General features: G+C 40.1%; 1 protein-coding gene across 1 annotated transcript; it reads left to right on the top strand.

Annotated features, from left to right (window-relative positions):
* Positions 1-62,701: 62,701 nt before the first annotated feature.
* On the top strand, positions 62,702-142,545 carry LMCD1 (LIM and cysteine rich domains 1). Its single transcript, XM_036739468.1, has 6 exons — positions 62,702-63,227; positions 96,558-96,646; positions 108,519-108,774; positions 122,910-123,245; positions 139,914-140,129; positions 141,909-142,545. Exons 1-6 carry the CDS (start codon positions 63,201-63,203, stop codon positions 142,065-142,067), a joined length of 1,083 nt encoding a protein of 360 aa, XP_036595363.1. The 5' UTR covers positions 62,702-63,200; the 3' UTR covers positions 142,068-142,545.
* The last annotated feature ends 1,634 nt before the right edge of the window (positions 142,546-144,179 follow it).

Below are 144,179 nucleotides of genomic sequence, written 5' to 3'. Positions count from 1 at the left end.
GGCCAAGTCAGTTTTCTGTAAGAGCTGATTAAAGGACCCTGGGAGGGCTCAGAAACTAAAAAAAGGAGTCAATCTATAGCACCATGCCTGCAAAAAGAAATGTACAAGCATCAAATACGACACATAAAAACATTTTTGGAATGCTGGAGGTTGAGTGTGATTCTCTCTGGTGCCTAATTGGGCCAGGGAAGCAGCTGTTAACCCTTTGGGTGTCCATGAACATCCCCTGATAGCAACAGAACACAGTTTTCATGCTCATCATAGTTCCCCAGATACTTCTAATGGGTGGACAGAGTTGGGAAAGTCCAGGTGGCATAATATAGGACTGAGAGGAAGGCCCCTTAATCTCAAATAAATAGTTTGTTTTGAGCTCCTCAAAAAATAATTCATTTTTTATCTACTGCTCACAATTTCTTTAAAAGGGAGGGGACTGAGAATTTTATTTTGTAATTACAAATAAGGGTTGAAATGGAAATACCCCTGGAAGAGGGAATGAATGTTCTCAAATGCACATTAAAATGTCACTCAACAAGCATTTATAAAGCACTTATTGACTGATATATCAAATTGGGAAGGCACTAAGAAGTGAAGGGAGAATTCCTGGTAGGAATGGAGGAAGCGTCTGAAAGAAGAACAAAGGAATAGTTCAAATAGCTAGCATTTATAAAGCATTTTAAGATTTGTAAAGTGCTTTACAAATATCATCTCATTTGATCCACACAACAACTCTGAAAGGTAAGTGCTATTATTATCCCCACTTTTACAGCTGGGGAAATGGAAGAAGACAGAGGTTAGGGGATTAACTACCCAGAATCAGAGTTAGTAAGAGTCCGAGTTGCATTTGAACTTAGTTCTTTCTGACTCCATGTCCAGCACTCTATCCACTGTGCCCCTGGCTGTTCTGGGTAATAATCCTCACATGGTAGGGTTTGAGTAGAGGTAGGTACTACCATAGTTAACCAAGTAGGTCAAGTCAAAATTGGTTATTACCTGAAGGATCCGAGGCAGAAATGTACACAGATTCAGCCATGCAATTCTAGAGTCTTTGTTCCAGATTCTTGAACTACAGAATACATTGTAGGAGAGATGTCATCAGAGCCTTCAGCAGCTAAAAAAAAAATGCAAGATCTAGCTTGGAGCTGAACATGTAGGTGGATGTAACCCAAGTGGGCAACTTTAGTGGGAGTTTTATATAGCTTTGTATGTAGCACCCTCCTGGGGATAAGTGATAGAGTGACCCTACCTCCTTTCCCCACTTCAGAGTAGGCATGTATAATCTCTAACTGGTTCTTGTTGCCTTTAAAAACTCTTTTAATTGACTGCTGACATTACACTATTCTAACTCTTTGACCTGGTAGTACAGCTATTAGGTTTATATCCCAAAGAGCGCAAAGAGGAAAATAACCTATATGTACAAAAATATTTATAGCTGCTCTTTTTATGGCAGCAAATAATTGAAAATTTAAAAGATGCCTATCAACAGGGGAATGGCTGGACAAGTTATGGCATAGAAATGTGATGGAATATTATTATATTATGGGAAGATTTGTGTGAACTGATGCAAAGTTAAGTAAGCAGAACCAGGAGAACAGTTGATATAATAATAACAATAAAGGCTTAGGAACTCTGATCAACACAATGACTAGCCACAATTCTGAAGAAGTCATGATGGAACATTGTACCCACTTTCAGATAAAGAACTGTTGGACTCAATGAAGATTGAAGCATATTTTCTTCTCTTCCTTTTTCTTTTTTGTTTTTTGAACATAGCTAATGTGGTAATTTGTTTTTGATGACTATACATATTTGTAATGAGTTTTTGTGGGTTTGGTTTTTTTTTTTTGCCTTTTAACAAGTAGGAGCAGGGGAAGGGAGAGTGAATTCAGAATTAAAAATAAAACAAAATTGAATAAAAAAATTAACTGCTAAGATGAAACTCTGTGGATATACAGTAGGGGCAATTCTTTCACCTTAGATCTTTTTCTCCTGTTGTCCTTGAAGTACAAGGATAACTTTCTGAAGACTGGATGGCTAGTGGGGGTAATGACCTTGCTTCCACTAGGCCTCAAATCATGAATTCATGGATTTTCTAGGCAAGTTTGTGTCTGGGATGGAATCATCTCTTGCTACTTTTTTTTCCTTACCTTTGTTACAAAAACTTGGGAGATCTTGAAAAGCAGCTGGCATCTTCCCCTTCTGGTAAAACCCAGCAGTGAAGTATCAGCTGCAAGAAATCCTGGCAGTTGCAGCAGAAATCATGGCAGCAGCCTGAATGATAAATCATTAGAGAAGATCCTCCATATTACAGTATAAGCCCAGCACATATGTGTCAAGCTCCCTGCCCCCTTTAACAAACTTTTGGACTCTCCCACTTGGAGACTGATAGGCCCTGAGCAAAGAACCGGAAACTCTTAAGACAAAAGATAGGAAATAACTCCTCTCCTGCTGGAGAAGCATTCCTGAAGACATTAACCTAGCCAGTTCTTGGGAATGAGGGGGGCGGGGGTGGCTCCCCTCTCTGGTGGGAAAAACTTTCTTTGTTCAGAGTCCTATAAAAATCACCATGTAGGTGAATCACATTGGATCTCACCCATGGAGAGGACGCTTTGCCTGGGACTGCCTTCCCTTTTGGGGCCTTGATCGAGCTGTATAAACAGGGATCCCCTCAGCTTCAAAAGGATTAAGTACTGGCGCTCCCCCAAGCGGTGATGCATCTATGTCGTCTGTGTCTTTGTCTCTATCGCTGTGTTTGTTAGGAATTGTTGATTAATGTGGTTGTGGGTTCAATGTGGCATTTCCCTGTCTTTCAATAAAAACTTTATTCTGTTGGGAGTGTGTCTTAGTGCCAGTGTGAATGCGAATCCGAACCTAACCTAGCTTAATCGAACACAGCCTACCAGCTGAGAGGGAAAGAAATGCCCATAGAGAAAGTTCAGGCAGAGGGGATTAATCAGACTATTCTTAGTCAAGATGAAATAGAAAATGTCTAATGAGCTATCTTGCTTCAAATGTCCCCTCAACAAGCCTGTAGGCCAGCTTCTCAACTGATTAAAGTAATTCTATGGGTTCTTTTTTTCTTGTTTGATATTTCCCTTTCTGTATGGGATTAAAACTTCATCTTCCATACATGGTTCATGTTTGTACCTTTACTATTATTATTATCATCACCATCATCATTCTTAACAATAATATTTACAATTAACAACATTATTAACACTAACATGGGCATTTACGTGGTGTTTTAAGGTTTGCACAAGACTTTATATATGTTATCTAGATATGCTACCTCAAAGAGCTAAAAATAGAATCCTTCCGTAGGAATCTAAGGCGTGGGTAGAATTGAAACGCTAAGAATTTAGTATTCCTGTTGAGGAAATAGGCAACCCCAGAGCAATGGACACAGGGCAAACCATCAAGGGTAGATAAAGGACAGGGTTTGGGAAAGGTTGCCAGCCCATGTGGTGTCAACCTAGTGGTCACTGGCTAGCCATTGTGCGAGATAAGCAACAAGAATTTGGCAAAAATCAGAAATCTTCTACTAATCAGTTTATTAGGTAATGGTTTATTATGTAGTGCCCTCTTTGGGGTTTCCCCACTTAACTCACACTGTTATTGGAAGGTAGAGGCCCCAGTAGAGTAGCTGCTACTATTTTGAGGGTTCTTCAGCCCACCCTATAGGTGGTGACCCTCTTAAACACTAGCTCATGGGCGTCTTCCAATGTACTTCCTTTAAGAGTCGATAGATTCCATTAGTTCTCTAGCACAAACATTTACTTAAAGGGCACAGCAAAGAATTTTCCTCAACGTTAGGGGTGCTCTCTCCCTCAAATACACCCAAAGTCCATGAGACGAAAATTAAAGTATAATGGCAGTAAAGCACAGATGTAGAGAAAATAGACAGCCAAGGCAATTCAGAATTTCAAATCTACAGAGATTCAATGTCCTTTCTCCTCAGGGGGTCCTCACTGAAGGATGTGGTATCCATAATGGATGAATTGCTCCACTGTTCAGCAAGTCTGGCCCATCACAGTGTATAGTGCCACAGTACGTAGGAGACCGCTGGCTCAACTGGGCTTATTCTTAAAGAGTGGTATCTCAGCTGGTCAGGCCAATCTGTCCCTGGTCCCTGGATTTCCCCCCAGCCACCAATGCTGCTAAATTGAACTAGACTGTTTCTGGGTAATGACTGCTAATTGGGACCAGGAAGGCCATTCTGCTGCCAAGCAGCTATTGCAAGATAGTGCTAGGGCACCATCTTGCCCTAGGAGCATGAGGATCCTTGTCTACTTGGCTCTTCTCAGGGCATGCAGTATCTCTTCTATCAGTCAATCCACTGGCCTCCTGGGCTCATTCATAGGTGGCAGCTGCAATCTCGTTTTGCCTTCAACTGCTGGCTTATGGTGCTGTGCACTCTTCAGATGAAGGGCTACAGATCTCTTTCAGGCAGGGCACAGGCTTTTGGTTCAGGACTAGCACAACATCTTTCCTTTCACTCCCTCAGAGCCTTATCTCTGAGTGTCTTTGTCACCTTCAGTCAGGAGATGGGAGAAGTCCTGTCTTTTCCTATTCATGCAGGCTCTAGAGCTAGGAAGGTTTTGTGCTTTCCTCTATAAGCCATTCCACCTTGCCTTAGGGTGATTACTTTCAATTCAGTTAGTTTTACCTCCCAAGCTCCTTTAGGAATGTTATGTAAATGAATAGGGGCAAAAGGGTGATGCGATCTGTGCCCTAGAGGCAAGTTCATTATCTGGCTGGCTTCTTCTAATACAGTTGTTGGTATTCAAACCTCCTGCCCTTTCTGGGACCAGAAATGTCTATGCTTTATCTGAAAGCTTTCCCTTTTATATTTCAACATCTCTGTTAGCCCTTGCCAGACATCAGCTTTTGCTGAAGCCTCATTGTCACCCCCCTTACAACAGCATTCAGAAATGGATCAATGGGGATCGAACATTGCAGATTAAGCAATTGTAGGTAAATTAAAAAAAAAAAACTTAGACAATCATAACAGAGGACTCAAGGACTATCTAATTAAGGTCAACCTGGGAGAAATCAAATCATATGCTTTTACAAGAAAACTTGGCTTTGAAGTCCCAATCTGGAAGAGAGATGGAGTGAAAGCAAGAAAGAAACAACGGGAGCACCTTTCCCATTAAGGGATAGTAATCAGGAGTGCAGCTTGAATGTAAACATCATTTCCCCAAATCAACAATATTTAGGGGTGCAAATGCAAATGTAATTCTAACCCAGTATCTTTTCTCTCTGAGGAGAGCAGATTGGCCAGTTTCTGGTGTCATTTTCCTGATTTCCATATACATCCCCACCCCTAGAATTCAAAGTCTCCCTTAGAGAATAGAAAGAGAGAAGGCAGAGTGGGTAAAGTACATCAAGGCCCAAGAAAAATTCTAAGTCACAAAACAGAGACAACCTATTGAATGCAAGTCCCACAAGCCTCTGCTGCTTGTGTTATCCTCTCAGCCACAAATGACAATTTCGCGATTTTACCTCAGGTCAGCTGGTGAGGGATTAATGGAGGTCAAAACTTTTTTTTTTTTTAAATGAGTCAAAACTGAACAGTATCTAGACCCTGTTATTGGATGCTGGCAAACAGCTAACACTTAGATCATAGATTGGAGAAGTCACAACCTGTCAATAACTGAAGCAGTTCTCTAGGATTGTAAATTGCAGCGCACGGGCAAATTTGCATTGGGATAGGGAAGGGGCAGTTTCCTCCCTGGAAATTCTTTAGAATACCAATGGAATCAAAGGTCTGGTCTCCCCCTCCTTCTTCTCCTAAGTCCCCCCAACCCCCCAAAATGTCTTAGTGCCTAGCGTATATTAGGCACTTAAATGCTTGTTGAATTTAATTAAGTTGCTTGGTGTTGAAAAAAGAGATTAATCAGAGGTTTGTTTTTAGAGAAAGGCGCAAGGTGTCTAAAAGGCCTACCTGACTGGTTTCACACCTCTCATATCCAGGGTAGTTAGTCACCAATTAACCAAGAAACTGTCACACACACACAAAAGGAAAGTAAAAACCTGTAAACAGGAGGAAAGAGGAAAGTGATTGTCTAGAGTGGGGACAAACTGTTCCAAGATTGGATAATGCCCAGAAATCCCACTGCTACGTATATGGCACAAGGAGGTCATGGATAGAAGCAAGATTCTATATACACCAAGATTCTATATACACCAACATATTTATAGGCACTTTTTGAAGTAGCAAGGAAATAGAAATAAAGCAGATGCCCAGAAATCAGGAAAACAAATTATGACATATGCACGTAATAGAATGTTACTACACTGTATGAAACATTGACTATAAAGAATAAAGAGGAACATGTGAAGACATATATGAACTGAGGCAAAGGAAAGAAAATACACAAAATAATCACAATATTACTGCCAGACTGTGATACTTTAATTAGTTTGCTGAATGGCTTTCCTCCCCCTCCTCTTCTTTCTTTGATTGCTGGTAAGAGATGGCTCTATTGATAGAGGAATGGGCAAGGGTGTATTTGGAAATTAAGTGTAACACTGGCTCATTGCATAAGATGCCCCTCTTTAATGGAAATTGGTTACTCAAGCCTCCTTACTTGTGTAGGGGGCAGAGTTGTTAAGAGATTGAGAGAAAAGAGATGCTGGTTTTTCTGGCTTCCAGCTTTGAAAGAAAATACAAAACTTTCCAGATTCTCTTCAGGCAGAGGTCCCTGAAGGGAGAGAAAGATACTGGTCTTCATCTTCCATCATATCCCTATCCCTGGCTTATTCCATTTGAGACTTCAAGGAATTTTCTTTCAAGTGCAATAGCACTCTCTTTCTTCACTCCCAATAGGAAAGTGTAATACATTCACTCTGTGTATTTTCTGGTATATACTCATTTGTGCACCTTCTCCGATTTCTCTTTGCTATTGGTTGCGTTCTTTGTGAAACTGTCATTTGGTAGAATGGGGGTCAGGCCTTAGATATACAACTTGGGGCATTTATTTCTTTTTAAAGGATAGTAATCAGGAGTGAAACTTGAAGATAAACATTATCTCCCCGAGACCAACAATATTTAGGGGTGCAAATGAAAATATAATTCCAACCCAGTATCCTTTCTCTCTGAGGAGAGCAGAATGGACAGCTTCTGGTGCCATTTTCCTGATTTCCATACACACTCCCCACTCCTAGAATTCAAAGCCTCCCCTAGAGACCAATGAGCCGAGGAGACTCTGGAGATACCCATTCCAGCTTCTCTGTGAGACACATGCAGACAGACTCATGTGAATACACATAACTTATGTGGGCAAAACACAACCACTCCTACCCATCTTGTAGAAATGTATACAAAAACAAGAGATATGAATCTTTTGTTAAAAAAAATCCTTTTTTTTTAAAGAATGGGTATCTCTGCTCCTTAAATGATATTTTCCCCCAAAATACCATAAATAATCTGTTGACGAGATAGAAAGCAGAGGTGGAAAGGACTTCATGACCCTTGGTCATCAACCACACTCGTTAGCTCATATAACCATACCCCATCTGTAATATCATCATTAAATACAAAGGCCCATGCTTCATATTCATAGTAATGGAACAATTTGGTACTCTTAGATAGGCTTCCAGGGAAACAAAGCAGAATTCCTGAATCCAAAAAAAAAAAAAGAAGAAGAACTCCTTTTTTGGAGGGGATGAATAGTGTCTGTGACACACGAAAGATAAAGCTCTATAATGAGACCCAAATATAAACTTCCAATTGTGACAATTTCTTCTGAATAGCTGCTCTGCTTAGCAAGAGAGCGGCAAGGGATTGAGTCTTTTATAAGTCGTTTATTTCCAACAGTGCATAGCGTGGTATCCTGTGTATAGTAGAGACTTAACAAATGTTTCTGAATGAACATATGAATAAGAAATCACAGAATGCCAGAACCAGAGGGGGCCTTAGAGATCCATTAAGACAATGTACCCATTTACAGTTAGAGAAACTGGGATTCAGACTGGTTAACTGAATTGTGCAAGTCAACTAGTTAGTGATAAACTGGGAATAGAATCTAGGCCTCCTTAGGGAGAGGTCAACACTCTCTCCTTTATACCACATGGCCTAAGACCCATAAATCTTTCTCAGGAGTGAATTCTTTGCTACTACAGTTGTTAAATCCATCATCTCCTAAAGCTACAGGGATTATGAGTAATTGTAAAAAGAAATTATTAGGGGAAATAGCAGTGGTTACAGGAGGATGATATTGAAGCATAGATTGGACTGAAAGGAAAGTATATGTAACTACCATTTATTCTGTGTCTTTTAACATTAATTAATAAATTCATTGATTCATCCTATGTCTGTCTGCTCATCTGACCTTCAGTTTTATGGTTTTTTTTATAACACTAATGTTTCTGGATTACCCCCTTTTTACTTCCACCACCAGTGATGTTCCAACCAACCAATCAACAAATATTTATTAAGTGCCTGCTACATACCAGGTACTGTGCTAGGTGATCAGGAATGCAATAGCAAAGTGAAATATTCCTTCCCTCAGAAAGTGTACATTCAACATGGGAGACAACATGTACATATATAAATAAATGTATACAGAATGTATACAAAATGAATACCAGGTAGTAGGGGTGGGGAAGACATGTATAGTCTGGGGAATCAAGAAAGAATACATGTAGAAGGTGGTGCTTGATTTGAGTATTGAAGGAAACAAGGGATCCCAGGAGATGGATTTGAGGCCTGAGTGAATTTCAGGCATGGAGGATATCGAGTCAAAGACAAGAAAGTGGGAAATGGAAAATCATGAGGGAGGGACAGTAACGAGACCAGTACAACTGAGTCATGAGGTGAATAAAGGGGAATTATGTACACAAACACTAGAAAGGTAGGACAGTCCTATAAAAATGTTCATACCCTTTGACCCAGCAATACCACTTCTAGGGTTGTATCCCAAAGAGATCACACAAGTGGGAGACGGACCCATATGTACAAAAATATTTATAGTGGCTCTTTTTGTGATAGTTAAGAATTGGAAATCAAAGGGATACCCATCAATTGGAGAATGGCTGAACAAGCTCTGGTGTATGAAGGTAATGGTGTACTATTGTGCTATAAGAAACGGAGATGATGTGGACTTCATGGCAACCTGGAAAAACCTACACAACATAATGTTGAGTGAGCAGAGCAGAGCCAGGAGAACATTATACACAACCACAGATATATGGATTCTGTGATGACTAACCATGACAGACTTTGCTCTTTTCAGCAACACAGGGTACAAGGACAGCTCCAGGGGACTCACGATGGAGAATACTGTCTACATGCAGAGAAAGAGCTATGAAGTATGAATGCAGATTGAGGCACACTTGATGCTCGCCTTTCCCCCCCACCCTTTTTTTCTCTCTTTTTGTTTTTGGGGTTTTTTTTTTTGGTTCTGTTTCTTCTTTCTCATGATTCACTCCATTGGTCATAATTCTTCTCCACAACTTGACTAGTGTGCAAATTAATTCAATGCGAAGTTATACGTGGAAGATATGTGGGATTCCATGCCGTCTTGGAGAGGGAGGCGGGGAGGGAGGGAAGAAAATCTGGAACTCAAAATTATGTAGAACCGAGTGTTGTAAACTAAAAATAAAAAAAAAGGAAAAAAAAAGGAAAGGGCCCAGTCACAAAGAACATCAAAGGACAGACAGAGCCTTCTCTTATGACAAGGAGAAAAGTGTTAAAACTAACCGATGCATCGACTGCTCTTGACAATATATGTAACACTACATATCCACAGTTCCACTTCTCAATCATAAGATGAGTGGTATTCAGCACAATAACATCTGATTGTAATTGTTTAGTTATACCTCAATTGATGGACACCCACTTTGTTTCCCAGTTCTTTGCTACCACAAAAATGCTGCAGAGAAAATGTGATGTACATATATACATACATATATATATACATCATATATTCATTGATATATTATGTGTGTGTTTGTGTACATAATGTGAATATGCACAAAACAGAGGACTTCTTTGTCTTTGATATCCTTTGGATATATACCAAACAATGGGATCTCTGGTGGCTCCAATTCAGTAGAAACGAGAATTGCAGCTTTTCAAACCATGTAAAGTAGATGAGAGCTTGTTGAGGTTGCAGATGAAAAAAAATAGGTGTTTGCAAGCCAGAAAAAAATACTTGGAATAAGCAGGTCCCAGGTATTTGTAAACAGAGCTATTCCTTGGGATGGAAATAAGACTGAAGAAATTAAAAAGGGTAAAATGATCACCAGTGCCTAAATCAGGGAGACAGTAGTCTAGGGAAATATTTTTTCTCTTCTTCCCAGTCTTCTTCATTCCATCCATCCATCCATCCATCCATCCATCCATTCTTTCAACAATCATTTAATGAGCACCTGATATATGCCAAGCATGGTGTTAGGCTTTGAGGATACAGATTCAAAAATGAGAATTTGGAATCAGGAAAACTTGAGTTCCAATCTCATCTCAGACACATAGTAGCTATGTGACCCCGGGCAAGTCATTTAACCTCAATTCCTAACCTGTAAAATGAGGGGGTTGACCTAAATGGCCTCTGATATCCCTTCCAGTCCTAAATCCATGATCCTATAATCTCTAAAAGGCCTTAAAATCTCTTGGAGGAAATAATGCACGGACAAAATATAAAGTAAAAGCAAATGCAAAGTAAATGTGTGTGGCACTACCAGTGTTGTGGGTCAAGGAAAGCCTTATCTTCAAGGTGGCCCTTAAGCTTTAAGGAAGGTAGAGATTCTAAGAGGTAGGGCCAAAGCCTATGCATGGCCCCAGAGGTAGGACATGGAATACAGAGTAGAATAGCAAGGAGGCCAGTTTGGCTGGACTATACATTGCATAAGGGGGAGTAACATGCAATGAGCCTAGAAAAAAATGGGCCAGATTCGGATTGTAAATGGCTTTAAATGCCAGATAAAGGAGCTTGTATATTTTCCCAAAGGCAATTGGGACCCATTGGAGCTCTCTAAGCAGGACAGTGATAAGGTCATCCCTATGCTTTAGGAATATCAATTTGGAAGTTGTGCAGAGGATGAATGAGAGAGGGAGAACCTAAAGGCAGTGAGCCTCATCAAAAGCCATTGTACCAGACCATAAGTCCTGAGGACCTTATGTAGGGTGCTAATTACATGAACGGAGAGGAAGGAATGGATGCAAGAACTCCTCACCTTCTTTACTCCCTGCTTTGTTCATTTCACAGAACAGCTAAGCTTCTAGGTTTCCTCACTGAGCATCTAACAACAGAAACTACTACAGGCATACCTTGGAGATATTGCGGGTCCCATTCCAGACCACCACAATAAAGTGACTATCACAATAAAGTGAGTCAAGTGAATTTTTTTTTGGTTTCCCAGTGTGCATAAAAGTTGTGTTTACACTTTACTATAGCCTATTAAGTGTGCAATAGTGTTATGTCTAAATAAAAACAATTACATACATACCTAATTAAAAAATACCTTCTTGCAAAAAACTATGAGCCATCATCTGAACCTTCATCCACTCATAATCTTTTTGCTGGGGGAGGGTCTTCCATAGGTGTTGATGACTACTGACTAATCAAGGTGGTGGTTGCTGAAGTTTGGAGTGGCTTTAGCAATTGTTTAAAACAAAACAACGATGAAGTTTGCCACAGTGCTTGACTCTTCCTTTCACTTCAACACTTTAGAAGCCATTGTAGGGTTATTAATTGGTCAATTTCAATGTTGTCAAGTCTCTAAGCCACTCAGCTAAGTATCAGGGCTTGGAATGGAACCCAAATCTTTTGACTCCAGCTCTAACATTTGTTCTTACCTCATTGAAGCAATACACACAAAAGTGCTATGAAGTAGAATGAGTGGGTGTTATTTATCATTACCCAAAGGTCCAAGGGAGCCTCATAATAGGTTCAAAAAAGTTGATGATCCAAGCTCAAAGAATGGTGTAAAGCAGGGATGTCCAAAGTATGGCAGTGTGATTTTATGCGGCTTGTCTGTGGGTTTTAATTTTCGTGAGCGAAAAAATAAAATAATGATTTGCATGGAATTCATATTAGATTTTTTAATTCCATTACTAATAAATAATCTCATTGATATTAATTTTCTTTGGTGTTTTTAAGCAGTACTATGGATGGAACATATCACATGGAATTTTCAATTGATCTGTGGGATGCATCCTGTCTGTACGATGCAGACTAGTCAGTATGTATCTACTTTTATACTGTTGTGTTGTCACTTTGTTGTTTTGTGTTTCCTTTCACGTTTTGTGCCTTTGCCTGTCATATCGATGATGCCCGTTCCCCCACTTTCTATTAGTGTACTGTATTTTTTATTCTGGGTGTGGCCCTAGAATAATTATTTTATTTTAATGCAGCCCTAAGATAACCCAAAGTTGGATAACCCTGGTATAAAGGATATCATCAAGGAAATAAAGGAGGAAGACTAATCATGTGGTGAGTGTGAGGAATAACAGGGAGACAGCCGTGTTGGACCAGTGGAACCTACAACATGTTTTGTTGGTTTTTTTTTTAAAGCCTAGAGGAAGGCTTCTGGGATGTTGAATGTGTCCTCTTTGGAGGATATGGATGTATATGGACAAGAATCACACAGGATGAGATGGCATGGAATCATTGAAGTATGCTTTGACTCCTCAGAGGTTAAGTGATTTACCCCAGAGCACAAAATTGATTGCAAAACCAGGACTAGGATACCAATCTCCTGTCTCCCTGCTCCCCTCATATTTTATTCTCTCTATAGGAGATAGAGAGATAGATAGATAGACAGACAGACAGATATAGATACACATGTAGACATTCAGAGAGAGAGAGGAGAGAGATGAGAGAGAGAGATCAAGGAACTCAATCACTGCCTGCAAATTTCTTGGCACCATCTTCTAGTCATATAATGTCATCCTATTTCCCATTTTCTAGATGTATGTGTAAAAAATGTTTAAAAGTCACTAGACCTTCTACCAAGGATTGGTAATTTAAAATGAAAACAAATATGCAAATTGAGTTTGATATCATCAGTCTATTCCATTCTGAGTCTAGCACTTAAAGTGATGGGAGTGCACACGGGCTAACAGTTTGTACTTCTTTCAGTGGTTTAGATTCTATTCCTGCCATTTCTGAGCAGATTAAAATTGCTCCAGAAAATCCTTCCCTATCTTACTTTTTCTGTATTGCCTTCTCTTCTTCAGTCTGAACCCTCTTAAAGTATAAAGCTGCAAAGAGGTTTGAAGACATAGAATATGTTATAGGTATATATAACTAAAGATGCTGGGGATGGAGGGGTGTGTGTGATGTTTTGGCTTGGTGTGAGATTTCTTTTTTCCCTTTCCAACTCACATCAACTTGTTTTGTGGGGAAAGAGAATGCATAAGAGACCTGGGCTGAATCTTTATTCCTCTACTCTAGGCAGGCTATTGATGTCCACTAAATTCCCAGCAGACGCAGCCTTGAAATGACTCACAGACTTGTTTAGCTTCATACATACGATATTTGTACATTTCCCACCATCTGGTCCTGATAAAAGAAGAGATTGTGTTTATGAACTCCAGTGATATAATTGAGATAGTATGAATTTTATAGCAAAAAATTCCCATAAGTCACCTTAGGGTAATCATAGTCTTGGGCATTCCTCCAAGTGCCAGCTCTGGCCAACAGGCACAAATGCTTAGGGGAACTTAGTTGTATCATGGGCATAGATAGGATGATTATGGTGAAGCCAAGACCCAACTTTTTCCATTAATATTCAGATAATATTAAAGGCAGCCTGGCATGCTGGATAATAGAATCCAAACTCCTTGAGGGCAGAAACTATTTCATTCTTTGTTTGTGTCTCCCTAGTACCTAACATGGTACATGGCACATAATTAACACTTAATACACAATTATTGAATTGAGTTACGTAGGCTGAAAACTTAGAATGGGTTTGTAGACCACCTTTGCCACTTGAACTCTGTGTCTCTGGGCAAATCACTTAAGTCTCCAAACCTCCATTTTTTATTTGTAAAATGGGTATAACAATGCTAGTAGTACCTACCTTAGAAGTTCTTGGGAGGTTCAAATCATTTGATCTATGCAAAACCTTTTGCAAACTTTACATAATTATGTGAATTACGAATACCCATTCTTATTATTCTCTACTTTGGAAATTTCTAGAAGAAATGGAGAAGGGAGAATTTCAGCCTATGTAGTGATTTCTGTTATATCCATCAAGATCATGTAATGTTGTTATTTCTGGAATAATGTGGCTCTACTTACCCTATGAGGCTTAGCATTGTCTATTTTGACCTGGATGGACCCATGAATTCATCAGGGTAATTTAGGGACAGAGAGACCTGAGAGCCTAGGAGATCTATCCATAGCAACAAAGCTAGTATGTTTCAGAAGCAGAATTTGAACTCAGGTATTCCTGAACAACAAAGCTGGTCTTCTATCAAACATACCAGGCTGATCCAAATTGGCAGGAGAAACTATTGTTCTGTTATTATGTTTACTATTTTGTCATTAAAATATGGTAAAAGCTCCCATTTGATTGTTATTTTAAGGTTTATAAAATGCTTGCCTCACAATAGCCCTGTGATATAGGTAATGTATCAACTCCATTTTATAGATGAGGAAACTGAGGCTTTATGAAGCCCAATGACTTGACTGGAATTACACATCTAGTATGTATCAGAGTCAGGATACAAACCCAGGTCTTTCCTGATCCGTAGTTTTGACTTTGTGGTCCAACTATCTTTCCTTTGTATGAAACTTTCTGTGAAGTAGTAAGGAGTTAGAGAATCATTTTATATCCACTAACCCGGAAAATCTGTCTCATTTTGGCCTTGCCAAGGCCTTTAAATTTCCCACATTAGTCACTCTTTTGATATGAGATATTAAAGGCTATAGCTTAAAGGTATGTTTCTGAAGGGGATGACACATTAAAGAATTATCAGTCATGACCCTAGAATCTCAACTTAGTTCATGAAAAATCCCAGATCTGGTCAGAGTAACTAGCCCTGTCACATGAGAAAGGGGATACAGAACAGGTTAAGTTTCAATCACAGGCAGCTAAGTGGCCCAGTGGATAAAGTGCCAAGCATGGAGTCAGAAAGAATCATCTTCCTGAGTTCAAATCCAGCCTCAGACACTCACTAGCTGTGTGACCTTGGGAAAGTCACTTAATCCTGTCTGCCTCCATTTTCTCATGTGTACAATGAGCTAGAAGAGAAAATGGCAACTTAGTCCAGTATCTTTACCAAGAAAACCCCAAATGGGTTAGCCAAGATTTGGACGTGACTGAAAACTACTGACGAACAACGTTTTATTTATGGTGGAGATATTCAATAAAGGTATGGAGTATAGGTAACCAAGGAGGCAATAGGAAAGCTCCAGGTAAATCTGGAGAAGGAAGAGAGATTTCCATATGTCCTGTTTCTGATCCTACTCTGAATATATAGCAACTTTGCCAAATTTGAGCCTATCTAGCTCAAGCCTTATTTTAGTTGATCCTCCTTTGGCAAGTCTGAAGCAGCCCAAGGTCTTCGTGATCCAATATCTGCCCCTCTCAGCTTAAAAACAAACATGCCTTAAATAAAGAGGTGAGGAGAAAATGGGGCAGAGGAAAACCTAACATTCAATTAATGAAAACAAACAACTAAAATGACCTCAGTTGTAAAGATTTTTCATTTAAACTAGATTTAGAAAGCAAACAGTTGGGAGATCATCCATAAAAGCTTGTCTTTATGGCCACAGTGAAATAAAGGGAAAAGATAATTGAAGTCACTTGCTAAAAACACAATTAAATTATGAGCACTTTTGTCCAGATCAGAAGGAAAAGCAGCTCAGGCACATATGGGGTGTAACAGAACATTCCAGCAAATATCTTCATGTGGAAACATAAGCTGGGTTGCACATGTGAGAAGCTCAAAAGCTTATGGGAATCATTGGATTTGGAGGATGATGATAGAGATCATCTGGTTTGACACCCTCACTTTATAGATGAGGAAACTGAGGCTCACATAGTTGTGTCATGAAAAGCATACTGAACTTCAAGTCAGGGAGGGGCTGGATTTGAATTTCACCTCTGACACTTACTGGTTGTGTGGCTACTGGCTGGATTTGAATTTCACCTCTGACACTTACTGGTTGTGTGGCTACTGGCTAATAACTTCCCTATTGCCTCAGTTCTCTCATTTGTAAAATGAGGTAAATAGTACATGAAGCACTTATCTGAAAGGGTTGTTACAAGAATCAAATGAGGTAATGTACGTCTGGTTTTTTTTAACTTAAAAATGCTATACTATTATTTTGTTAGATTTGGTACAAAATCTGGTAGATTTCTAGATATGGTACAAAATGCTACAAAATTTGGCAGATAGGGTATAAAATGAGATATAAAAATCTATTTGAATCAATTCCTTATGTATCTTGGAAATGAGACCTTTATCAAATAAACTTGTTGCAAGGATTTTCCTCAAGTTAATTGTTTCACTTCTAATCTTAGTCTTATCAGATGTTTGTGCAAATTTTTAAAAACTTTTATGTAATCAGGGTTAGGCATTTTATCTTCTATCATCCCCTTTATCCCTTGTCTGATCGTGAATTTTTCTCCTCTCCAGAAAACTATTTTTTTTCATGTTTCTCTAATTTATTAATGATATGACCCCTTATATCTAGGTCAAATACAAAAAGGGGGCCAAGATGGTAGAATAGATGGAAATACTGCCTCATCTGGGAGAAATCTCCTGAAGAACTAAAATGAAACTGAAAGATTTTAGTGTTAAAATTTAAAGAAAAACCTATGCGAGGCAGCTAGGTGGCACAGTGAGTAGAGCACCGGCCCTGGAGTCAGGCAGACCTGAGTTCAAATCCAGCCTCAGACACTTGACACATGCACTAGCTGTGTGACCTTGGGCAAGTCACTTAACCCCAATTGCCCTGCCAAAAACAACGACCAAAAAAAAAAAACTATGCACAAACATTAAAAAAAAACACCTCAGTGCAAAGAAAAAAAAGCCTCTGCCCAGGTTGCCTGTTGTTTTTATAGGTAAGAAAGGGGGGAAAGGTGGACCTTAGCTGATTGTTAAAGAAAAAGGCCTTAACCTTGAGGAAAATTCTTCAATGGGCCTATTCCACCAGAAGAGGGCAACCTGGTATTTAACTGACTTTAACATTTTTAACTGATTTAAAGAAAAAACTCTCACTCTCTCTGTCTCTCTTTCTGTGTCTCTCTGTCTCTGTCTCTCTTTCTGTCTCTCTCCCTCTCTCTCTCCTTCTCTCTCTCCTTCTCTCTCTCTCTCTCTCTCTCTCTCTCTCTCTCTCTCTCTCTCTCTCTCTCTCTCTCTCTCTCTCTCTCTCTCTCTCTCCTCCATGCATATCCAAAGGAAAGGGTTTATCATAGGAGAGGACACTTTGGTGAAGGAAAAGGCAGGAATGAATGCTAACCCAAGGAAAAGGAAAGTCTTGTCTAAAAGAAAATTTCTATGGCAAAAAAAGGTCCTCAACTTAATTTGATCCCAAGTAGGAGAGAGCTAGAACTCAACTCCTAAGATCCCAGGGAAAAAAATGAATAAACAAGCAAACATATGGAAAATGAATGAATGAACAGATTTTATAATGCCAGGGAGGAGTAAGACACAAATCCATAAGAGAATAATTTAAAAATAATTACAATCAATATTTCAAAGAAAAAAGTACAGCTTTCCCACAAAAACAAAGTGAATTCTTTGAAGGAATGAAGCAAGAGTTTTAAAAAGATATAAAAGCAATGAGAGCTATGGAAGGGGGATTTGGGAGAAAAAAAATCAATAGCTTAATAAAAGAGATACAAAACCTTAGCCTAATTAAAAAAACTCCTTAAAAATCAGAATTGGTAAAATAAAATTTAATGATTCCATGATATAACAAGAATCCTTAAAATAAAGTTAAAAGAATGAAAAACTAGAGGAAAATATTAGATATCTAATATAAAAAAAGACTGACCTAGAAAAATAGATCCAGGAGAGGTAACTTAAGAATCATAGGATTACCTGAAAGCCATGACTAAAAAAATAAACCAATGTATAAATATATACAAGCACCTGCATATCATATTTCAAGAAATGATTAAAGAAAATTTTCTACATATATTAGAACAAAAGAACAACGTGAAAATGAAAAGAATCCTCCGATCAACTCCTGAATGGATCTCCCCAGAGAAAACTCTTAGGAATGTCAATGCCAAAACTCAGAGCTTACAGACAAAAGAAAAAGAAATAACACAAGCAGCCAGAAAGGGAAAAGAAATAAAATATTGAGGAACCTCATCAGAATTGCACAAGATTTAGTAGCTATCAGTAGAAAAGAATGAAGAATATGGAATAAAATGATCCAAAAGTAAAATGGAAAAAAGTTTTTTTGAAACACTTCTTACGGAAAATAAACAGAACTGAAAAGAAACTTCAAAATATAAAAGAAAATACACCTTGTTTAGAAGAAACACACTTGAAACATAAAGATTTACATAGAATTAAAATAAAAGGTTGAAACCAAAACTATTATGTCTCAGTTTAAAACACACACACACACACACACACACACACACACACACACCCCAGAGAGAGACAGAGACAGAGAGACCAAGACAGAGACAGAAAGACAGAGAGACAGAGAGAAGTAGCAATATGATTTTAAATAAGGCAACAGCAAAAATAACTTCTTAAAAGAGATAAAGAGGGAAAGTAAATTTTACTGAAAGATAACATAGACAATGAATTTATTTAAATACCTAACATATGTGTACTCAATTTTATAGCTTCTAAATACTTAAAGAAAAGACTAAATGAAGTATAAGGATAAATAAATAGTTGGACTAGTTTGCCTCTGAAGCCCCTTCTGGGTCCAGAATTACAATCCTATAATTTTGTGATCCTTTCGGTCACATCACAAATTCCTTCAGCCCATGTATGGCCATTCTCATTCATTCATTCCTTCATTCATTCAGCGGTTGTTTAATGAGTGCCTGTTATAAGCTCGGTCCCATGAGAGATACAAAGAAACAGTAAGATGGGGTCCTTGGCTTTGAGAACATTACAATCCCGTGGGGGAAATAAGACATACAAAGAAAAGTGTGACTTTGGGCACTTGGGCCTCACTTTGCTCATCTATAAAAATAAGGGGTAGAGTGAATACTGCGGTCCTTGCCTGTTCAATGTCTTTGATCCTTTGGAGTATAATTCGAGGCAGTGCATGAAAAGTGCCATGTAAGTGTCAGACAACCAATTCTAAAGGAGTTCAGAATGTGGTGTAATGGAAAAAAAAAAAACATTGAACTTAGAATCAGGAGAGATCTGTGATCATTTAAATCACCCAACTGTCATTTATGAGTTATATAAGCCTAGGAAAATGTCCCAACTTCTCAGAGCTTTGGTTTACTTATCTGTAAAATGATAATAATACCCATAGTGCCTACCCCCACAGAGTTGTTGAAGGAGATAAATAAGATAATGTATGCAAATTACTCACAAAACTTGAAATGCTATGCAAATATCACCTATTATTATTACTTTTGACTGAAATAGTCCTGAGAGATGTCTTCCTAGAGAAAGTGGAATTGGAGCCAGGCTTGGAAGAATGGATAGGATCTTGAGAGGTAGAAATGGGCAAGTAAAAGGGAAGAGAGAAGGCATTACAGGAAGAAATAGCATCATACAGTGGAATGATAAACAGAATTGAAATCGAAAGACCTGAACTCAGACTATTCACTACGTTTGACTTTAGGAGAGTCATCTACCTCTCAGGAATTCAGTTTCCTCATTTTTATATTTAAAAGGTTGAGTCAGATTATGGAGGCCCATTTCAGCTCCAAATCCTATGATCCTATTCTCTGAGGATGAACAAAGGCTTAAAGACAGAGTCCTAACTAGGCAGAGTGAATAGGGTTTCATCTCAGAGTATTGACATGTCAAAGGGCATTTTCTCGCATTGGTTATCCTTTATGGCTTGACCTCACCCATCCGTAGATCATCTGTAGGATCCCATCACTATGGTTCCTCTTCCTTTAGCACCCTCCCCTACTCAGTGGCACCCCACTCTTGCTTGTTATCTTCTGTCTTCCACTTTTTCAAGAGGCTGGACCTGTCAGGAAGCAAAGAAGTGCCTCAGGTATATGGACTACCCTCTCTAGGACTTTATGGTCCAACTGTACACAGTCTTCCTCAGACCACATCTGTAGTATAATGTTCAGTTTGGAGCACCTCATTTTAGGAATTGTTAATAAATGAGAGAATGTCTAGATGGTGACTGGGATACTGAAGGGTCTCAGATTCATGCCATATGAGGATGAATTAAAGAAACTGAAGATGTTTATCCTGGAAGAAGAGATGATATATGGGGAAGGAGGGGGGAAGATGAGAGCTAGCTTCAAGTATTTGAATAAGAGTCACATAGCAAAAGATGTCATTGTACTCTGATTGGTCCCAATGGGAAGAACTAGAAACATGTGCAGAAAATGCAGAGGCAAACTTTGGTTTGATGTGAAGGAAAACTTGTAAGCAATTGGAGTTGTCCAAATGTGGAATAGACTACCTTAGGAAAGCAATGAGTTCCCCCTCTTTGGAGGGTTTCAATCAAAGTAGTTTATTCCAAGGTAAGACAGCTCCATTTTTTGGAAGACTAATTGTTGGGTGTAATTAATAGGTTAAGAAACATAAATTATTCTCATACCATTGTGCCAGGTGCCATGTTAGGTGCTAGAGATATAAAGACAAATGAAAGTGTCTTACCTCATTGATGCAGAGGACATTTCTCTTCAGATTTACATGAAATTAGATGGCTTCTGAAGTCCCCTTTTTTGCTAAGATTTTGTGACTATGAGTAAAGCTTTATTGGAAAAAAAACTGAAGAAAACAAATAATTTCTATTGATAGTTGATATACATATATCCATACACACTGCTTAATATGAATCAATCCTCAAATTGGTGCTTGATATCCATTTCTAAACAACGATCAATATCTGTCATTTTCAAAACTTGACTAACTGACAAAATGCCTGTATCAACCCAGCTTAAAGATTGTGCATCTCAAAGCACCAGGGTTGCCTCAGGAGCTGACTCCAGTTCCCTATGGTTGGCATTACCAGTAAACACCCATTTCTTGGAACATACAAGGGTTACGACAGAAGAGGGTCAGAAGATCACAGGTTCATAGCTTTAGAATTGGAATGGATCTAAGAAAGCATTTCATCCCAACCCCTCCTTTTACTGACAAGGAAACTAAGTCCTAGAGAAGCAAAGTGATTTGTCCAAAGTCACATGGGCTATAGCTAACATAGCCAGAATTTGAACCCAAGGCAAGGGACTTGACTCTAAATCCAAGATTGTTTTCTACCATACCACCCCTATTTCCCAAACACATATAGTACTAAGGACACATCAATGAAATTAAAGGGGAACAAAGACAGGGAGAGAGGGAAGGAAGTACACAAGTTTTACATGGCATAGCATCCTATTGCAAAGCCAAAGCTCCTTCAGCATCCCTGTCCTCATATTCCTGGAGTGCTGAAGATGACCCAAATTCCTGCCCCTGCTTTCTCAGGAGGTACGTGGTATAACTTCTTTACTTTATGAGCCTCAGTTTGTTGAAGAGACTTTGGAGGAAGGAAAAAACAGAGCTACTCACCCTTTCTCTGTCCAGAGAGAGTGCCATTCAATGCCACATGACCAGTAGAAAAAGAGTTCAAAAACCTTAAGTAACCTCATATTTTAGTCATATTGACAGTATAGAATATATGTGTGTACATATATAATATATATACATATACATACACACATATTTATTTTATATACATATATGTGTGTACGTGTGTATATGTGTGTTTGTACATACATATGTAGTAGATTTACTCTCCCAACTCCCGTTCACATTCATAGGTTATTGCTCTAGAGTGAGGCAACTATATCTGCTGCGGGATCTAGAGGTTACCCTGAGGAGTTGAGAGTAACCTCTACTTGTAGAAAGAGGTACTTACTATAGTGTTCTACATACCCAAAACCAAAGCATACTCTCCTATAACTATGAACAGCATCAGGAGAAAGCTAGGAGGTCAGTGCAGCAAGTCACTTAACTCACAGCTCCTGTGAAGCCTTTTTGGGGGGAGAGGAGAATTCTCAAATTATTCCCCTTAAATATGATGTCGCTTTTTTTGCTAGGCTTCTCATAAAAACTTCCTCATTTCGTCCAGACTGTTCTTCACACCTGATGCAGAGACTACCAGCACAAACAGTGCGAGATGCTAAAAGGAGCCAAAGTCCCAAATCCTCGGAGCCCTTCAAACTTCCAACGTCCTCTTCCAGTTAAGGAGGATGTGGGAGATCAAAGCTGAGACTGAGGCACGTTTCTTCCCACACCCTCCCCCAAGTGATTCCTTCTCAGCGTTTTCTGAAAGGCTTTCACCCAAAGCTACTCAATTCTTTAATTCCCTGGGTTCTGAATTGGCTCACTATTTTATGGATGACGCACAAGACATGGTAGTGCTTCCTCAGTCAATCTGAACAAACTTCCTAACACAGCTACTTAAAATGTTGGAGAGAACCAGGCCTTATTCCCACATAGTTTGCACCTCTGTTTCTTTGATTCAGCTAAGATATATTCTCACCTGGTAAAGATATCTGGGATAAGGGGGGTGGGACTCAACCAAGGCCAGTCCTTATAAGAGCAGCATCCAACATCTCCTATGACTCTCACTCTTCTCCACTACTTAATTCACAGGAGGTCCAAGTCATGAAGTCAAACATGGTATTTATTTCTTGTAAGCCAAATGAAGGAAAACACTTCAGAAACAATTATTTGAGATGAAAAATAGGAAGAGACTGGCTTTCAAACTGCACAATTTACTTAGTACGAATAGTGCCCAGGAGCCTCCCACAAAGACAATGTTGTTTGTTTTATTTTTCATCTTAGGACTTTTGCCTCCCTAATATGCCAAGTAGAAAGCAAAGCTTGCCAACAATCAGAACCCGTCACATTACCTTGTATTTAGCCACTTTATATTTATTTTGTACTTATTCTGTATATAGGACATCTAGGCAGCACAGTGGATAAACACCGGGCCTGGGGTCAGGAAGACCTCAGTTCAAATGTGGCCTCAGACATTTACTACCTGTGTGACCCTGAGCAAGTCACTCAGCCCTGTTTGCCTCAGTTTCCTCATCTGCAAAATGAGCTGGAGAAGGAAGTGGCAAACTCCTCCAGGATTTTTGTGAAGAAAAGCCCAAATGCAGTCACAACTGAAATGACTGAACAACATTCTATATATACACGTTTATATGTGGTGTGTGTGTGTGTGTGTGTGTGTGTGTGTGCATGTATACATCTGCCTTCCCCAATATAACGTAAGTACCTTGAGATTAGGAATTGTTTCATATTTTTGTCTTTGTATTACCAGCACCTAACATAGTACCTGGCACAAAGCAGGTACTCAGTCAAGGTTTGTTGATTGATTAATCGATTGAGTAATTGACAGATGATTTTTCACAACTCTATTTCCCATTTTCCCCTTCCTTACTCCCAAAGATCAATGTTTTTGCTTCTCTCAGAATTAAACTTCTGAATGATCTAGTCCACTTCATGAGTTGAGAATTGCTTAAAGTCTCCTCTACATCCCAAACGTGTTCTTCCAGAGCTTTCCTACCCTTAGTGTCTGGAATTCCTAGCAGCTGTCCCAGAGCTATAACTGGTCACTTTTGTACTCAAGTCAAGTAGCATAAATTATAATTAGATGAAGAGGTCCAAGCGCACAGTTTGGCCCAGTTTGTGTGGAGAGAGAGTGGAAAAGGGGAAACTGTTTTGTTCATTTGTTTCAGAGGGGGAGCTGAGACTAATTAGTAGCTTCCTATTTTAACAAATTCTGGATGTGAACCACTGTTGTTTCTAAACAACTGGAAAACTACAAATACTACCAGTGTTCTGATAGAAAATACTAGCTATCATACCCTAGTTGCCACTTTCGTTACCCCTTTGGGTTAAGGCATTGCATCTCCAGGAGTCCACTCTTAAAGAAAGCCCAATAGCACATGGAATGTACATCTGTGTGCATATACATATATAATACACATGCATATGTGTGTATATACATACATAATTATATGTTTATGTATATATGTGTGTATATATACACATATATATATATATATCAGATTAGTCATCAGAGATTGAATCTGAAGGACTAGAAAACAGAACTGACTGAGATATTGAAGGGAAGGAGTAAGATATTAGCCTGTTAAAAGGTTTTAGGCCAGGGTGCTATTCAGAATAACTGGAAAAGAGGAATCTTAACTACTTTAGAATTTGTCTAAGCTCAGCCCTACCCCCTCCCTTCTGTATTTATGTTGCTATTTGTTGTTCCGGGAGTCCCTTTCTGGGAGAAGAAAGCTCTTCTCTTTCCCTCTTCTAGCTCTCGATTTCTTCAACCATTATCCATCATTCTTTTATGGGACATAGAATGTCTTTTCTTTTTTAGGTGCAGGAAACCAAAATAGGGTTTGCCCCATGTGGCATCCATTACACGAAAACCATAGTAATGTAATCCACTAATCAAAGCCCAAGCGGCATTAGTCAAGAGCCGAAGCAGCATTAGTCAAGAGACAAACTTAATGCACTGCCTGCTTCCTATATTTAGAAAGGTGAGCTATAGCGCCTATATAGGCATGACATCCTAGAAAGTATATAGGTCCCATGACTTCATTTTTATGCAGATTGGTTCCCTTGAAGCCATGCTACACCTTAGGTGAAAGCAAACTTGTGATATGGGATTGCTATCAAGATAAGCTGGTAAGTTTAATGTTCTATAAGGTGTGTTATATCCACAGGGTCTCACTGGGTCCACCATTAATAAAACACAAGGCAGGGCAAGGGGCAATTGGGTGGCAAGAAGCCAATCAGATCACTTGCCAGATTCACCCTTCACATTCAACTAAGGATACAACTGGAATGCATTCAACAAGCTTTGCTCTTGGGTTTCAAGGCTTGCCAGTCAACTCATCAGGTTTTATAGAACATAGAGTGAAGGGAGACAATATCTGTCCAAAATCCCAGACCCATCTTACCATGTGTTGCTCTCTGTCCATGATCATAGGACCCCAGCTAGCTATACCACAGATATGTCTGGTAATCTGGGGAACTTGGCTACTGAGTATGGCTGGTTCAGTGTGACATCCTCAGTACTATTATCTGTATCATTTTATCACAATGTGGTCATTATATTCAGTATATCTTAAAACTAATAACTTTTTGTTGTTCAGTTGTTTTCAGTTGTGGGCCAACTCCTTGTGACTCCATTTGGGGTTTTCTTGGCAAACCACTGGAGTGGTTTGACATTTCCTTCTCCAGCTCATTTTACAGACGAAGGAACTGAGGCAAACAGGGTTAAGTAACTTGTTTTATAGCTAGTGTGTGTCTGAGGCCTGACTTGAACTCAGGAAGATGTATCTTTCTGACTCCAGGCCCAGGGCTCTATCCACTGTGCCACCAAGCTACCCTAATAGCAACTCCATTTTTATATTATTTTGAGGTTTACAAAACATTTTCATTGCAACAATCATGTGAGTTAGGTAGGCAGAGTAAATACTATTATCCTGCCCATTTTATCATGCCCGTTTTGCAGATGAGGAAACTGATCAGAAAACAACTCAGAGGTGCATACCCTTCTTACACATATTACTTCTAGATGTTATTACTATTGCTGGTCCAGATCTATGATTTCATCTCCTGACATGGAAACTCTATCCACCAATGAGGAAATCAATTCTCCCCTCTCTACCCTCTGGGGCATTTCACTGTAGCATCCCATCTGGGCAACTTCCTAATAACTACCTCCTCCCTTTAAAACTATCTTCTGTAATTTACAGCCTTAGAGAAGAAGTTCTTAATATGGGGCCCATTTTTTTGATGTTTTACTAACTACGCACTACCACTTGTATAATTACTAATTAGCTTCCTTAATAATCCTACATATTTTATTTTTTGCATTTAAAAACATTCTAAGAGTGGATCCATGGGTTTCACCAGACTTTCAAAGGGATCTGTGACACCAAAAAGGATTAAGGATCCTCCTTTAGAGTGTTGCCTGGACCCTGAGAATGTGAATGACTTTCCCCATCTCATAGCTAGCACGTATCTGAGGTAGGGCTTGTAGCTAGACCCTGTATCTATACTACTCCACCAAACCAATATTCACATATAGTATTTCTTTTACTTACTGCTTTTTCCCCACTTTAATTTGTCCTAGCTCCTTTGCTCAATCAATCCATCATTCAATCAATACACATTTAAGTGCCTGCTATGTGCTTGTGCACTGAGCTAGGCCTTGGGGATACAAATACAAATGAAACCACTTATGCACTCAAGGGCATGTACTGTTATAGGTATAAACAAAATTGATCAGGAAAGGTTTCAAGCAGAAGTGGATCTTTGAGCTGAGACTTCAGGGAAAATAAAGATTCTAAGAGGTGGAAGTAAAGAAGGAGAACATTCCAGGGAGGGGTGGGTAGGGGAAGGAGAGCAGCCAATGCAAAGACGCAGAGACTGGAGGTGGAGGCATGTGTATAAAGAAGTGTAGGAAAGCCAATTTGGCTGGACCATGGAGTACATGAAGCATAGTAACGCGCAATAAGGCTGGACAGGTGGTACACCTCATAAAAAGAAATATATGTTCCAACTTCAAATCAGAAATTGGAAATCTCTCTTTTGAAATGAAATAGAGATTTCTTTCTTTGCTCTATCAAAACCTGCCAGCTTCCTCCCCAGCTGCATTTTCTAGCTTACACTTTCCCCCAAGGGCCTCATTTGCCATGACATTGGCCTTGACCTCAGCTTTCCTGTGCTACTTGCCCAGTCTGCAATAGCAATAAAACTCCAAAGAATAATTGCTTGAAACAATTAAAATTGTCTAGATCACGACATTGCTTTCTACGGACACACCTCCCCCACCCCTAGCAAATACACTGCTGACCCACAGAGAGATTGCAGCCCATCCATAAATGTTTTCGATGTGATTCACTGAGCCAAAAAGGTCTTGTTTACTGATACGCTATTTATACCTTATGCTGCTAAGCCCCTAAGGAAAGAGAGGGAGGCCAACAGTTATGCTGAGGCTTGAAGGCAAACAGAAACTCAAAAAATAGATCAGGAAAATACCATTGGGTGTTATGGTCCCACCCAGATGCCCTAGAAGGTATAGATCCATAGAAATGTACTACATGGAGCTGCTTCTGCCAGCAGGGTGGACTCCATAGCGTTCTTTAGTTTACATAGCCCCTTTAGTTTACAAGCATTTCATTTCTCAGTCACACTTATAAGAAACGTTAAAAAAATTCTGGTTCCTTCCATGAGAGTAAAATTGCCTTTCATGTAGTCCAAGGACCAGGGGTTGTCCCTCCCTGGAAGTCTTCAAGCAAATGCTCAGTGACCACTTGTTGGATGTATTGTAGTAAGGTCTTTTTTAAGTATGAGTTAAAGAAGATGGCCACTGAGATCTCTTTGCATTCTAAAATCCTGTGATTCTGCGAACGTTGCTCTTGGTTCTTCAGAGAAAGGTGGCAGAATCATCACTTTTTTCCTGACACTTGGGTTCTTGTCCTGTTGGACTGCAGATGTGGATGTAGCAAAATGGAGCCCTATATGTGTGGTAAAGCTCCATGTGTGTCTAGGATGTTGTCCTTGTGTGGCTAAAAGGAAGGTAGGATAGATATCTCTAGCCTCTTCTCCCCAGACTCATCTCCAAGGGAGACTTACATTCCTGACAGGAGGGGAAGCAGGAGGCCACATTGCTTTCCTCAGAGAGAAGGGATACCAGACTAGAAGTATATCCACCTGCTCCAATATTGTTAGTCTAGGTGATATGATCAGATGCCATCTAAATTCTGATCACTTTGTAACTAGGTGGGGAAAAGGGAGTCCCAAGCTTTATATCCAAGGCTTGACCCCATTCCCACCTAATATCAATTTCACAGTGAACCCACATAGCAAACTGCAAAGAAATATTTATCCAAACCATAGCAAAACAGAAATCAGAGAAGGCATACATGGAATATTATATACCAGGCAGCATAGAATGAAACTCCCCTATTGGGAGGGAGATAACTCACCAAGATAAAGGGTCCTGGAAAAGTAAAAATTCCCTGAAATCTCTAGAGTAGCAAGCTAGGAATGGAAGGAATCAGAGAAGTGATTTTCTTAAAGTCGCACAGATTAGTAAGAGGTCCAGAAAGAGAGAAGTGACTTGTTCAAAGCCACACAGCAACAATGAGGAAGAATAGGATTCAAACCTAGTTACCCTAAATCAATGGGTTTATTTGCACTATGCCATACTGCTCCTCCTCAGCCCAATGAAGGGTCTCCTCCCTTTGCTCTGATTCTCTGAGCAGCAATACTCACTTATCTGATGTAGCCAAAGACTGAGCCAGTAGTCTGAATATGTACCATGTTGGCCCATCACTCATACTTTTAAGAACTGATAAATAGAAGTATGTGTAGAATGGTTTTACATACATATACATATTGGTGTCTAATGGTTACCTTCTCTAGGGCAGGGAAGGGGAAGGAAGAAAAAAAGAGATAACTTTATATTTAAAAGGAATAGCAAGTTATATAAAATAGATTTGCAGCTTCATGTGCAATCATCTTTTTCTTTCTATTCTATGTTATGGAAATGTTTGTTTCCTTTCTTATATTCAGAATAAAATAAAACTAAAGGAACAAAAAAAACTTTAAAAAATTCTTAGAGCATATCTAGGTGATGCCAGGGAATCAAGTCAGTCCGTTGAAAAGATCCAGCCATCTCACCATTTCCCCATTCTGGATACCCTCTTGATTCAGAAGGTGTCTGCACTTGGTCCAATAGCCAGTTTGACTGAATTTCTGAGTGAGCTGATAAAGGATTTTGAGAATAGTGGATGATATAAACCTAGCCTCATTTGCCCATTTAACATTTCTCTTAGTCCTTGTCTTAATTCATTTGAGACCTGAGTTTTCACTGATAATCGTAGTTTGATTAATTGTGTACCCTTAGGTAAGTCATGAATCTAACCCTTTACTTGTACTCCCAGAATACTTAAGTCCTAATTTCCAAAAAGGAGCTATCTATCCTTGGATGCCTTGGGTTTCAAGCCATTGACTGTAAAGGTGTACTGGTAACCTCTACCTCTTCGTAAATTGAACTCTACACACCTCCTAGCTAGAAACACAAAATTAAGGAATTGTAAAACTGGAAGAGACTTTAAAGAGAATTGTCTAGTCTGGGAATTTTTAATCATTTTTTTAATGTCAGGGACCCCTTTGGCAGTCTGGTGAGGCCTATGCCACCTTCTCAGATAATATTTAAATAAATAAAATCAAATACATAGGATTACAAATGAAATATTGAAATGTAGTTATGAAAATGTTTTTAACAGGTCATGGGTGCCAGGTTAAGAATCCCTGATCTGGACATAGTTTCAGAAAGTGTCAGTGTTGGGAGGGCCCTTAGAAATCATATTCTCCAACTCACTTATTTTACAGAAGAGGACATTGAGCAAAAGAGAAGTGAACAATTTGTCCAAAGTTCTCCTAAACCTGCTTCAAATCCTTAACTGTCAAGAAAGCATGGTGGAACTAAAAGATTTTACAGCTGGAAGATGCCTTAGGGATCATCCATTTTTAGGACTGGATTATAGAATGCAAAGAGCTCATGGACTCGGGATAATAGTCTTACAGATTTAGAGCTGAAAGGGGGCCTCAAAGACCCCCTAGTCCAGGAGTTTTCAGCCTTTTTGTGTCATAGACCCTTTTGCTAGTCCAGTGAAGCCTATGAACTCTTTCTCAGAATGTTATTTTTAAATGCATAAAAGTATAACATATAAAATTACAGAAGAAACCAATTAAAATAGTTATCAAATATTTCTTAAAAATTGGGTCCAATTCTCTTATTTCAGGTGAGGAAACTAAGAAGTTAAGTGATTTGTTCAAAGTCACACAGACAGTAATCATCAGAGGTGATATTTGAACCCAGGACCTCTGACTGCAGAGTCAGGGCTCTTTAAACTATGCCACGGACTCTTAAAGTGGCAATAATAGTACCTGTAGTCCTTTATTCAATTGTTGTCAGGATCAAATGCAATGATAGGAAAAAACATTTTGAAAAATGGTTAAAATGATGCATAAATGCAAACGGTTATCCTTTGGAGAAGGGACTGAGAGAAGGACCAGGTTTCTCCATGGTGAAGATGCCTCAGGTGCCCTTGCATGCCCCTAAGGGAGCCTGTCTGTCTGTGGAGGCACTGCCTTAGCCGTGTATGGCTGGGAGTAAAGAAAAATCTGATTCTTTTCAAATTCCAGATACACAGGCTTTCTTTAGGGGAAAAAAACCATGCCTTGTCTGTGTGAAGGGTTGCCATGGAAAGTGCTATTTTCATCTAATATGAGAGTGAAAAGGCACATAAAACAGAGGGAAATGGCCAGAATGTGAGCTCGAAATATCCCTGGGCAGCAATAGCTTCCCAGAATTTTTAGGGAAGGCAGTTTCCTTGCGTTTATGCGACAAGAATGAAAACTATGAAAGGTCTCAATGACCTATTCCTTCCATATTCCCATTGAGAGAGAAAACATGCTCCAAGCCATGGGCCACAAGGACCAATCCAAGTAAGTGACAGCTTCCTCGATGAATGATGGCCTGAAGAGGGCAAATATATAACACACCACTGCCTCCAAAAAACACAGTCAACCCTTGCCTTAAAACAATATTACCTGTCTCTGCCTCCACTTCTGCCTATAAAATGAATGCATTAAAGGAGTTTAATAACTTGTGGATGATTCTTTTCAGAGTATATCATACACCAGGGGAATATGGAAAAGCATTATGGAGACAACGAGTGACTTCCAAGAAAAACTTCACCCCAAAAGCCAGCACTGAGTAGTTTTGGCATTGACTGGTTTACCCACCTTGGACGTCTGATAAAAAGTGCCCAAGTGAGTAGAGGAGAAGTTGGGGAGTTGTATTGGCCAGGGTGGGGGAGGGGAGTGTCTTTTGGCAGTTGGGTAAGCAAAAGGTCCAGGGCTTCTCTCCAAAATCCCAGAAACCAGGGAAGCAAATATTTTGCTAGTGCATCTGGCTCCACTGCGGTCTTGCTGGCAGGACCTTTCAAGTTGAAAGAACTCTGAGGTTGAGGACATAGAGGGAACATTGGTAATTTTAGAGAGGAAGTAAAGGTGGTGGGGGAGAGAGCAGAGGAACAGACTATTATGTGTTTATTTTCCATACCAGTTTTGGAGGAAAGTAATTTTAGGCATCTAATCAACATCTTTGAAAGAAATACAATTTGAGAGGGAGCGCAGAGAGCGAGAGAGCGAGCGAGCGCGAGAGAGCGAGAGACAGAGAGAGAGAAGGGGGGAAGGGAGAGGGAGAGAGAGAGAGAAAGAATTGAATCATGTATTTGGATCTGGAAATGACTTTAAAGCAAGATTCTTAACCTGGAATCTGTGAAATTGCTTGGATAACTGCATTTCAATATAACCAGTTTCCTCTGTAATACTAGATTTTATCCATTTAAAAACATTATTCTAAGAAGATATCCATAGGTTTCAACAGACTGCCAAAGGGGCCCATGAAAGGAGGGGAGGAAAAAGGAAAAATGTTTATTAGGGATCTGTGAAATTCTAGACTATGCTAAATTGCTAAATATTTTATAAATATTATCATATTAGATCCTCACAACACTATGAGGTAGGTACTATTATTAACACACTCTTTTACAGTTGAAGAAACTGAGGCAGAGTTAAGTTACTATCCCAGGGTCACAGAGCCAGCCAGTGTCTGAGGACAGATTTGAACTCAAGTCTTCCTAACATAATACCCAGTATCCTATCCATTGCCCCACTTAGCTGCCATTACATCCAAAAAAAGATTAAAAGTCTACAACCCCATTTCATAGATGAGGAAACTGCAGTTTTGAGATTTTAAGTGGCTTGACCAAGATAACCTAGTTAATAAGTGGCAGATCTGGATTTGACCCCAGATCTTCCAACTTCTGATCCAGCAATCTTTGAACTTAGCCACCAGCAGCCATCAGAAGCCATCATCAGCTCAGTCTGTATCATACTGTGATCTCAGGATTTGTATTAGTCAACAGAATTGCTCGCACTGCTACATAGAAATGGAAGCTTGGGTCATTTCAGATAATAAATGATCCAAAGAAAAAGTCATTATGTAAACCATTTCCATTTGGTTGGATGCTATACTAAATGACCTCCTTTTATTCATTTATCTTCTTTTTTGTGTATTGCTTAGGCTGGTAGGAAAATGGTTTTGCTGGCTGAGAGGCAGTGTGTCATAATGGTTAGAATGTTGAGTCAAGTGAGTCAAGAATACTCACTTACCATCTCTGACACTGATTTTGTCACCCTAGCTTAGTCATGTAATTTCTCAACATCCCCAGACCTCTTTCTAATAGTATAGTTGTTGTTGAGTCATTTCAGTCACATCTGATTCTTTGTGACCCCATTTGGAGTTTTCTTGGCAAAGATACTTGTGTGGTTCGCCATTTCCTTTTCCACTCATTTTATAGATTGAGGAACTGAGGCAAACCGAGTTAAGTGATTTGTTCAGGATCACACAGTTAGTAAGCATCTGAGGCTAGATTTGAACTCAGGAAGATGAGCCTTCCTAATTCCAGGCCCAGTACTCTATTCAGTACACAATGTAGTTGCCTCAAATTATAGAGAAAGTGTCAATCAGCATAGGTAGGAAAAATTCTACTACGATGATGATGAAATCACTGGTCTGGTCAATTTTCCCCTACTCTTCTCCTCCCCACCAAAAAAAGAGTTAGCCAACAGTCGCACAAAAGGGACCCAGAAGCACGCTGGAGGACAAAGAGATGAAATCCTCCTGGGATTTCAATAATAGCAACAAACATTATTAAATACACGCAGAACACGGTGCTAGACTAATTGCAAATTTTAGATAAGACATGTTCATTCCAGCAGTGATGGATTTTATACTATATTAGGGGAATTTGAAGACACAAATACACAATATTATGTGATAAATTCATTAGCAAGATTATAAAACGAAGTGTTAGGTGAGATCTATGGAAGAAAGTTTTATGGAGCAGAGAGAGTTTCCTCTTCTGGAAAAAGAGGGGATGGATGGGATGATCCCCAAAGTATCGGACTATTCTAAATCTATGCCATTGATGACCCATAAGGGCCATATTCCACACTAACTTCTTCATGTGGAACTAGGCTATCAGCTCTTTAGGACAGGCAGTGTGTCTTTTCCTGCAGGAACACAGATTCGAAGATACTCAGAGTAGCAAGGGACTCCAGTATCCAAGTAATCCAAGCTGTACTCAAAGACAAATCCCTCCTACATTTCCAACAACTGGTCTACATCATTGCTTGAAGGCCTCCAGTGAGGGAGAATCCCTTTCCACCTAAGGCAGCCCATCAGCCACTTTGGGATGTCTATAATTATCAGGATACTTTTTGTAACATCATCATCATCATCAATGTACCTTCCGACCATTTGCATCCTTGCTCCCAGTTCTTCCCTCAGGAACCAGTACCTAGGACAGTGCCCATCACAGTGTAAGGACCTCTACCAAGAAGGCTGTCTGACTGATTTAAGCTTCGTTTTGGTGTTTTTTATTTTCCTTTGTCCTGTAAGTTTAGATTGTGATGTGGCTTATTACTTTCTGATTTCAGATAGTGTTAGTGTTCTGTCATTATTCTTAAAACAAGCAAAACCATTTACTAAATCACAATCCTTTCAAGCAAAACATGATCTTAGAAGTCATCTAGTCCAACCCCCTCATTTTATAGATAAGAAACTGAGGTGCAGAGAAGTCAGTTCACATCCTACCTTCTACAAGAAGACTATTCAGCTCCTCCTCCCCTCCCTTTGGTAGCAACTTTCATCTAATCCACACACACACACACACACACATACACACACACACACATATATATACATATATATGTATGCATATATATATATATATCTTATATGTACCTATTTGTTTACATATGGTCTCTCCCATTAAAATGTAAGCTCTAGGAGAGCACAGTATTGTTGTTTGTTTACTTGCTTTTTTCCCCTTTCTTTATATATCCAGAACTTAGCACAGTGCCTGACATACAGTAAGCATTTAATAAATGTTTGTTGACTGATTTATCAAAGGTAATACCACGAGCTAGGACAGAGCTGGGACTAGAACCCAGGTCTTCAGATTTCCCATCTAGTGCTATTCCTACCACCTACTTGGCAATTAAGTTAGTTTCCGTTTATCCTCTTCCTAGATGGTAAGCTCCATTAGGACAGGGACCGTAATTGTTTGTTTTGTTAGTCAAATAAATGGTATAGTGGAGAGAGTGTAGGACTTGACATCAGAAAGACCTAAATTCAAACCCTGCCTTAGATGCTGTGTGACCCTATACAAGTCACTTAATCCCTCTGTGCTTCAATTTCCCAGTCTAAAAAAATTGGGATAATAATAGCACCTACCTCCCAGGGTTATAGTAAGGATCAAATGAGTTAGCATATGTTAATCATCCTATATAAATGCTAGATATTTCTATCTGGCCATTTTAAGACCTGTCTGTGAAGGTGGATATTTCTTGCCTTTACTCAATTGATGACAGATTTAGTAAGCATAGGCCCAGTGACATTGAACAAAGGGAAAGTAAAATAAGGGACGAGGGAATTTGGTGTTAACTTTGTTGTTTCTCTTCAACATAGGCACAATAGTTCATAGCTTCACAGAAACTGAGAGCTGGAGATCATCTTAGACTTAAAGAAGAAAAAAAAACAATTGTATAGTTTCCCTAGGACAGCCATGTGGCACAGTGAATAGATCTCTATAAATCTGGCTCAGATACTTCCTAGCTATGTGACCTACGCAAGTCATTTAACCCCATTTGCCTCAGTTTCCTCATCTGTTAAATAAGCTAGAAAAAGAAACGCAAACCACTCCAATATGCTTGCCAAGAAACCCCGAAACAGGGTCATAAAGAGTCAGATACAACTGAAAAATGACCTGAACATTGAAATGAACTGAAAAATTGGAACATAGTTATTCCAATATCCTCATGTTTGTAATTTTCGAAAGTACAAAATCACTGTAGAAATGTATTCATTCTATCACTCTCTCTTGCAGCATACTATGGTCTTTATTTTCCTTTAGGAATGAGAAATGTAGCATCCAGGACCTCTAATGTGACCCCCCCTGTTGATTTTTCCCAAGTTCATGGTAGTTAAGGAGTAATTGTTTCTATCAATCCACAGCTCACAAGCCCTCATTTCTATTAGATCTCCTCTGAATGAGTTAGAATAAAACATATGACAACATAATAAGGAAAAGGAACTTTACTGAAAATAGAATTAAGTTACATTCTAGGAGTTAAGTCAAGCTGTGAGCCCTCTACTCTCGCTTCCCATTTTCTAAAGCTACCACCTTCCCACACATACATCATGAGAAGTGCTGGTCACAGCTTCTGTGGAGACATTCTAAGATAGCCATATTGGGTTCACTGGGTTTCTCGCCATGGCATGACAAGCTTGAATATTTATGGTATGGTGTAGGCAAGGGAACCAGAGAATGCTGTAGAGAAAAGAGGTTGTTTTTCCTCTTGGCATAGAAATTGCAGAGTGTCATAGCTTCCCAAAACAAAAACTGGACAATTGGGGCATCATAGCCTGGTCCAGATCATAATTTCTTTCCTGGCTATCTTGCTCCAGCCTCCTCCATTTCATCTACCAGATTTTTTGCACACTGGACAAACTGGGCATACTAAAACTGCTAAGCTGCCCCCAAGTTTCTTGGAAATGTAGTTCCATAATAAACATAGCAGTGCCCCATGACAGTGATGACCCTTTCCAGATTTTTACCAAATGTACAACTCAAAAAAGCTATATATCTTCTGGAATACTTTCCTGTTCACCCAAGAGCCTAACCACTCTTCTAGGACAAGATTTCTCCTTGCCATGGATGATGCCATGAATAATAGAGGATTGAGCTAGGAGCAATGAGATGGGTGTTTGGAACACTGTCCTCCCTCACAAATGGGCAAAGTTCTTACAGATTCGCCTCCATGAATTCTTCAGTCACCTTGCATCCTCTTTTGCCTATCCAAAAAGAAATCTAGCACTTGATGTGTGTTTTCTGGGTTAAATGTGCTTTGAAATATTCAGAGAAAATGTGCTAAATCTGAGGTCTGACTATTACCTGTTTGGATTTTTGGAGCCTCTCATCACAGCAGATCTTGAAACAGGCTAAAAACAAGCACCTTTCCCTAAACTACACCTGAGAGGCTCAGCTAATTTTATGAGTAAGTGTAACTCCCTATTAGAAATAATTTTGTTTAAAGTTCCAAAGATTTTTCCCAGCAGGTAACAGATAGCAATAATTTCTGGCACCTTCCAAAAATGACCAAAGTATTTTATTAATATTTGAGTTTTTAAAAATACTACCATTAATCTGTGTGATCTTTTCTCCCTTTGTGACATCATAGTTTCTTATCCCTTTTGAAGCTCGCTGCTGAATTACACCCTGATGTGGAAGTGGCAGAGAGAAAAGCCTTCCAAGGGTGGCAGATCACTGCTGTGAGTGACACACTAGAGTGAGTCTGAAGCCATGTGCCCATTGCCATCTTGTAGCAGAGAATATGGGCGCACATGAGCAAGGGGGCAGACATAGGAAAGAAAAGAGCTAAGATGGCATGGAGAAACAACACTCCAATAGAGGTCTAAAGGCATAATTTTCAGCTCTGGAGAGGAAACATGATGTAATGGAAAGTGGGCTGCACGTGGAGTCAGGAGAATCAGAGTTCAAATCCCACCTCCAAGAGTAATCAATTGCATGATCTTAGGGGAAATGACTAAGGCTCATTTTCCTCAGAGGCAAATTTTGGCTCGGTGTCAGGAAAAATTTGCTAATAATTTCATCTATATGAGAGTAGAATAAGGTCCCTAAAGAGCAAAGGCTAGAAGGCTACTGGCCATATCTTTTATAATGAGGTATCCGTTTGGGCATAGATTGGATTAGATGGATGCTAAGATCCCTTCAAACTCTGAAATTCTGTGAATATGATTCGTCTGTTAAATCTCTTTAATTATACTCACCATACTTATTTTACAGCAGTAGTGTGAGGATGAAATAATAATTAATAATAATAACTTGCTCAAACATCATTTTAAGATTTACAAAGCACTTTCCTCACCAAAGCCCAATGAAGTAATATATATGAAATGCCTGGCAAAACTTCAAGAGCCCTACAAAGTTCACCTATTATTACTTTCCCTTGGTACAAAAATAATCAGCAATATTTCCTGTAGTGAACTTTCTCCCCTCCTACTCCAAATAAGGGGCATTTCCCTGTGGATACAACTCAATTTCTCAACTGTTTATTTTTGTATGAGAAAATTTTTTTTTAAATTTTAAATAATCCTCATTAAAAATGGTGTAGTCTTATAATTTGCTGTTTGGTTTATAGATGATTGATATATGGGACCTCATGGAGATAAAACTAATGACACTTTTTGATGAATTGTACCCAAATGCTCGGCTAGGTCCCTCCAAGGTTATCCTACTATCTGAAGCAAGATACATGAAGCTACTCAAAGCAGCGTGTTAAGGGTTAGGTTAGCATCCAAAATAGCAGCATTGAGTGCATTGTATCTCTCTCCATGGCAGTGAAAAAGAATACTGGATGGGGACACCTGAGTTCAAATCCTGCCTCAGACTCTTACGAGTGGTATGGCCCTGGGCAAATCAGCCTCAGTTTTTTCACCTATAAAATGAGGACATCTGTGCACCTATCTTACAGGTTTGCTGTGGAGATTAAATGAGATAATAGTTGAAAACCTTAAAAAATTGTAGAAGTGCTTGCTATTATTATCATTAATAGCAAAAAAAATTTATTCTCCTTAAGAAAAAGGTTCTAGACATGAAAAGGAAACCCAACGCTACATAATTATAGTGTGGTGACCCACCTTGGTTCAGATAACAGTGGCTGAAGCATGTCTGCCTTCCTTCAGGAGAGTGGAAACAGAGAATGTTGGAATACTGCCTATGCTGTCAGACACAGTCACTATAGAGACTGTTTGCCTTTGCTACCAGGTCACGGAAATACATTAAGTCATAACTATAAGTTTTGTAAAAAGCAAAAGTTATTACTAAATCTCATGTACAGACCTTTTTTAAAAAAATTATTTAAATCATAGATTTAAAGCTGGATGAGAATGTAGAGGTGATCTTATCTAACTCTCTCATTTTATAGATGAGAAAAAGGAGAGGTTAAATGACTAATAAGTGGCAGAGGTGAGATCTGAACCCGTGACCTTTGAATCCAAATCCATTGTTTTCCCACTGTATCACATTTGTTCATTCTGCTAAATTAATAGCCATGCTTTAAAAGGAAGTGAATGGAAATGTTCATTATTCTAGTTATTAGTCCATATTTGGAAGAAACAGGATTTTTTCCCTTCCAAACATGGCTCCTGTAAAATTATATTTACCTTGGAAACCAAAGTCCACACAGTTTGGCTTCAATGTTAACGACCTAAAAATGCTTATAGTCAAATAGAAAGGAAGCCCTTTTTAAAAGTTTAGACTCACACCTACCTGATGGCCTTATTCTGTAAAATCTGGCTTTTCACCTTGTGGTTTATGAAATACTGTTTCTGATACTAGTGGTCCATTCTTTTAATCAAGACAATAAAGACCCTACTATCGAATACAGGTACACCCATGCGAACCACTTCCAGGCAGCGAAAAGTTTACTAGGACTTCAATTTGTTGTTTTTGTTGTTGTTTCTAAACCAGGGCCACAGAGATGAGTTATTTACCGTAGACACTTATTTGCCTAATATGACATTTAAATTTTTAAATAAATCACATTTTCAATTCTTGTAGAAATTTTTTGTTATTGAAATGTCAGCTTGTTTCCCTTTTGGCTCCATCTAGTTTTGTTTAATCTCCAATTGCTCATTTTGGTGGTCTCCTCTACTTGTTAGATAAATTGACTAATAAGTATAGATTGAGAAACCATGTGATATAGATTCATTGAGTCATAAACGGTTAGAAATTATCTGTTCAAATCTGCTTATTTTACACGTTAGGAACCTGACGTGCAGCGTAATCAACTGATTTGACCAAAATCCAACTGCTGGGTAGCGTCAGAGCTGAGACCCAAACTTGGATTTGTTAACACTTACGAACTTATCTTCCCACTACATAATCCTAAGCAAGAGGGGAAAAGCTAGGAAATCTATGTTCTAGTTCTGGATTTTCCATTCATTAGCTGTATGACCTTGGGCACAGGCGGCTAAGGCAGTTTGGTGTATGTAGTTGATTGAATGTTGGATTTAGAATCAAGAAAAGCCTGGGTTCAAATCTCACCTCTGACACCACTTAAGTGGTCATGGCCATGTCATCTAACAGCTCTGTGCCTCAGTTTACCCATTTGTAAAATGAGGATCAAAATATTTATAACATTTCACATGGCTCTTGTAATGATCGAATAACAAAATGTGCACAAAAGTACTTAATTTAAGGTAGAAGGCACTATCCCAGTACAATCTGTTATAATACCTGTTTCTCTCAGTCATGGACCCCCTATTCAAGGCATGCTTTGGGTTAATATCCTCTTGGTCCTACAGCTCCTGAGGTCCTTTCAGGGTTCTTTCTGCCTAACTAACCAGAGAACACATAATTTGGAAACAAAAGACATTTAATCTAATAGCGTAGAAAAATAAATGACAAAGAAAATCCCTTCCTCATGCACACACTTCCATAGACAACCATCCCAGGGAGGGGAAACATATCTAGGAAACACTCATTGAACAAGCATCTAAATTTTGGTAAGGGTATCTGCGTGAAGAGTACGAACATCTAGGAGTGTCCCCGGAGCTGTGCATATTCCTATTGGCTCTACTGGAAGCTTTCAGTGACCCTAGCTATTTGAGATCCCTTCCATTTCCCACACATACACATATACATACACAAACACACACATATACATACACATACATCATACACACATACAAACACATACACATACACATACCCTGCAGAACCACTGATGCTCTCGGTGATCTCAGGCACAAGTTACTGGGTTAAGCTTTGGGGCTATTTTCCCCATTGCTTGCTCATCCACTGATCCTTCACTGACAGGATGCTTTCTGCTGCCATATGCTGCTCATCTGTAATGCAGCTGCTTTATCTGAGTACTCTGTTACTCTCCATTGTCATTTATTGGACTTCTGGTGTCACCACTGCTATGGGGTCTATTCTCAGAAGGGAGGGGTAACTAAGGGATGTTCTGGAGCCAGCCAGAGAGCTAACTGTTCAATTTTAATGTGAGCATTTACACCTCAAAATAAAAAAAAGCTGAAAATCAGGTCTTGATTTATTGTTTTGTTGCTCATCTAGACTTAAGAAAGCTATGGAGAAAATATTAATAAACTTAGAAGTGTGTCAAACATTTTTTTTCTGGAAAGCTGGTTATTAAACATTTGCTAGCATGCCCATGGAGGGCTTTTACCTCTAATTACCTTAGAACTATCTCCCTCTTTGGTGGCTAACCCCTCCAGCTCCTCTCCACCCCTAGTGAACAGAAACCCCCAGACTTAGGTAAATCTGTCCCTGAACTCCCTTGATTTTATCAGAATGGCTACTCTGTTGGTTCATTCCCTTGTTTGAATTAGAGTGAGAAAATTCCTTTCCATTTTCAGATGCCAGTCAGGGTCCTTAGAAACAACCACTATGGGAGCTTTAATTAGCAATGTTAGAAAGGCCGGATGGGGTTGGGGACTTCTTGTCCCTCATTCCTGCCAACATCAAAATCATTGCTCTTCCTATGCTATTATTACTGAAGTAATTATTGCCGCCACCATTCCTTGGGTTGAAGGGTTTGTTTTCATTGCCTTGTTTTTGTCCTGGGCGATGCGGCTCTGTCTTTATTTCTAAGGTGAAGGATCTTAGTAACCTCTCTTTGACCAGTACCAGCAAAAGGTTCAGAAGATTCTTTAATGTCTTCTAACCTCCATTTGTCACCTTATCTGAAAATATCTAAGCATTTGTAAACGAGCCAAAAGAAACAGAGACGTGGTTTTAAGCTGGCGACTGACAGCTTAAGTCTATGGTTGTTTCTAAAACTAAACTCCCTGGCTCTTCTACAGTCAGGGTATTGTAGGGGAATCTGTTCTCTGCTTGGCCAGAGAAGAGTATCCATAAGAACTAACAGAAGGATAAGAGACCCACACTTCCATCCAGATAGGTACCCTCATACACAAGACATACACACCTGCTCACCAAAGGCATATTACTATAGTGGCAAATGGTATCAACCTGAGGCAGATTTGAGAAGAAAGAAGGATTTGAGTTTGGTGCCTCTCTGCATCCCCTTTTATGCCCCCCTCACCCCCCTGTGTGGCCTCTGATTTCTATCGGTCCACTATTCTCATATGGCTTGGTTTCCTAGAGACAGAAACTTTGGTACCCCCCCCCCAAACTGTCCCCCTACTCCAAGTTTTGCACTGACAGCTCTCCCTATAGGAAACTGCTCTCTTCCCTTAAAGCCCCATTCTTTTCTCCTGGTAACTTTATCTGTGTCGGTGTTTAGTGGGTGCTAGTGACTTAAGGTGCTATGAAAAAATAACATTTACTTTTTTTAGGAGATTCCTGAAGCTACAATACCACAACTCATGGGAATTACTGTTATGGCAGCAATTTAAAGCACTATTCCAGGCTAATAAAAGAGCTCTGGTCAAGAAGAACCTTTTCATACAATCTCAGATCATTCCAAGGAGGCAGATATCTACCCCATCTAGGTACAGGGCTTTCTCAGTGTCATACCTACCCCCACTCCATACATATTTGAAAAGGCACTCATTTGCTACCCATCTGCTTTTGTCCAGATTATGAAGAATACAGAGTTATTATGTAACAATCATAGAGCCCTTAGGAATGTTCAGGTGCCACATTTCCAATTACAAAGAAGCCTGGGGAATTTTGATTATTTCTCATCCTATCTTTGGACCTTTTTCTCCTGACAAGGGAGGGGTTCAAGCATCTAGGAAGATGCATAGAGCTCAGTCTCTTTGCCCTCATCTCTAGCATCTAAGAACATAGCTTAAATATGCAGATTGAGACTATACCAGAGGGCAACAGAGCATTTCTTCAGACCTTTTATGGGCATATCCACTTTGGGTTTTTTAGAGCTGGAGGGGAAACAGTAAAGGCCTGTCACCTCTGGAAAACTCTGCCTAATGACCTAATGTAAAACAACTGGCCCATATTGCTTTGATAAGGCTGTCTAGCCCTGTTTATTAGCTTCCAGGAAGAGAGACAACAGTGGCATGTCCCATGGCTTATAACCTGGAAGCTATCAGGTTGCGGAGCTTGGGAATTGGCAGGGAGAGATTCCCTGAGCTCAGTCCGGTGGAATGAAAGGTGTTGTAGGTTGGGTGAACAAACACTTCTGCTTAAACAAGATCATAGCTAGAGCTCTAGAGACAAGGGCCACACCCAGATTCTATGACTGCCTTTGTTTTCAGAGGTTGGCAGCATGCCCTCCAAACTTGAATTGGACTGATTCTTGGCACTTGGGTGGTTTAAACCTACGTCAGAGACCACTTTGAGTTTCCTCTTCTATTTTCAAAAGGAAGATAGACATTCTGATTCCTGATTTCTTTTTGAAAGCCACACAACCCAAGTTGGCAGGCATGGCCTGCCCTTGAACAGAAATGGCTATTGCCTACATAGTCTAATTGGAAGAACATCATTCATTCCTACAATGTCAAAACTCTGTACTCAGTCCTTAAGATTTTCTTCCCGTATAATTCCTATAAAATGCAAATAATGCTGAGCAGAATAATTAATTTTGATTGAATTACTCTAACTAGACATTTGTGATGACAGATCCCCTTTGTTCTGGTAGATGGGTTTTGACGTGTCAGGGGGAAGGTTAGAAAGATGATAAGAATACTAGTGGGCATCTTGGCCTCCTTCACAATTTTCTCTGAATCCCATGATGAGAAAGGTAACCATAGTGGATCTTCTGTCAGATGCCAAACGATCTTTCTTAAAATTCTTGTTGCTCTTGAATCTTCCTCGAGGCGGTTAAATAGGACAAAGAAAGGAATCTCCTACAGTGTGTGGCTACAGAAATAATGCAACAGAATTATTCCTATTACTTTATCAACATAGGAATAAGATAGCTCAGGGTAAAGAAACATGTTTTGATCTCAAACAGTTCAATGTTGTTCTCCCATCTTCCAGGGACTAATGAATATGCGTTGTTGTTGTCAGTGACAGCTTAATAAATGTTAGTGTTAATTGATCACATTATTTATTGGAAACAAGATAAATGGTGACAGAGAAAATGGTATCCAGTTGTCCTTGTGAGTCTCGCAGTGGGTCTATTGGTAAATGGAAATAGTGGAGTGTTATTATGGCAACAACGTAAATGGAATCTCTTTATCACTCGAGAAAAAAAGAATTCTAAACAATCCTGAGATATACGAATCAATAACAGCTACTATATTAATGACTGTGGGTGGTAAGCAACAGCACTGGAGGAGATTCACAGAAATTGCAGTTGGTAACCTTGGTGTGAAGGCCAGCTTACAAACACACCATTGAGTCCTCAGGTCCTGAGGTTATTTAGTCTAGAGCAAAGATGGCTATGCAAAGACTTAACTACTACTTTCAGATTCTTCTGAGAAGTTTGCTAACAGTTAACAGTGACAGAGGGGAAGACTTTATAGTGTAGCAAGTGAGACAAGAAGAAGGCGTCCTGGAGTGAAGAACCATTTCCAAAAATCCATCAGATTAGTATCTTATTAAATAAAGTATTTCATTGTAATGGACAGAAGGCTAACTCTCAATTTAATCTCCCTGGGTTTCCATTTTTTGATTTGTAAAATGAGAGGGCTAGACTAGATGGACCCTAGGGTTCCTTCCAGCTCTAAATCTATGATCCATTGGGGCTACTTAAAGGAAGGGGGTTCAACAATGGAATCATGGAATCATAGATACAAAGCTGGAAAGGACTTCAAGGACTTCTAATCCAGCCCCCTTATTTTACAAATAAGGAAAGTAAGGCCCAGGGAGGACAAGTGACTTGCCCAAGGTCATCAATCTATTAAAATCTCTTTCAATTCTAGGATCTTATTTTAATTCATAGAATTTATTTCTGATAGATTCTGTTTGCGATCAGAGAAACTTTGGATGAAAATATTTACTATCGTTCAGTCATTTTAGTCATGTTTGACTCTTTGTCACCCATTTGGAGTTTTCTTGGCAAAGATACTAGAGAGGTTTGCTATTTTCTTCTCCAGCTCATTTTACAGATAAGGAAACCAAGGCAAACAGGGTGAAGTGACTTGTCCAGGGTCACACAGTGTCTGAGGCTGGATTTGAACTCATGAAGAAGAGTCTTCCTGACTCCTGGCTTAGCACACTATCTACTGCAAATAGGTACAGTTAAAATTGTTCATCTCCTTTTCTAGCTGTAAGGCCCTTTCTTTGCTATTATATCCAATCCACGATGTTCAGAATCAAACACCATTTCCTCCCAAACCAGCTTTATTTGTAAGCTACTGTCCTAACAGTGATCTTTGAAAGACCTTGGAGAATCAAGGAGGTACTGTAGGATTTTAGAAGTTCAAATGTTGAACCCCTTTCCATAGAAAAGAGAATTAAATCTGTGAATTATAGGCCAATGAGCCTGACTGAGATTCCTGGCAAAATCCCAGAATGTTATTACAGACTTGCCTAGTGAACACTGAAAAAAAGGAAGTGGGGATCACATGGTCTCTTTAAGAACAAGTTGTGCCAGACTAATTTTATTTCCTTATTTGACATAGCTATTAACTGGGGGAGAGGAGAGGTACTGTAGCTATTGTTTGCCTAGATTTTAGCAAAATCTTTGGTCAAAACCATCATACTTTTCTTGTCAAAAGATAGAAAGATCAGAGTTACTTAGTAAGACAACTTAGGTGCATTCAGAACTGGTTGGATAACCCATCCAAAAGAACAGTAATTAAGACTTCAATGCCAGCTTATAAGGATATGTCTAATTGAGGGTCCCAGGAATCTGTGCTTAGCCATCCGCTACTCATTTATTTTTAATCCATGTTTAGGTAAAGGTTTCTGTGGCATGTCTATTCAATTTGCAGATAGCGCATCTGGGAGGAATAGCTAATACATTAAATGATAGGTTCCAAAATGACACTTAGTAGGACTAAATCTAGTCAATAAGTAAAAAAAGCATTTATTAAGTACCTACTATGTGTCAGAGACTGTGTTTAAAGTACTGAGGATACAAAAAAGGTAAAAAACTGTCCCTGTCCTCTAAGAGTTCAACGCTGTGATGGGAGAAACAACATGTGAAAAATTACATAGAAGATATCTAAAGAATAGTAATCATGGAAGGGAAGGCACTAGCATCTGAGGGGTGGGGAAAGATTCAAAAAATTCATTTCATTAGTACAAGACAGGGAACTGTGGCTAGATTAAGCAGTTCATCCCAAAGAAAATGACAATAATTTGGCATTTTTGTGGTTCAACAAGTCAATATAATTCTCCAGTTTGAATTGGCCGCTAAGAAAGTTAATCCAGTTTTAGGCTGCATTAACAGAGATATAGCTTTCAAAAATAAAGAGGTAAAAGACACTCTGCACTGTGCCTTGATCATACTTCAGCTAGAGTATTGTATTCAGTTCTGAGCAGGAAGGACATAGATTGACTGGAGAGTTTCCACAGACTATCAACCAGAAATTCAAATTCTTGCCATCAGTGAATTGGTCAAAGGATCTGAGTATGTTTTCTATGAAGAGGAAACAACTCGAGGGACATGATAGTTGTCTTTAAGCCCTTGAAAACTTGTCTTGTGGAAGAGGGATTAACTTCGTGGCCCCCAACCCCAGGATGTGTGGAAGGTACAAAGAAGCAAATGTTGGCTTGAGAGAAAGAAAAACTTCCTTACAATTGCAGTAATCCCAAAGTGGCATGGTTTGCTTCAGGAAGTAGTGGCCCTTAGAAGCCAGTGAGAGCTGTGCTCTTACCAGCTCATGAGAGTCTATTGTTAAATTTTCAGCATGAGCATTTAGGCCATGGAAATCAGCAAATGCTACAAACCAGGGCTTGATTTATTGTTTTATTCCCTGTCTAGACTTAAGATAGTGATGGAGAAAATGGTAATAATGCAGATTAAACTTTAAAATATGTTCCATGTACATTTTCCCCTAGAGAGTAGGTGGCTAAACCAGCACAAGCCTGGTTTCATCTCATTGGAGGTCATCAAGCAACAACCGGGTGATTATTTGTTGAGCAAGTTGTCATGGAGTTCTTTTTCAAATATGGGTTGGTTTGGTTAGCTTCTGAGTTCTGTTCCAACTTTGAGATTCTGTGATTCTCATCTTCATTTCTGTCACTTCCATTCACCATCACCCTGCTTAGAAAGTGACTAAGCTTCTATGATCTTCCTGTCTTCTTTATCCAGAGTATCAGTTCATTTGGAATCATTTATCTGGAGTGAGACTTAAGGGAATGTATGCCTTAAACTCTAGTGAATGCCAGTCACCAATCCAGTCTATGTGCCATTCTACTGCCCCCTGGGCTCTAAGCTGTCACTATCCAAGACCCTTTGAGTCATTGCCCTTACCTACTAAATCACTGACATCTGGATAGGAGCAGACCGGTTTTTGTTGTTGTTGCTGTTGTCATTTGGTTGTTTTTTTGTTTGGTTTGGTTTTGGTTTTGGTTTCTTACAAATAAGACAGAGTAAGAAGAAAGTCTTATGTACCATGTCTTATGGAACATCAAGGCTGTTTCACTGTCTATGTAAACAAGTACTAATCTTAGACTCCAAAACTCCTTTCAGTAAGACCTAGAGGGCCACCTGTGGCCTCAAGGCCACAGGTTCCCCACCTCTATTCTAGGCAAACCACAGGTTGCCAAATTATTGATTTGGATTTAGGAATGAAGATGAGTCAGAGCTGTACCTAAGGTGGAGTCAATCAGTAAGCCAAAAAACATTTATTGGAGAATCAGGGAGGTACTACAGGATTCTAGAAGGACAAATATTGGACCACTTTCCATAGGAAAGACTTTCTCTGACATATAAAAATTTAGAGGACACTAACAATATTATGGTCCTTCATCAAGGAGAAGCAATTGAACTTGACACCTAATAACCTGCAATAATTAGTTCAAATACGCAGATGCCTTTCTCCCACTTTCAGCCCACTCCCACTTTTCAGTCACACCCTAAATGAAGTCCTACCAGTCTGGTGGTCCCAGCCCTGCTACCTTCACTAAAGATTTCCTCCTGTGCATTCCAGAGTTTCCCATGGGTTGGGAATAGAGCAACAGAATTCTTATCTCCATTCCCATATGGCCTTGTGAGATGAGGACCAAGATTTTTCCCCGACATCTCTTTTCCCATAATAAGTGCTTGCACAATAATTGATAGTTATTGTTCCGAACAGAAGGAGGAATTTACAAATGAATTCAAAGTTTCCAACCTCCAAAATATGCCTGAAAAAAAATGGGAGCAACCAAGACAAAAGTAAGGCAGTGGGAAAGGAAATAGTTTAAGAAAGGAGAGAATGAATCAGATAATATAATTTGAGTGTGTGATCAATGGCAAATGAAACCCCATAGAAAGTTGGGAATACAAGGTTAGAATTCAGTGAAAGGTCAAAGGTGGAAAGGTAAACTTTGGTATTATCACACACTTTAAAGAGCTTATTATTTAATTGATTGTTCTTTCAATATCCAGCCAGCAGTTCCTGACTAACGGCCATGGCCTCAGCTAAGGACTCTCCCTAAAAAGTCAACATCTGGATCCCTGCTCTGGAGAAGTTTACATTCTTGTGTCCTGTGGTATCTACTTAGCCTAATATGAACAACTTATAACCCTCCCAAGTGACAAAAATTTACTAGGCTAACTGATCACCTACCACAAAATCTGACTCATTGAAGCCAATAGCAATTTTACTACTCCAGGCCAAACTTAGGTAACAACTTATTTGTATATGAATCATTTCTAAATTATGCCTAAACATCTCCAAATTAGCCAAAAATCCCCTGGGTTGCTATGTGGATAAGGGATGGGTAATCCTGACAGAAGAGGGTCAAAAAGCAATGGGGGTACACTATGTTCTCTGAGGATGCAATTCATTTTCATGTGAAGTTTAGGCCTATTTTTGCAATCAAGTATGTGACTAACATTGTTTTGGCTCCTAGAAAAAATTAATGTGCATAATGGATTACTTTAAACCTATGTTAAGATCCAGCAGATGAGAGGTGTTGTTTGGGTACAATCTTTTCTATTTTAGTTTCTTTTCTTCAATCCACATTCAAAGTCCACATCAATGTGTGGCTGATATTTCTGACTTCATTTGTCCAAGGCTTTCATTCTTGCTAAAAGTGAGGATTTCTCCCTATTCTAAGAAGTGGTTTCCAATGGATTGTTCTCCTAAATTCTGGAATGTACAAATGCAACTCTCCCAGCAGCGAACCCCTAATCCCAGTCACCTCTTGCAAGTTGATGCTTTCCTTCATCTGGTTTCTGAAAAGCCATTTGCATCTCAGTAGCCTTCATGGCTCACCCCAGATCTTCCCAGCATCTTGGCTCCTGTTATGTAAGCTAGGGAGAGCCTCAAGGATATCCCTTGTCAAAAGTATACAGTGACTATTGTTAGAAACTCTCCAGACCTGAGGATTTGGGAAAACGCACTTCTTGCATTAAGCTGAGATGAATGAGCATCTCCAGGCCAAGAAATTCATAGGATTGAAGCTGTAGAACTGGAAGCAGCTTTGGAGATCATGTAGTCCTAGGACTATAAGATTTAGACCTAAAAGATGACCTTAGAGACCCCTGAGTTTGGCCCTCTCACTTTACAGGTGAGAAAACTCTACAATTCGTCTAAACTGGTTTACTTCCAGCTTCTCAAACAGGACATTCGTCTCATCCCAGTGCCTTTTCGCAAGCTGTCCTTCATGCATACAAGGCTGAGCCCCCTTATATCTGCCTCTTAGCTTCAATAAAGAATCAGCTCCTACCAACAGGGAGTCTTTCCTGGTACCCCCCCCACCTCCAGCTGCTAATTCTTTCGCAGTGTTATTATCCTCATCTACTCTCTATATATCTTATCTATTCCTAGTTATTTCTAAGTTGTTTCCCACCCCCCCACACACACACACCCCAGAATGTCTGCTTTTTGAAGGCAGGAGTGTTGGATATTTTTTTTTGGTTTTGTTTTTGCTTTTAGCCTTTTACCTTTTATTGTAGCCCCAACACTTTGCATAAGGCCTTTCAGATAGAAAATCTTTTGTCCAAAACCAAAGACCAGAGAAGTTAGTGACTTACCCAGAGTCACTCAGCCAGTAAAGGTCTCAGGCAGGATTTGAACCAATGCTTCCTGATTCTTAAGTTCAGTAATTTATCCACTGTGCCATACTGTATCTCTAGTCCAACCCCTTCCCTTCATTTTATATCAAGGAAACTGAGACCCAGGGTTGTTAAGTGACCTACCTAAGGTCTTACAGGTTGGTAAGTAACATCCTTTGATTCCAAACCCAATGTTTTTTCCACTGTGAATTTAAACATTGAAGATACTATGCTAGATGGAGGAGACAAAGACGAGTAAGAAATATCACTGAACTCAAGAAGCTAGCAGGATTCACTTACACACATGGCATCTTCAAATACACACACAAAATAAACTCTGAAAGATAAGCTTCTAAGAGAAAAGTCAACCAAGTATGTTCAGAAGAGTTATTGATAATTCCTTTAGATGCCCCCATGGTTCTTCAGTGAGTATGAGATGTCATCCCTGTAGGTACTCCCTTCAACAGCACAGGTCATAATCCCCAGCTATAAAACAATGGTATTGAATGCTGTGACCTCCAATGCTTCTTCCTGTACTAAATCTATGAAACTATCCCTGCCTAATAATTCAGTTTGATGTCTATGCCCTTCTTTAATATACCATGTTGTCATTGTTATTAAGCCATTTCAGTTGTGTGTGACTTTTTATTATCTTATTTGGAGTTTTCTGGGTCAAGATACTGGAGTAGTTTGCCATTTCCCTTTCCAGCTCATTTGACAAGTGAGGAAACTGAGGCAAACAGGGTTAAGAGACTCTCCCAAGGTTATGCAGCTAGTAAGAATCTGAGGCCGGATTTGAACTCAGCAAGATGAGTCTTCCTCACTCCAGGGCTGGCACTCTATCCACTGTGCCACTGAGCTGTCCTTAATCTGCCATTGGATCATAGATTTAGAGCTAAAAGGTGACCTCAGAAGCTGTCAAGTCCAACCTTCTCATTTTCCAGATAGGAAACTCTACAATCCATCTAAACAGGCCTACATACAGTAGATGGAGTACACCCAACATGGTGGAACCCTTCCTCTACCTTGCTTTGTATTTCACAAGTGTAGTTGCAACCCCACCCTTACAAGTAGATACCAATGAAACTCTGAAAGGCTAAGCTACTAAAATGTGAATGAATAGATTTTGGGTAATAATTACGAGACTTAGTGACAAGTTTTCTCAGGAGTTGTGGTGAAACAATATGCTGAAAGAGAAAGCATTCTTCTGGCAGGAAGAAAGTCAAGTCTTCAACTAGGCTCATTGCCTTAAATCTGCCAAATCCTATCATTCCAACTTTCATAATATCCTTTGTCTACATACCCCTTTCTTCTCAGATATTGGCATCACCCTGGACAAGGCCTTATCAACTCCCACCTAGATTACTGCAAAGATCCAAGTCGCTCTTCACTCAGTTCATCCTCTACTTGACTGTTAAATTGTTCTCCCTAGACATCTAATGATGTCATCCCTATAGTCAGTATATTTCAGTTTCTTCCTATCACTGCCAGAATCAAATGCAAAATCCTGTTTATCTTTCAAAGACTTCATAACACTGGCCCTTCCTACCTTCTGGTGTTTATATACCTCATTCCCCTCCAAGTACTTGACTGCCCAGTGACACTGCCTTCCTTGCTGTTTCTCACACAGTACACTCCAGTTCCCAGTTCTAGGCATCTTCACTGGTTGCTCCCAATGCCTGGAACTTTCTCCCTTCTATCTTTCTGCTAGCTTCTCTGGCTTCCTTCATGTCTCAGCTAAAGTCCCTCCTTCTGCAAGAACACTTTCCCAGTCCTTTTTAATCTCACTGCCTTTCCTTTGAAATGATCTCCAATTTACCTTCTATATATCTTATTTATACATAGTGGCTGTCTACCCCATCAGACTGAGTCCCTGGAGAACAAGGATTTTTTTCCCCTTTCTTTGTATCACTAACTTTTAGAACTAGCTAGCTCATAATAGGCACTTGATAAATGCCTATTGACTTGATCTTGTCATTTTAATAGCTGGCATTTCTATAGTACCCTAAGGTTTATAAAGTATTGTACACATGTAAATGATACCAAGCATTCCTATACTACCCTAAGGTTTGTAAAGTATTGTATACATGTAAGTGGTACCCAGTATTTCTATACTACCCTAAGGTTTATAAAGTATTTTACATATGTAAACAATAGGTGGTACTGATAACCAAGGAAAACTGAGCTCTGTATCATCCCCTGAGCCAAAGGACATGTCTGAGCAGTCCTGGACAACTTGCCCCCCCTTCCTTCATGTGGATGAAGCTTCCCTGTCAGTGACTCCCCTTTGGAGTCGTGGCTTCTCCTTTTCAAATTCACTCCCTTTGCAGATGTGTTACTTGATTTTCTGACCCAGAGAGAAAAACAAAAATGGTGGCTACCAGGGAAATGGGAAAGTAAAAATGGCTGTATTTTGCTCCCTGTCATTGCATGTTGACAATTTTACTTCTAGAGACATCTGAATTTTGGACCTTTTGTGAAGTATCTAATGGCTCCATTGAATGGTCATGGTCTCAGACAAACCGAGACTTTGGAAAGACCTTAATTTAGAAAGGCCAAGGTCACCCATTACATCATCAGTTGTCTTAATCTTTGTCTTGCCACTGGACTCCCATGAGGAGAAAGTGAGCCAGATGCCTTTGCACAACCCTGCCTTTCTCCAACCCAAGTTATGTGCAAGTCAAGACATCACCTTCATGATATCACTGATCCTCCCCCAGAACAAAAGAGGAACGACAACATAGACACCAACACATTTTTTCCACAGTGTGCCCTCTAAGCCTCTATCCTAACTCAGATAAAATTTCTTGTCTATGGAAAGGAGTGCTCATCTACCCTCTCTCTCTTCTTTCATATATGTACTTAAACACTGAGTAAAATACAACATACTGACTTCCCATTGATCAATAGGTTTTTTTTTTACCAGGTTAAGAAACAAAGTAACAACATGTAAAACAAAAGATATACTGTTTCCCAATCCCTGAAGGAAGCAAGGAGTTTCAAATGAGTAAAAAACCCAGAGAAGGAAAGAGGAGGGAGGAGTATCATCGGTCTCTCTCCCTAGCCTGATCCAGAGCTGCACTGTAGGTTTTACCTAGGACAGAGCTCACACTTGAAGTATCCTCACTGCCCTTACTTAGGACTCATTCACAGCCTCCTGCCCCATCTCTATGGCCCTGCATTTGCTTTTGTTGTTTATGATGGTATCGCCTACCCTACTAGTCTATGGCCGCATGACTGGTAATTGTTGGAGACAGGATTTGAATAAAGGTATCTCTTGACTCTAAATTCCAGCCTGGTGTTTTTGTTTGTTTGTTTGCTTGTTTTTTGTTTTTTTATTATACTGTTGTGTCCATTTAAATCATTGAAACAGCAGAATTAAATTATTATGAAAATTATTGGCAATTTCAAAACCACATGATCATCTGTATGATTGTAATCTCCTTCCAGGCTATGATGTCAGTTCAATTTTGAGTGGCCACTGCCCTCAACCTTTTTTCCTTCCCCCTTCCCCATCCTGACACTTTTTCCCTCTCCACCTCCATTCTGAATATTGGAATGATACCACAGGTCAGCAATGTCCTGGTCTTGTGAAAATGACTGGAGAAACCGGAAACACTGGATTTCATTTTGATAAACTGAACATCTTCCCCCAGATTTCCTCCCTCCACCCCCTCCTTTGATGAGCTGAGCTCACTGTACACTTCCAGAGACAGTCACTGGAGAGGCATGGCTGGCCTTCGTCAAGGGGATTTGGTGCCTTCATGCCTTGTTAGCCAAGTATAGCACAGACTCGTCATTCAGCAGCACTCTGTGATCGGCTCGCTTTGGAATTCCTCCCTTTGACAGTCTGAGCATCTCACTGTTTCCCAGATAGCCACTTCTCAGAATGTACCGTAGTGTGGCAACCATGCTGAAAATCCCCACATTAAGAAAGTGAATTCTGAGACTGACCAGACAATAATAGTTTTACCAGTCTCTTTTCTCCCCATGGGACCCATGTAAGTGATCAAGGAAATCTCTTTTCAGTGCCTTCATATCCAGCCACCACAGTGAGCTGTGTTCCCCAATGCAAACCGTGCAAATCCCTCAGTATCAGCAGGCAGAATGTTCAAGAGAGAATCCCTGATCATTCTCTTCTTTCTCTGGAAAAGTGTCCAAAGTGGATCTTGTCCCACAAACTAGATGAAATTCACAGGATTGAAGTTTTAAAGCTAAGAGGGACCTCAGATGTCATTTAATCCAACCCCCACATTTTACTGATAAGGAACTGAGACGCAGAAAAGTTAAGGAGCTTGCCTCGACCAAGGTCACAAAGGTAGTGAGATTTGAACCCAGGTCTTCTGACCTCAAGTCCAATGTTCTTTCTACTATACCATGCTTCCTGGTACACAAGTAGCTGATGCAATCTTACAGTACCCAGATCAAATAGTGACGTGTATTCTCCACTGTTCAACCACCTTATTGGTATTATTTTCATAATTTTCTACATATTTCTCCAGTCATTTTCTGAACACTTAGTATTACATTTCCAAAGGGCCCACCCTTTTAAAATCAAGCACATCAGTAATGGTGTGGCCAAGATGGCAAAGGGTCTGGAAAATATTATATGAGTAATGTAAGGAACTAGGAAAGAGAAAGCCCAGGTGTCTTCAAATATTTGAAGGTGTTTTATATGGGCAAGGAAAAAAGCATTTTGCATATCCCTAGGGAAAAAAAGAAGTAGGAGAAGGGAGAAGTTACTGGGGAAAAACCCAGATTTGAGCTCAATATAATAATGAAAATCCCAGGTTTTCATTTTTTTCTAACATGGCTGCCCAATACTGGGCTGTTACTTAGTGTTAGGAAGACATGAATTAGAATGTTGCCCCAAAACTTGCTAGCTTTGTGACTTCTGGACAAGTCACTTAACTTTGTTGAGTCTAACCACTCTCAGGCTCAATTTTTCTCATCTTCAAAATGTGATAATAATGGGGCATCTAGGTGGCACATTGGTTAGAGCATTAGCCCTGGAGTCAGGAGGACCCTAGTTCAAATCCAGCCTCAGACTCTGGCTAACCATGTGTCCCTGGGTAAGTCACTTAATCCTGATTGTCTTAATAATGATAAAAAATTTAAATAAGATAATAATACTTTTTGTACCAGTTTTAATTTTAAAAAAAAGTATTGTTGATACATTTGCTTTTTGCATTACAAACCATTCAATGGTAGGTGCCTAATACATATTTATTTACTGACTGCTCCAACCTAGATAGGCAGATCTTCCTAGCCTCTCTCCTAAGCACTACAAAACCATGGGAGGAATGAAGAGGATTAGTTTTTGGCGTTATGGTCCCTGATATATCCATGCTATTCATTCCATTGGGTTAAAACTTTGAAGTCTCCTGTTAAAATACAAATATCTTGTAGGAGGAACACACTCTACCCTTATCACTTTTAACAATTTTAGTCAAACTAGTTTCTCTTAAACTAGATAGACCTGATAAGACTAGCTAGCCTTTTTACTTAAAAGAAAAGGTCCTGAAGTAATGGGAGCCAGGACAGGTCAATTTTGAAGAAAGAAGTAGAAAGAAATAAAAGATTGGAATCCCAGATCACAGAGGGGAAAGGATGACTCCAAAGGCTACCCAGTTCCAAACATAACTGAAAAAGACTATCCGCAACATTTTAAATTCTTACTAGTTTGTAAGCCACAGGAGGGTAGAGATTGTGCTTATCTTTACAACTATCCCAGAATACTTTGTACCTTGTACATAGGTACTATGTAGCTTGTACATAGCATGTACAATAATAATAAATGTTTATTGAACCAACATGCTCAACATGAACCAAAATGTTCAACATGAACCAATGCTCAGGAGAACAAGTATTGATAAGTGTGGTTAGAGATGAAGACTGAGAAAGAGCACAGAAAAAGTGAAAAAGGAAAGAAAAAGATAAACCTCACCTACTGTACTTGATGTGTTTCTCTCACTAACAAACTATAGAACTAGATTCCTCAGTCTTGAGGGTCTCAAGCTGATCAGTTGTGACTTTAGAAACCTTCAATCTAAACTGAGTCAACATGTTGCCTTTGTACCTAAGTCAATATATGTAATCGTGATCACCTTTTGCAGGTAACTGTGGAAACCCAATATTCCATAGGGGAAAGTATTACCAGTAAAAATTTTTACAAGAGTTCGAATGGAAAAAAAAAACACTAATGAAGGTTAACCATACCGATGTTATCTGGGCTTTGTAAGAAACTGTCTTCAACCTAAGAAATAATGATCTCACAAGGCTTAGTTTGCTCAAAATAATGTTGACTGGGGAACAAGCCCAGTTTCTTCTTTAGGGTTTTTCCCATAGGAAGCACAGGGTAGATAGAGGTCTTGAATATGTGGGGAGTTTTCTAATAATACAGGTAAGAACCAACATCACACATAGAGAGGCTGTAGCTTTGCCCTGCATGTAACCACCTTGTGTATATTTTGTATTTATTCTGCAAGTGTGTCTGGGTCTATGTATAACACAACAGAAGGTAAGCTCCTTGAGTGGAAGAATTGCCTCACTTTTTGTCTTTCCATCCTTATCACATAGCATGGGTGATTGGCACATTGTAGGTGCTTAATAAATACTTTATTAAGTAGTCTATTAGTAAAGGTGATTGAGAAAGATCAAGATACAAGGACTCTGGGGACAGAAGGGTCTTGATTTTCTTTTTCTGCCATTTTAATTTTATTCTCAAATTAATTACATTTCAATGATACACAAAAATGCCACTTGAGTTCAGTTTCCATATTAACAACCTGCTTTCCATCTTACTAGTTATTACAGTAGTGATAGGCAAGAATATGTCTGTGATATGACTCAATAATTTTCAAAAATGTCTGTGCCACAGACAGCATGAGACAGTGGAAAGATTTGGTGTTGAAAGGGAGACTTTAGACAAGTCACTTGATTTCACAGGGCCTCAGTTTTCACATCTAGAAAAGGAACAAGATGGCCTCTAAGTTTCATTTCAAGGGTAGATCTATGGCCCTGTGACTCAGACACAAATCTCAGGTTTGCCATCTACTACTTAATTGACCTTGGGTAACTTGCTCTTTGAGTCTCAGTTTCTTCATCTGGAAAATTAAGGGGTTAATTAGAAGACCTCTTACATTTTTTTTTCCAATATTAAGGTCCTATGACAGAACTCCTATATAGGATCAGGGATTTAAAGCTAGAAGGAACATTAGATACTATCAAGCCTCACTCCCTCCTTTTGTAGGTGAGGAAACAAAGACTCAACAAGTGACTTGCCCAGGGTCACATAGCTAGTGAGTATCTGAGGTATGATTTGAACTCAGATCTTCCTGTCTCCAAATCTAGTCCTTCTTTCCACTATAATGAATAGCTGCTTCACCCTTCATGCCCAATACAGCTTCTTTCAAAACCGTATAGTCTGTCTATTTCAAGTCACTGTGAACCAAGGTGAAATTCGGTATGAAAGACCTACAATATCCTCACCTGGAAAGTCCCTTACATTTAGCACTGAGCTTGTCCATTGTCCCTAACCAAGGCATTCAAAGGCATTCTTAGATAATGATTTGTGGACCACAAACTTTCGCCTCAATCATAACTGTTACTCTTCCTCCAGAGTGAGAATATCACACTCAGGCAGATATCTCAAACGCAAGGGAATGTTTTGAGAGAGCTAACTACATGAGTCTAGGGTAGGTTTTGCAGTCAACCCAGCATCAGTGCCCTGAGGATCAAGGAGAGATCTTTTAGAGTGGCCTTTAAGACCCTAACCCAGCACTGACTCAGAAGAAGATTCATCTGGCAGTGAACATGCCCTTGAACATGAACTTGGGACCAATGCTATGGAGAAACTGAGCCAAGACGTCAACCTGCAAACAGAGGAGTACACCTTCCAGTTCTAAAGCCTTTCTTTCCATGACACTATGATTTTAGTCTTTCTCCCTGGGTGACCAGCTGACATCAGTTCCTACAAGTTGCAGTAAGAGACTTCTAGGCCAGAGATAACAGTCACTAGGAGTGTTTAATTCAGCATGGATATATTCCAAGAGTCCCTGTTTGGAGATCTTAAATAAGAGGATAGGTAACTCTGTCTTGACTGTTTACAGAGGAATAGGCTCCATAGTGTAATGGAAAGAGGATTGAAGTTGGAATCAAAAAACCCACATTTGAATCTTGGCTTTGGCATATATGCACGAACTGGAAGGAATCCTACTCTTTATGGTCTGTTTCTTCTATGAAAAAAAAGAAAGATTTGAACAGGATGATCTCTAAAGTTAGGACCTTAACTCGTTTAACACTAGCAGTGTATGTAATTAGAATTCTAACCCAATCTTCCTGGGCTAGACAAATGGAACCTAATTGAAACTTACTTACATTAAACCATTATGAAATATATGTTGATGAAAGAATTTCAAGTTTCTGGAGGTGTTTAGGAGTTCATAGTGTACCTTTCACACTCCAGTGAATGCTGTAGGTAGTGAAAAGAACCTTCAGTCAAGAGCTAGAAGACCCACACTCTAGTCCTGGCTCTGCTTTTACCAGGTGTGTGATCTTGGACAAGGTTCTCAACCACTCTATGCCTTGTTGCTTTATCTGTAAAGTGGAGAGAATAAGATTTCTACTCCCTATTTCATAAGGTAATTATGAGAAAAACATTTTATGAATCTTAAAGCATTGTGTAAATATGAATTACTTCAAATGGAGTCATACTGTATTTTGATAATATATTACAGAGAAGTTAGGATTTAAAATCAATAGTCTTTTTGAGACATTAGCAGTTAGAAAACTAGCATTTATTAAGCACCTACTATATGCCGGGCACATTCACTTGTTTGTACCTTATCTTGGAAAATGAGAACAGTAGTACCTGTCTTTCTAATCTACTTCATTTGCGGGATTTATAGATTAAAGAAGGATTGTGTATGTGTGTTTTAAAGGAATTTAAGAAGTAGGAATCTGGTTATTGACAAGCTTGCATGGTGTACTGGAAAAACAATTGGCCAGGTTTGGGAAGAGTGTTGAAATTCTAACCCAGGCTTGCTGTGTGACCTTGGGCAAAGCACTTAACCTTTGTGTGCCTCAGTTTCCTCATCTATTTTGGGCAACTAGATGGTACAGTGGATAGATTGTTGAGATTGGAGTCAGGAAAACCTTAGTTCAAATCCTTCCCCAGACACGTAGTAGTTTTGTGACTCTGGAAAAATCACTTATCCCTCTCAGCCTCAGCTTTCTCACTGATCAAATTAGGAAATTGAACTCAATGACCTCTTAGGATCCTTCCAGCTACATAGTCAGATGATCAGGATTCAAACCCAGACCTCCCACATTCTAGCTATGTGTCATTTTAGCATTGTAAGAGATAATAATTCTTGTACTACCTATCTTGGGCACTAGGTGGCACAGTGGCTAGAGCACTTAGCCTAGAGTCAAGAAGACCTGAGTTCAAATGTACACTCAGACATTTACTAGCTGTGTGACTCTGAGCAAGTCACTTAACCCTGTTTGCCTCAGTTTCCTGATCTGTAAAATGAACTGGAGAAGGAAATGGGGAATCACTCCAGTATCTTTGCCAAAAAAAAACCCAAATAGGGTCAGGAAGAGTCGGACATGACTGAAACAACTGAACAACAACAACAAAACTACCTACTATGAAACTAAAATTAGATAATGAACTAAAGTGCTTTGTAAAGCAGCTAGGTGACTCATTGGCTAGAATGTTTGGCTTAGACTTAGGAAAATCCGAATTTGAATCCTGCCTCAGATAATTACTGTGGATCCCTAGGCAAGTCACTTAACTTCTGTCTGCCTCAGTTTCCTTATCTGTAAATTGGGGATAATAATACTTTACAGGGTCATTGAAATCAAATGAACATGGGTAAAGCATACTGAGAATCTTAACACCCCATGTAACTACTATTAGCATTATTAAAACCTAAAGTGTTATGTGAAGGTCAGTAAAAATTGTTATCATGATTAACTGGAATGAGGAACAGGAAATATTGCTGAAGAGGTGATGTAAAATTATTTTATTTGAGAGCTTTTTTTTTTCTTTTTGTAAAGATACCAGAGAAACATGTCACTTAAATGTTCTCTTTGATTCATTTAAGACAGGTCCAAATATAAGGGATCCTGGCTTCTAGCCTTAGCCTGTGTGATGCTGCCATTCCTAGGCGCTGTTATTGAAAGGGCTATTCATGGTGAAGTTGTCCTCATTAGTCAATGCTTGTCTTGGCTCAACTATTTGCATTCCATTTAATAAGACCCCATTTGGTGGGGAATGGGGGGAAGGGGGAAGTAGTCCAGACCTGTGATTTCATCAGTATAAGGAGCACCCATGATAGAAACTCCTTCCACAGAAACACTGGTTAGTGATAAAAAAATCATCTATGTGAATTTCTAAGATTTCTGGTCTCAGAGAGTTGGGTGGGACATTGAGAGGTTCACCGATTTGCCCCAAGATCACATAATTACTATGTGTTAGAGGTAGGAATTCTGGACTCTAAAGTGAGACCTATCTCTTACTAATAGAATAATATTTTATTTTAACATAGGGAGGTAGGAAAGTTCTTCACTGGACAAAATATAAGGATCAAACAACAGGGCTTTGCTTCTGCTTAAACATTTATTAGATCGACCATTGGAATAAAATAATCTACAATAATGCTGTTTGGTTTAAAGTAGCTCAATTGCTTCTTCATTTTAAAGAAAAGAACACTGAAGCCCAATGAGGTAAATAATAGCTAGAAATTATTTTGCACTTAAAGATTTGCAAAATTATATATATAATTTCCTTTTATCCTCATAACAACCCTGGGAGACCATTGCTATAATTATTCTCATTTTTAATAGATGAGGAAACTGAGGCACAAGATGTTAAGTGATTTGCCTAGAATCACACAGCAAGTCCAAGGTGGAATTCCAACCCAGGACTTCCTAACTCCAAGTCCAAAGCTTTATCCACTACACCAGTCAGCTGCCTCTAGGTTAAATGATTTGGCCAAGATTCACAGGTAGTAAGGGGCAGAAACAGAATTCAAATGCGGATTTGAACTCAGAACTCTTTCCACCATGCCATTCTGACTTAGGAATGGGTGTCATTAACAATCTACTTTTAAAATGCAACCTACCAAAAAGCAGTACCACCAAGAGAATTGTTAGAGAAATAAAGGGAAAGGTAATCAAATGATTGACCCACCCATTGCCAATTTTGAGAGAAAGTGATCAACTGTTGAAAGCCCCTTTCAAGTATGTGTCCAAAGAATAAAGACAAAGAACCCTAAAAGATACTGCCCAATGGCATGACCCACCTTTACTATAAAGGACTGTTAATAAAACATATGGGCAGGGAGGGGGCACAGTGGATACAGTACTGAACCTGGAGTCAGAAGAATCCTGCCTCAGGTGAATTCTAGCTGTGTGATCCTGGGAAAGTCACTTAACCTCCTTTGGCCTGAGTTTTGTCTTCTGTAAAATGCAGATAAGAATAGCACCCAACTCCCAGGGTTATTTTGAGGATCAAATTAAGTGCTATATAAATGCTACAGATTATTATGTAGTCTTCTCTCAGAAAGGAGGACTCAATTATAGAATGAAACCTATAATATCACATATGACCATGTATCATTCATTGCCTTAATATACTTTGGAACAAGGAAGAGTTTTATTGGATAACGAGTATTGAGAAGTGAGAACTATTTTTAAAAGCATCAATACAACATTTTTTAGGGGGAAGGAATGATACATTCTAGATACAATCTAGAATTCTAAAGAAAATGCAGTCATCAAAACTAGTTCTCTCTATCCCCTGCCCTACCCCAACCCAAAGTCTCCTCCTCTTCTTCTAATGAACAACACATCTCAGAGAGCAGTTAAATAGCAGGTTTCATATTCTAGGTATTTTGCCCCTTGATAATCACTAATTTCTGGCAAGGGAGTGAGGCAGACAGGTGGCAGTGCCAGGTTCCAATCAGGACTGGGGAAGGAAGATAGACAGAAATGTTCTCTCTCACCAGGATTAAAGGGGTCTGGGTTTAATCCTCTGTCTGGGAAGGGGAAAAAATACTTACAGGGGCCCAGATCTGTGATACTCATTAAAAGCAAAATGATGTACAAGGAGGCATAAAAAGAGAAGGGTTTGCTGGCTTTATTTTACAAGAGTAGCTAACCCAATCGCAACAAGAGAGTTTCATCCCAAGAACTGGAGAAACTCCCCATTATATAAGGTCCTAGCAGTGCCACCTATAGCAGACTAATTCAAAATAATAATGTTTTTCTTTCCTCCTCCACCACACCCTTCTCCGTTCTCCATGACTTTTCCTCTCAATATACTCGCCAGTATTTCCTAAGGTGAAAAACATTTCCTATGGCAAATAATAATGATTGTGTTGAATCAACTTGAACTACTCCCCCTTCTCTCATCTTTGTAAGATCCCTCACTTCCTTCAAAACACAACTCAGCTGCCACTGCCTCCTGGAGACTTTTCCTGATATAGCCCATTTTTTAGCGTTTGCTCCCTCTTGAAATGATGTTGTATGGAGTAAGGGAGGCAGGGAGTTACAATGAGGTGGGTACTGAAGTCAGAGGACCCAGGTTCAAATCCTGTTTCTGATGATGACTGCCTCTGTGACTTTAGGGAAGTTTATTTCACCTCTGTGGCCTCAGTTTCTTCATAATGTAAAATTAGGGGATTGGGCTCAATGGCCTCTGAGGTCCCAACTCCAGCTCTGTGAGCATTTTTGTATCGTGCCAGGAGAATGTAAGGACAGAAAGTGCCTCATTTTTGTCTTTCCATCCCTACCACTAGTCCAGAGCCCTGAGCATAGTAGGGGCTTAATGCCTGCTTGTGGAATTGAATTATCGAACTGAGCCCTTCCACCATTCTCATGAATGAGATGTCTGCCTGTGGAATCCATGGACCAAGGAACCGCCTCACATAGTGACATTATCTGTAGGAGATCTGTCATCCCTGCCAAGCCTTGTAATTACTTGCTCCTCATTCTGTTTCCAACAAATTGTAAATCACCTCCAGGGCTATATCTCCCAGATTACCAGAAAATGTTACCAGGCCTTGGAAATTATTAGTAGATTTTGAGTCAACACTAAGACTGCAAACCTTACCCCTCTTCTATAAGTCAGAAATGGTGGGAAGGGGAGCTTGGCTCAGAGTTTATTTTTGGATCGAGTTAACTAAATATACCCGTGTTTTCCTGGTCAAATCACACTCCCTTTTGACCTGAATGAATTACTAAAAACACTGCTCCTCCCCTCTCTTTTCCTTTAAAGGCAATGGCAGAGGGTGGGGTGGGGCTGAGGGTGGAGGGGAGAGCTGGGTATGGTTTAGTAGAGATCCAGGGAGTGTGAATTCCAGTCTCCCTCCACACACAGCAGCTCCCAGTCCAGTGGGACAGATGTGAATCAAGCCTCAGGCAGCTGGCTCAGCTTCCTGAGCCTGACGTCACATTGGGTGACACTTCTCTCCCCTCTCCTCTCTGCCTCCCAGGCAAAAGTGACAATAGGAGCAAAGCCTCACCCTAGGATTGGCCAGAAAAGTTGGCAGGTCCTCGGCGATTGGCTGGCAAGGTTTTAGAGGGAGTCCTGTTCTCCAGTTAAAGCCGCCAGAATCAGACTGGCTGGGTGCAGAGCTCACAACTGGAATTGGAGTATTGTTATCCGTCTCCCAACATCTCCGAGGCATCAGTCATTCCAAGAGGAGCTGTCAGAGGAGCTCCTTACAGCTCCGTGCAGTCAATCCATCACGCTGCAAAACCTGAACCTGTCCCTGTTCAAGAAGAAAAGGCGACATTGGCAATGGAGTTGAACCCTGCAGTCCAAAAGGTGAGTTGAGATTTTATTTACCCTGCTTAACTTTCTTTTCCTACCTTTCCACTTTCCTGAAGCCTACCTGGAATTTTCAGGATGATTAAGTATTTGATTTTTTTTTCCTCTGATTTTCACTAAATCCAATGCCACCATGAAAAGTTCCAGCTCCCTCCGGGCACCAAGGTGATGGGTTCCCAAACCTGTTAGTTCATAGTCACTAAAAACCAAACTAGGTCATTGTAGGTGATCATGCCTTCATGAAAGTTTAAACAGAAGTTTTCATTTGACAGATGAAACTTGTCTCTTCTACTCTCCAGTACTGGGGAGGGAGGAACAGATTTTTCATTTTTCAAACTGAAAATGTGTTTTGCCAAAAGGGAAATTCTCCTTTTGCTTTCATCCTTGGGGTTTCTCTTCCACTCATTCCAGTCATGGCCAAAACTGCTTCTTCAGTGGCTGACATTGGCAGCCGGAGCAGCAATTCCAGCACAAGGGAACTCACTTCTGTCCCTGGGGTCTGCTCATTTCCCTCTTGAGAAGAGCTGGCCAGAAGCCCAGCAGGCACTGTGTAAAGAATCACAGGTCACAGGAAATCACGCTGAGGGAGAGGGTTTCAGTTGTAAGCTCAAAAACATGCTATTTACCTGGACCACAGTCAAAGGAAAAGGAAAAATTTGAGAATCACAGAATGCTAGGGAGAACAGGGAAGGACCATAGAAAGCAGCTAGTTGAACCCTCTTATTTCACAGCTGAGGATTTTGAGGCTCAGAGACGAGATGCGACTTACCCAAGGTCACATTGCTAGAGAACCAGAACTATCTGGTGACTAGAACTCTGACCTGCCGATGCCTGAGGCACTTTCCTAGTTCTATGTGACACCAAAGAGTCTAATAGTTCACCTGTTCTAACCCTTTATTTTAGAGAAGACAACACTGGAAGCCAGAGAAAGAAGTGACAACTTGTCCAAGACCATTCAAGTGGCAAGTGATAGAACCAGGATTTGAACTCTGGCCTTCTGACTCTAAAAGCAGTGTTCTTTCCAATGCTTCTCACTAAAATTGGAAAGTGTAGAATTCATTAAGGAACTTGGGTGATGAGAGAAGGTGAAATGCCAATCAGTCAATGCACCTCCTTGCTATTAATCCTATGAAAGGAATGATTCACAGATTTTGAAGTTCCATAAAAAGGCAAGATTTCCGGAGGTATATCACCAAAGAATTCCATTTATGGGGCAATCCCCACCACAGCCCCTCTACTTGACCATACTGCTTAAAGGTTTCTCCAGAACCTATAGACCAGAATCTGTAAATTATACTGGGAGCACCCATGATCTGGAATACCAAAGACAACAATCATTATTATCTTATAGGACAATACCTTGATTCAGTTATACAACAGCAGGCATTTTATCCACCTATTCAAAAAATCCACAAAACATTAAATAGAACAGTGGAATAGCTGTCCAAAGACCAAACCTGCCTGAACTCCATCAAAAAGAGAATTAGACAAGTAATAACAGATGTTAATAAATCATAATAAGGCATTGACATAGACCACTTTTAAGTCTGCAAAGCACCTTATTTAGGTTACCTCATTTGAGCCTTCCAATAGCTCTGTGAAATAGGAGCCACAATTCTCAACCCCACTTTACAGATGAGGAAATTGAGAATTAAAGAGGTAAAGTTACTTTGCCATGTCACTGAGCTAGTGTTAGCAGTGGGATGCAGCTTGCCACTTTACTTCAATAAGTGTCCGGAGACCCCAAATAAGGGCATGTATGCCCTACCTGTGGGAGAAAATACATGGTCCAAGTACTGATAGAGTAATCTTCTCTTCATTTTTGTTCTGGGGGATAGGGAATCAAGAAAAATTGTTCCACCAGCAGATGTTTTCTGCCCAAACTTCCTCCCTAGACCTAGTGAAGATAGCAGTTCAAGAGGAAGAGCACACTCCTCCAGAAATTTTGTAACTTTGTCTTTTGGTCCAAGCTGATTAATTGCTAATAAGGGTAGCAGGCCCAAACCTGCTCCAGCAGCATGCAGACAGCCCTGGTGTAGTCCCATTTTGGTTTTTGCATGGCAATTTTGTTTTCTTTTGCATGGGAAAACAGGATTATGTGGCTTAGAGGAAGAACATTTTCTCCTCCTTGCCACCCTCAAATGCCAACTTCCCTGGCGTACACAGGGTGGATTTTCCATTAGGATCCAATTACAGGCTTAGAAAAGGTATGTGATGGTGCAGAGATGAAAGGAAAGATATTTTATGCCTCGTGGGATTGTGACAATCAAAAAGATGAGAATAGCTTTAGAGGTTACCGAGTGTCTTATGTACGAAAAAGAAGGAAAACTAGGGGGGTTGGTGGGAGAGGGGCGTTGAATGTGCTGAAAAGAATGGTAGTCATGAAGTTTCATGTCCCTTCAAATGCATGTCGGAATGCTTTATTACCTTTTTACTTATTAAACTGACAACTGGGTTGCCTTATTCCATTTGCCTGGTGGATGTACAATCGCAGACACTTTGAAACAGTTTCATAAGAGTTTAGATTTGAAGAGGATATGATTGCAGATGAAGTCATTTCATTGAGCTTACAAAAGATTGTAAAGTAATTCCCCTTCCCCCCATCAAAAAAAATCCAGTGACACTGAAGTGCCTCAGGGGCCTTGCCTTGATGATTTGATTTTTACTTAGCGGAGTAAACCTGACAGCTGCACTCGAGAAGTCACCGTGTTTGTTCCTCCAAGAGAGGGGCGTCCAAATGGAGAAAGCTTCCTACAAAATAGGGAGATTCTGGAATCATAGATTTAGAGTTGACTGGGGCTAAGGAGACCACCAAATTCAACCCCCTGATTTTACAGATGAGGATAGCGAGGCCTAGAAAGGTCAGACGCCTTGTCCAGGGTCACACAATTTAAAAATGGCAGAGTTAGAATTTGAACCTTGATCCTTTGGCCCCACACCCATTGGTCTTTCCTCTGTACAACATCGCCTGCTAGAAATCCTGGTGCTGGATCATTCTATTAGGTACGGACCCTCAGAAGCCATCTCATGCAAACCATATCTGAAGAATTCCCTCTACAATAAACCCTGTGAAGGCCTATGTAACCTTTACCTGAAAATCTTCAACGAGAGGGAACCCACCGCCTCCAGAGGAGGCTCAGTCCACTTTGGGATAGCTAGAATCATTAAGCATGTTTCTTTAAATCAAACTTAGATTTGCCGCTATTGTTCTTCACTGTCCTCTGGGGCCACACAGAACAAAAGTAATCTCTCTACTCCATGGTTGCTCTTTTATTACTAAAGTCCCTTTTGACCCATTAATTCAATTGGTCTTCATACAGCGTGAAGTGGAGGCATCTCCCCAAGCTGGGTGTCCTTCTCTAGACTCCTCCAAGTTTATTGATGCAGCCTCTAAAATGGGCCACTCAGGACTGAACACAACACTCCAGTTGTGGTCTGAACAGGGCTTTCTTGTGGGCACAATTCCAAAAGAATTGATGCAGAATCACTAACACCCTCTGAAAACAGATAACAGATAACAAGAGCTGATGCTTATGTTGCCCATGAAGGTTTGTTTTTGTTTTGTTTTGTTTTTAAGTAAATTTGTACTGGTATCTTTTGATTCCTTTAAGGTTTGCAAAGCACTTGGATCATATTTGAGCCTCATCACAATCCTTTGAGGATTACTGGGGTTATTGTTCTCATTTGGCACTTGCCTATAGTCACACAACTAGTCAATGTCAGCATCAGGTGCTGGATCCTGGGGTTTCCTAACACCAAATTCAAGGTTCTTTCCACCACACTGCCCTACTAACCACTTTGACATTTTATTATATAGTCCTTGCAAGAATAGCACTGATCTAAGGCATTTGCTAAGGAATTTTGCAAATCTGAAACAAAGTACCAGCAAGCGCCTTACCACTTTTGCGGTTGTTGTTGTGTTGTTTTAGTTATGTCTGACTCTTTGTGACCCCATTGGGGGTTATCTTGGCAAAGATGTTGGAGTGGTTTGCCATTTTGTTCTCCAGCTCATTTTACAGATGAGGAAACTGAGGCAAATAAAGCCAAGTGACTTGCCCAGGGCCACACAGCTAGTATCAGAAGTAAAATTTGAACTCACATCCTACAGACTCCAGGCCCACTGTTCTATCCACTGTGCACCTAGATACCAGATCGCTAAGGTGCCCAAGCAATCACATTAGCCTAGACTTGGGGCTAGAAGGGACTTCAGAGTCATATGATCTAATTCCCTCATTTTACAGATGAGGAAACTGAGATCCAGAGAGAGGCTGTGAGTAATACAAGATGCTTAAGCATCACTGGTTTACAACTGCAGTAAGACTTTTAGAACAGCCATTATAGATAGTAACTGAACTGGGTTTGGAACCAAGGCTATATGACTCCAGATCTGGATTTCTTTCTACTCCCCTCTGCCCTCTAACAGGATTCTTTATGTTCCTCTCCCCTACTCCATTTACAAAAAGTGTATTGCCAAAAGGAGAAGCCATGTGACACAGTAGAAAGAGCACCAGAAGATTTCCTTCTTCTCTATCTTTCCAGCCTCAGTCTCTGTCTAGAGCCACACTCATGCATCACCAACAGTCTTTTGGACTGGTTTTTCTCATAAACATCTCCTAGGAAAGTCACTTTAATTTCTTTGGGCCTAAATTTCTTCAACAAGAAAATGCAGGCATGTAATAAATGACCTCCAGCTTGAAATCTATAATCCCAAGTGGCTTCCCAGATCTTTTTGGGTGTCTCTAGACTTTCCTCCATCACATCTTTCTTCCTCTTATCTTGCTCCAGGCTAGATCTCCCCCTGGTACTCGGTGGACCTTCCCTGATTTCACCTCTCATTCCTGCACTGTGCTTCTTGGCATGGTCCCTAGGCAAGTGATCCAACATAAACATGGCTCCTGGGGAATTGACATTGGCTCCTTCCGTCTTCAAAACATACTAAGCCATCCCTTAAAGACTTTAATTACTATGACATTGGAAGGATGCCCATAGGTACAGCTCCTTAGGCCCAAAACAAGCTAGAGGAGAATATTCCCTGTGTCAGTGCCTCTGAAAGTTAACACTAAAGATGTAACTTTTAAAATTGAAGATTTTTATGGTATTATGTGGATATGCTTCAGTTCCCAGATTGGTTGAAGATTTGCAACTGGCATTTATTTGCAAAGGTAGCCAACTTTAAATTACCTGTGGCTACAGGGAGAGTAGGGATCATTAAAAGTCAGAGAACAGCCAGCAATCTCAGCTTTTAAGCCTTCAGTTTCAGAATCAGCACAGAGCTTACCAATGTAGCAAACATCTTTTAGGGGCCTACTGTATTCAGGGAACTGTGGTAGGTACTGGAATAACAAAGAAAAAACAACTTCGCTCCTGCCTTCTAGGAGCTTACATGTGGGGAGCGGGGTGGGGGGAGGGGGGGCAGAATCGAACACATAAGGCAATCAGTATTTAGTTTGTGGAAGGAAAGGGAGAGAGCTTACCTGATTCTATTAGTATATAAATGTTTTCATTGATTGGAGTTTAGTCTTCCCTAGACTCACTGCCTCGTGGAATGATTAAAAGAATATGAGCCCCTCACCATTGTTAAGAAGAATAGAAAGAAATGGTTAGCCTGAAAAAGAAAAGGCTCTAGGGGCATCATGATAGCTATAATGGATTCTTTTTAATTGGATTCTTTTAGCTAGTTGCCTCCATTCTCTCTCCAACTCCAATCCATCCTCCACTCAACAGTCAAAGTAATTTAAAACACAAGTCTGACCATGTTTCCCACCACTCCATATATTCCAATGGATCCCTATTCCTACCAGAATCAAAACCGAAGTGGTCCGTTTGGCATTTAAAGTCCTTCACAACTTGGTCCGTTCCTACATTTCTTACTGGACAGAGAAAGGAAATGCTTTGTGCAACATCTCACAACTAGTGACAGGTAGAAGGAGCTCAGGTCTTGATAGGCTGGTCCAAAAACATATCTCTGCTGGAGACAAAAGAATGATTCTTTGGAAGATCTTAACTCAAGAGTGAGAGAGGATCTCAGAAGCTACCCAGTCCAACTCTTTCATATCACAATGGAGACCCAAGGACTTTAAAATACCTGCCCAGTGTCATACAGGTAATAAGTACCTGATGCAAGGTTTTAACCCAAGGTCCTATGGATACAGATTTCTAAACACCTGAAAGCCAATGTAAGAAAACTTCTGCTCTTCAAAATAAAACCTTCATTTTCTATCCCTAAAAGATAACACCATTCAAGGGCTCTTTCATAAGGAGAATTCTTAAAGTAGCCTCTAAGGTGATACATGCCCCTTAATTCTAGAATTTTCTAGCTCATATGTTGGCAATTTACAACATTTTCAAAATGTATGAGGTGTCAAGGGCAGCTGGGGGGCTCCATGGTACACAGAGCATGGTCCTGGACTCAGAAAGTCTTGACTTCCAATCCAGCTTCAAACATTTACTATCTGTGTGACCCTGTGCAAGTCACTGAATGCCGTTTGCCTCAGTTTCCTCATCTGTAAAATGAGCTGGAGAGGGAAATGGCAAATCATTCTTTGCCAAGAAAACCCAAAAATGGGGTCACAAAGAGTTGGACCCCACTGAAGAAACAAACGAACAACAGTGGGCTATCAATCTCATCTCCTGTATGCACAATGCCTTTTGTAAGAGCTAAATTTGAATCAGTACTCTCTCCTCACTTAGGTCCATGGTGGAAGTGTATAATTGACTCTGAAATCTCATTTTTATTATTATTGAAGTAGATGGCTTTATAAGAAACATGCCTCACGTGTGTAGCATGCACAGGAACACACATACACACACAAACACACACACACATGCACAAAACAAGCAGCCTAGCATCTCTGAACTACTAGTGCATACAACCCACAATAAGATGGAATCTCTAGCTAACTTGCCTTACCCTTCAGGGCTAAAAATGAGGGCAGGTAGAGGTCTAGGCAGACATTCTGCTAAAACAAGGATTCTAGAGGTCAATGGTTATTGTTACAGGCTGTATGTGCAGATTATAGATTATGGAAAAAGTCCGATCCAGAATTCACCAAACAACTCCCCAGATGTCAGACAGAAACTCCTTCCTCTTCTGACCACCCACTTTGCACTCATCTCTGTCGGTCCAGGCCAGATGCATATTAACAACAAGCTAATGCCATCCCAAGGGGCTAACCATTTGATGGTTGCCTGAGGCAGCTGTTGCTGTCACCCACCATGCCATAGGGGTGTCCCCTGCTTCCCCTATGGACTGTCAAACTCTGAAGGCAAGTGGGGAGAAATAGACAATTTTAAAGGAAACAAGAACAAAATTTTAAACTTGAAAACCTCCTAAGAAAAGATGGTAAACTTGATGCTTACACACTCAAAATATGTTTACCACATGTAAATATGGTCCACTTACTTCCTATGTCTAGATTTGGCCTTCAAAAGAATCCTAGAGATCCGCCGTCTTGGAGCTTCCAGGAAATACAAGTCCAGGGCACGTACTTGGCCTCTGGGATGTGTATCATTGCTTGTCTAATTGGTCTGACTCATGGTCTGCCTTGTAACATGTGAATCAGAACCAAACAAAACACCAGGCCCAAGCCCCCACTCGGACATACTTTAAAAGGAAATGCTATTTCTATTTCATGGGCCTATGAACACTGAGGAACACGTTAGTAAATCCTTCAATTTGAAGAGAAAGAGCTGAACATGCTGGTTAGATGGCAGCTGTTTCCAATCCCGCCTGTTTGTTCATGGACTGATCTTGGTTCTCTGAATTTAAACATTGGATTTTTTTGTTAAAATTCCCTTTGAGGATGGAGTATGAATTAAGCATAGACTGGTAATTAAGTTCTACAAATATTTAAATGCCTAGTATGATCTAGCCACTGGACTTGGAATTGAAGATACTGACAGAAAACAAAATGGTCCTTACCCTCCACAAGCTTACATTCATTTTAATGTGGGTGGTGAGGGAAGGAGGGAGAAATTAAGTAAGCAGCTAAAGAAATACAAAGGGATTGGGAATATTGTTAGTGAACAAAACAATCTCCTGTCCTCAAGAAGCTTATATTCTACTGAGGATTAAATATGCAATCAAGATAAATAGATGAGTAAATACAAAGAATATACAAAATTATGCAAAATTATTTCAAGTTTTTTGGAAGCCTGTCACATGGAAGAGGAATTAGTCTCATACTATTTGGTTCAGAGGGTTAGAAATAAGGGCAACAGGTGAAAATGACAGAGCAGATTTCTAGGTGGGGAAGGGCTTCTTAGCAAACAGCCCTGTCCTAAAGTGCAGCAGGCCAGCTGTTGGGGGGAGACCAGAGGTCTTCAAACAAGGGCTCTTACAGGTCAAGGACCCTTGGAGATCATAAGATCATAGATTGGGAGCTGGAATGTAAGAGTCTAAACCACTAACTTTATAGATAAGGATGCTGAAACCCCTAGAGATTAAAAATGGCTGTCCTAAAGTCACAGGGATGGTATTTTCCTGAGTTGGGATTTGAACTTAAGTGCTATGACTCCAAATTCAGCAGGAAAGTCCTTTTTCCACTGCCCCACATAGGATCTTTATCATTGGGTGCAATCCCTTCTTTTGTCAAAGGATGACAAAGACTTGGCCAAAGTCACATCACTACGTGTTGTCATGAGTAGAAGAAGCGACTACCCACCCAGTGTCCACTCTTCTACACCATACTGTCTTGAATGATAAGGTAAAAGACAGACATGTTTTCTCTGCTTCTTGACCAGGAGAGACATGTTATCTCTCACCCTCTTTATTTCCAGGTGTCTAGGTTAAATTTGGCTATTCTGTAGCCTGCAAAAAATCATTCATAATCTCATTGGTTATTATCATATTACTATGGATAGAAATATGAGGAACTATATAAATCTAACGCATTTCTTTTACTTTGTCATCTTCTCAGTGTTTTCACATCCGACTTGAAGTCAGGAGACCAGAGTTCAGATTTTGGCTCTGATACTTCCTACATGCATAAACATGAGAGAAATCACTTGCCTCCTTGAGACTCAGTTTCTTTACCAAAAAAAAAATGGATCTAACAATAAGGGAAGGAATTAGGAATGGAATAAGCATTTCTATAGCACCTACTATGTGTCAAGCACAATTCTAAATGCTTTTAAAATTAATATTATCTCATTTGATCCTAACCACAACCTTGTGAAGTAAATGCTATTAGTATTCCCACTTTACAGCCAAGGAAACTGAGGCAAACAAAGGTTAAATGACTTGACCAGGGTCTTCCTGTCTCCAGGGCCAGTGCTCTATCCGATGCCCTACCAGCTACTTCAGTACCTGCATTATCCTACTATCTGGGTCATGATGTAAAAAGCAGCTTTTTCAATCCTAGGGAGCAATAGAAATGGAAATTCACTATTCATTAGAATATTTTTTTCCCTCAACAGCCTTGAGAGGGAAATAGATCAGGGATCATCATCTTTCATTCATAGGATTGATCAGTCTTTGAAGGGGGAACTGAGAGAAGTGATTTGATCAATTTCCCATAGCTAGCAAGTAGCAAGGACAGGAGTCACCCTAGGGTCTCCAAATTGTACGCCTCCACATCAGGCTGTCACTGAAGAACCTGTTCTCAATTACCATGGACATTGAATCCTAATAAGACCACATCAGGCCGTGGCAACATTGTGAAGTGGGTGGGTGCTAGATATTTTTCTTTCTTTACTTGTGATTCCCACTCTTTCCCTTTCAGCTACTCCCATTGGCTCTGGGAACAACAACCCACTTGGGCGTGCTTTCTTGTCCAAGGTCCCATGCTTACAAAACCACTGACTCTCTAAGCTAGAAGGAGCCCTAAATGCTCTTTGGTCTAACCCAACCCTGAAAAGTTTCCTTTATAATATCCCCCTCCCCCCAAGTGATCATCCAGGCTTGGCTTGAAGACATCTTGTAAGGGCAACCCCATTCCCTCCTGAGGCAGCCCATTCCACTTCTGCAGAGCTCAAGTTAGTAACAATTATCCTTACATTAAGATCAAGTCTATCTCTTTGACATTCCTTCCCACTGACTTTAGTTCTGTCCACCAGGGTCAAGCTAAACAAGACTAATCTCTCTCCCACCTGCCAGATAGCTATTATGCCCTGCCCCCACAAAAAGGCCAATTCAAGTCAATAAGCATTTATTAAGCACCTGCTGTAAACCAAGCAATGTGCTAAGCACTAGGGGTATGAAGAAAGGTGAAAGACAGCCCTTTCTCTCAAGGAGCTCACTGTCTAATGGGGGAGACAACATGCCACCAAAAATATGTGCCAACAAAATATATATAGGGTAAATTGAAGATAACCTCAGAGGGAAGGCACAAACATTAGCAGGTATTGGGAAAGCCTCCTTGTAGAAGATGAGATTCCAGTTCCTTTACTCAATCCTTATAAGAACTCAAGGCCCCTCATCATCCTTATTATCTTCCTTTTAATATTCTCCAGTTTTTCAACATGCTTCGGAAAATGCGGTATTTAAATCTGAGCCTTTGCCACTCCCTCCCTCCCCAAATTAACCAGTCGTGTGTTCCAGGCCTTCGTAAGCCTATTTTTTGATCTCTGCTACCAATACAATTATGGCTGCTCGAAGGTTGATGTTTTATTCTGTCCCAGGGATCACATTTGCGTTTTAGTGGACTTCTTTGGAGCAAACGACAAAGATGTCACAGGTAGGCTGGTGCTATTTTGGGTTGGGCAGACTTCTTGGCACCTTTTAAATCGTATAATTCAAGTGGCTACCTTTCCTACCTATGTAGAAAAGGGGCCATGGTCAGCCTATGTTATTTTTATTTTTGTAGAAGACGTATAGTTCTTTTATAAACACTGAAAACTTTGGTGTGTGTGAGCAATGTCAATGGGACCAGAACGAGCCATGCTTAAAGAAGGAGGTTCCAAGAAGAGCAAATTCTCACCTCTCATCAACCCCAGTAAGCAACCTGCCCTTGAGTGTTCCCATCTTTTTGGACAGTATGACTAACAGCTTTTTCCAGGTACTAATTCACAAGGTTCCCAACAGAGGTCAATGAAACACATGAATCCGAAAGAGGCCAAAGGGAATCAGATATGCCTCATGACTTGGCCAACTCCCTTATTACGAAAGCGACTTACAGAGGTCCCTGTCCCCCCTTGCCCTGTTTTCCTTAAAGACATATTGTCTGTCACCAATCTCTCTAAATATATTATTGTTCAATTTTATTTTCTTATTTCTGGCTTCACTGTTTAAACTTTTATAAAAAGCAACCATTTCTTATACTCGGTAGTTGTCTTGCTCAATAGAGAATGGACTCATAGGATTATGAATTTAGAACCAGAAGGGAGCTTAGAATCCAGTCCTTTCATTTTACATATAAAATAGAAGCACAGAGTAGTTAACTTACTCAAGGTCACACTGCAGGAAGTAAATAGCCAAGTCAGCATTCGAACCCAGGTCTCCTGACTCCTGATTCAGTGTTTTTCCCTCTGCTGTCTCCCATGAGTTAACAGGTGAATTTTTTAAAGCTGATTATGGACTAGGGTTATTTTTCTCTTTTGAAAAATTTTTGCATAGGGAAATGGTGAATAAAAACCCTCTCCCTAATTAAATCAGCACCTGCTCTTCAATTTATAGCCCTAACCAGATGCCTGGATCGCTGGCTTGCTGAGCATGGACTCAGACCTAGGCCTGCTTGCTTCCTTCTATGTCATACAGCCTCCAGTACCATTTTCCCTTACTGGATGACATAGAAGAATATACATTTCATGGAAGGGGATATAATTTAGAACTGGAAAGCACTAGATACCCTCTAGTCCAACCTCCTGGTTTTACAGATGGGAAAACTGAAGCCCAGGGGGTGAGGTGCCAGGTCAGAGGTCACATAGGTAACATAGAACTGGGCCAAGAACCTAACCCATGGTTCCCTGATTCCAGCTCCAATGTGCTTTAAACTATACTATGTAGGGATGAGGGACAGCAGGGTGGCCTAGTGGATAGCGCATCGGGCCTAGAGTCAGGAAGACTTATCTTCCTGAGTTCAAATCAGGCCTCAGACACTAGTTGTATGACCCAAGACAAGTCACTTAACCCTGTTTGCCTCAGTTTCTTCCGTATGATGAGCTGGAGAAGGAAATGGCAAACCACTCCAGTAACTTTGCCAAGCAAACCCCAAGTGGGCTCTGGCAAAGAGTCAGACATGAGTGAATAACAAAACAACATGTAGGAACTACATCTCCTTTCGGTATCTTATCACCCTAACATAGTACTCTGTACCTAGCCAGTATATAATAAATGCTTTTGGAATTGATTGAATCTTGGATTGACATTTCACCTATTTGGGTAAGCTTTCGTAACTTAATGGTAGGATCAGAATGAACGTGCATCACTGTTTCACCTTTCTTTCTAGTCCCATCTATCTGAATACTAATCGAGAAATGAATATCTTTGCCCTCCCATTCACTCCAGTTTTGTGGCCTGAGGCAACATGTTTTAATTTACCCATCTATACATGAGCCCGCACTCCTTCCTTCTCATCTGAGCCCATATTCTCCTTCCCTTCTAGCACAAATCCATTCCACGACAATGAGGTGGCAGAAAGAGCCTGCCAGTCTGGCATGGTGAGAACCTGAGAAGGCAGTTACTTGAGAAGCCAACATTCTGAAAGGAAGCCCAGGAACAATTTCCTAATGTCCTCATTCCTAGTGAGCCTCGTTTTTCTAAGTCTCAGCTTTGCACGGTGACCAAAGGTCCCGAGAAGTCAGACGGCATATATGAAAAGAGGAGAGACCAAAAAATGTGCCCACTAACTCAGCCCAGGGGTGATGACCTATATAGCCATCCACCTGCCAAACATAGTACGCTATGTCCCGGCAAAAGACAAAATACTGTTTGAGGTGCCATGTGGAAAGGGTGCGCTCAATATTTCATCTTTAGCTTTGAAACCATTTAAATAATTAGAGGAAAGAAAAATTGAATAGGAATCTTTGATGAGCTGTGAAGAAAAAAACAAATCCTTCTGAAATGTGGAAACTCAGTTAACAAGATCCAAAATCTCCAGTTAGAGTCAGTTTTCTCGCGGCATTCTCATTGCAGATTTTTGTCAGGCTATAATGTATATTTTTCCTTGTTATATTCTGGAGCCTTAGAGAGCCTGTCCTATGTTGAAATGCTGAACACATGGTTTTGATATCAAAATGCCACTCGGGCGATCGTTCTTGACTTATGACAGTTGCTTATGGTTACATTAGAAGGAACCAGACAGCCTGCATGGTTCTCCGCCAGTTATCTGGAGAATGAAATTAGAGAGATCATCCTTCTGTTTATAGAGGCCCAGAGAATAGACAGGGGTGGATGGGAAAGGTATCCCACCTCACCCTCGCCTCTCTAAGCAGCCATCAGGCTTAAATGGGTGGTGGAAAATAATCACTTGGAACTAGATAGAAGGAACAAGGGGATGGGGCTGTGCCTTTTTTTAAGGATGGCCTAACCAGACAAGGACTTTTTAGTCTTAAAAGAGAAGGATGAAATGAGAATCCATCCAAGTCTCTAAACACTTGAAGGGGATGGAGAGAGTGAGCAGGGGGACGGTTCACCAAATCTTGGAATCCAGGAGTGCCAAGAGTTCTGGGGCCTCCCTCAAAGTTCCCTGTCCTAAAGTAACCCCTGCAGAAAAGAGGTTGCTTTGGGACAAATAAGAGGAGGTTCCCCTTTATACAGCAGGTAGGGCGCTTGAGAAACTTTATGGTCATGGTCCCAAGAGGTGGCTCAGGCTAAAGTTATGATAGGCTTCAAATGGTTGAGATACATTCATGAGTAACAGACCCATTCTGGGTTGTGGAGGGAAACGAGAACATGCAGACCACATCTCTAACCTTTCCAAGGGGCCTTCTGGCAGACAACAGTGCCATCCTATCCCCTTTGGTTCCACCGTCAGAGAAAGCTGGTCTAGGTGACACAGACATGTAGAATTTCAGCGTTGGAAGGTCACTGAGTCCAGCACATTCCTGAGAAAGGATCCCTCTCCAATGAGCCAGACAAATGGTCATCCAGCCTCTACTTCAAGACCTCCAGTGAAGGGGAACCCATTCATTACCTTCCACGGCAGTCTTTTCCATTTAGGGACAGCCCTATATGTTAGTTACCTTTTTGAAGCTTCCATCCATTGTGACTCTGTCTGACATCTGAGAATAAGTCGAACAAGTCAAAACTCTCTTCAGATATGAGACAGTTATTGTTTTTCCCCTTGAGTCCTCTTCTCCAGGCTAAACATAGAATCAATTTTTATACAGCATGAACTGAAGGCCCTCCACTATTCTGGTTGTGCTTCTCAGAACTCTATCCAGTTTATTATTGTCCTTCCTGAAGTGTCATGTTCCAGCTGAATACATTACTCCAGATGTGGTCTGAGCAGGATGGATCATAGTAGGACTTTGCCTTGAAGTTAAGTCTCTTGAAAGGCAGTTCAAAGCCATATTAGTTGGTGTGGCCACTGTCATCTCACATTTAGCTTGTAGTCCACTAACACCCCCAGATTTTCTTTAGTTGAACTGACACCTAACCATGTCTCCTCCATCTTGTACTTCTACTTGTAATGTCTCACTTTACACTTCCTTCATATTTTTTATAGTGCCTAGGGCACACTTTTGCTTTTGCTCATGGTGTACCACCCACCTAGAATGCCCTCTCTCTCTCGTCTTCTCTGGAGCAAATTCTGCCTATTCTTCAAAGTTCAGCTCTAATATTCATTATTTATGAAGATTTCCTAGACTGATCTAGCCAACAGGAATGACTCTCTGCTAACTCAGAATGCTTCTTGTCTTGCCTTCCTTAAGTATTTAATAACGTATGCGTATTTCCTTGTTAGTATCTCTTGTATTATGGTACTGAGGGTAAAGAATTAAATAATATATTTGCTTACCTTCTATGGTATTTTTTTGGTATTTATGTCTTTTCCTGAGGCAGCTGATCATGCAGTGGATAGAATGCTGGGCCTAGAGTCAGAAAGACTCTGAGTTCAAAATTGGCCTCAAAAATTGACTAGCTGTGACCCTGGGCAAGTTACTTAAGCTGCAGTTTGCCTCAGTTCCCTCAACTATAAATTGGGGATGATAAAAAACACCTAGCTCACAAGGGTCGTTGTGAAGATCAAATGAGATAGTGTTTGTAAAAATACACTTAGCACAGCGCCTGGCACATGGCAGGTACTCTATAAATGCTGATTTCCTTCCATTCTGCCTTTCCTACAACTGAATTCTAAGGTCTTTGATGGCAAAAACTTTTTTGTATTCTCCCCAGGCCCTAAAACAATGCCTGGCATGAAGTAGGAACTATGTCAGTTATTTGATTAAAAAAAAAGGAAAGAGGGTGAAAAAATATTAGAGGAAAAGATGGAAGCTGTACAAGTTTTATAAATAAGAAGGATTTGAACAGGACTTTGAAGGGCATAGAGAATGATAATGATAATGATAGAGAGTGGTGGAAAACATTATGTGTTGCCTCAGTTGCCTTTAATTCAATCAATAAATATCAATTAAATGCCTTACTATGCACCACTGGGAATACAAAGAAAAGTAAGATAGCCCCAATGCCATCAGGGTCACTGGTACTACAAGTTGTGATCCTTGCTTTAAATAATTAACCCTTTGTTTCCTTAGCCCAAAATTCAATCCAAAGGGGCACAAGGAAGTGAAAGACAGAACCAGTATTAGAAATTCCGGTGCCTGAGACAAATACTGCAAAGTGTGTGCAGGGCAAGAGATGTGAAGGGTATATTCAAATCATATTTTAGTGATAAATACCATTGAGTGGAGAAGAGATATTAGACCTTGGGACACATGACCCAATGAGCATAGAGATCCTGGGATGCCATCTGAGGGACGACATAGATGGAGACAGAATCACTGAATTGGAGAGTGGGAAAGGACCGTCCCATTCACAAAGGAATCCTCCCTCTAAAAAACTCATCAAGTGGCTATCCATCCACTCTTGCAGATCTCCAAGGAGTGAAATCTATTACTTCTCAAGGTAACCCATAACAGCTCTCATTATTAGGAAGTTTTCTATTCCTTTTTTCCCCAACATCAGCCTACATTGACCTCTTTGCCACATCTACCCATTACTCTTGGTTCTGAACAAGACTAACAGATATCTGCGGTGGAATTTGAACCTAGGTCTTCCTGATTCAGAATCTATAAAAAGTAGTAAAATGTAATTTCAATTTCAATATATTGTAAAATCACACATAGGAGACCTTTAAATATTTGATCATGTCCCCCTTGTCCCTTCTAGGACACTGGAAGAGTCCATTTCTAGAAAGACAGCCATGGGTACAAAAAGCAGGACAGGGTTGGCCCAGGGAGCAGCTCACTTGGGCTGAAGCCCTGTTTAGTAGGGAAGATGTTCACAATCCGGCACCTTCCTATTTCAGCTGATTATTATTGCTAATAAGGGGCTGAGCTCAGTTGTTTCTACCTGTAGACAGAGTACATGGGCTGTCAGTACATGGGAGCAAAGGCCTGTAGTTCTGACCTAGTTAGGATTCTGATTATAGAAACTATAGTCAGAAGAGAAATAGAGGAGTTTGGGGGTATGGTGGAGGTGGAAGGAATGGAAATGAGGCCCTTTTCTAGTTGAGGCCCCTAAAATATAAATATAGTATCCACTGACTTTGGCCAGCTTCATTCTTCTCCTAACTTGTTTGCACAGATATTTGTTTGGGAATACATGGATGAGCCAGAATCTGGTCCACTTTAATTATGATTATAGATTTAGATTTGGGAGGAATTTTAGAGGTCTAAAGGTAATAACAGTAATAATCATAATAATAAATAGCTAGCATTTGTATGGTGCTTTAAGGTTTACAAAGCACTTTGAATTCAGCATTCCTGTCCTCATTTTAGAGATAAGGGAACTGAGGTCAGGGGGCAAAGTCACTCGCCCAGGGTCACAGAGCTAATAAGTGTCTGAGTCAGGATCTCCAGTCTCTCTGACTCCAGGTCCAGGGTTCTCCAGCAACTTCGTCATGCTTCCTCAGCTGTTCCAAAACCTATACTTTGAAATTCAGTTGAGCCTCCCCATTCTGCCTGGGAGTCTCAAGAGAATAGACTCTTCAAAGAGCCTTCAGTTAATGGTTTCTATTGGCCCACAATCTTCATTTGGCTATAGCTTGCCTTCTGTACCATCAAATGAGCCTGAGCATGTGATCCTGAGTGATGGCCTTAAAGTTTACCAAAAATCGGTTTGAAGTTACTGAAAGTTTACATCAGTTCCTAGTTTCCAGTTTCTGAAACTTGTTGGGTTTTCAAAGCCCAGCTTAAGATAACTGGAAAAGATCCTTTCATATTGTTGGTTGTCCTCTCCCCCACCCCCACTCCCTTTTCTTTTCCAGAATTCCTTCTTTGCCAAATACGTGCTCCTCAACATACAAGAGACTGGAGGACCTGGAACCAACCCATGTCCTTCTTCGCTGAAGGCTGAGTGTTGGCAATCACATTCTTAAAACAAAGTCTATTGATGCTTTGTAATTCTAGCCAAGTCCTTATTTTCATGGGGTTGGGTCCCACTGTTTTGAAAACTTTCAGGCAGCTAGGTTGATAGAGCACTGAGTATAGAGGCAGAAAGACCCAAGTTCAAATCCAACCTCAGGCACTTACTAGATATGTGACCCTGGGCAAGGCAATTAATCATTCTCTGCCTCAATTTCCTCAATCATAAAATTGGGATTGTATTAGCAAGTACCTTAGTGCTTGTCTGACGCATAGTAGGTGCTTAATACATGCTTGCCCCTTTCTCCCCTTCCCTTTAGCAAAGGGAATAATCATCCATTGACTTTTCAATTTTGTCAGGCCAGTTTTGGATTCCAAAAGACAAAGACAGAACTCTTTACTCAGATCATGTAACTACAGGACTTACATATAGTATATAAATAAAATGAGTTCAAATATTGGCTCTGCTGCTACCTGTGTGAACTCAACCAAGTCATTTCAACTGTTTAAATTCAGCCAAATAACTTCAGCAATTTAGGCCTCAATTTTCTCTTCCATAAAATGAGAGAGGTGGTTTAAATGACATCTATGATTTCTTCCATCTTGAGATCAATGATTCTTTAAACCTAAACCATTGGTGATACACAGGCAAAGGTTGTGAGGAGATATAGACTGGAGCCCTTTAGGAATGCATGGACCTAAAACAGGCAGACCTCAGTTACCTTTAATTACACCAATCCTCAGTCATCTAGATAAGGATGAGTATAGGTTTGGTAAAAATGATGTTGGTGTTCAGGGGCTGCAGCTCAGGACTCACCAATCATTCTAGCCATTTTGGTCTATTTCACTGACTCCCTCTGGATGAAGGGAGCCTGTTTGGACCACATTGAATCCTCTACTTCATCAGCTTGTCTTTCCTAACCATGACAGCCTCTCTGTACAATCAAGGTAATGAACGTTACTGGGCAAAAATCAAGAAAGAGAGGAAATTATTCACTGAAAACACAATTGCACATCACTTGAAAGAAACTCTTTACTAAAGAAGAGGCAAATAAGGTACATTTGAAAACAAAGTTCATTTTAAGCCTGGGCTAACTTTTTACTAGCTTGTCTTCAAATTCAGACTATGGCTTTTACTGTACAGGGTACCATGGTTTGTTTAAGGAAATCCCCTTCCTGTCTGTCTCTCCCTCAATTCTCCCATTCTTCGGTAAGTATACTTAAGAAATTAAGAATGAGACTAGCAAAAATGCATTTACATAAGCAAACACTTTAGAATTATTTTTAAATATGCATTTGTGAAGTACTTACTTTTAAAAAAGATATAAAAATTAAAGATAGAAAACAAGATAAGCACCCGAAGATTTCTTTTCCTGAGGTAAACACATTGCCAAAATGAAATCTAACAAAAGTATATTATCCTTGGAATGGTCAGTCATATTGAATTAGGGAAATGCGTTTCTTTCCTTTTTGCCCAAATTGTATCCCTAGAAAACATCTTTGAAAAAACATATGGAGAAGACAGGAGAGCCTTGTAAAATAAGGGATGGTTTGTAAAACTGGAGAGGCAGACTAGGGAAGTGTTGCAGAGCATGGGATTCCAGATGTTTATTTATGAACCAGCCTGTTAAGAGTAGAAAAAAAGAGAACCATGAAGACAATTCATTTTTTTAAACTCCAAGGATAACCTCAAGGTATCATTTGATGGTGCGGATGGTTTGTGTTTAATTAGGAAATGGAAAATACTTTTTTTTTTAAGTAGAAGAAAAAAACATTACAACAGTATCTTTCAGCTTTGGTGTTTCCTTGATCTTGAATCTCCAGAGTTGGATGGGAAATCCCCATACAAATGATTCCCAGGAGATTTAAATTACTAATTGCTTGTCATAAAAGGCATTTGCTGGCAAAAAAGGAGTCCCCAGAAGGAACATGACTCCTAAAAGAAAAGTCAACTTTGAGGGGCCTTTTGATCCATTCACTTTCAGTCTGATTCTTTCTGGAGGAGACCAAGTCAGTTGTCATTCTATACCAATATTTTTCATCATTTGTGAAACACAAAGGTCGTATTTGGGATGGGAGGTGTTTAGTCATCTCAAAAGTTCCCCTAAAATTTAAGAATTGTTAGGGAGCAGGGAGAAAACTTTCCCTCCCTGGCTACTAAAATAAGCCACAAGACCCAGTCAATTTGTTTGGAAATGTAGGCAGTTTGCAGACACATCAGAGACAGGGTTTTGATAATTCCACTGATTCTGCCAGTCTGCATTTGTCTTCACCAGGGGCAATGTCTCCATCTGGTTCCAAAGGAACTGGTGTCAGAGGAAAATATTAGCATAGCAGTAAAATCCTATCAGTGCTATCTAGTTGGGGTCTTTGTACACATAGGATTTTGTGGGACGACTTTGGCCACAAGTACATGTAAACATCAACTATCAGCAAGAAACTGGCAGGAGAAGGACTGGTTTCCTTTTGTTGGCCAGTCGTAATCATTTTGTTTAACATTCCGCTGGCAGACTGCAAAGGAATCAGAGTACTTAGCTGGTACTCCAGGCGGGCTTGCTCATGGAGACTTCCTATTTTTTTTCCATGCAGAACCCATTGCCCAAAGCTTGTCCTGGCATCTGGCTGCCAAATGCTAAATTGAGGAAGACTTGGTCCATGAGCAACTTGCCTCAGCCGTGGGACTCTTGGGGTTACTTTACTTTTTCAAAACAAGGTGGTCCTAGTCTTTTAACTTTGAAAAGGGTACATGCTGTTAACAATCAGGTAAAGTCTAGACAATCTCCAAGGATACATTCCAGTTGGGAGAGACAATGTCGATAAGTTAAAATTACACAGAACTACTGTAACTCTTTTGTTCAACCTTCTCTAGTATCCAGCTATTCCAGTCATTCCAAAGATGACCTTTTGCTTTTCCTCTCAACTTATTTGTCTTTGTGTGAGGTGATTTTTAAAAATCAGTGAAAGGTTTTTTGTTTCATTTTGTTTTAATTATGATAAAATCAGAAAGGCCAAGAAAATCCAAAAATTGGAATAATCAGTCCCCCTACTGAGAGCTGAGCATATTTTGTCCATCTATATTCTTGCAAATGAGTAATATAAGAAGAGTTATTTTCATGTCAATCTGTGAACCAGAATGACAGGATTTCAGAACTAGAAAGAACCTCTATATTCTTCCATTCCAATCAACACCTAAATAAAAATTCCTTCTATCACATAACTGACAAGTAGTTAGCCTTCCAAAGACTCTGTTAACTACTACTTGTAGCTGAAGCAGGAGTTGTAGAGCATTTAGAGCTTGGTAAGACATCAAACACACCAAGGTCATCCACTGTATCCATCACCAATGGTCTTGACTTTTGTCACTGGATTTCAATGGCTCTGGAAGAAAGAGTGAGGCTGATGGCTTTGCATAAAATCCAATTCACACAGAAGTTAAGACATTACCCTGTGATGTCATTGGTCCTCTTCAAAAATGAAGGATGAACATCTGCTACTTCCAAATGTTGACATTAAAGTAGTAACTGACATTTATAAGGATGACCTCAAGCACTAAAAGATTCACCTGTGCCTTCTGAATCATGAAATAATAATTTAACTACTACAATAGACAGTTCTATATTCTCCTTGATGTGGGTAGCTCATCTATAACCTCCTGGAAGTTCACACCAAGGAGTTCACCCAAAGTACTAGGGACCTCTCTTGAAATCTCTTGACATCGCAAGAAGAGCCATAAAGCATATAGACTATCCATAAATTATTTATTGCCCATGCTTGCCTTACCACTGGAGCCCGCCTTCTTTTCTGATCATGCTTGTCTTTAATAACATCTTTTACATTGTGGCTCCTTCACAATTCCTTGTTTATGATGTGTTACAGTCTATTCATACCCACAATGTACTTCTGTAGTACCTTTTGGGTGACCTTGAAATTCAAATATTTGGAAATGGTAGTGTTCTATGACTTATGGCCATATAACACCTCCAGAGTAATATAAAACAAACACTGATCACTCATATTTTTATAACCCTTTACTGTTTGCATTGTACTTTCTTTACATCAACCCTCAAAAGTACCATTGTCCCATTTTATAGATGAGTAAATTGAGAGCTTCAGTGACTTGCCTATGTTCACACAGTTGGTCTGTGTTGGAGATTTCTGCCTCTGGATCACACTCAAACATGTTCAAAATAATTTTATTATTGAATATGTTTTATTATATTTCAATTTATTGGACCCTGGTCCATTCAAGTAGGGTTTATATAACCCAAGTACCAGATTAACTAAAATGTGTCATTATATAACCATTCCATGCCCATTCTGCATAGCTAGGTGGTTCAGTGGATAGACTGCTGGAGTGAGATAATCAAATCTGCCCTCAGATACTTACTAGCTATGTGACTCTGGGAAAGTCACTTAACCCTGCTTGCCCAAGTTTCCTCATCTATAAAATTAGCTGCAAAAGGAAATGGCAAAACATTCTGGTACTGGCACCAAGAAAACCCCAAAAGGGATCATGAAGAAATAGACACAACTAAAAAGCAATTGGACAGTAAAATAATTATTCCTAATAATAAAGACTTCCCTAACTCTAGTCTGAGTTCAATGCTATGAAGAAAAGCAATTTCAGACATGGAAGCCTGGAGGTTTTATATTTACAACAGAAGTTCATTTTTAAAGATAACTTTTTATTGATTTTTGTTTGTTTCATATCACCTACATTTCCCAAAGTCCCCCTCCCTTGTGTGGTTGGCCCCATTCTTAATTTGTTTTTTTTTCCTTCCTCTCATTGTCTAAAGGCCTGAGCTGCCTGAATGGCTACTTTTGCAAATTGAATTACTCTTACCATATGTCAGAAATGAATCAACAACCACCTAAATTATCTAGCCTTCAAAAAACGCCACTATATTTGGAATACTATGGTACCTCTGGAAAGACATTTATCAGATCCCCACGATCATATATAGGTAGGTCTAATGTTTATCTTTATGTAGAAGAGAAATGAATCGGGGCAAATTGCAGATGGAATGTTTAGACTTTCAAAGAAGAATTCTATTTAAGCACTTTAGTCACTCATTTGCATATAATTAATGTTAGATTTAAATTATTCATATCTATTCACTAAAGCAAGTCTAGTGAGACCTCTTTCTTTGATAGCCCCATAATTCAAGCTATTAGATGGATATACTTGAACTTAATAAACTTCATTTAACAAAAAAGCATAAAGCAGAGTTTTCAGAAATTCAGACAGAACTTCACCCCCAAATTATTCCAAATTCTGGGATTGTGACACATTAGTATCTTATTTTTCAAAAAGGTAGGGAATACAAAATTCATCCCACCAGAAGGGTTAGCCCAGTGAAGGTATGAAAATGCTGGAACCACAGAGACAGGACAAGGGAGCCATTGGCAAAGAACAAGATAGGCAAGATGCTATTGATGCTATAGACATTTGGAATGGTTCTTTAGCAACTTAGCCAACTTGGGGAGAAGTAGGAGGCAGTCAGGTGGGACCTTGCACCAAAAAGCAGTAACGTAGTGGTGGTTGGGTATCCTGGGGAACATTTCTCCATGTGTGTGTTTTTCCCTTGTTCTTTTCTGGAATTCCTGCCTTTCCAGAATGGAGATCAGCATCTCAGGGCATCACACAGATCTTGCTAAATTATCTTGAGGTCAGAAGTCAGGGGTCAGGGCCTAGATATAGCCAAGTAGGGAGTAGCTTATGATGAATCTGTTCTTTGAAGGTCTTACGAGAACCCTTCTCCTTCTTAGAAGGGTGCTTGGTAGAAGTTAGTATGCAACATAAGAAAGCAATGAAATAAAGTAACAATAAAAGAGAAAGCTCCAAATATATTTGAGGTTTCCAAGTCATCTTCAGCAGAGGAGGGAAGAACAAGAAAACTGGCTGCACATCCTTCCCTTATCAGGTAACAACCATCCTCCTGTGCTCTAGGCAGCATGGAGCCAATTACCCATAGCTTCCATGTCTAGTGATGCACAGTTTTTATAAGGAGAATCACTGAGGAACACTCTTTGGAAACATTCTCATTTTAGGAGCACTAGTTTTTAAAAGTTTGACCTGATAATTTACTATAACTCCATACTCCTTATTTGTGCTAATGGCCTTGTAAGAGATTGGGAAACAGAATAGCTTGTGTTTATGATTGTATGTAAGCAAGGTATGGGGAATATGGGAGGACTGGATAAAGTGAATTCTGGAATTTTCTCCCAAGTTCGTAAGACATATAGATTTATCAAAGAAAAAGGGCTGAAGAACACTCTCCTGGAAAACCGGGGTGGGTACTTTGGGATCTGTTCCTCCGAGCATGTTTGTTTATGCATGAAATTATTGGATGTGGAGTTTGAAGACAACTTCAACTCTCAGCTCTGCCAATTGTAACCTTGGGCAAATCATTTTCATGTCACTAAACCTCAGTTTCCACATCTGTCAAACGAAGGGATTAGACTAGATTATCTCAAAAACCCCCTCTAGTTCAAAGCCTTATAAGCTTGTGGTCATTGTTTATATGCCCCTGGCTAGGACTCCACCAATGCTGTTAAAACTTCTGGGTGAGGTTAGACCTCCATGTGGATTTGCCTCTTAATACCATGGCTCTGACTGTTGGGTGAGTCCTGGAACCAGCCCCAGGGCACAGAAAACTGGCTCTACATTTTAGACAGAGAAATCTTTCACTTTATAATGTTTCCCTCTCTCCATATGGAGTTGTTTTGCTAAGTATAACTACCCACTCGCTCTTGCTCAAATTTCATAACCATTTTAACCCTTCATTTATATTCAATGTCAATACTGGCTGAGGAGTGGGGTGGGAAGTGGCCAAATTTCCCCTATATTTCACAAACCTAGCCTCTTTTCTCCACTGACTTTTAATACACATAACTATCTGTAAGAGAGGCAATTTGCCTGATCATACATTTAAAGGACTAAATATATTTTATCTCTTTTAAACTAATAATTAGGCAGCTAGGTGACAGTAGATCATTAAGCCTGGAGTCAGGAAGATCTGCGTTGAAATTTGGCTTCAGACACTCACTAGGTACGTGACCCCGGGCAAGTTACTTCACCACAGCTTGCCTCAGCTTCCCCAACTGTAGATGAGTGATAATAGAGCCTACTTCCCAGAGTTGTTATGAAGAGAAAATGAGATATTTTTAAATGCTTATCGTAAGTGTCTGGCACATAGTAGGTGCTTAATAAATGCTTGTTTCTTTTCTCCTAACCCCACTAAAGCACTTCTGCCTACTAAGCTATTTGTTCTAAGAAGCAAGTGGCTTATACATTGGCAGTATTAAAAAATGGATGGTATGTTGGCCTTTGAGTCAGAAGATCTGGGTTCAAGTGACTCATCTGTTACTAATCAGCTGTGTGGGAGTAAATTACATTGTCACTCAACTTCGTTTTCCCCATCCATAAAATGGAGATAATTATACCTTATAGTACCTATCTCACAAAGTCATTGGGAAGTTCAGATGAGATATCAGACGTAAATCACTTAGGAGAACTTGAATTGCTAGCTAAATGTAACTTAAAGCTGTTATCCTGCCAACACACACAGGTCCTTGCATATGGAATTATTGGAAGGTCTTCACAGCTAGAACTGGAGGGTGTGTGTGCTATTTACCCTGAATTTCCCACTGTCACATCAAGTTGACTGGGTTTTAGGAAAAGAAAGCAAAAGGGAGACAGAAAATTACAAAAGAAGATAACTCAGGATACCCAGGAAACAAAAGCAAATATGGTTAACTAAGGTGTAATCCACGTGATGAATCTGAACTAATAATTTGTCATCTCCTGTGCAAAGTAAAATCCCATTTGCATCCCTGCTTTCTTGTCTCAGATCTATGTGATAGATCAATACCAACCAAATATTTTGAGTAGAGGAGAGATTTCCTACCACCTAACTGCCTCTGTGGAGGCAAAGAAAGGGAGATACCAGTGTGGGTTTAAGTAGTAGGAAAAAACTCCATGGGAGAAGTAGGATGAGAACTGGTCCCTGAAGAATAGAAAGACGCCCAGACTAGAAATCAGGGAATTTGGTTCCATTTTGGGCCCAGCCACCAACAGGAGTGTTCACGGGAGAACAATAATAACAGCCGGCATTTCCAAAGCTCTTAACGGTTTCCAAAATACTTTCCTTGCAAGTGATAGATAGGTAGACAGACAGAGACAGAGATAGAGATAGAGATAGAGATAGATAGAGATAGGGGTATAAAATACAAGTATTATTATCCCCATTTTAAATATGAAAAATTGAGACTTAAAGAACTCATATGATTTACCCAGGGCCATAATATGGGATTCATTTCTATTTTCTGAAGCTAATCTGGATTGATTGGACTAGGTGGCCTCTCAGTTCCCCCTCTAACTGAGACTGTTTTTATCCATGAGCTTCTGTTTCTTCATTTGTAAAAATGAGGAATCACACTAGTAAGATTCTCTATGTACTCTAAAATTGTACCATTCTTTGAATGGGTAGCATTGGATCAGGAGATGAGAGGTTAGCATGACTTTGTGGGGAAGGACTCATTGGTGAAGTTCAAAAAGAGGAATGTCACCAAAGTGGGAATGACTGGAGCCTGTCGAGGAAATGGAGGTGCCTGTTTGATGTAGAGGGTTCATGTAGTGGGAGATAAGTCTGGATAAATAAGGTGGAGGCAAACTGGGCTGGGCTGGTGCTCCACTTTAGGAAATCCAAATACTTTCCTATCCACCAAACCCCTTAGTCCAGTATATCAGAAGTATTTAATTCAAGGGTTCTCAGTGTGTCATGGATTCCTATCTTAGGTTGGCAGAACCTACAGGCCCCTTCTCAGAATAATGTTTTTAAACATATAAAATACATATGATACCAAAGGAAAGCAATTACATTGAACTATGGTTATCAAAATGTTTTTTTAACTGAATTCAGAGGCCTTAAGTTGAAAACCTCTGATTTAATACATCCCTAAAATTAGATGAACAATAAGGGAAACTACTTAAGAATCAGGAATGTACTAGTTGACTCCTACTGCCTGCTTGTGTTTTTAATGATGGTGGTTTCCAGGAAACTTGTCTTCAAGGTACACACACCTCTCTCCTCCAAGCATATCCAGAACCTAGATGTGATCTTTATCTGAATCTTCACTGGTACAAAATATATTCAGCATGCAAGTCTGCCTTTCTGTTAAGGGGCACAAGTTTGAGGGGTGGATTTTCAGACTGGCCTTTCATGGGAAAACTATGTGAAGCCAGGCGGTTGTCCCCATTTCCCTCTAAGGAAAGCCATCGTTCTGGTCCACTGCCCATTGACAGTTACCACTTGTCCATTAGAAATGTCAATCTGTGTGTTGCCCTGAATATTCACAAAAGGAAACACTTAACTTTATTTCAAGGAACAGGACTGGCTTTGGGAAACTCAGGACCCAGGGCGAGAGTAACCAACTTATACCCTGCACCCTTTAAACCAAGTCAGCCAGTCACTGCGATGACCATCAGACAGATGACAGATGATTTTGCCATCTTTGGCCGCAGCTGGCCTACTGTCAGAAATCAAGGCTAAAGACCGTGAGAGGATCTATAGAGTCAGATGGAGTTTGCTGTTCCCTCCACAGGCTGACATAGATAGCCGGGCAGCTATTAAAGAATGGCATCTTGACAGGCTGAGTGTTGGAGGACTTGGACTGGGCCAAGAGCAATGGCCAAGTGGACATCTCCTGGGATGAATTACATAGAGACCCCTCCCCCACGGTAGCTGTTGCCCAGAGGTTTTCTGATTGAAAGCCCCTTTCCTCTCTTTCCAAGAGGGCTCAGTTCCCTTACCACCAGGCAATTCCAAGGCTTCATCTTCTCCCCTTTGTGATAAGTTTAGCCCTGTTGGGCTTTCAGAAGCAAAGTCTGCAAAGTGGGTACACTGAATCTCAGCAATCTTTCTCATTTTAAATCTGCTTAATTGGACCTTATTTTTCATTATTGTGTTTTGTCCCCTAATGAACATAGGTGGAGTCAGGGGACATTACAGCATGTTCATAGCTTATCATTATGGAATTGTTGCTTGGAAAAGTAACCAATGGGTTTTCTGTTTCTTTTCTTTTCCTTCTTTCATAGCCAAGGCTAGGAAATTTCCAGTATAGGTAAATTCCATTGTCACCATCTATCAAACCACAGGTGCTCTAAGTAACCAAGTTCTAGGAACCTAAGGGAGGGTACTATCCTACTGAATGAATGAAAGAAGGAAAAAGCATTTATTTGTCATTTATCATATGATAAGCACTGTAATAATTGCTGAAGATACAAATAGAAAATTGTGACAGTCGCTGCTCTCAAAGATCTCATATTCTTATTGGTAAAGATAACACACATAGGGCTATGATGGGTTTGCTCATCTTTTCTGGGGGTGGAGGTAGTAGGGGCTGCAGGAAACTTGAAAGCATGGAATGGAGAACTGGTTCACATAAGTGCTGAGTAGCCAGGATGCACTGTGAGGACACTAGTGCCCGAAGTCTCCAGGTAAGCAAGGAAATATAAGAAAGAACAGTGTAAGTTACTAGAACCCAGAGCCTGTTTTATTTTGTCTTTTCCATGTTTGCTGAAATAAATAGAATCAAGGAAGAGCATCATCTAGGAGGATAGGAGAAGCAAAAAGGAAAGATAAATAAAGTAGATGGAGGACAAAGGTCACAATCCTGGGGAAGGGGATTCATTTCTAACCCTACCATAACTATGGACCTAACTGTACTAGACCAAAAGTTAGGGCCACCATCTTAAAGTCTTTAAAAAACACACTTGAGACAAAAAAATAAAATTACCTTCATTTGGAATTTGCTTTTGGACAAAATATTTCACTAAAAATCTATGGAACATTCATACATAGCTTTAAAAAAGTTAATGAAAAATGAAAAAGATTGAATAAGAAAAAAGAAGTAGGAATTACTTATGCCATGCCATGTCTGTGGCCCACTCTGTAGTCTTGCTTTCCAGAACTCTCAGTTAGGCCAGGGCTGAAAAGCCAATGAGTATTTCTAAGGATAGCCTGGAGAAACCAAGGCAGTCAAACAGGAACATAAGGAATGTTCCAACTATGAAACCATGGTGCTATCACTCTTCTTATTCCAATAGACTACAGTTCTGGTTCTTGTCAACACCTGGATGATGGAGGTTGAGGAAATCTCTATTGCTGGCCAAGGACTGTGTGCCTGCGAACTGCTTCTAGGGCATAGTGAGCCATAATGGTGGCCCAAGCAGTCAATTCTAGAGGTCTCAGAAGGAGACAGAACTGAAACTCGGGAAGGGGAGGTAGCTCAATTTCCTGGCAGTCAAACAAGAAAGCAGTCATATATGTATGATAATAGCTTCCATTGGCCTAGCATTTCAAGGCTTACCAAACAATATCCTCATAACAACCTCGTGGAGTTGGTTATATAAGTATTATTAACTATTAGGGTTATTTTAGGGAGTAAGCGTGGTCAGGACCTGTAATTTCACCAATTTAGGAAACTCTCAGTGTGTAAATTGCCTTCATCCATGACGACTGGTAAATTATTTGTAAATTATCATCCTAGGGTTTTGCCAGGGACACTGAGACATTGAATGAGTTTTCCATGGTCAAAAGACTAATATCTATTTAAGGTAGAACTTGAACCCAGACTTCCCTGACCCCAAAGCCAGCCTTCTATCCAATAGGGCATATTGCATCTCCCCAAGTATTATTATCATTTCTGTTTTCCAGTTGAAGAAACTAAGGCTCAGAAGAGAGTCCATTTTGCTGATCTACCTCCTCTCACCACTTCACCCAGCCTATATGATAGATTTGATTTCTTGATTCTTTCACAACTATCCTTGCTAGTCATTTACAACTAATTCCACACATATAGACATGGTGGGGACCAAAAGAAGGGGACATATGTGGCATTATTTGGCCTTTCTTTATCCATAGAGTGGGCTCAGGGCTGCCTGGTACTTTTGGAGCCCCTGACATAACTGTGTTTCACATGATGAAATCAGATGCTCCAACATACTGCAAATTGAAGAAGACTATTTTGCAGTTTGTTGTGGCTATCCCGCATCCCAAGAAAAAACTCCAGAGCAGACTTTGCCTTCCTTCCAAGTTATCCTTTTAATCTTTCCTTTTAAGCTATACTATTCTTGGCTCCTGTGAAAATTGTATATTCTTTTGATGAAGACAGTCCCCATTTAACAAACCTAGAGTTTATAGACAATAATATATGATTTTAAAAATTGTTTCTGAGTGATTACCACCCCCCCCCATAAATAATATCATCATTTTCTCTGAGTTCCTTCTTCAAGATCCCACAACACTATAGTTTGTCCAAAGCTTGCATTATGCTGGTTTCTGGATAAATGGCAGGGAGTAAGCAAATGAGAATTTATTATTTTCAGCCTTTTGCCAGTGGTCTGGCTGCAAGTATGGCCAGATTGCCAAAATATGTTTCTTCCCTGGTAGGGACACAATTTTTTTTTCCTTCCTTAGGGGCTTCTGTCACTATGGAAACCATCCACAAAGCATGTACACAGGGAAATGCGTTGAGACTGAGTTTTCTATTTTTTCTACATACATTTGAATAAATGATCCAACATAATGGGAGTACATCTCTTCTCCTGGTTGTCTTTTTTTCTCTTCCTTTGCTTCTTACTCATCTTTCTCATCCATTCTTTTTCCTCCTATTCTTCATCCTTTTTTCTCCTTCTCTTTCTCCTCCTTCTTTTCCTCCTGGGAATGTTTAATCTAACCTAGAGCTTGGTCCCCAGAGGGCAAAACTAGAAGCAGTGAGTAAAAACTGAACAGGGATCAAATTTAGGCTTAATGCCAGGGGAAGGAACAACTTTCTAACAATTAGAGTGACCCCAAAGTGACATGGGCTTCCTGGAGAAGTGACAAGTGCTCCTTTACTGGGAATCTTTGAGCAAAGACTGGATAAGAAATTGTTGAAATATGTTACAGCAGGGTTGTTTCGTTTGGTTTTGATTGTCTAGAGGGGGATTATAGTAGTGACTGCTAAGATCCCATTCCAACTCTGAAATCCCATGATTCCATAGGGGCAAAATATTAATTGACCACCATCATATATGCTGGGGCACTATCTCCATGCTGGGTTATGGGGAGATGCAAGATACATGGTCTTTGTTTTCATTAGTTGATAGTCTAGAGAGAGAAGACTTACAGCAGAGGAAGAAAAAGATGAGGATGAGATGGTATAAATTATAATGTAGACAAGTAGTAAAATGGTAATTCAAAGAAAGACTTTTCTTAGTATCTCCAAACTGAATACTGAACTAGTGTAACTGAAGCCTAGGTCCAATGTCAGAGAATAGGATTAAGCTGTTCCTTCTGAGGCATCTGGGGCAGCCAGGGTGTCTCAGTACATAGAGTATCAGGCCTGAAGTTGGAAGACTCATCCTCTGAGTTCAAATCTGGCCTTGATGCTTACTAGCTGTTGTGATCCTGGACAAGTCACTTAACCCCCTTGCTTGTAAAAAAAAACAAGCTGGAAAAGAAAATGTCAAGCCACTTCATTATTCTTGCCAAGAAAACTCCAAAAAGGGATCACAATGAGTTAGACGCAACTGAAACAATGAATAGTAAAATCTGAAGCACTTCTTCAAATACTTTGGTGAATCCATCCACAACTGCCATTGCTCCCCGTCTCCCACTATCCCTCCTTACTCTGTGATTTTGCTAATTAGGGAATACAACTTGTTACAAAGAGAAGAGGGCTAAATTTAGAGTCAAAGGATTGTCCAGATCCCAGTTCTGCCACCTCCTACTGGGTGACCTTGGGCATGTCATCTAACCTTTGGGCCTCAGTTTCCTCAAGTGTAAAATTGGATTAGACAACCTTCCAGCTCTGAGTCAGTGATCCTTCCATGCATTCTCCATAGATATTTCTTAACAGGATAACTTTATTAGAGTTTACCTCCTTGGACTCCATTTTTTAGCTGTGGCTATAGTGGAGGGGGAAACAAGACATATCATTTTAGAAACATATAGGTGTGACCAGAATAGTAACCTTCTTTACTCTGGGAAGGGCTTTCCGGTTGACCATCTGCAAAAACCACAAGCCAGAAAGAGCAGCTTAAGAGTCCAATTGAATGTATAGGTCATGAAACAAATTATTGAATCTCTGATTATGGGGACCTATGTTATGTCCAGTAATCTACTTTCCTTGTATGACAGAAAATATCTGAACAGTCCAGTTAAATGACATAGAAAGCTATGTATTGGATGTGTAAGCAAACCCTGCCCTGTCATACAGCTACATAACCAAGTACCATTTTCTGGAAAGGTTGGGGCTGCTACTTAGCATGAGAATAAATTTATTTTTTCTTTCAGTTTGACTCCTCATTTCATTTGCCTTCCAGTCTTCTAACCCATTGGTAGGTGAGATTCTCCCCGGACTTTCCAGGAATCATAACCAGAATGCATAGAGTGTTGTGCTTGGGGTCAGGGGGACCTGAGTTCAAATCTCACTTTCAACATTCAAATAGTTGGAGTCAGATGACTTGTGCTCAGTGCCCGTCTCTGCCACTATTACCTGTGTGATCAATCCTCCAATTCTAAATCTATGAACCTATGATCCTGACCCCTGAGCAAGTAATTTCATTCCTTTGGACCTCAGTTTTCCCATTTGTAAAATGATGGAATCGCTCTCGGTGCCATTTAAAGACTTCCAAGATTTGACATTCTGTAAGCTAAATGTGTTTTACAGTTTTACTGTTTGTTGTTTGTTTTAAAGACACAGAAATCATTTAAACACCAATTGTGAATGCACCATATTGTCTCCACTGGTGAAATTTAAGCATTCTTGTCAAGGGACAGCAATTATCCATTTTACAGAGTAGCAAGTTCTACCTACCAACTCCATCAGACACCCTGATCTTTGCCTGGAAAATTGATAAAGACATATTTTAACAAGCTTTTCAATTCCAGCATCAGCTTCATTGTAAGCATGTTCAAGTTTGACTTCAAATACATATGATACTGTTCTTTTTCCCCTAGAGCCTGCTATCCACATTGAATAGATAGATATAGAAGGTACAAAGAGGATATAAACAGAAGACACCACATTGACCAAGTCCAACTAGTAATTATCATTTGGAGTTTTAGGACTAGAAAAAGAGTGTTGTTAAAGCTAGTTTCCCCAAGTCGCTCTTTGGGAAGGAATCATTGCTAGAATCTGTGGATAGATGTCAGGGGACTCTTTGTGTACTTTTCACAGATTGGGTTCTATACACAGTAAGTACTGTGGCTAGTTATCTCTTTGCCCTGTGATGAATACAGAATACCTTCCCCTCATCGGAAATGGAGGCCTTCTTGGATCTAGCCTCCACACATTAAACATTTCAACAAAAATATTTAAGTTCTATTTCAGATCATAAATATGTGGTGGAGTAAACATCTGTTTGTGTTTGCCATTCTGATTTAATCATGCTCTGTCCATAAATCACAGATAGATGAAGCAGAGAGCATGAGCCCAAAGATTCCATTGCAGTAAGGGGGGTAGGGTAGGGGTGGAGGCAGATGGGAAATGGAGCAGGGATTGTAATTCACATCTGAGCATTTGAAATGTTGCCTTGGTGATTCACAACAACAGCAGAGGCCCTGGGAATTAGCACCCCTATATTTCATCCTGAAGGACCCCACCCTTTCAGATTTACATCCAGGAGAGCCACTTCCCTAGCTGGCCCCTGATGTAGCCTTGGTAAACAATAAGTGATGGCTTATTCATCTCAAGCCCTCTGTACTCCACACAATCCTTTGGCCCCCTTGCCAAGTTTTTTTTTTTTTGAGGTCAAGCATCCCATTCCAAGATGTTTTGAAGGAAAACACCCTCTTTTTGTCTCTTTTTTTCCAGATGTCCCTAGGCCAACAGCAATCAGCCAGAGGTGTGCCTTGTTGGAGATGCAAGGGGACGTGTGCAGGCTTCGAGCCACATCCTTGGAGGTAATGGAGCAGTTGTAGGAAAGGCTCTTGCCTTCCCTGATTTCCTAACTGTCCTCTTTAATAATGTTGGTCATTCTTCTATGCCAAGCCTACTTAGCTTACATGCCACACTAAGTAGAAACAGTTCAAAATGGCCTGTACTGAGTCCAAAGTGAATATACTTCTTACTTTTCTGAAATTTATCTTATTCACCATGAGGCCTTGTCAATTCGGAAAAAAAGAAGAAAGAAATATTTGGCAAATGAGAGGAAGCATAAAGACTGAGATTAACTCTTTATCAACCTTTTAAAGGCTTCATGTTGCCTAGATATTGCCTAGTTAAACTCTATTCAATGTGGTTCAACAGATATTTCTTAACTGATTTTGTACCAGGCACCATGTTAGGTGCTAAGGGAAGAAAGAAAGAAAGAAAGAAAGAAAGAAAGAAAGAAAGAAAGAAAGAAAGAAAGAAAGAAAGAAAGACAGAAAGAAAGAAAGAGAGAAAGGAAGAAAGAAAGAAAGAAAGAAAGAAAGAAAGAAAGAAAGAAAGAAAGGAAGGAAGGAAGGAAGGAAGGAAGGAAGGAAGGAAGGAAGGAAGGAAGGAAGGAAGAGAAAGAAGGAGAAAAGAAAGAAAGGAAGAAAGAAAGAAAGAAAGAAAGAAAGGAAGGAAGGAAGGAAGGAAGGAAGGAAGGAAGGAAGAAAGAAGAAAGGAAGGAAGGAAGTCCCTCAAGAAGCTTCCATCATAATAGCAGTGTGTGGAGAGGGTAGGGGAGGAGACAATATGTAGACTGATAAACATATGCAAAATTTATAAAGAACAAATGCAAAGGAATTTTAGTGAAGGACAGCAATAACAACTAGAAGAATCAGGAAAGACCTGCCCGTGCCTTCCTTCATTGAACGGCTACCTACTATGTCTAGCCCACCCCAGCTCTACCTCTTCCCCTCCTTTTACTTCCAGCCAGAATCATACATAACTAAGAATTACATTGTTTTGGTCAAGAATAGAGCAGAGGAGCTCACCTGGAATGAGGCAGCCAGGCAAAAGAAGCATGCCTTTGAACACTGTGAAGTTTCTTGTTTTGGAAAAATTAGCCAATGCTGCAAGATGACGGAAAGGGGAGGAGGAAGCACATTCCAAAACAAGGCCCTATAAATGTCAGCGCTCTTGGACAAAGGCTCAACTGCCCCATTTTACTATGGTTCTGCTTTGAGCATCCTCTGATGGGTGGTGATTCCTGGAGGCAGCCACTCAGCTAGTCAACAAGCATTTATTAAGTGATTATTGTATGCTCGACATTGTGTAAAGATGGGAATATAAAGGCAAATGCATAGGTCCTTGGCCTCAAGGAGTTTACCCATTTCAAATTTGGAGACAAAATGCAAACAGCTATGAACACATATGATATATACAGTGTCAATAGGACGTAATCTCAGAGGGAACAGCATGGAAAAGTGAATCTCCCAGATCATTTTAGATTCAGTTTAATTCAACAAGAATTTATTGAGTTCCTCTTACTATTGTAGAAAACATGAAAACAAAGTGGTCTATACTCTTTCAGATGTGTTCCAGGAGAGGAATCGTGTGTGTGTGTGTGTGTGCGTGTGTGTGTGTGTGTGTGTGTGTCTGCATTGGGGGAGTCATTTGGAGGAAGGGTCCCAACAACTATGGAGGTTTCTATATACAAAATACATACAGAGTAAATACAAAGGAATTTTGGTGAGCAAAGAATACTAGTGACTTGAGAGAGAGGGGAAACCTATAGGAACTAGCATATGAGCTCTATTTGGAAGGAAGTTAGCGGTTCTGAGAGGTGGAGATGAAGGAGAACATTCCAGGCACCGACCTAGGGAAAAGCCTGGGCAAGAGCACCAAAGCTAAAAAAAGACCTGAGGCTCTTAAAATGCATCCAGCCCATGACAGCCTCTACTTCAAATCACCAAGCAAAAGGGAGGATCAGCAAGGATTTGCCCTTCCCTTTTCCATCCCAACCCACTCCGCTACCCTTTTGGTGACTTGTTTTTCTCTCCAAGGTTGCCCTGAATATGTGTGTGTGTGTGTGTGTGTGTGTGTGTGTGTGTGTGTGTGTATATACATATATATGTATATATATGTATATATATACATATATATGTATATATATGTATATATATACATATATATGTATATACATACATATATATGTATGTATATATATGTGTGTGTATATGCATGTGTGTATATACATATATATATACATATATACACACATATTTGAATCTAGATAGAAATGGCAAGGAGAAGGGGGCATTTAGACATAATGTGATTTTTTTCCCTCCCTCCCCTCCCCCAGGCTGGTTTACCCTAAGGCCAGCCCTTCTTTTACTGACACAGATGCGATATATGGGCTATGTTGTTAATCAGGGAATATGTGTTGAGTAAGCACATTGGACAAGGGGCTCTCCAGAGCATACAAAAATAATTGTGATACATGATATGCACATGCCTCTACTAAAGTCCTTGCCTGGTGACTCATGGCCTAGAAGTGACCCTAGATTCTTGAAGGCCAGAGAGCAAAATCCCTGGCAGAGGGATTTACACAGTTAGAGAGCTTTTCAGTATAGACCTGGGGGTTTGACTCAATTCAACAACATTAATTAAATGCTCATTATGAGCCAGGAAAGAACATACATTGACTGTTTGAAAACCAACCTAGCTAAATTAGGAAAAGCTAAGAAGCGGACAGTTGATTTCTTTGTCTGATTTGGGGGGGGTGGGGCGGGGAGTGTGGTAGTCACAATAGCTTAATGAAACCATCTATAAGAATCATATCATGGAGGGGTTAGGATCTACCTCTGTATCCACACTGAAGAGGGCTTTAGAATTATGGAATTACTTCTGATTGCACGGTGCCTTTCAAACTATGATTGCATAGTACCTTTCAGATCTATATAGTCTTACCTCAGTTTACTCTCAAAACGGACTTGTGAAGTAGCCGAGAAAGATGGTATTCTCTCCACTCTATTCATGAGGAATTTCACCCATATTATATCTCAAATTTAGAAACCCAAAGCCAACTCGATCCCAAGACAGAATTCATTCTATCTAACCCTTAAAATGCCACTCTTCCAGACTTTCCTATTTCTGTTAAGGGCATCATCATCCATTCAGTCACTCAGGTTCACAACCTCAGACATCCTTTACTCTTCCTTCTCCCTAGCCCTCAATAATCAATCAATTGCCAAGGCTTGTAACATTCTACTTCCTCAACATCTCTGCCATCCATCTTCTGTCCATTGAAATGGCCCTTGTTTCTCACAGTAGCTTCACAGTAGATTCCTCCATTTTTCGTCTCTTCCTTCTCTAACCATTCTTCATATAACTTTCAAGTTCCAGAGATGTTAAGTCACTAACCTCCTAAATTGGTTCCCTTAACTCAAGGTTTTTCTCCCTCTCCAAGTTCATATAACTTCCAAATATACCTCACTGATACATTTCTTTTACAGAGAGATCTTATATTAGGGAGACAGAGAGAGAAAGGAATAAGTGTTTGTATTACCCACTATGTGCTAAGTGCTTTTTACACACATTATCTCATTTAATACTCAAAATAATCTTGCAAGGTAGATGCTATTACCCCATTTTACAGTTGAGGAAACTGAGGCAAACAGATTTAAGTGACTTATGTGTATGTCCAGTGTCATACAATATCTGAGGCTTGATTTGAATTCATGTCTTCCTGACTCCAGGCACAATGCTCAGTTCACTGAGCCACCAGCTGCCTCTGTGATTTATAATCAAGGCTGGCCTATGTTTGGGCCAAAATGGCATTTTACTTCCACTGAAATCCCATTCTGAGCTCCTGTTTTGGCATTAAGTTGATAGCAAGTTCTTTTATGCCAGTAGAGGATAATTCTGGCGAAGCCTACCAAAGAGTAGGGGGGTCAAGAGAAAGCCTGTCGATGAACTTTCATTCAAGGATTAACTTCATTGGCTTTGGAAAGGCTCACCTCTTGAAGGCTTGCTGTTCATGAAATTTTTAGAGACAGCACCCAGACTAATGGAGTGACCATAATTACTGAACTTTGTTGGAGTTCTCAGCCAAGAGAGGCACAGCAGAGTAGAGGGCTATGCTCAAAGTCAGGAAAGCCTAGGGTTTAAGACCCACCTTACGATGCGTACTGGTTGTGTGACTCTGGGCAAGTCCATTGACCTCTTAATGTCTCAGAAACTCTCTAAGAATAGAAATTGCAAAGAAGGTGCTTCATCTGCATTGGTAGAGAGAATTCCTCCATAGGGATTCCCTACACAAGTGTTATTTATAAAAAAAAAAAAACTTTAACACTAGCCCTACTAAGAGACCCCTTGATAAGTTAGCAAATACTACCATGACTAATGAGATGATAACATCTGATTTATTTTATGTGGAATTTTAAAGTTTGTGAGCCCTTTACCTACATTATTTCATTTGAGCCTCAGAATTGCCCAAGGAACTATTTCAGGTATCACTACTCCTATTTTACAGCATAAGACATCGAGGCAATCCCTTCCACATCCAAACCATGTAAACAGAAGCTAGGTCTAAATAAGTAAGTTGAGCTGGTAAGCATAATGAACAACCAGTGACAAATGAAATAAGGAACTAGAACCATAGAATATTGAAGCTGAAAGAGACCTGGGAGATCATCTAGTCCAACCCCCTCATTTTACACAGGAAGAAACTGAGTCCCACAAAGATGAAGTGATTGCTTGAGGTCACACAGGTGGTCAGTGGCAAGAGCTGGACTCCCCATCCAATGTTCTTTCCACTCTTCTCTCTCTTCTCACCTTGGCCTCTTAGAAACTCATTCCATCAAGGCTCAGCTGCAGTACTGCCAGCTCCATAAAGTCTTTCCTATTAATAACAATCATTATTAATAATTAATTATATAATTATAACTGATAACTAATTATATAATTAATGATAGACTCCTAATTGATAATTAATTATATAATTATAATCAATAAGTAATTGTGCTCATAATGAATTGTGTGTTGGTTGTGGTTAATGTAATTAATGAATATATTATTATTATTATAAAAAGTAACATTTATATAGCCCTTTAAGGTTTGCAAAGCATTTAATGAATATTAGCTCTGATCTTCACAACAACTCCAGGAGGTAGGTACTATTCTTAGCCCCATTTTCCTGATAAGGAAATTGAAGCAAAGAGAGATCAAATGACTTGCTCAAGGTCCCACAGCTGTATAGAAGTATCTTTTCCCCTATACAGGGCTGCCAAGACATCATGAAGTTGATCATTGGTGTCCCCATTGGCTTCCCTTTTGCTTACCTTATGTGGATCATATCTCAAAGCTTTGAGCATAGGTGGCTACCAAGATTAGAGAACAGTTTATCTATCTTTCCTTTCAATTCACGCTAGAAAATATTTTGGGAATCATCTTACTCAATCATGCCTCCCTCATTTTATAAATTACTAAATTAAGGTTCCGTGATATTAAGTCACTAACCTCCTAAATTGGTTCCCTTAACTCAAGGCTTTTCCCCCTCTCCAATCCATCTCCCACAGGGCTGCTAGTGATGCCACCAACTTAACAGATTTCACCATGTCACTCCTGGACTCAAGAAACTCCAATGGCTCCCTGTTGTCTCTAGGATAAAAATAAATAAATAAATTCCTCTGTTTGATATTTGATGTCTCTCCCAACCTGGCTGCAACCTCTCTTTTCAGTCTTATTATATGTGACTCCCCTTCCGCACTCTAAGGTCTAGCCAAACTGGACTTTTGGAAGTTTCTATTTCTGGGCCTTTGAATTGGCTATTCCAGTTGCCTGGACTGCTCCCTCTTCCCACCTTGGCCTCGGAGAATCTCATGTTTCTTTCCAAGCTCAGCTGCATGAATTCTTTCCCAATCCCCCACATGTTCTCCCTCCCCAAATGATCTTGTATTTACTTTATGCCCTATCCACCCTTGTTGAGGTGATATTATATCCCCTGATGGGATGATACAATGTAAGCTCCTTGAGAAGAGGGATTTTTTTTTCATTTTGGCTTTGTATATCCATGGCCTAGAATGGTCCCTGGCATATCATAAGCATTTAAGAATGTTTGTTGATTGATTTATTATCCACAGTCACACAACTAATACATAGCATTCAAACACAGGTCTTCTGACTCCAGATCTGGTCATTTGTACAATATACAAAGTCTCCCTCCCAATAATAAAAATATATAAAATGAAGGGAGAAGACCAGATAATCTTTAAGGGTTCTACGGTAGCTAGATGACATAGGAGATAGAGCAGGGCCTGGAATCAGGAAGACTTGAGTTCAAATCCAGCATCAGGCATTTACTAGCTCTGGGACCCTGGAAAGGTAACAGCCTCTGTTGACCTTAGTTTCTTCACCTGTAAAATAGGGGTGATAATAATAGCAATTACTTCCCAGGGTTGTTGTGACGATCAGTTAAGACATTTACACAGTGCTTGGGACTGTGCCCAGCATCCAGAAGTCGCATACAAAATGTCTGTTTCCTCCCACCCCCACCCCCACTTCTCCTGTTTTGCTTCTTTTTGTGCCCCCAGCACTTAACACAGTTGAAATATGGATTGATCACTTAATTAATTTTTAAATTTGATTTTATTTCCCATTACAGTCTCTCACATATTTTGTGTTTCATCCAAATTGGATAACTCAGTATTCCTCCAATATGGTCCAATGTGATAGGTGCATGTCCTTATCAGCAACAAGATGGTGAGTCTGAGGATTTGCTCACCTTTTATCTTCCCTAATACATCCTATAGGGCTTGGTAGAGAGTGTACGCCTAATGGTAGTTTATTGAATAGATGAACTTTTTCAATGTCTATAAATGCAGTTTACCATGGCCCCATTGATACCATCTACTCCTGCCTTGAGTTATAAAAGCAGACGTCACCAAGCTAGATTATATGCCAAACAAATGTTCAGAAAGTTCACATCCCATTACAGTGAAAAACTGGTATCAATTGTAGCTTTTCAAAGTGACTTGGAGATCATGGAAGTCACAGGGCCAGAGATGTAGAGCTGGAAGGGACCTCAGAGGCATGGAGTCCAACCCCATCCCACACAAGTTTTACAGACGAAGAAACTGAAGCCCAGAGAGATGAAGTGGTTTTTCTACACAGCCAGTGAATGTAAGATGCAGGATTTGAACCCAAGTCTTCCCAACGGCTATCTGCCATAATACATTGCCTCCTGAGAAAGGTCAAGAGAAACAATGAAGGTAGACAAGAAGATAGCTGTTTGGGAGCTGAATTTGCACAACACAGAATGACAAAGAAATTTCCCTGTCTCTGAATGGAACTTTCAGTCTAGCTAATTTGTTATAAAGGTTAATTCCCAGTTCACAGGGAAATATGATTCCAGAGTACAACGCTGAGGGATTTCTTCAGTGCAAATACCGTTCATAGTATGTATGTCAAAAGGGGTTGGGTTTTCTGTGCATGTGGAGAATTTCCAATTTTATTTCATTTTAGCCTTCATTTAAAATCAATCTAGCCTTAGCATTCTACATACATAGAACTTGTTTACATGTCAGTGGAGGGAGAAAAAATCCCAGATGGTAAAGGGGGAGGGAGGGAAATTAGAGGGTTTTATAACAATTATTTGTTTTTAGCTGGGTTTTTTGGAGGCAATGGGGTTAAGTGACTTGCCCAGGGTCACATAGCTAGTAAGTGTCTGTTTTGTTATTCCAAAAAATATCCATTTCTTTTAATCCCTACCTGTAGTAGACTTCTAACAACCTCCAACTGCAGGGGCAATTCTGAGCAAGAAAATTCTCAGCAACAATTCTATCTTTATCTAAATTTTGAGCAAACCATCTGTATTCCTTTTCTGGAAGAAATCACTTTTAACCTATATTTGCCTCAGCTAACTCTGCTGCTGTATATTTACCATACTGTTTAAGAGATATTCTATCCCATCAGCCTCTGGCTACCTACAGTGAATGCAAGAATGCTGGAGAGGGAAGGAAATTGCATTACCTTCTACTCCAGATCTTTCATTTTATAAAGGAGGAAACTAAAGGGAGCTAAAGTGATCTGCTAAAACTCACAGGGCTAGTGATTGGCAGACTTAAAACTAGGGCACAAGTGTTTTGACTTCCAATGGACTCTCCTTCCCATAACACCATGCTCCCTCTACAAGGTAGTCTTAATTCATTATGCACAAGGCCCTGTGCTAAACAATGGAAATACAAAGATAGAAATAAAATATTACCTGTTCTCAAGGAGTTTATAGTCAACTGAGGGTAAGAACATATACATGAAAAGTCCATTTAAGATATACACACAGAGCAAATAAACATTTTCAGGAGATGAGACTAATAACCAATATTCAGGAAAGATCTCATATTTGAAGTGAGTCTTGAAGGAAGCCAAGATCCAAGGTGTAGGAGTATATTCCAGGCATGGAAAATAACCTGGGAAAGGGCATGGAGGTAGGAGATTGATATCACATGCATTGAACAGTAAATAGGTTAGTTTAACCAGAATGCAGGGTTAATGAAGAGTAAGGTGAAATTAATCTGGGAAGATTAGCTTCAGCCAGATTACAAGAAACTTCGAACGTCAACAAAGGACTTTATATTTTATCCTAGACACAATAAGGAAACACTAAGGCTTCCTGATGAGGGCAAATCTGTGTTGTAGGGAATTTCCATGTCAGAGTTGCACAGAGGATGTGTTGGAGGGAGGGGAGAGAGGAGGAGGCAGAGTGAGCAATCAGGAGGCATTTGCAATAGTCTAATGCTTCGAATTTTACAGATGAGGACACTGAGGACCAAAGAAGCTAACCCAAGACTAGAGCCAATTTTCTCCATTCCATTTCCCTTCTCCTGTGCCAAACTTCCTCAAACTAATCATCCTCAAATTTATTTCTGCTCATGTCATAATCTTGTTCTTTGCCATAAAGAAGCCTGAGTGTGGTTGCAAATGTGAATTCCGTACTGTTTCTAGAGAGGTATATGTGTATGCTATTACAATTATAAGTTGCATGCAATTTACTAAACACCTAACTGAAACTCAGGGCATGCTCTTTGAAAATCCCTGCACTACTTCATGCAAGAGGTGGTGAGGACTTGAATGACGGTAGTTACATGTAAAGAATGAGAAGGCTATACCAGGTGTGGAGGTGAGGAAGAGGAAGAGACATGTAATACCTGTCAAATCAGACTGCCTATTCAATCTGATTCAATAAACATTTATTAAGTACTTATTATGTGCTAGGCACTGTGCTAAGCCCTAGGGATACAAAAAGAGACAAAAGATAGTCCCTACCCTCAAGGTGCTTACAGTGTAATGGAGAAGCTGACAATTCAGCTGGGTCTCAGAGGTTAAATGAATTTTTCATTTTCAAAATATCTTCTAGGTAACAGGCCACTGAACTACAAAGCCTACTAACACAGTAAAGGTCAGAAAAACAATTTATTGGGGATTGAGGATGGACAAGAGCATTCCTAACATCTAGGTGATGGAATTAAAGTGTTAGGAAGCACAAGAGATATTCTCTAGTCCAAGGTGTCTCATTTTACAGATGAGGGAAATGAGGACCCGAAGCTAAGTCAAGCCTAGGATCCGATTTTCTCCATTTCCTTTTGTTTCTGCTATGCCAAGCTTCCTCCAAGTCCCTTCAGTGTATCCAAAGCCGTTCCTAGAATTATGAGACAATATGCAATGGAATATACTCGCTAAGCTCAATTCACTTTCTCTTCATTTCCTAATAGACTTATATAAATTAAAATTCATGAGATGTTAGCCCAGCACAGCCTTGGGCAGCAGTATCTATATCCTTACAACATGAAACTTGCATAAGCCAAAATGTCATTTACTGATCTGGGGAAGACTCAGAGGAGAGGAGATGGTGAGTAGTGGGAAGAGCCGTAGATGAAGAGGCAGGAAATCCGGCTCTTCATTCCAGCTCTGCCCCAGCTGGGCTACCTTAGGTGATCCGTGTGCCTTCTCTAGACAATGAGGTGGATGGACTACTAGAAGCTCTTCCAGGCCCTTTCCAACACCTAAAAACCCTATGGCTAGATATAAACTAGGTAAAGCTGAGGCTGCTTTTCATTCATATAAAGGTGGCCCAAAGATGGAAGATGGGAACAAGGGAGCTTCCTTTTTAAGAAACTGCCACAAAGCAGAATTTTCCAAAAGAATAAGATGCTTTCCTTCAGAAACCCTCCCCAGAGAAGGACTATTATATAGAATAATAGAGCACCTGGAGTTTTAAAATGGCAGGTACTTCCTTCTGTCCTATGTCCCTGTCATCCCCCCTGTGTCTTTGCCATCCCCATCTCCTTGCCACGCCCCCTGCATCATTGCAATCTCCCCTCTGTCCCTGCCATCTCTCCTTTGCCCCTGACATCCCCCTGTGTCTCTGTCATCCTCCTGTATGCCTGCCATCCCCCTGTGTCTCTGCCATCCCCCCTGTGTCTCTGCCATCCCCATCTCCCTGCCATCCCCTTGCATTCTTGCCATCTTCCTTCTGTCCCTGCCATTTCTTCTTTGCCCATGCCACCCCCCGTGTTTTTACCAACCCCCTTGTGTCTCTCTTCCTGCCCCTCTCCTCTTTCCCATAGTATCTACATGTAAAGTCGGGTGAGAGAGTCACCCTAGACTTCTTTGTTAATATGGAAAAAGCAGATGCTATAGGAGAGACATAAATATGAAATGTACTTTGAAATCAAAACTTCTTGCAAGGCACAATGGTGCAGCCCAGTAATCCCAGTTCCTGAGGGATCCTGAAGCTGATGGTCTCATGAGCTGGACTCTGCTGATTGGGCAGCTGTATTATGTTCAGCATTAATATGGCGAGCTCCTGGGAGTGGGGGGTGAGGGGCTGCCTCCGCCCAAGTTAGCTTAGCTGCTGCTCAGTGGTGATCTCCCCTTAACTGACCAAGCTCTTAATGTGTAAAAGCTAAGGACTTGGAAACTTAGTCTATCTCCAGTGAGCCTTTCAAAAGGGAAAGGAGCGATCCTCCTGCAGTCAGAGAGTAACAGTGTCTGGATATCTCAGTTTTAGCTGTGTGCTTCAAAATAGCCAGATTCTAATGTGTATGTTGTTCAAGACAAGTATCAGAATTTGAATGTTACAAAATGACTCTTCTTTGCATGCACAAATACACATGCACACACACATGCACATATATACACTCACACACATACATAATACATATACACATACATACATACACACACTCTCACACACATACATATACATACATACTCACACATATACATACACACATACATACACATACACACACATATACATACACACACATGCACACACACACACCTCAGGTTCCTCCCCCCAAGTTAAGCCAAGCTTCACCCACCCCAATATCTCCTGCTTAGCTTCCAGGCTTCTAATAGCTTTCCTTTCCTCTGGGTGCTGTCCATTCTTCCCCAAGAAACTTTACAGCCGCCTTCTGTCAAAAGCACACTAGCATAGCCAAATATACAAGTGTCCGTTGTTATGGGGCCCATAAATCTTGGGGGAAACTCCTGGAAGCATCTTTTTAATGAATGAGCCTTCCCCTGTCACTGCAGGGCACAAAAATCAGCTGCTTTTTTTTGCAGGAGAAGGAAAGTGGGGGACATTCTCCCTTTCCCCATGGGAAAGTAGTAAAAATCTGTCTCATATTTTACATCACCAGCACATTCCTTGCAGAAATATCATGCTGGCTTTTCCCAAATAAGGTTTTCAATCACAAAGGCGGCTCCTTGTCTAGGGTCACAATCTGATCCTGCCGCTAACCTTTCCAAGGCACTTAAGTTAAACTTTGAGCTTTCGAAAGAGCAAATGCAGCCCCAGTCATTCATTCTCATAGCCAAAGGATGATCTCACTTGTCCCACCATCCTCCCCCCCACAGGAAAATATGCAAGTCATGTAAATGCAGCTATGAAGATCACAGCCTGAGCTCTGAAATGGAAGATGATCGGAAAATTGGCCGCTTGCTGACAGATTCCAAATACTCCACCCTCACAGCCCGAGTCAAAGGTGGAGATGGCATCCGCATCTACAAGAGGAACCGGATGATTATGACCAACCCCATTGCAACAGGGAAGGATCCCACCTTTGATACCATCACATATGAATGGGCTCCTCCAGGACTGACTCAGAAACTGGTAAGCACATCTCTCTAGCCTGGAGAAAGCACCCCCTGCCCAGGGCAGTGAATTGGATAAGCTATTGCTTGGGCACATAGCACAAAGAGTATAATTCAAATCACGCCTTTCTTCTGTTCAGATATATCCCAGTGACACTTCCTGTTACTTGTTACTTAACATCTAGGGACATAAGACAGCACAGCAGGGCAGAGGTGGCTGGCTACCACCTGTATGGCCATGGGCAATGCCCTAGATGTTAGTTTGCTCATTTGCAAAATGGCAGGGTTGTACAGACTGGTTCCTGAGGTCCTTTCCAGTCCTAGACCTATGATTCTTTGTCTATTCATTCACTTATCAGCTCAAAAATTCAATTCGATTCAATGAATATTAAATGTCTGCTCCTAAGTAAAGCACTATGCTAGGTGATGGAGATACGAAAACAGAATCCATCAGTCCCTCCTCTCAAAGAGCTTACACTCTTCTGGGGAAATGCAACATTTAGACAGATAAATGAGTGCAAATGTGAGAGGCAGTGTGACACATGGCAGAAAGCCCTGGACGGTAGAAGGAGCACTAGATTAGGAAGCAGGCTGGCAGGTTGCACCTAGGTTCTAATTCTTTCTCTTGGTATTAGAAAGAACATCTAACAGTTTGGAAGTGGGAAGAGATCTCAGCAGTCGCATAGTGCAAGTCATAAATAAAGGGAAGTCACACTATAACACACTCACCAAGTACTAATGCAGCCTCTGCTTGAAGATTTCCAAACAGAGGAATTCCACCCCACACCCCATCTCTTGAGGAAGCCCAATCTACTTTGGGATGGCTGGAGTTGTTAAGAGGTTTCAGTTTTTGTTTCCTCTCCAAGCCAACATCAAGCCTAAATTTTCCTCTTCACAAATTCCACTGGTTGCTCCTGGTTCTGCCTTCTTATTGGGCCAAACAGAATTAATTAATTAATTTTAATTCTTCTTCCATATGACAAACTTTCAGATACTTGAAGGCAGTTCACCCCACCTCACTCCAAGTCCTCTCATCTCCATGTTAAACATGCCTAGTTCTTCTAATGATCCCTGTATGTCATCGACTCAGAGTCCTTCACTATTCTGATTGTCCTTCTCTGAATGTTCTATAGACTTTGTGTAAAGCCCTGCACCTCCTCTTAGGTCTTCTCTTGCCTCCTGTGTAAAATGATGGAGTGGGACTAAAGAATATTGAAGATTCCTCATTTACAAATCCCTAAATCTAAAATCCTGCTCATCTATACCTTTGGGTTTCATAGCTCAAATGCTACATCAACGGTACTTTGGTTGTCATATGAAAACTCAGGCATGTATGCCCTAGCTGTGTACCACCATGTAAAAACTCAATGGCCACTTGCTGGGTACGTTGTAGAAAAGATTCTCGTCCAGGTACAAGTTGGCCTAGATGGCAGCTGAGGTCACTTCTGAATCTGAGAGCTTTTGATTCAGGAACCTGTTGCTTCCTTCTAAATGGGCTTTTCTTGCATGGAAGAGAAAATACATATCTGGGAGCAGAGAAAGGTTCCTATCCCTTCTCTACCCAAGAAGGTTGGGTTCAGAACAAGAAAAAAAGATAAAACTATTTCTGCCCTCATACTGAGATGGCTTGATCCTAGTGAGAGAATACCGAAAGAATGGAAAGGCAAAGGAATTTTTGGCAAAGATTTCAGAAATGCTACAAAAATAAAATACAAGATATTCCTCCAACAGACTGAACTGTGATTTTTGAGCATTTCTTCAAAACCAACAAAGATCAAGAAAGTTGAGAAAAGCATACCTGTGGGTAGGAGAAGTCAAGGATAGCTTTACAGATGTAATTTAGTCAATAATTTTTAAAAGGCATGTTTCACTTTGGAAACATCCTACACAATTATTTCTAAGATTCCAAATGTACTTAACATGCCCTCCCTTTTTCCAGGTGTTTAAATGGCATCTTCCCCAAGCAGAAGTTTCTATCTTTTATTTCATTCCTCTTATCTGTACCTTACCTCTCCACAAGCTGGTTTTTTGAAAGCGTTTGGTTTGATTTCTGTTTCTTGGGTCATAAATGCCAGCATGCCTTGGGGTACCAACAGCAGAGTTAAAAACAGATGATCCTCAAAGTGATATTGTCATAGGACACTAAAGATGGAAAGGATTTTAGAAATTATCTTGTCTAACTCTCTCATTTTACATGTGAGGAAACTGAGACTTAAAGAGTTTGATTAAGTTACTCAGTCTCATACAACTGGCTATTGGCAGAGCTGGGGTTAGAACCCAGGTGTCTGGACTCCCAGTCTAATGTTCTTTCCACTACAGCATTCCTAACGAGCATGATATTCTAAATTTGTACTTCCAGGTTTCTTTTCCACTTTAGAGTAAACTGTGGTTCATTCATTTCTTTGTGTCTGCTGAAAGCATTACTGATGACTGATGGTCTGAGTATGTTGAGCATCATGACTCAGCAGTTAAGTCTGCAGATCCACGGATCACCCATTTTCCCTCGGTAAATCATCAAATGGCCCTCCTGCATCTGGGACTGCATTTTTGGTTCCTCTTTAAAGTGACCTTTAGGGCACATCTGAATTCATTCATTACTTAAGGGTTCTGGCTGAATTGTCCTAAAGTTACCCAGTAGTCTCCCTGTTAATGGCATAAATATTAACAGTTCAACTTTAATATGCACTCTTAAGGCTGAAGTGAAATTGATGTATTCTTCAACTTAACACATGAAAGAGATCTCAATGGATTTCCTTTTGGCTTTAAAGAAGAATACCAGACTATGGATCAGAAGACCTGGGTGGTACCTTGTGATCAGCCCCTTACCCACTGCTTAAAGACAAATCAATTGCCCTCCCTGGGACTCAGTTTCCTCTCCAAAATGAGGGAGTTGGATTATATTCTCTCTACAGATTTAAGTCTAGCTTTCTAAGTTCTCAAAGTATTACTCCTGACCCACCATCCACAGGACAAAACAGCATTTGTTTTCCCTTTATGAGAATAGGTTTACGTGAATCCAATCACATTCTCTCACCCAAATTCGTATGTGGTTGAGGTACGTGGTATGTGGATCACAGAAAATGTGATCCCATGACCTGAGCCTCATTCACAACAAATTCTAACCTACCCAACCAAATGTCAGGAGCCATGCCCCAACTAGTCTTGAGCACATAATATTCCCACTTCCTAGTGCTAACATCACCCTCAAACAAAAAAACCACCTTATTAGCCATCAACAATGGAACTGGCATTTTCAAAGTACCTCCTCTGAGTGAGGTGCTTTGGGGGATGGAATGAGACACCAGACCTGGTTCTTCAAGGAACTGATGCCCTAGCAGGGAGATAACATCTACATAAATAACAATACTACTGAATGTGGAACAGGACTGCAAAAAAAAAAAAAACTCAAGGAGAGCTCTGGGAGGAAAAAAAAATAAATCATTATCCTTGAAGAGTGCTTGAGCATTGACAGTAGCAGGTAATATCATAGGAGGGACACAGTATGTCATGGCAGAAAAAACATTGAGCTTAGAGTTAAGAAAAAAAAACATTCAAATCCTGCCTCAGACATGTCTTAGCATAGTGACTGGGGACAAATAAAATATAAAGTAAAACTGCTTCTCAGATCCTTAATGTCCTTATCTGTAAAATGGGAATGATAACATTGTACTATCTATATCATATTTTTGTTGTAAAGAAAATGCTTTGCAAACTTTAAAGCATTATATAAATATGAATTATAAATAGGACACACATCTGACTTGGCCCGAAATTGACCCAGTCTGCTTGAAAAAAAACTTCTAGCAGCTAAACTGCTCCCCATCACCCAATGTACTCCCATACATCCTCCCATCTCTCTGCTTGTAGTGCTCCTGCAAGGTCCACTCTCTACCACTGACCTTGATTATGACTTTCTGAAACCTTACCCTTTATCCATATGGACCCACAGGTAGTGGAGCCATAAGCCAATGTGAATACCAACTCTACCACTCACTGTCTGAGTAGCCTCAGGAAAGACACTTACCCACTATGGGCTTCAGTCTCCTCATATGAAAAATGAGGTTAATGTGGATGGCCTCCAAGTTCCCTTCCAGTTCTGGATTTATAATTTATAGTCAGAGCCACCAAGGTCACTGATAGGCTAGATCACTTGTCAATGGTCACATAGTCAGTATGTGCCAAAGGTAAGGATTGAACTCAGAGCCCCCTAGCTCCAGGGCCAGCCCTCTGCCCACTAACCCCAGACTGCCTCCATAAACATCGTCTAGACCAAAGTCATTGCTGAACTCAGCTCTGCTTTTGTATGTTATGGGAAAATCCTGAGCCAAACCAAGGTCAGGATAACATAAAATTAGGATGAATTAAAAGTCAAAAGAAAAAAACAACCCCAGATCTGATAACACATTCCTTGCCTTGCCTTATGTTTGGACTCTGAATAGCACAGGACAGATATAGTAACACATGTCAGAACCTCCAGGTGCAGCATTCTAAAGGGCCACAGGCAAGACATGTTCCTCTTACTGCGCTATTTCAACAATCCAGTCCCTAGCTTGTCCCAGGGAGCATGATCCTCTCTCTTCCCTTGCTTTCCTACCCTTCTCCTTTTCCTCTTCCTCCCCTTCCCTTCTCTTGCCTACCCTTTCCATCTCTTCCCTCCCTTTCCTTCACCCTCCCTCCTCTTTCTTCCTCTTTTCTTTTTTCTTTCCCTTCCCTCTCCTCTCCTCCCTTCTCATTCTCTCTTTTCTAGTCCCTTTCCCTCTATTCCCTTCTCCTTATCTCCTCTTCCTTTTCCTCTTTTTCTCTCTGCTTCCTTCCCTTTCTCTCTTTTTCTCTCCCTTTCCTCTCCTCTTCTCCCTTCCCCTTCCCTCTCCTCTCCTCCCTTGCCCTCTTTTCCCCTCTCCTTCCTTCTCCTCCTCTCCCCTTCTCTTTCCTCTCTTCTCCTTCTCTCTCCTTCCATCCCTTTTTCTCCCCTTTAAACATTGTTCACACAACACTTTATAACATCCTCCCTATAAGGTAAGTTAAGCCAAGGTTTTATTTTACAAATAAGGAATCAGACATATAGGCTTACAGAGCCCATGAGAACCTAGGCTACGCAGCTCCTCATCATTTTCCAAAGGGCAATGTGGTCCCGACTTGAAATTCTTGGTATAAAAGAGTTGCTGGGCCACGACTCAGAGTCAGGATCTGAGTTAGTTCCAGGGACGTCCTGAAGCCAGTCATTTTCAATGTGAGAATTTATACCTCATATATTGACAAATGCTACAAATTGGGGCTTGATATATTGTCCTGTTGATTATAGAGACTTAAGAGATGGTGAAAATTAATAATTCATACTAAACTTTAAAGTGTATCGTAGGCTCATTTTTCCACCCAAGAAGATGGTAGTTAAACATTTACCATCCCACCACTGAAAGGCTACTAGGAAGCCAATACATGATGCCTTTAGCTGTGGAAATCAGGAGCCAGTTAGGAAAACCCAAAGGCTTGCAGTCTCAAAACAATGTGGGTCCTAAAATCATTTTGTCGAGGAAGAAACAGGCCCACAGACATTGAGTGACTTTCCTGAGGTCCATACAAATATTAAATGGCAGAGCTTGGATTTGAAGCCAGGACTTCTAACTCCAGATCCAGCTCTCTTTTCATCTCCCCACAGTACTTCTAAGTTATCAGAATATAATTAATATTGGTCCATGAAACCCAAACTTAACCAAAACAAAAACACCTCTCCCAGTCTAACCTGAATCCAAGCTGTGTTGGCAAGTTTTATTTTTGTGACTTGATGGACAGGTTTCCCTTTCTTCTGAGTTCTCTGCTCTCCCACCATTCTGGCTTCCAATCTCAAAAAGTGGCCAAAAGCTTCAGAAAAGGAAGAAATCACTGGAGGCAGGGGCAGTTTGAGCAGCCTTCATGAAGAAGGTGGTACTTTAACAGAGACTTGAAAACTAAGTGAACTTTGGCTCCACGACCATGAACAAGGGATAGCCCATTCCCTAAAATAAGGAGTCATACTTATATAATGCCTGAGGATTTAAAAGGAGCTTTTGAATTAATGCTCCACACTACAGATGAGGAAAATGGAGCTCAGAGAAATAAAGCATAGTGTCCAAGGTCACAGAGCCAGTAAGTGTTCAGTATTAGGATTTGAACCCTGCTCTTCGTGATTGGAGGATCAGCACTGTTTCTATAATGCCTCTTTTCAAACCAGCCCCAAAGGGTGGGTCATATCCCTTGACAGCAAAAGAACAAAGACTTTCCCAAGGTCACTTAAAATCCTCAAAGGCTAAATTTCTTCTTTGGTTATATTAAGGCAAGCTCTTGACCTTGATCTTGAACACTGAATGGAAATTAGGAAAATGGAAGCTTGTAAAGGGTGCTGTTTTGCACTTAGGAGCCAGAAGACTGGAGTTTGGGTACTATTTCTCCCACTTGTTACCTGTATCACTTTGGACAAGTCAAAATGACTCCCCCTCCCTGGGCCTCAGTTTCCCCATCTGCAAAATGAGAGGGGCAGACCAGCCGATCCCCAAGATGCCTTTCAGATCTCCCACTGTATGGTCCTGTTAGTGCTATTTCAAGAGCTGGATGCTCTCCAAAGTTAGATTGCCTGCATTGAGAGCAGCCAACAATATTCAGGGACAAATGGCAGTCATCAAATCCAAAAGCTCCCCCAGCCACCTCCATTCTGTTAATTTACTTCATCTAGAAAACAGCAAAGTCTCAGCAGAATTTTGGCAGTAGAAATGCAATTTAATTCAATAAGCATTTATTAAACACCTCCTCTGTGCCAGGCACAGTGCTAAGCACTGGGCATAGATCTAAAGACAAGAATGAAACAGTCTCTGCCCTCAAGAAGTATCTATTCTACTGGGATGGAGTGGCAGAGAGCAGGTCAGTACACAGAAAAGCAAAGACAAAATCCATGTGAAATCAATTCAAAGGAACTGGTGGGGAGAGACAGTATTAACAACTGAGAGATTTGGGAAAGGCTTCTTTCAGGAGGCAGCATTTGAGTTTAGGATGGAGGTGAGCTAAGGGTTCTAAGCAGAGGGGAGGAGGGGGGATTTTCTAGGCATGGGGGGAGGGGTAGCCTAGCAAAGGCACAAAGAGGCCGGAGAGGAAGAAGGAAAGAGCACATATGAGCCAGCTGGGCTTGAGTGTAGGGTATATATTGGGAAGTCACAGGAACAGATCTAAAATGACAGATTAGAGACATTGCGAAGGGCTTTAAATACTAAACATAGATGTTTGTATTCTATCCTAGAGGAAACAGGGAGTCACTAATCCTTCTGGAGGAGGGTAGTGACATACTCAGACCAGACGCTTAATATTCTTAATTTTAGGAATATTAATTTGTTAACTTTGTGAAGGATGAATTGGAGAGAAAGGAGAGATTGGAGGTAGGGAAGCCAGGTAGGTGGCAATTACAGTAGTCTAAGGGAGAGGTAATAATAATACCTATCATTTAGATAGTAATTTAAGGTTTGCAAAGTACCTTACCTAGGTTATCTCGCCCTCCCAACAGGCTCATGAGGGAGGGGCTATAAGCACCCCCATTTTACAGATGAAGAAACTGAGGTTAAAAGCAACTTGCCCAGAGTCACCCAGCTAGTGAGTGTCTGAGGCAGGATTTGAATTCAAGTCTTCCTGACTCCAGGCCCAATGCTGTCTTTCAGCTACAACAAAAAGTAATACAACAAAAAGTAACACAACAAAAGTAATAGTTCTATGAGTTATATATCTGTGAGATATATAACTTAAGTAGCACCTCCCAGACTTGGCCAGTGATTGGATATGAGGGCTAAGTGAGAGTAAAGAACCAAAGATTGATGGGGATGAGCCCCATGTCTTTAGATTCCTTTGAAAATTTCAGACTCGTCAGTTTGGAGGAGGCAGCATGGTAGTGGTGTGTTGAGGGTGTCAATGAAGTTCTTTTAACTGGAAGAAACCTCAAAGGCTGTGTAAGCCAACCATCGAGGCCAGGGAGGTTGGCTAAGGCCACACTTCCAGTAAGTTGCAGAACCAGGATTTGAACCCAGGTCCTCTGGGTCCATACCTAGAGCTGTGTACCACATTGATTTCTTGGGCAAGTCATTTCTTTCAAGGCCTCCTTTTTGGACATCTCTAGTATGAGGAGATTGGGCAGGATGACCTCTGAGGTCCTTTCCATCTGTAAAGATAACTACAAGAGACTTATGTCTCCACATTTTCCATTCATTTCTGAGAAATAAGATTCCTGAATTGCCTTTTACTATGATCTTACTTATTTTTTTGCAAACCATTCTTGGTTCTAATGACTAGGCAGAGCTATCTCTGAAAGACAAGGTAATTCACATGGAAGATTTTAACATTGATCCAATCTTTTCAACTAACCTTTGAAAAAGCCCCAGGCTAATGGAGTCCAGTTTCACAATCTGCTCTCCTGGAGTTTCAGGACAGCTCCAGGCAATTGACACTCTGTGGTAAATCTATCTCCTCATCAAACCACACGCAGTTGGTCATTGGATGGCTTTCTACTTAATCCCTAGGCAGCCCTGCAAATGCTAATCACGTACGAGCACATCTGTGGCAGCTGTAAACTGTGGTCTTTACAATACAATGGCAAAAGGCCAACTAGCCAGCCATGCTTGAAGTTACAATAAGAAAACGGGTCTCCTGGGAAGGAAACTCCCTTCTCTTCCAGGCTTTTGGCCAGAAATGAGTTAACTCATTGGTTCCCCTGACTAAAATGTAATTTAAAAACAACAAGAATTCCACAAGGCACCATGAATCCCATGAAAAACAAATAACTATCTGTCCAATAGATATTATAGGAAATAGGTCATTTTCCTTAAGCTGATATCAAAGTAGTATGTATTCTGTTGTTCAGTTGTTATGTCTGACTCTTTGTGACCCCCTTTGGGGTTTTCTCAGCAAAGATGCTAGAGTGGCTTGCTGTTTCCTTCTCCAGCTCATTTTACAGTTGGAGAACTAAGGTAAACAGAGTAGAGTGACTTGCCCAGGGTCATAGAGCTATTAAGTGTCTGAAGTCAGATTTGAACTTAGGAAGAAGAGTCTTTCTGATTCCCAGCTGAGTGTTCCATGCACTACCACCACCTAGTTGCCCAGTATGTATCCCAGTAGCTGATATTTAATAACCTCAGAGTAGAGGCTAGCTAACTAGTTAGTGACACAAGATCTGGACAAATGACTGGGCACAGTTGATAACTACTCCTTATGTTTAGCAGTGAACAGATGACAAAGACAATAGGAACTTCTTCAGATGCTCAGGAACTCTTACTTTTCCCCCCTTTTGCAAATTAACTAACTTCAAAATAGATCAAACAATCATAATCAAAACAAAAGCACCCTAAGAAAGGTCTGGGACCCATGGTGTTTAAGTTGTAAACTCCTGCAGGGAAGGAACCAGGCTAATCTGAACTGGTTTTGCATGATGCCCAGTCTTATAGGCAATATCCAGGTCCAAATATCTTGGAAGGAATCCTATGGAGATAGGTCATATAACCTAAGCTTTTACTAGAGTCTCATATCAGAGAAGACTTTGCCTTTTGACTTCATAGCATCATTGATTTTAGAGGCATAAAGAGACCTGAGAAGTCATCTAATCCAATAATTTTACTGAAGAGGGAACTAAGGTTCAGGAACATTGTGTCTCATGTCACACGAGTAGTGAGTAGTACATCCAGAATTCCAACCCAGGTTTTCTAATTCAAGATCCAATGCTCCTTGCATCATTCCACAGAGCTGACAAACAATCCCTTTTGTAATCATAGGAAACTGAATGCTGTTCACTTAGCTCTGGGATGGAATAGAAGCGGCGATTTCAAATTTCTCTCAAATAGAGGCTCTGGTAAACCATAGGCAAATCTGAGAGCCTCATCCTCAGGAACTCTCCATGTGGCAATTCCTCCACCAATGCAGATCCCAGCCCATCTTCGACTTCATAGATATAGCCTAGGAAGTTGCCTGAGCCACATAGAGATTAGGTGACTTAACCATGGCTGATAATTCTCTTCTAACCCTAAGAAACTGTATAATGTTGACCTGGCTCTGAGATGGAGTAGAAGTGTTTATTTCTCTTTCTCTTAAAGCATAGCCTTAGTCCCAGGGGATCAGGGTAAGCCATAGCTGAGTGCCTTAACCTCAGGAACTCCCTATGTGTCAATTTCTTCACCAGTGCAGATCCCAGCCCATCTACAACTTCATAGATAAATCCTAGGAAGTTGCCTGAGCCACATAGAGGTTAAGTGACTTAACCATGGCTGATAATTCTCTTCTAACCATAAGAAACTGCATAATGTTGACCTGGCTCTGAGATGGAATAGAAGTGTTTAAAGCATAGCCTTAGTCCCAGCAGATCAGGGTAAGCTAGAGGCAAATCTGAGTGCCTCAGCCTTGGGAGCTCCCTATGTGTCAATTTCTTCACCAATGCAGATCCCAGCTCATCTATGACTTGATGGAGAAGTCCTAGGAAGCTGTCTGAGCCACATAGAGGTTAAATGACTTGATCATAACTATATAAATGTTATTTTTGTTACTGTTGCTATATTATTATTACCATGGCCTCACAATTAGTGAGTGTCAGAGGTAGGATTTGAACCCAAGCCTTCCTAAAAGCAACCTCAATACTATAACTCCTATTGCTATGATACCTCTACAGCAGAAAAAAGAGCATAGAAACTTCACCTCCCTTTAAGATTTCATCTTCTCCCCTGTTCTGGCCCTTAACATGTGTAATAATTATTTTTATACAGTGAGTCAGGAACCAGCCAATTATGTGTAAGATTATCAGACAGTTATCCATTATATTGATTCCCCAAATCAATTTCTGAATTTTATTTGCCTTGAAACATGTTAGTTTTACTCTTCAGGGCATACACATCAATGCTTTTGAGCTCAGTGAACTATGAAATGCTTTTAAATTCCTTAGTGATTTCATTACAATTTTCTAGGAAAAGTAATATAAAATTAGACTGCCATTTTTTAATTAGACATACTACCTGTATATGAAATTAGGTGCTGACTTTCAATTTGGAGGGAAACAAAATTCATATAGCAAAACCAGCAAGACAGAATTAATGTCAATTTCAATTATGCAATTGTGTAGGGAGATAAATAGCCCTGCCACATGTTGCCCTCCTCAGACCACATCTAAAGTATGGGCTAAGTTCTAGGTACAAGGGAGAGCATTTAGAATAAGGCAGAGTGGATAACGAAGAAGCTTAAGTCCATGTCAGATAAAGAGTCATTGAAGGAACTTGGAACATTTTAGACTAGAGCAAAGAAGACTGGGGGCGGGGAGGGGGCAATAGGGAAGGGAAGAAGAGGAAGGGAGGGATAATAAGTATCTTTAAATATTTGAAGGTCAGTCATGGGGCAGAAAAATTAGGTTTGCTCTGCCTCTAACCCCAAAGGTCAAAATTAAGTAGGATGGATGGAAGAGACAAGGAGGCATATTTAAAATTTATGGTAGGAAAAACTTCCAAACAGAACTATTCAGGTGCAGAATGAGTTACCCATTGGGAGGGGTAGGTTTCCTGTCATTGGAAGTCTTCAAGAAAATAGGGAATGAAAGCTTGTTGGGTATATTGACTGTACCTAGGCTGCCTACAGTATATGCATTCATGGACTAACTCAATAGACTTCCCATTGGACTGCCTGTCATATCTTCAACAATATGAATTCTTCATCCACTTGGTTTTTCCTGTGTGAGCCTAGGCCAGTCTCTTGATTGACTATTGCTCTCACACAGGAGGCCTTAAAGTATTTCAATGTGGATGAGATAATCGCTAAGGTTCCTTCAAGCTTACATTCTACTAGATGGACACAGCAGTAAAGAAGTGAGGAAAACTTGAAGTCAGAGAAAGCTCTAACAACTTGTAGAATAAGGAAAGACTAACAAATGCTCTTCATCTGGGGTCTGTGAATTTTTTTATTTTCTGATAATTTTCCTTATAATTTGCTTCTTTTACAATCCCATGTATTTTATTTTATTCATTAAAAAATATTCTAAGAAAGGGTCCATAGACTTCATTAGCCTGCTAAAGGGATCCAAAAAATGATAAGTATTTCTACAAAGGAGGTGGAATAAGAGCTGAGCCTTGAGTGTAAGTAAAAGGCAGTAATGAGATAGGCCTGCATCCCAGGTATGGAGGAGAGTCCAACAATGGTAGGAGAGAGAGAGGTGAATTGGCAAGTTGGGAAGAATAATCACACCTACATTTAGACTTTGGGCCCAGTTCTTTGACATTGGGGCCACCTTTGGAACGTGACATCTAACTGCTTTAGCCTTAAATGATGCCAATTCTCAGAGCATCATTAAGTAAAGTTATTTCCAAGGTTGCATCTCTCATAGACTCTTGAATGATCTTATCAGGGGATATGAGTTACCCTTTTGGAGGAAAAACAATATTTTGCTCTATGAAATATTGTTAATTTTAATAATAAGCAAACCCTAGAAATAGCAGTATCTTATATTCTCTGCACCAGGGGTTCTTTATCTTGTTCTATAATGGACTGCTTTAGTAGTCTGGGGAAGCCTATGGATCCTTTCTCAGAAAAACATTTCAGTCACATAAATAAAATACATAACACTATAAAGGGAATCAACTATATTGAAATATTGTTATGAATCTGTAAAAAAAAAGGTTACGAACCTCAGAATAAGAACCTGGGCTCTCCATCTTCCAGATGGTTATAAGATTATGAAAATGTGGTCTGCTAGCTTAGCTAGAACACAGATTATGTGAGGTGGAGTACTATGAGAAAAGAGTGGGCACATAGATTGGAGCTAGGTTGTAGAGGGCTTTAAATATCATGATCAGTAACTACTGAATTTTCTCAGAGTTGGAACTGGCCTCATAGTTTAGTACAACCCATATCTGAAAAATATTTCTTTCTGCCTCATAATTAGCATGTAGTCATTCAGCCTTTGCTTGACGATTTCCATGAGAGGAATCCATGACTTCTCAAGGCATACCATTCTACTTTGGGGTAGTTCTGATTATTAGGAAGTTTGTCCTTATATCAAACCTAAATTTGCCTCTTTGAATTTCCACCCTCTGCTCTTAGCTCTTCTCTCTGAACAGAACAAATTTAAAGCCATCTTCTGCAGGGCAGCTCTTAGGAATATGTAAAGACAGCTATCATGATCCCACTAAGCATTCTCTAGGCCAAACACCCCATATCCTTCAACAAATCCCCACATGGCACAAATTTGAGTATCTTCACCATCCTGGATTAGTTTCCTAAAACTAATGATGTCCAGATCTGAACTTAACATTCTTGATATAATCTGAGAAGGGCTGGGGAATTTATTCAGTAGGTACTAGGGAGCCACTTTAGGTTTTAATATAGAGGAGCTACATCATCATTGTCCTGTATGAAGAAGATGACTTTGGTAACATATGGATAATGTCTTAGAAAAGGGCTAAGCTGGAGATAAGGAAACAGGAGAATCTTACCATATAATTACTGCATATATATGTGTATTTATATGTATATATGTGTATATGTTGTATATACATGTATCATATATGTTCTATCCTCCTCTCTTTTGCCTTCTTTCCTCTCATCCCCTCTAGATTTTAAATTCTAAGAGATCAGGACCAAATCTAAATAACATTTGTATCTCATCTATCAGAATGTTTTGCACATAGTAAATATTTAAGAAATAGGAGGAAAAATTAATCAATGAAGTTTGGACTAGATTGGCTTTTGAAGGTTGACTAAGATTTGGTAAGTCTAGCAGAAGAATAAAATAGAGAAAACAACATAAATCAAGGTAAAATGGAAATAGTCATGGAATGGTTTTTGCCAGAGAGGAACGCTGATGGACAGTAATGTGACTGGCCTGACAATACCTATCGTTGTGGGAGTGGAAGCAGGTTTTCATTACTTCTCATTTTAGAATGAAAAGCTTTGTAAATTGCTAGTTGACCAGTCTGAGAACAACCCACCATTTCTAGTGGATAAGTGATAAAAAATGATTTTTTATTAGCACCTGCTGTTTCTATTGAACAGGGTGAGATAGTCCAAGGGATAATAATACCAATTACTCTTTGCAAGGAGATAGGTTGGCTTTTAGTGCTTATTTGCAATGCTCAATTAAAGATTCTTCTGGGCTCTAGCCATGTTCTGTTTCTTCATTGGCAGGCTATCCACTATATGGAATTGATTCCAAAAGAAATGCAGCCAGTCACAGGGACTGAAGGAGCCTTCCACCGCCGGCGACAACTGATGAGACAGCTGCCCATTTATGATCAGGACCCTTCTCGATGTCGCAGCCTTTTGGAAAATGAAGTGAAATTGATGGAAGATTTTGTCAAGAAATACAAAAGTGATGCCCTTGGAGTGGGAGAAGTAGCCCTCCCAGGACAAGGTGGCCTACCCAAAGATGAGGGAAAGCAACAGGAAAAATCCGAAGGGGCGGGAAGCACACCACCCACCACAAATGGAAGCGTTGGTGACTCAACAAAGGAAGTGGAATATGTAAGTATTTTGCATATTGTGCACTTCATTTGGGGTTTCTAAATTTCCTTCTTCTCACCTTACGGGCTTGGCTAGGCTGGATTCAACCTAACTCAACAAGCACTTAATTAAGAATCTGCTTTGTGCCCAGCAAAGTACTAAGCATTGGTGATACAAAGACAAAATGAAAGTCTTTGTCCTCAAAGAGCTTATATTCTACTGGGATGTACCCAGATAGGTAAATTATATTCAAATAAAATACAAAGTAATTTGAGAGAGTAGCATTAACATTTGGGGAAATCAGGGAAAGCTTCTTGAAAGATGGGGTAATTGAGCTGAGTCCTGAAGAAAGCCAGGGCTTCTAAGAGTAGAGGTAAAGAGGGAGAATATTCTAGGCATGGGCTATAGCCAGGGCAAAGACCAAAAGGTCGGAGATGGATGGTTCCTTCTAACTCTGTCAATCTGTAAAGTAGCTGAGGTTGACTTTTGCATTGAGGTGGTCTTGTTATCTTGAATTTCCCCAAGGGCTTTAAGGATGATGGTGTCTGTCAGTAACTATTTTAAGGACACATAGCAAAATCTAGGAACCATTAGCAGTTCTATGTAGGCTAGCCCATAGGCTCCCAAAGTGAGCCATACCACCCCCTGGAGGTACTAGAACAATCCAGGGGGGCAGTAGTAGCCTCTGGTACAATTGGGGGGTGTAGAATAAAATAAGGGGGCGGTGGAAGCATAAGGAAAGAAGAGAAAATAAGAAAAATTTGAAAAACCATTTGTACATGTTTCATCTGTTGTGTAACATAGTTAAAGTCATGGTGATTACGTTATTTCCCAAATAAATACACACAATGCAAGTTATAACCCATCAGCGCTCAAGTCCACCAACAGTTCTTAACAAGCAAGCGTTGACAGATGTCATGCATTGTCAGGAAGTCCAGCATGCACTGGCAGGAATGTGTATGTGTAATGGACTTGTTTACAGTATGATACTATACAGTTACATGATGAAATATTGCATCATCAAAATTTCAATGCAGGAAAAAAAACCCACACATTCACACATTCACAGTACATTATTAACTCTAAGATGTATCTTTTAAAAAATTATATTTTTTTTCAAATGACGCAAATAAAAAAATGTTAAAAGGTTAAAGAAGGTAGATCCCTGGGGAGGCATTTTTTTAAAAGGGGGCAGTAGGCCAAATTAAGTTTGGGAATCTCTGGGCTAGCCCAGTATTTTGCCTAATATTCAACTTTCTCTATTTCTTCAGCAATTATAGACTTTAGACTATTTCTCTTTTTTCATCAGAAATTATTTGTTTTGTAGTTTTTACAAAGCATTTTATATGACTCATTTTAATCGAGCCTCACAACAACCCAGTGAAATGTGCCTTACTATATTTGGTCCATTCCTGGGCTTCTATTTGTGGAGGAAATTTCTAAGGAGGAAACCGTTTTGTACTACATAGTGAGAGAAATTATTGTTTTACTATTATATTAATAGCCAATTATTAAATTGCGATCCAGGCTTTACTCCTCAATTTCCTCATTAAGGCCCAGCTCTTGTTAAAGTCAGTCTCTGAAGTACGTGACTGATGGAGAAAAGTACCTTTAGCTGTCAAGGAACAAGCTCTTCAATCCTGGGAAGGACCCCACCCAACTAGGAGACCTAATTTCTGTTTAGAGTATAAACAGAGTTCAGTCTGGACAAGTTCACACCATGAGGAAAGGAGCCTCCATTAGAGTTTAGGGGACCCAGTTCCTGAAGGAGAAAACCAACCAGATAGGACTGGATGAAAATGGACTCCCCTGTCCAGATTGCTAGAGGCTGCTGAGTTTCATTGTTAAGCCATGTTTTTTAGCAGGAAGGGCTGAAGACTTCTAGCCCACTTCTTCATTAAATGTCTACCAATCAGGGTTGATTTTCACTTGTCAGGGGCATTCCCTTTTACAAAGCTACTTAAAGCTTCCGGGGTCTCTTGGGCATTTTGATTACCTAGAGAAACCACTGACCATCAATTTATTGATTGGCAACCAGACTAATTAAAAAATTGACCCAGAAACTCTGTCTCTCCAGGCTTTTCATTCATTTCCATAGTCTTATAGACTTTCCTATGGAGATCACAAATGCCTTGCCTAAGGCTCTCCAGCTAGCATATGTCAGAGGTGGTACTTGAACCCAGATCTTTGTGACTTGAAAGAAGCTCTCTATCACTAGTCCACGCTACCTCTCTCATGAATTGTCATTCCCATTCTTGTGGGAAACAAAGGCTGAGAAGTTGTATGATTGATAGGGTTATAAAGTAGAGAGGTAGAAGGAGTCTTAGAAATCATATTTTATTGTTGTTCAGTTGTGTCTTGACTTTTCATGACCCCATCTGGGATTTTCTTGACAAAGATACTGGAATGGTTTGCCATTTTCTTCTCTAGCTCATTTTACAGATGGGGAACCTGGGGCAAACAGGGTCAAGTGACTTGCCCAGGATCCCACAGCTAATAAGTGTCTAAGGCCAGATTTGAACCCAGGAAGATGAATCTTCCTGACTCCAGGCCCAGCGCTCTATCCACTGACCCACCTAGCTGCCCACAGTCAACTCAAATAGAAGCTGTACATAAGATTCTCTGTAAGCAGTATATTGACTTAGAAAACTATATAATAAAGTTATTTATGTTCTAATGTATTTTTCTTTATTTTGTTAAGTATTTCCCAATTGAGTTCTAAAAGATTATTATAATAGACATGCCCAAGGCTACTCAGGTTAGGGATAGAGTCAGTATTTGAAACCAGCTTTGCATGTAGGAGCTGTTACCTGAGCTGGAAAGAGCTTAGTTGACCTTTCCCCCTGGTAGGGTGACAATACCTTTTTAAAGTTTGAGGGTGTTATGGTTTGCTCCAGGCAAATGGCAAAGAATTTCCTTTCTGTAACTCCCTGTTTACCCTTCCTGGCTGGGGAACAGAAGCTGGTAGGAGACTCAATATGATGGCCTGGTAAACTGTCTGTTTCTTATTTAGAATTTTCTCTAATATGTTAACATTAGCTTCCTTTGTGTGGATGCAAGTGGGGACTCCCTGCCTCTGCAGTTTGGCCTGGCGACTAGGTGGGGCCATATTTTGTGGATTAAGCTGCTCCCACAAAGAAGCCTTTGTGCTGCCAGCCTTGTTTGCACCTGTTAACTTTCTGCTCTGCACTTAAAACCAAGTTGAGGGGTGGGGGTAGTCTTAGGGTAAATGCTGTGGGTCTGTGTTCAACTAATAAGAGAAGCTAATTTGGCCAGATGTCAGAAAGGCATTTTGGATTGAAGGACTAAGGCTTACAGGAGACATCTAAATCTTGTGGGGAAACCATAATCAGGATGCTGATGCATAAGAACAGAGGGGGAAGAGATCCGGAGGATTTTCCATTGAATTTGTTTGTAGGAACTATCATAGTAAGGCTGGCTTATTTAGATTAGAAAACTGTCCTTTTGGACAGCTACATTGACAGATGTATAGAATGAAGGGATAGATGAGATGCCTGACACATCTTGCCCAATGTATCTGAATTTCAGCAGAGTGTTTTAAAAAGTCATGATGGCCTGTCCTGATCCAGTGAGTTAACAAGCAGAAATGTTCTTTACATTATAGAAATGCTATTATTATTCTATCATTGTTAGCCTTGTAGAGAAGACAGAGAAATGTGGGCTGACTGATCTTGTACGATACAGTGGATAACAGTGAAAGGATAAGGGTTCAGAATTAGAAGACCCAAGTTCAAATTTTACCCCTGATGCTTACTTCCTACCTGTGGGGCTGTGGGCATTTAGTCTCCTCTCTCTGGGCCTCAGTTCCCCTGTCGGTAAAGCCAGGGGGTTGGACTAGATGACCAGTAAGGTCTCTTCTGGGTCTGGTCTTATGATTCCATCTGCTTGAATAATTAGATCCGAGCAGTGTTGATTAGCGGATACTAACTAGGACGTCTCTATTTATGCATCCAGGGTATTCATCTTCATTCATAATTAAAAGAGCTAGCATTTAGATCACACTCTAAGGGTTGCAAAGTACTTTTTATATGCTGATCCTGACAACGAGCCAGTGAGGAAGGTGCCATTATTATCATCATCATTTTACAGAAAAGGAAACTGAGGCAGAGAGAAGTTAAATGTCTAGCCCAGGTCCCACATCTCATTAGCACCTCAGGAAAGATTCCAGCTCTGATTTTCCTGACTCCAGGTACCACATTTGTCCATTGTGCCACCTATCTGCCAAGCAGTTACAGGATCAGAAAAGGCTTCTTGTGGTCATCTTTTCCAAGAGGAGGAACTGAAGAGGAATATTTTCCCTACCTGGTACATTGCTGGCATGGCCTTTAAGAAGTCAGGATCATATCTATTCCCCCAGAGGCATGAAAAAAGACTATACAGGATTTTTTTTTAAATCAAGAAATGTAATTTAATTGATGTAGGGAGTTCTCAATAAGGAAAATCTCTCAACTGTTCTGCAATTCAATCTTGGAGAATTGTGTGGGCAATTGAAAGGCTAAGTGGCTTGCCCAGGGTCACACAGCCAGGATATATCAAAGGCAGGATTTGAACCCAGGTTTCCCTTTATCCATTATTTCACAATATCTTTTTTAATGGAGATCACAGTCCTCAGATATTTAGATATTTAGAGAGTTATCATGTGTGTGGCTGGCACATAGCAGGCACTTAATAAGTATTGATTGATTGATTCTAGTTGGCTGCAGAGGATAAAACAAAGGAAAAATGAGTAAAAGACACAGGGAAGAAAATTTTGGCTCAATGAAAGGAGGGACTTTACAACGATTAGAGCTGTCTGAAAATAGATGGAACCTTTTAACACTGGAGGCATTCACAAACATAATAGGTGGAGGATCATTTGTCAGAGATGCTGTCATCAAGTTCCAGGTACTGAGAAGGTGGTTGGGATAGATGAGTTCTTACTCCATAAAAGCTACAACCAGCTGCAACCAGGTTTTATCTAAAATTGTATCTTCCTCCACCCTTTATACCATGTTAGGTTTATAGTACATGAATAACAAATGTGTGTGGAATTGAATTGAAGTCCCCCCCAGTTCTGGAATTCGATGATTATATTTTTCTAGGTCACTTCTGGTTCTCTTCCCTCCACTCTTGGTCCTGGGTTACTTGAGACAAATGGAAGTTCAACATGCCTTTTAAGGTTGCAGTACCCTCAGCCTCTACTGTCAGGTAGTACATCCTGACATACCATCTGGATCCATCCTGATGCTGGGTTATCAGCCTACTTCAATATAATTTTTCTGGATAGGATGTAGGTTCTTAAGGGTATCCTTTTTCACCTTTGTATTGCCAAGTCTATCTATCGATCAATAAACATTTATTAGACATCTGCTATGTGCCAAATACTGTGCTAAAGACACAAAGACAGAGTGAAATAGTCCCTGGCCTCAAGGTGCAATCCAAGAAGCACACATAGAAAGATGAACACAATAAAGGTATACATAATGTTATTTAGTTGTTTCTGACACCTTTTGGGGTCTTCTTGGCAGAGACACTAGAGTGGTTTGTCATTTCCTTCTCCAGCTCATTTTGCAGGTTAGGAAACTGAGGCAAATAGGTGTTACATGCCCAGGGTCACACAGCTAGTAAGTGTCTGAGGATGGATTTGAAGTCAGGTCTTGTCCTGACTCCTGGCCTGGTTCTCTATCCACTGAGCCATCTAGCAACCCCTGCTACACCCATAATAAATCCAAGTTAATTTATAGAAAGATATAGCAGCTGGAGAATGGGGGCAGGAAGGGCAGTTAAGGAAAGCTCTTATCTCATGCAGGAGGTAACTTTTGAGCAGAACCCTGAAGGAAGCTAAGGATTCTTAGAGGTGAAGGTGAGGTGAGATTGCATTCCCGGTATGAAAGACAGACAGCATTCTACAAAGAAGAGATGAGACAGAAGATGGAATGTGATTTGTGCCTAGCATGGTGTTTGGTATATAGTAAATGCCTAATAAATGTTTACTGACTTGAACTGAATTCTGAGAGCATAGAACAAATGTAAACTATAGCTGCTTTGTGCTCCTCTACAAGAAGAAGAAGAAGAAGAACAAGAAAAAGAAGAAGAAGAAGAAGAAGAAGAAGAAGAAGAAGAAGAAGAAGAAGAAGAAAGAAAGAAAGAAAGAAAGAAAGAAAGAAAGAAAGAAAGAAAGAAAGAAAGAAAGAAAGAAAGAAAGAGAGAAAGAAGAAAGAAGAAAGGAGAAAGAAGAAAATATTCCTATATTGTAAGGTCAATTAGAAGAAAGAAATAATTATTCCCAAAAGACTTTCCCATGGGCTCCTTCACCTGTGTGGAGTTCCTGATGTGAGGACTTCTTTTGTTTGGAGCCTGAGGATAAGGCCAATCCATTTTCCAAAGGCAACAGCATCCTCGCTGAGTTGTCTTCTTTTCCTGAACCAGTGAAATGCTCACATTTTAGCCACCTTCCCTGATCTGACTGCAGCCTATCCTACCCCTCCATCTTCTGATGTCCAAGTGACCACTTTGTATTATAAGACAGCCAAAAACTGGCTTAGCAGTACATGCCTACTTAAAGACTGAACTGAATTCTTCCATTTACTCATTCATTCATTCAAGAAACATTTATTAAGCATGGGCCAGGCACCGTGCTAAGTGTCAGAGATACAGAGACAGAAAATAAGACATTTCCTACCTTCAAGGACTTTCTTGGGAAAACAATGTAAAATGAAGGCATTGGTCTAGATGGCCTCTGCGGTTTTTCCTGCTCTGTCTATGATACTATGGCCCTATAAATAAATCCAAAAAATTGATATAATAAAATTAATTTATATACTGTGATTTCAGTGGGTCCTAGCAGTGAGGGGGAATCAGGAAAGGCCTCATGTATAAAGTAGCACTTGATCTGAGTTTCAAAAGAGGACAGAGATTCTAAGAGTTGGGAGATGAGAAGAGAGTATAGGAATCAAGAGGTGGGATGTCAAATATAGGGAAGAACTCGTAGACCAGTTTGAATAGAACATAGATCCGAGTGAAGGGGAGAAATGTATAATCAACCTGGAAAGGTAAATTGGATTCAAAGTGTGAAGGAGTTTAAATACTAAACAGAGAAGTTTGCATCTTAATTCCAGAAGCAACAGGGAACCTTTTCAGTTTTTCAGTAGGAGAGAGACATGATTACACTTCCCTTTGTCTGTTCTGAGTAAACCCACAAAAAACGACCCCTGTTTCTAGTTACCACATTAGAAAGGAGACAGATACCAAGGGGGAAAAGATTCAGTTACAGGACATGAAAAGTGAATATGATATAAGGCAATATCATTTTAAAAAGTTAATAATTTAACCATTATCATTCATTAACTATTAATTGGGTTGTCAATACTTTCCCATTAAATTAACTGCCTGTTGTCATTAATGGCCCATTATATCAGTTAAACCAACTTTATAATTTAAAAAAATGGCCCATACTTCTTACCTTCAATTTTTCCACTAGCTTGCGTGGAGGAAGTTTCTGGTGAATTCTTAGCAGATTCTGATAGAAGGATCAATATCAGAGTTATCTACCAGAATCTAAGGCTTTTAGAATAAGCAATGCTAGCTAACTTTGAGAATTTCTACCCCTGCTCTTTGAAAGTTTAAGATGAGGGGTCAACCTTTAAATATTTGTCCAGTTTCCCCATCTCTCCCCCCAATACGCTTCCATAGGTCATAGGTCTAGTTAGTTGACCTTAAAGAGTCTTGTATCTAGTGGGTAGTCAATCTAGCCAATATCCCTTGTTTTTTCAAGACCTTAACCCAAAGGGATGGACTTTAAAGATGTCCGCAGGCTTAGGAAGCTGGGCTAAATTAATGAGTATGCACATCTATGCCAAACTGCTTCATTCAGTTTAAATGGCTTTCTGAGTGCCTTTAAAGAAATCAGATTCCCAGGTTTCTGGAACAGATTCCTTTGGCTCAAGAATTTATTACCTCCTCCACAAAGCACTACAGTATAATGAAAGGACTACAGGATTTTCAATAGGTGAAATGGAATTCAAATCTCACCTCTATCCCTTATTACTTTTGTGACCCTGACCAAGTCACTTAGCCTAATTTGTAAAATGAAAGAGTTGTTCCCTCTAAGGTCCCTTCCAGCTCTCAATCGCTACTCCTACTCTACAATCCCAATTAAAAAGCCACTGCAACTCATATAATTTTACTCAATCCCCATTATTGGATATAGATGTTTATTGTTGCAGAATCCCTTTTGTAAAGTCAGACGATTACATTATAACCTTGAAATGGAGGACATGAATGGAGAGGAAAAAAAGGAAAAGAAAACTTGGAACATTCCATCCATTCATAAAGTTCCATTCATTTGGTCTGGAATTCTACAGTGGGGACAGAGAATGCACAGAATCCAATGTCCCAGAGTCTCAGCAGATGAACATTCAGGGGCCTTATAAGGCTGAAAGGGTCCTGAAATACAGCCTTGTCCCAATCCTAGCAGCCAGATGTCTGGGATGCAGACGGAAACTCCAGGCAACTTGAGAGCTTAGTTGGAGTTTGTATAGGCTGCTGCTAAGGTACATTCTTGTGGGCAAATGAATCTTGCAGGACGTTGTCCAAGCAAATGTTTGGCTTGTGGGCTAGTCAACTTTTTTCTTTCCTGTTGAATCTTTTCTGGAAATTTGAAAACACAGTTCTCCTCAATCATCAGAAGAATAAAGTATCATTGAATTTAGATCTGGAAATGATTGTGGAGATCATTTGTTCCAGGGAAACTGAGGCCCAGAGAGATTAACTGAGTGGTAGAGTTAGGGTTTGAATTTGTTTTCAGACTCCATTGTATCCTCATGCAATATTTAGTCTATAAGATGAAAGGAGGAGGAAAAATTAATAAGAAGAAAGGGCAACGATGGAATAGATATCTTATTTACCCCTTGCTCAACCAGAATAGCCTTTGGAGTAGTCCTAAATAATTATCAGTTTTCAGGGTTCTTTCAGCCTAGCCAGTACCTTTTTTGGCATAACCAAGTAGTTACCAGGATTCTACCACCCCATACACAGGACCACAGCCTCATAGACATAGAGCTGGAAAATGCAGTCTGGTCCAATTGCCTTTTTTATGGGAGAAGAAATTCTTAAGGTCTCATACTAGGAGAGGTTTGAACCTCTCCTACAGAGGACCTCTGGCTACAAATCTGGTGTTCTTTCCATTGGGTTATGTTACTTCTCCTTCATACGTAGAAATGGTCAGTGCAAAGGACCTATCACGCCCTGTGGTTTACCAGGTCCAAGGCACCTTGTACAGACTCAACAGCTATGCTGCATGTGAAGCCTCCTCCTCTCCCCCTGACAACAGATATGATACAGAGACTTGAGAAATTCCAAGTTAGAAAATGATGATGTTTTTACCCCTGACAGTAGAGAACATCATGTCCAGTAACAAGTCCGTTTCTGCTTCCCAAAGAAGTGGACATGGGAGATAAAAGGAGTATAGATATTGTACACACATATCCTTAAATACCTCCAGCATGAAGAAGAGAGGGAAACAATACATGGGGGAAGGTCCCTCCCTGATGATCTCTTTGGTTGCTAAGGGAAGATCGTGAATAATCACCATAAGAGGAAATGGGGAGATTGTGTTTATAAATAAGTTGTGAGTATTTGCATTGGAAAGAAACCAGAGCTTGGATTTAAGGCTCTTGTGTTAATATTTACTGTGTTGTAATAGTGAAATTTTCACAATCCTCTGTGGATTAGTCTGGGTCAGCATTTGGTTAAGGAGTTTCCAAAAAGAAACAGTATGTGATGGGGATATGACTCTTGGCCATTCAAAGCAATGGGATTATAGTGTTAAGCCACCGGGGAGTCTGAAGGGATTTTCTTATCCAGCACTTTAAGATGGTGAAGTTTAGGCCAAAAGGAGAGCATGTGTAGCTATTGACCATATTAGTCTGCTGTCGCCTCAAACAAAATAAAAATTGGTTACTCCCACTGGGAGAATCCAAGGGATTCTATCAAGAGTAAAAGGGAATTCTATCATTATCAGCAAAGTCGTGATCCTCTCTAGTTAGGGATTTTATCATTTCCAATCTCTTACCTTGTGCTCCTAGTGGACAGTAAGGCCTCGAAGACAGCAACTGTTCTTGTCTTTTTTTCCCAGGACTTAGCTATCACTTTGTACAGAGTTGTTCATTTAATAAACGCTTATTAAATTGAATTGTTGGGGGAGGATATGAAAGTATTCATCATTATGCACTTACTAGGAGGATAGAAGATTTTGAACAGAAGTTTTGCACTTTAAAAAAGCAATTTCTCACATCTACAATTGTATAATAATAGGGTTAGATCACACTAGAATCAGGAAAACTGGAGTCCAAAGCCAGCATTAGACACTTAGTAGCTGTGTGACCCTGGGCAAGTCACTTACCTTCTGTCTGCCTCCATTTTTTCAACTATAAAATACAGATAATAATGGTACCCACTTCCCACTGTTGTTGTGAAGATCAAATGAAATTATTTTTTCCATTTAATACTACTTTATTTTTTCCAATTACATGTAAAGATAGTTTTAACATTCACTTTTATAAGATTTTGAGTTCCAAATGAAATTACATTTATAAAGCACTTAACACAATATCTGACACATAGAAGATGCTTAATAAATGCTTATTCTCTTTCCCTTCCCTCATTCTGGACAAAATTAGAAGATAAACACTTAAACTCTGTAGGGAAGCAGCCTGTTTTAAGTTCTTTGGAAAGAAGAGGTATGCTCATTATAAATCATTCTTATCTATCTACAAAGAAGGGCCCAGAGGATCTCTGCTAGGCAACACTGCCTCATTCTCAAAGAACTTTTGAGAATCATAATTTTTTTCCATAAAAAGTTTATTTTTCAAATATTTTTACCAAATCACTTTGACCTTTGCTACAATTTGGAATTTTTTGCTGTACTTTTCTTTAAGAACATTATAGATACTGTTTCCCTTTCTTTACAATAAAGGAAACAACACTCTTCCCTTAAATCAGGCCGGCCTCTGTGACATAGGTTCTCCGACCTTAAAGGGACATATAAACCAATTTCCTAGGCTAACCATTGTGACACTCTACCCTTCCATAAGACACTAGCTTCGATTCTTCGTGCTATACTCACTGTGCTAGGAAAATATATGTTCTTACAGTATGTCTATTATTAGATATACGATTGGTCAACCAAAGCCCAATGTTTGGATATCAAATGTCAATCAGTTATCAGTCAATAAGCATTGTTCTCCCTTATTCTCCAGTAACAATGTGACTTTGTTCTCCATCTGACTTGTTGCTTTAACACGGCTTATGAAATATAAACTTGATTAAGCATTCCTAATCTTAGGCTCTGGCACCACTACTCATTCCCATCTTCCAATAACAGCAAAGCACTTCAAGATTTCAGAGGATGGAGAAAGAATCTTGGATTGGAGTCCAGAGACCTGGGTTCAAATCTTTACTTTTCTACTTTTTAGTTTTGTGACTTTGAACAAGTCACTTACCTCTCTGGGTTTCAGTTTAATCATTTTTAAGATGAAAAGATTGGATAAGATAACCTCAGATGGCTCTTCAAAATCATAGGTTTATATGATTTTATGTGATAAATGAGGGCCAGAAAAAAGGCTTCATGGAAGAGGTAAAATAAATGAGATAGGGCTTAAAAGTTAAGATAGGATTTAGATAAGGAATGTGTAGGGAATGGAGGAGGAACAAGGAAACCAGAGGAAGAAAAACGAACATTAGTCATATATTTAGAGCTGGAAAGAAACTTAAAAGCCATTGAATCCAACTTTCATTTTACAAGTGAGAAAATTGAGACTGAAAGGAGTTCAATGACTTACCAGAAGTCCTATACTACAGCTAGTAAGCATTTGAGGCAGGATTTGAATTCAGGTCTTCTTGCTTCCAACCCCGCCTCTCCACTGGCTATTTAGATGCTTCATACATAAGACAGTAACAATAAGGTTTGACTGCAATGCATGATGTCACTTGGGAAGTATAGCAGTTTAACAGGGTGGCTGAATTGCCTCATGTCCTGATGAATAAAAACTGAATTGAGGGGAAAATATCAAAGGGAAAAATAATCCTCTAGCTGACTCATGATTAGGTGATGAGGCCAGAAGAAAAAAACCTTGTCTTTGAGTATTATGCTCTCCCTTTCCCTATTTTTTATTAGCTTGTAACTAAAATAATAGTCATGATGCAGGCCCAGCTCAATGACTGAGACCAGGAATTTGGGGTACAGGAATTCTTCTGGGTCACCAAAGTCATTACTCTCTGGAATCTCTTAAGATTTCACAAGAAAGAGACATGGAAAACAGTTCACCTGTAAGAAGAAATTAATTCCTGACATGTGCCGACAGACCTTATTATTGGGGACATCTTGTTTTCATAAAATGGTAATTAGGCTGTTTGTTTTAAAGGCTACTGGAAGAAATAAATCCTGGAGTTGAGATTTTGAAAGGCAGTAGAGGCACTGATATTCCTGAAAGCACTCTTGGATGGCTGAGATAGTTGAAACCAGGAGCAGATAGAGCAGCCATGAGAATTAATGTAAAGTTGAGTTTATATGATAAGAGATCGGAGAATCTCCTCCAGGGAAGAGTCAATACTCCTGCTTCTAGTTAATCTCTGCAGCACTTAGGACAGCTCTGATGAAAAAGCATTGGATTCAGAGGTAGAAAACCTGGGTTCAGATCCCAGTTCTTCCATTTCTTGTCTGTGTGAGGTTGGACAAGTCTCACTGGGTCTTGATTTCTTCATTTTAAAAATTGTTTTGGAGAGGAGATTGGATTCCATGGCCATTTATTTCCTTCACCTTTAAATCCTCAGGTCCTCAGATATGGGATTGACCTGCTTTAGACCAAGTGCAAAGGTTCACCATTTTTACAGATTATCAATTGCAAACACCAAACCATCTGTTATTATACAGAGAATGTAAGTCTCTTGAGGTCAAGGACTATTTGGTTTTTGTCTTTGAATCTCCAGAGCTTAGCACAGTGCCCAGCACATACCCAAAGCATCTAGGTGACCTGAAGCACTTACCCTTTTTGTCAAGGCTAAGGAGGGAAGTTGGAGTGATCTGGAGAGCTTTACCTAATGACCTGGCATACTGGGAATTCATCCTGCCTTCTCTTTGGGATGAGCTACAGACTCCCTTCCTGTAGTCCTGGACCAAGAAACAGTTTGGAGTTAGATAGAGAACTCGCCTTGCCTAGCTCTTCTTTTTTTTAATTAATTTTTTTTATTTTTAGTTTACAACACACGGTTCTACATAATTTTGAGATCCAGATTTTCTCCCCTCCCTCCCCCCTCCCTCCCCAAGACGGCATGGAATCTCATATAACTACCATGTATAACTTCGCATTGAATTAATTTATATACTAGTCAAGTTGTGGAAAAGAATTATGACCATTGCCTAGCTCTTCTAAATAATCTGCCTCTTCCCCATTGTTCAGACATACCTTCCCTTCTTTAACCAGTAGTGCTGTTACATGTTAAGCCTGGTTCTTCCTAGACCATGGCATTTTTGATGTTTTCAGAATGAAATGGTGCATCAGAAGACTTGTTCCAAGGCGTGATCCATTTCACAGACTAGCTGTTGAAAGAGTCCTTCAAAGGTCATCAGATCCCAACTCCCACCCAATGGAGAAATCCCCTAGTCAGCAAATGACCAGGCAAGTCTAATTATTTAAAAACACATCCTCCAGGCCTTCAAGGCCTCCAGACAATAGAAGGAAATTCAGAACCCTGAGCTATCCTTCATATGACACTCATGTCCTTTGAACACATATACCAGAGGGTATAAGCTACTTCCTTTCCTGTGGGACTCATGACCTTGGAAATTGTAAAGGTTTTAAAATTTTCAGCCAGCCAGGTAGTAAACATATTTTACATCCAAACAACACTCACAGCTTACCCTTCCAAGCTATTTTTAGGTTATCATGAAACTAATGAATTAATTTAATTATTACAGTTTGCCTAAGGACCTCTGGTCAGCTCCAGGCCGTCTAGAGAAGTTTATATACACAGTCACATCAGGAAGTCACATTACATATGCATCACATTAGGAAAAAAACATCTTTCTCTTGACCTTAAGGAAAAATGGAAGCCTCTGGATTGGAATTTTACAAGGGATAATTTTAAAGAAGTGAGAAAGAAGGGAATAAGCATTTTTATAGACATTTTTGTGTGCCAGGTACTGTGCTAAGCACTATATACATACATACATACATATATAAATATTTTATATATGTATAGATGTATGTGTGTGTGTATATATACATATATGTGTATATATGCATATATATATATATATATACAAAATCTTATTTGATCTTCACAGCAACCCTTTGAAGTAGATGCTATTAATATCTATTTTATTACTGAGGAAAATGAGGTAGATGGAAGTTAAGTGACTTGCCCAGGGTCACATAGCAAGTAAGAGTCTGAAGCCATATTTCGATTGAGTTCTTCCTGACTCCAGGCCCAGGGCTTTATCCGTTATGCTTGCTGGCTTGGCTTGGAGTCAAGAAGACCTGGGTTCAAGTCCTGCCCCTAATATATACTGGCTATGCAACTGACTAAGCTCTCAGGGCTCTAAGTGATTCTCAATAGTACAAGTTACTCAGAAGGCGCCAACTTGCTTTTGGTAGAGGGAGTTTGCTTACCAGGGAACTCCATACTCCAGTGAAATTAATCTTTCAGCAGGTAACACAAGTAAATTTCTAGGTGGGGTTTTATCACCAATGGGATGGACATTAATGCCACCTACTTCACAATGCAATCTTGAAAATAATATGAGGTGAGACTGTCAATCTGAAAGTCAGTCAACAAGCATTTATTAAGCACTTATTGTGTACCAGGCACTATGCTCAGCTTGGGGGATACAAAGAATGGTTAAAAGCCAGTTTTATGTCCTCATGGAGTTCACATTCTGATTAAGGCATGCAGATAACAATGTACATACAAGATATATATGGTGAAAATGGAAGGTTATCTCAGAGGGAAGGAGCAGGGCTGGGGAATGAAGTCGGAAAGGCTTCCTGCCTTGGGCAGCATTTGAGCTAAGTCCCGAAGGAAACCATGAGGTGAGGTAAGAGGGAGGGGTTCCAGGTATGGGTGTGTGGGAGATCCAGTTCAAAAGTGTAGGGGAAGGAAGACTAAGTGTTCTGTGCTAGGAACAACAAACAGACAATATAGCTAGGTCTTAGAGTACCTGGAGAGGAGTAAAGTGTGAGAAGACTGGAAAGGCAGGAAGGGGCCACATTATAAAGGGACCGATATGCCAAAGGATTTTATATACGATCCTAGACATACTAGGGAGCCACTGAAGTTTATTGACCATGGAGAGGTAGGTATAAAATAGTCACTTCTGTGCTTTAGGAAGATCACTTTGGCAGCTGAGTGAAGGATGGATTAGAGTACGGGGGTAGACCTGATGACAGCAGAGGAAGTAGAAGATTGTTGCAATAGTCCAGGGGACAGGAGATGAGGATGTACACAAGGGTGGAGGTTGTATGAGTTGAGAGAAGGGGATTTATATGAGAGAGAATGGAAAAGTATAATAAGCAAGACTTGCCAAATGATTCAATATGTGGGGTGAAAGGTCATTAAGGCTGTCTTGAAGACTATGAGCCTGCCTGTAATAAAGCGACCAGAGCAATGCCTCATGTGCAGACAGTAGTCAGTAAGTGTAGAATGAATGGAATCATTTCCCTCTGATTTACATCCTGGTCCTGCTTCAAGTTACAGTTCAAGACCTGCTTCTTCTGGGAAACCTTCCCTGATTACTCCAGTCCATATAGCCCTTTCCTTTCTCTGGCATGATATAGCAAATCACAGAGTCTCACAATTGAGCAGGACCTCAGGGGAACAGCTAGTCTACAGAGTGCATGATCAACAGTCCCTTTTACCTAATTAGTGTGCCTGATCAACAATTCCCTTTCCATTAGTCCCAAGAAGTGATTAGCCAGACTTGACCAGGATGTCTAAACAAGAGATGTCAAATGGGGCTGTCAAAACTCTACAGTGTGGCAGAACCAGGTTAAAATGTAATTGGGAAATGTTTCACAAAAAAAAAAATAAAAATACAATATGACGTAGATAATGTTCATTTGTGGTTTTCTAAGAAAACATGTGGCCCACAGGAATCCCTTTCTATTTGAAACTGACACCACTGATCAGAATCATGCTATTTAGCACTTAAATATATGTTGTCTCCAAGTACTCATTGTCTCATACTTCTAAGTCTCATTTCCCTAAAAATGCCATGTATTCATAATTCATCAAGGGAAGCAAACATGTCTTTTTGGGTTTTTTGAGTGTTTTTTGACAATAATTTCATTGTCACAGAGAACTGAAGGTAAGAAAATTCTCTCTATCCATGAAGCTAATCAGCTTCAGTAGCATGGTAGTAGAGGGTTGCTTGGGGCACCAGGAGGATAAGTAGCCCATCCAGGATCATAGAGACAATATACATCACTGGAGAGATGTGAACCCAAGTTTCCTTGACCGGTACTCACTCTTATCTGTCCCACTACTGCCTCTGGTATGTTTTTACTCCTCCTCTTCTATCCCTCACAATGCCCAGCAAAACTGAAAGATAAATTTTTGCTGGTTTTTTTTTTCAGCATGGTGACTGAACTGATGCATCCACTCATTGTATCCCTCTTTGTGTTTTGCTTTCAGATCTGTGAGCACTGTAAACAGGCCGCCCCCTCGGACTGCCCTGTGGTGTATGCAGACAGAGCTGGTTATGATAGGCAGTGGCATCCCGCCTGCTTTGTATGTGCCAAGTGCTCTGAACCTCTGGTTGACCTGATCTACTTCTGGAGAAATGGTGCTCCTCTGTGTGGGCGCCATTACTGTGAGAGCGTACGGCCCCGTTGCAAGGGCTGTGATGAGGTAAGGATAGCCCTTCCCTATGGACTCTATGTGTATCTAGGGAATTGTCAGGTCACAGAGGGTCATAGAATGATCTTCAAGGGCCATCTATTCCTCAAAGAAGGAAACCCATCGAGGTTAAATGACTTGCCCACTGTGATACTGGTAGAACCCCTCTGAGCTGGGATTTGAGGCCAAGTCTTCTAATTGTAGACTCAGTATTCTTTCCACGGTATCAGAATCACTTTCAATTAGGAAGTCTTATCTCCCAGAAGATTCCATTCTCCATGATGCAGTAATTCTCCTGGGACCATATGATCAAAAGGCCCTGCTTCTGCCTCTTACTGCCACCTCTTAATTCAACCCAGTTCAATTCAATTCAACAGGTATTTATTGGGCGCCTACTGTATTCTGGGCACTGGGCTGGGGACACAGAGACAACAACCTAATAGCCCCTGCCCTCAAGGAGCTCACATTCTACTAGGAGCACATGGGTAAGAGTACGTGCCACTGCATTGTACCTCTGCCCCAAAGCCACCATTAGTAGTTGGGTGGGAAAGGGTACAAAGCAATTATAGGGCATGTCAACTCCATGGCCCCAGGTGCTTGGCTTTTGCCATGGAGAAGCAATAATGACTCTCAGTCTAAGAGATGGTAGCCATGGGAAGGTGAACCACATGACCAAGTAGCGGGAGTTTTTATACCCCAACTTTCTGGGAGAAATTACATCTCTCTCAGAAGCAAGCAAGTCTTTAGTCACATGGAGGGGTTGCTGAAGTAGAAAATAACAACATAACCTAGCAATTACAACTATAAAGAGCTTTATACCCATCCAAGTGTGGTCACATCAGTCATCTCATTCCGTCCTCACGACAAGTCTATAATTTAGAATGGGAAGTATCATAAACCCCATTTGACAGACTAGTAAACAGAGGCCCAGAGAATTTTTAAAGATTTAGCCAAGTTTAACATCAATGCCAAGTCTTAATGCCAAGTATTTTGACTCCTAGTCAAGTGTCCTTTCCTCTATTTCATGAGATCTCAATAAAACATGACCCCTTTTGGCCTGACTGTCTTTTTACTATTCCCTGTGGTTTAATTGTCCATACCAAACTGAGACATCCAAGATTCCTAGTGCCGAGGTCATTTCCAAGGCCAAGGAACATAGTGATGGGAGCTGAAATGGTCCTACCCACATGATTCTGACCTACATGAACATCAAATTTACTCCTTTGCTTCCACTAGCCTCAACAGAGAGGTTAAGATGATCACTACCTGGGGGTGGGGGATGGCAAATATGTTGTTAATCAGTGACCAAGCCCTACAAGATCACTAGCACCACAAACTCACTGCAGTTGGGCTTACTTCACCCCAGGGAAAATGACTTGGAATAAGAGAAGGGGTTAATTCATCAGGCCCAGGGGAACATGAGGAATGAGAGCTGGCCTTTGGTTTCAGTCCAAAGAATATCACAGATATCATGAAGCAATAAGTTGACTGCAAGTAACCTCAGTCCCCAACTGAAGAAGCTTTTCCATCTGTGGCTAGGAATTCTGCATTCCACATACACCAAATACCATGCTCATACATACAGAATGGATGCAGAATTTCTCTCCTGAGTTTCTTATGGATCAATTTAAAGATGTTTTTCGTTTGTTGGTTTTTCAAATGGTCTGAGAGTCTAGGCTCTTGAACCTACAGTATTGCCAGGTTGAACCTACAGTATTGCCTTTTGTAAATCAGGGTGAGCTCTTTTTCCCTGAAATGAGTCTTGTGGTTTATTTTTTTCTGTTCTACCAGATTATATTCTGTGAGGACTACCAGCGAGTGGAAGATCTGGCCTGGCACCGGAAGCACTTTGTCTGCGAGGGCTGTGAGCAACCACTGAGTGGCCGAGCCTACATCGTGACTAAGGGCCAGCTCTTGTGCCCCACCTGCAGCAAAACCCAGCGTTCTTAGGGGTTGTCCCCTTGGAGCCTGAGTGGAGGGAGATAGCCAGAATCCCTGCCATCTTACCCTGAGGCAGAAGAAATGAACGACTATGCTCCAGCAAGCAACTTTAAGGCATATTTCTCAGCGGGAATTTTTTTAAAGGAAAGATGCTTGTGGGTAGATAGTTTAAAACCAAAAAAAATGTTCTGTATAAACATGAGGAGGAAGGCTGTTTTCAGATGAAAGGAGGAGTATTACATGGCACCACTGGTGTTTTATAAAAGGAGTTTCCAAGAATGCCAGTCTGAGAGGTCAGATCATATAGGAATAGAATATGAGTGCTTTTTCATGAATGCAGGGGCTCCTGAAACATAAAGGGGCTAAAGGGGGGTGGGGGGATGCTGGAGTCCAATGATTTTTTTCAGCCTCCTTTTCAAATAAAATTCAAATTTCAAAGTGCATTTTTTGCATGATAAGCTCATTCTCAATAAAAGTTCTATTAAGTAAAAATCTTTCTCCTTATTTGGTTATTCAGACTGTCTGTTGCTTGAAAGATTTTGGGTTTTTTTGTTTGTTTTTTGGGGGGGTGGGACAATTGGGGTTAAGTGACTTGCCCAAAGTCACACAGCTAGTACATGTGTCAAGTGTCTCAGGCCAGATTTGAACTCAGGTCCTCCTGATTCCAGGGCCGGTGCTCTACTCACTGAGCCACCTAGCTGCCTCTGCTTGAAAGATTTTGATTAATGATCATTGTATACAGTAACAGCAATATTGTTTTAAGAACAACTTTGAGCAGCGAAGTCATTTTGACTATTATAAATACCCAAATTAATCACAAAGGACATATGAAGGAAGATGCTATCTGCATCCAGAGAAAGAACTGATAAATAGAAGTATGAATAGAATGATTATATATATATATATATGCATACATACATCATTACATATACATCATTACACACACACACACATATGAATACATATACACATATTGTGTCCCATGGTTCCCGTCTGGGAGGGAGAGAAAAAAAGAGGAAAAAAGAAAGTTACATGATAATTTTATTATATATTTAAAAGGAATAGAAAATTGTACATAATAGATTTGCTTTTTCATGTGCAATCATCTTTTTTATTCTATTATTCTGGGAATGCTTGTTGTATTTCATAAATTAAAAATAAAATAAATTAAATTAGTTTTTTTAATTTAAAAGGAACAAAACCCCTTCTATATCATTAAGGAAGGCTGTGTAGGCAGATTGTACAATCTATAGATCTGTACTGTAAAAAGTCTATCCTTTTGCCTACAAATGGTAAAGCCCTACTTAATCTGGGGGCCTGTAGCCCCTGCAATAGTTTAGGCAGCCAAAACACAACCTCTTTCACCCTCTCCTCAAGATTTCTGCTGACCATGAATCATCATAAGATCATACATTTCTAATCATCAGATCAAACATTTAGAGATAATATACACTTAGAGGTCATAAAACATGTAGAGATGGAAGGGAGACTAGAGACCTTTTAATACAACCTTTCTTTACATTTGAGGAAACTGAGGACCAGGAAGATTGAAAGTCTTGCCCAAGGTTCACATAGGTAATAAAAGGCACAATTAGAATTTGAACCCAACTGCCAAACCCAGTGCTCTTTCCAGCTCACCAAACCACATCCTCACTGGTATCCAGTGGTTGGACTCATTAGGACTCAAATTTGATCAATAATACGAAAATAAAATTCTTAGACCTAAACACCAAGTGATGCATATTGCAATATATACAACCCTCTTCAAGGTCCTCCCCGAAGATACAAGCTTTACCATTTTCCACTGATTTTAAGAGGCCACACTGGAGAAATCTACAGGTGTTGGAAAGAGGAGGTAGACATGTTCATAGGATCATTGATTTCAACCTGGAAGGGAAGTTCAAGGTCATCTGGTCCAATCCTTTCATTTCTACAGTTGCAGATTATGAAGCTCAGAGATCTTTAATAACTTGTCCAAAGACACGAAGATATTAAGTGGAGGAGCCAGGATTTGAATCCAGTTTCTCTGACTCCAAAGCCTCTCACACTGCTAATTGCTCAAAGAAAGTTCCCATGTAATCCTCTCCCCAGGAGTATGCATTTTCTAGTCTTCAAACCATA

The sequence above is a fragment of the Trichosurus vulpecula genome, chromosome 9 (assembly GCF_011100635.1).
Source record: "Trichosurus vulpecula isolate mTriVul1 chromosome 9, mTriVul1.pri, whole genome shotgun sequence".
Classification (NCBI taxonomy): Eukaryota; Metazoa; Chordata; class Mammalia; order Diprotodontia; family Phalangeridae; genus Trichosurus; species Trichosurus vulpecula.
This window is presented reverse-complemented; position numbering and strand designations above follow the sequence as displayed.

Bases quoted from the DNA above. Each gene is read 5' to 3' on its own strand.
- LMCD1 (XM_036739468.1), top strand. From the start codon at position 63,201: ATGGAGTTGAACCCTGCAGTCCAAAAG. The intron at 63,228-96,557 runs GTGAGTTGAGAT...CTTTTTTTCCAG, and splicing joins TGAACCCTGCAGTCCAAAAG to ATGTCCCTAGGCCAACAGCA. The intron at 108,775-122,909 runs GTAAGCACATCT...CTTCATTGGCAG, and splicing joins CAGGACTGACTCAGAAACTG to GCTATCCACTATATGGAATT.